This window comes from Urocitellus parryii, chromosome 11 (assembly GCF_045843805.1).
Source record: "Urocitellus parryii isolate mUroPar1 chromosome 11, mUroPar1.hap1, whole genome shotgun sequence".
Taxonomy (NCBI): domain Eukaryota; kingdom Metazoa; phylum Chordata; class Mammalia; order Rodentia; family Sciuridae; genus Urocitellus; species Urocitellus parryii.
In genome coordinates, this window is record NC_135541.1 from 42337500 (window position 1) to 42481678 (window position 144179).

The 144179-nt window shown below is 38.7% G+C and overlaps 1 protein-coding gene across 1 annotated transcript; it reads right to left on the bottom strand.

Moving 5' to 3' along the window:
* Positions 1–29346: 29346 nt before the first annotated feature.
* Positions 29347–112362, bottom strand: C11H1orf87 (chromosome 11 C1orf87 homolog). The gene is made up of 12 exons (XM_026407235.2): positions 112325–112362; positions 112077–112210; positions 95912–96146; positions 85315–85449; positions 84276–84539; positions 81333–81454; positions 77434–77599; positions 63282–63379; positions 47199–47263; positions 39252–39331; positions 35359–35566; positions 29347–29507 (listed from the first exon to the last, which is right to left on the bottom strand). Exons 2-12 carry the CDS (start codon positions 112181–112183, stop codon positions 29347–29349), a joined length of 1641 nt encoding a protein of 546 aa, XP_026263020.2. The 5' UTR covers positions 112184–112210; positions 112325–112362.
* Between the last annotated feature and the right edge of the window lie 31817 nt (positions 112363–144179).

A 144179-nucleotide genomic window follows, 5' to 3' on the forward strand; every position in this document is an offset into this window, starting at 1 on the left:
GCTGGAAGCCCAAGGAGCAATGCCAGGCATACTGCCTTGGCACCCTGCTCGGCAGGATTTACAGTGATGGGAAGAAACACAGAGCTCTGTGCTCCTGATGAGACAATAAGGTTTCCTACTCTGAATATTTCTCTCTTTACTACTAAGAGCTGCCAAATAATACCTCTAAGACGGAGGCTAAAATTAGGACTGATCACTGGATTTCTGCTAACAGACCCTCACGGTCACTTCCATTCTGCCCTGCTACTCTGAATGCTGCCACCAGAGGTCAGTGTCTCAGGCTCATCCCAAGTTACCTGGACCTGTATCTCCAGACCTTTCTGTGTCTCCACTGATTTGAAAAACCTTACACCCAATGCTTCTGCTCTGCCCTGTGGATTTCACCATTTACCATTAGCAAAACTCCCATGTCCTTAACATTTTTATCTGAATGATAAAAAGTTTGCTTTCTTGCTCTACTTGAAACCAGCTTCAACCAGGGGACATTGCTTTCCCCACAGTCACTGGGCTACAGTCCTGTTAGCTCTTTATTTTCTCGCATGCCCTCTGTAGAACTGGAATTGGAGGTAGCAGTTGTCCCGTGGCTCCTTGTGGCGCCTCTCTCTCTCTCTTTCTCTCTCTCTCTCTCTCTCTCTCTCTCTCTCTCTTTCCTACAATCACAGTTCTTCTGAAGCACCCACCCACTCTACTCTGCTGTGCTGCATAGATTCACTGTCCAGCTAGCTGCTGGTCACTCCTGCTCATTGAAGAACTGTCATGAAGATTACTCTCTTTCTTTTCACGTCTGCTCTTTCCATAGGTTTCAGTGACTTTTATGTTACAAAAATGAACCATTCTCCATCCATTTTTGGAAAGCAATCTAAAATTTCCTCAAAATCTTAAAATTAGAGTTTCTGTAGAAATCAGTATGTAGTATACATAGATCTTATTAAGAATAACAAAAGAGTATAAACAATCCAAATGTTTAACCAATAATGGATAAGCAGAATGTTATAGCCATATAATAGAATGTTGTCAATAAAGGAAAATAAAATGCTGATGTATCCTGAAAATATATTAACCTCAATAACCTCTCTAGAGGAAGAAAGACCATATGTTATATGATTGCTGTCAGATGAAATTTCTAGAAAAATAAATTCATGGTGACTGAAGTAGGGTAAGGTGAAAAATAAGGAGTGATGCTGATGGATTTAGGGTTTCTTTTTGGAGTCACAAAATGTTCTAAAAATAGATTTTGGTGATGGTTGCAAAACTTTGTCAATACTCTAAAAACATTTAATTGTATACTTTAAATGGGAAAATTTTATGGTGTGTGAATTATATCTCAATGAAGCTGTGTCATTAAAAGATGAAGGCAGAATGAGACTTTTCAAAAATGTACATTTCTAAAATTTACTTACCTTGCAAAAATCACTACCTAGGAAGCTATGTAAGGCCATGTTGCAATGAGTCTTTGGGGGGTAGACCTATGGCTCAGGAGGCTGAGGCAGGAGAATTGCAAGTTCAAAGCCAGCCTCAGCAATTTGGGGAGGTCCTAAGCAACTTAGCAAGACTCTGTCTTAAAATTTAAAAAAGGCTCAGTAGTTAAGGGCCTCTGGGTTCAATTCCCTGTACCAAACCTAAACCAAAAAAGGGATAGACCTAGGCATATGTAAATCTATAATCTAGATGACTCTTGATCCTGGAACTCAAACCATGAGAGCAACAAAGGAAAGCCCCAGAGGGCACCCGTGCAGCAGGCTGAGAACAACCACTGGAACAGGAACAGGGGAAGAGATTCAAAGGAGTAGCTCCAGAGCAAAAGCAGGTCTTGCGGGTTTATGTACCATTTGATCTTATAAAAAATACTATTCAGAGTTGACTTATAGTCAGATAGTAAAGCATTAGAATTGTTGATATTGGAAACTAAACAAATAAAAGAAGAGTAAACTATTAATCCCAGAAGGACCAAATCATGGGAATAGAATCAGAGTAAAGCCCTGGGTTCTGTGGAGACTGACATTTACGTGCTCAAGATGCTGTAACTGAACAGTGATACAAGTGACAAGACACAGTGCAGTACATTAAGTAAATGGTAGAGTTGGGATTGAAATCTGAATATCCCCAGGGCCACCATGGAGCAGAACACCATGTCGCCACTATTCCACAAGTTTAGAAGTGCAGGACATTTGGCACCACTGTAGGACCTTTAAACAAAACAATTATTCCATCCACCTAAGAACAGTCCATTCTAGCTTTTTGCAACCTTGTTGTTTTAATGGGTGCATTGTATTGTTCAAAATGAGATTATTTTTTATTTTCTTAATGAACTGTTAAATGTCTCTAATAAGTGAGAACTGATGAGACAACATATTTTTTCTGTTTTGATGCTTCAGAATTGTTCTATTTTATCCAGAATATTTTGTTTTAAAATGGCTTTATTGAGATATAGTTCAAAAATTTATATGTGTATAAGCTCACATACAATCTACCCGTTTAAAGTGTACACTTCAGGGCTGAGGCTGTAGCTCAGTGGCAGAGCACATGCCGTGTGTGTGTGGCACTGGGTTCGATCCTCAGCACCACACGAAGACAAACAAATAAAATAAAGGCATTCTGTCCATCTACAACTACAAAAATTTTTAAAAAATAAAGTATACACTTCAAACTTTTGGATATTATTAATTTTTACATTGCAGCAATATATACATACACATAATGATACTTGACATTTTAATCATTTTTAAGTGTACAATTCAGTGATATTAATTATATTCACAATTTTGTACAACTATTGCCATTAATTCCAAAATTCTTTTATTACTCCAAACTCCATACCCTTGAAATGATAACTCACCCCCGTATCTCTCCTCCAATCCTTGAAACCTCTAAACTACTTTCTGTTTTTAAAATTTTGCCTATTTTAGATGTTTTGTCAAAGAGGAATTACACATTTGCCATTTTGTATCTGGCTTATTTTACTTAGTGTGGTGTTTTCGAGGTGCATCAATGTTATGACATGTGTCAGAACCTCGCTCCTTTTGTGCCTTAATAATAATCCATTTATGTATATGCTATAGGTTGTTTATCCATTCATCTATTGATTTGGGTTGCTTTCACCTTTGGCTCTTGTGAACACTGGTGTGTAAGTTCTAGTCCCGTTTTCAATCAAGACATCATCTTGAAACTCAGAAGGTGTGGACTTGGGAGTGGAGACCTGGACTCCAGCCCTGGAGAAGCCAATAAACAGCCCTCTGGTCCTGGACAAGCAACCTTTCCTCTGGGCAGCTTTTCTCACCAGGACACAAGGCAGCATTCACATTTTTATTGGAAAACTTTACAAATGAGGATTTAGCATAAGATCTCTCATGAACTTCTCTTTGCATTTTTCTAGTAAAATACTTTACAAATTTGAATTTATAATAGAAATTTATAAAGAAAACCAATGGGGCTAACTTATGTTACTTGATACCTGAAATCACTTGTTGTTTGATACCTATCTTGAAAGGTGAGATCAGATATTAATGATGACAAGTTTATGTCTGTTTGGCCCAAGAATGTGTCTCTTTTTGAAAGTATAGGCAATCCTTTTTTTTTTTTTTTTTTTGACATGCTGAGTAGTGTTTGGTGTGTGATCAGTCATGGCAATAAGCGAAAGTCATCTGAGCTGGTTTAAGCAAAATGTATAAAAACATAGTAGGTAGATCAAAGAGTCTCCAAAATGAATAGAGAACGGGGCCCGGAGGGCACAGGGCCCAAACACCACCCATTTGCCTTGCTGGAATCCATCTCGCCTCCGCCAAGACCTGGCATGTGAACACTCCAGGTGGGATGTCAGTGCTGATGTTCCTGGAAGCTTACTACCACCACTCTTTCTTCCTTTCAGTTCTATGAATGGACTCTGCCAATGCCTACTTCCTGACAATTTATGTTGTGAATAAAAATCTTGCAAAGATGCAACTAATGAGCAGAGCCTTGGGCACATGGCTATATTCTAGTTGTAGGAGAAACTGGAAAATTGAGTCCCAGCTTCTACTTTGTGAAGATGGTTTTGCATCATATGGGAAGTTTTCCAAATATAGAAAAGTTACATTGGTTGACTACCAACTAGACGAATGTCTCCTTAGATCCTGATTTTTCTTTCTCTAAAAAATTAGAATGAATATTCCATATTACAAACTTGCTCAAGAAATGCTTACATTCATACAGCAAAATTTGGGTGTTTTCATTCCAAATGCCATGGGAAACCAATGGAGGGTATCAAACAGAGGAAAAACATGATCTGTCTTACCTCTTATTTATTTATTTATTACAATTAATATCAAGTGTCTTTATTTATTTATTTTTATTTGTTCTAATTAGTTCACAAGACAGCAGAATGTAATTCATTTCATTGTATACAAATGGAGCACAACTTTTTATTTCTCTGTACACAATGTTTGTCTCACATCTTTAGAGATGAACTTTTCATGCTAGGTGGGGAGATATTTTTTATTAGGACTGGATCATACTGACAAATGAGACTACTTAAGTGTCTATTGTAATAATCTAGATAAGAGATGATGGGAGCCTAGGCCAGAGCGATATTTGGAGGATCACAAGAATATGTCAGATAGAGGATGCTTTTTAAGATGACAGTTTATAGGATTTACTGATAGCACAAATATGATATATATGAAAAATAGAGGAATGAAGATTGACTCTCGTGATTAACCAAATTGTCATTTTCTTCCAGAAGGTTTGGAGCGGTGATGGTGGTGGAGAGTTGGGAGTTCATTTCTGGAACTGTGAAGTTTGAGACAGCTCTTGGGCAGACAAATGAAGATGTCAAACAAGGAGTTGGATATCTGTAGGCAGAGGACAGGGCTAGGTTGGAAATATAAATTGGGAAATGTTAGATGTAGGTGATACAGAAACCCACAGATAGATGAAATCAACTAGAGAGTGAATGTAGATATGGAACAGAGTTCAGAAGGCTGATTACTCCAACTGCATGCCTCCAACACAAGAAGAGATTTATTACATTTGTGAGAAAAGACACAGAATAAACGGTATAATGAGTGGTCACCAACTGTCAGATTGGTCCAACTTCTGTCTAGCTTCTGTCTAGACAACTTGCCCATCTCCAAATGCTTCTTCTCTGTGCCTGCTGGGTGTGACTGTTCTGGGATCTGTGGAATGGCAGAAGTGAGCTGTGGTGAACTTGATGTGATAGTCCAGGAACATAGGTGAATTCTGAGGATCATGAGACATGATTTGGTGTTAGTTGGGTAAATTGTGAAATCATGCTTTTGGTTGATTTATTTGGGAAGTGACTATCTTCACACACACACACATATCATGCAGGGTTGATTTATTTGGGAAGTGTGGTGATGGACAAGATTGCATGTTGCTGTCTGATCATTATTTGGTGCAGGAGCAAGATGGTGGCACAGAGAAATTATATTTATTAAGATTGATTCTCAGTCTGGTGGTAATGTAAGCTCAGCCCAGTCTTTTTATGATGGTGAATCAACCTTTCATTACAGCTCTTCGATTTATCCTCAACTTTTCCTCCTTCGAAAGGGCTCCCAGGGAATTCTTTTCATTATCTGTTCATAAAGACATTTATGAAAGGCTGGCTATGTTCTGGGGACCTTAAAAGTATTTATTGTATTGTTTCATTGAGTCAACACAGCAGCCCTGGGCTTCAAATATTTCTCATTCCTACTGGGCCCAGTTTACAGACCTAGAGACTGAGGAGCAGATAGATCATGCAGCTGACAAATGGCAGAGCTAGGAACCAAAGACAGACATCCCTGACTTCAAAGGTGATATTCTGTTTATTATAGTGCTCTTCTCTAACGGCATATCTCATGTATTAAGTGCAAATGTGGGGCTGGGGATGTGGCTCAAGCGGTAGCGTGCTCGCCTGGCATGCATGTGGCCCGGGTTCGATCCTCAGCACCACATACAAATAAAGATGCTGTGTCTGCCAAAAACTAAAAAAAGTAAATATTTAAATTCTCTCTCTCTCTCTCTCTCTCTCTAAAAAAAAGTGCAAATGTGACAATACTGTTCAATGGTGGCAGGTAGGGACTAAGTAGGTTTTACCAGGAAAGATTCAAGTGGGGCTGATTAAAAACAAACAAAAACAAACAAACAAACAACAACAATAACAACAACAAAAAAGAGCATTTGGATTTGCAAATGCTCTTTGCAAAAGGGTGACTGGTAATAGAGGAAAACGAAGGCTATCTGTGGCTATCTTCACACACCAACTTATTTGGCTGAAGTCATTTTGGAGGGAAAAAAGAAGCAACATAAACTTCTATCCATATCACCAAACACCTTTGATTGATTTCTTTCTAACTTTCTGGGTGGTGGTTTATTCATCATGTAGTCACCACCTTCATGTCGCAGATTGTGTCGGGGTGGGTGGTTGAAAGCACAAGTTATTTGGATTAAGGAAATCTAAGCTCTTCAGGCAAAACTGCTCCCCACACCAGTCATTTTGCTTTTACAATGTACACCCAAGCTTCCCTTTTTTACTCCCCTTGAAATATGACCTTGGCCTCCATCTCTGAGCCAGTTAGCCTTTGAGCAGATGCAGTTTCTGGTTAAGGCTGAGAACTCCAGATACAAAAGCTTACACGAGTTTTAAGAATGAGCTGAGATAACCATGAAAGAAAGCTCTTGCTGGAGGATCCACGAAGCCAGGAACAAATCTCCAGGCCATGTAATCACAAGGGGTTTATGCAAACCTCTTAAAGGAGGTTTACACAAATATACATCCAATTTCCTCTTTGGAAAGGGCTGTTCCTTTCCAATGAGTCAGTGTTTAACAGAGCTTGGCAAAGCATGAGCTTGTCGGCTGGAAGAGGATGGGGTTTTAAAACTCGACCTATTCTTTAAAGGAGAAAATAACCCTTAAGCTGCATTAACATGGCCTCCCACAAGCAGCAGGGATGGGAATTCTGTTATCAAGGGCTTCGAGGGGCTGGCGTCTCCTTCCCAGGCTGTGGCAGCCTCTGCTTGCCTGCACCTGCCTTGTTATCTGCCTCCTGCAGCCGATTCTGGCCTTTGTGTGTGCCGTCTCTGAGTGTGTATCTGTGTGCAAGGCTGGGTTTTCTGGGCTCTGATTTTGAATGAGATGGAAAACATACTCAGCAAAGCCTCTGCCTTCTGTGTCTAAAGCATGGGGCAAAGTTCATTTCGTGTTCCTATTGCTGAAGAAGAAATGGGATATTCTAGGTGTGGACATGGAGGGATTATGCTATTTTAAATATTAAAATATTGGTCTTTTAGACAGACTAGAAAATCTAATTTATTAGTATTCCCTATAAATAAGAAATCTAATCATTTGTGTACTGCGATCAAGATTGAAGATGAAGCTTTTTCAATGCACGTTAAAAGACAAACTGCTAGACAATCTGCCAGCCTGTCAGGTCAGTATGTCTCATGTCCCCAAGATTACCCCAGATCATGGTGTCACAAACTCCTATTGCAAGAATCATTCTTTGTTTTCCTGAACAAGTGGAATGTGAACAGGCAGCAATGCTGGTCATTTTGCCCTGGGATCTCCATCTGCAGATATAACTTTAACACAACAAAGATGAACCTGATATAGCTTATCTGAAACTAATACCACAGCTCTCAATAAAAAGTTTGTGGTGCTCCACCTTCTTTCCTTCTCCAAAAAGCATTGGTTTCAAAAAGATCTCCCGGGGCTGGGGATGTAGCTGGGTGGTAGAGTGCTTGCCTAGCGTGCTTGAGGCCCTGGCTTCCATCTCCATCACTGAAAAGAAAAAGAAAAATCTCTGAACTGTCAATCAAAGAACAGTTGAGAATATTTGAATGGTAACAGATGAAAATATTTGGAATAATTTTATAGCTGTCTTTCTCATATCATTCCTTTTCTTCTCTTCCTTGTTACTCTCCTCCTCCCCATTTCTTGTCTTTTATGGTCTAGTCACCCTTACTTCACTCTTTTTTCCTCCTCTTGTTTCTCCTTCTCCCCTCCACACACACCAGTAAATGGATCCTCCTAGCACAGCCAGCTCGTGGATGCTCAGAGAGCCTGGAGATCCAGGGAGGAGAGATGGCACTAGCCAAAAGAGCAGCAAGTTGTGTAAGCTGGTGATCACTCTGGGGGATTTTGCAAGAGGGAAGGTATTCCAGCAGAGCTGTGGGCTATTCCAGCTTCATTTACCACCATTGGCTCCGTAGGTAGTGACAATATCAGTCAGAGGATGGACCTTTGGAAGTGGCAGACAGGTGTGAAGGGTCTAACCAAGGAGATGAGCACACAGATGACCAAGGCAGCCATTCTGGGCCATCTTTGTGATGGCCATATTCTTCTCCCAGCTACTACAACCAAGACTATAACTCAGTGGCTCATGACACATTGATAAACTGAAGAGGTTTAATCAGGGACAGCTGTCCCTCTGTAATCCTGTCTGAGAGCTGAGACAACTACAATATTTGAGCCTGATTCCTACACACAGGTTCTCTTACCTGTAAGGCTACTAAAGGACGGCAATTAAAAACTCCACATTCTGTATTCATTCTTGATTTGTTGAAGCCAATGAAGGAAGAAAATCATGGTGTCAGCACTGTATCTGTTCAGCACTGCAGAGTACTTGATGCTAGTTCTTTTTCTATTTCTTAGTTCACTATAAAAGCACAGCAATCCTGTAGCTCAGTCCCTCAGGAGTCAGCTAGATGGCTGAAATCCATCTGGTGAAAATTTTATGTTAGAACTCAATGACTATGAGGAAGGGAAGGACCTACGACACCTCCTTCATCAATACCCCAGTGAGCTTTGGTAGAGAAAGAACTGCTCCCAGATAACATTTGCATAAAGCAGGGAAGTAGGACCAGTGGTGGGTATTTCAACAACCCTGGGCACCAGCTCTCGCTATGCTCTTAGCTATTGCCCACTACTGCCCCAGGTGTTCCCTTCCTTGCTCTCATATTCTTCACTGTCCTCACTGATGGAGCAGAGGTGGGAGGGAGCATGTCTTTACTTGGGATGCTTGGGCCCAGGTGTTTACACACACGCCTTCTCTTTATGGCCTCAGCACAGCTGGAAGAACGGTGGGGATGAGCCTGCTAAGTGAGATTTTACTAAAGGCAGGCCTTGGGGAAAGGACCCATACTTGCCTCTTTCCAGGTTGACATGAGAAATAGCAGCAGACTTACCTACAGATGGCTGCAGGGATATCGGCCATCTCACACCAAAGCATCAAGAGACCAAAACAAACGGCCGCTCACTGCCGGGACGTATTGTTTTGTTTTGTTTGTTTTTACAAAGACAATCAGTGGCAATCGGTGGCCTTCAGTGGCTTTCTCCCATTCTTCCCGGTCCACCTGATTCTCATTTCCCGCAGATTTCTCTCCCTGGCCACAAGAGGGCGCAGGAGCCCACGTTACCGCTCTCTGGCTTGGAGACAGATTCCGCTGAAAGGCAGAAGGGCGATCAGACGCGGAGCTTTGGGGTTGATGGCACCAACCCTACCAGCTCCGGGTTCTGATACTCTGTGTGCTCCCCACATGCAGTGACACGTAGGGCTGGAAAGGAAGACATAACCCCTACCCCTGCATTCCCGCAGCACGGATTTCTAGACCGACCTCTGAGACAAGCTCCAGCCAGGGTGGAGGGTCCCTTGGGGGCAGTGATAGGAGGATAACATGTCCAGGGGCCTATTAGTCCCTGCAAAGAAGATGCGGGGCGGTGGGAGCTGGCTCTGCCTTTCTGAAGGGCTTTTGTTTGGAAGAGGAAATAGACTCTCCCCCCGCCTCCCCCACTTTCTTTTTTCTTTTTTGTGGCCCCAGCAGCAGAACTGGAACTTACAAATAATACCAACAAAGAGAGTCCTGCTAAACGTGCGAAGCCTCTGCAGGTGTGGCAGGCAGCATGCGCTAGGCCTGCCATCCCCAGCTCCAGCCCTCTGCAGAGCCAGGGAACCTCTCCTAGCCTCAGTGCTTTTCTCTGTAAAATGGGGATCGCGATGTCTACCTTACAGTTGTGGAACTTCAGTAATTGAATAAGGTTCTCAGCAGGGTGCCTCGTAATTTTCTTTGAGAGCTCAATTAAAAAGAAAACCAAAGTAGCCTAGCCTTGACCGCTGATTCTGTGGAAGGCCCTGTGCTCTCCCCTCCATTTCGCTCAGCCCCCAAGTCACTCTAGACACACGCCTTCCACCCAGGCTTCGCCGCCAGGCAAGGGGTGGTGGCGGCGGTGAGAGCCTGAGAGGTTTGCCGGAGGTCTCAAGGCTGTGACGTTGCCACACTGAAATCCTAAACCAGGGCTGTCTTCAGAACTGCACCCCTGCCAAGACACCGTGCTGCCTGCCTGAGTCAACGCGGGGTCTTCACCCAGAGGGCCCCTGGGTCTGGGTAGCGCTGGCGGGTTTATCTATCACACACAATGGCGCAGGGGCACATATGTTGTTCTGGCAAAGGCACGGCGCATTTTCCAATGTCGGTGGAAGCAGCGGATGAATAATACAGGGAGAGGGATCAACAGAAGGGGCAAGAGGAGGCCAGCGCTGCATCAATTCCCCTGCCCCCAACAGGGGCAGCAGAAGGTGCAGCTGGCGGGGCCCCAGAGCGGAGCTGCCAGCCCAATCATCTTGCCGCTGGATTTTGCACAGCTTTCCTTCTCCATTCTTTCTCGTTTTTGACACTTGTGATTATTACCAATCCTGGTGGCGCTGACGCACGGGAGTGCAATGGTTACCATGGCATGCTTAATAGCGAGAGCAGATGTTTGGCAGGCGAACTCCATGCATTCTAAATACACAAGGCGAAAGTCGGTGGAGGGCGTAATTGATTTGCTGACTGCAATGGGAAGCCAGCCCGTGCCCGTGCAGGGCCAGGGCACCTTACTACACACTCTTTTTAACATGGTGCACAGTCTCATCAGGAGCTGACCCCGTGTAGGCTCCCTGGCCTCCCATGCTAGTAATTCCCACCTGCTCTCTCCTCTTCTGTCGTACTTAACACCTGCAGCCTCCCAAACAAGCTATGTAAGGGCTCTTTCCCGTCTGGGCCTTGGCACAGCTTTCCTTGCTATCAACTCCTTGCTAAATAACCCCGTCCTTTGTCTTGTGGGCATCACGCACAACCAGCTCTCTGCTTGGGCATCACTGTCCAGGATGCCTCAGTTATAGCCCCATGGTCAGGACCGCTTTGTTCCTACCCCTTTCATAGAATTTACTGTTATGCTGCAGTTGCTTGTTGCTTTATCTTCCCAAGAGAATGCCAGTTTATTGAGTGTAAGAACCAATGCATTTATAAGAATAATGCTGACTTTAATTTGTATGAAAAAATTACATGAAATCAAACTTTTCATTCTTCACCATCAGTATCATATTTCTTGCAAAGCACCTTGCACCTGATCCTAACACCGAGTGACCAAGTCCTCCATCCCAAAAGAATTGTAATCATGTGCATAAAAAGGATCCTTTCCTGCTCCCAGCCTCCATCTAGAAACCTGGGTTCCATCTCTCATTCTCTATACCTTTTCAAATCCTATTTGTCAATTGTCTCTCACAGTCTTCTCTGATTTACCCTCCTGCAAACATGTGCTCACTTATCAACTGCTTTCCTGACACCCCAGCTCCCACCACATACTTAACTCCACAGCATGCCCATTTGTATTTCTTTCAGGACCCTCGACTTTCCAGAATGTAGTCAGATGCAAAGGTTATGAGCTCAGGTTTTGGCCTCAGGCCTAAGATCATGTCCTGAGTCTATTACCTACTGATTATGCATCACTCTGGTCATGTTCAATGACCTCTTGCAGCTTCATCTTTTAATAAAATGGGGATAATCACACCTACCCCACCAGGTGACTCTGTGGATTAAATAAGATACTGAAGAAAAATTTGTAGCTCAGTGCACAGAACACAGTAAGAACTGTAAATAATTACTATTTTTAGGCCACTGTTTACAGATTTCCTTGTGTCACTAGTGAGTTGGGTTGAGTGCCATAATACTTCTGTATACCGTGCCGCATGGTCCAGATTCTTGGCTTTGTCGGACAGTTGGGAGAGTGGCAGAAACTTACCTATCCCCTGAGCTACACTTTCCTTGTCTGTAAATTAGAAATATGAGATAATTGGAAGCCTTGGATATTTGAGTACCTTTTAAATAATAAAACTCAAAAACAAATTAAACCAACCCTAAAGGGAAATGCATGGAGAAAAGGCATATCCAAATTCTAATTCACTTGGAGGATGCTGAGGCTGAGACTAGTTTGTTGTTGATTATTGCTTCAGAGTGAATTTGTATACACCCGATACAGGAATTCTGAACCAAGAAAAGGAAGAGATAGAAAAAGAGATGCAATTTTATATGTTTTGGGGAGGGAAATGTGGATAGAAAGTGTTTTCAAGGTAAAGAACTACTGGAAACTTGCCTGGAGAAAAATAATGGAACACTTTAGTTTCACTATTATTTTCCAAGAGCTACAACCTTGTGTTTCTCAAACTCTGAAGTAGATTTCTTATATCGCATTTTCAATATTTGCAATTTGCCTGACTTTTCTCCTTCAATGTCATGCTTTTTTTTTTTCCTGCGAACTTCAGGAATTTTCTAGCATGGTGTGGACTAGAATCATCTTGCTCCCACTCACTCATGTCACTTCCAGCTATAGAAGAGCTGAGAAGGAAGAATGTTTTATTTCCCTTCTATACTTACAGATTTGTGTGGCTTCTTGCATGAGGGACAACCCAATATAGCTTTGTATTCTGGAGGGATGGATTCTGGATCTAGAGTTGTCAGTAATTTGTGACCTTGGGGATGTCTCATCCTAGGGGGTTCTTATTTGGAGAATAACAGGGCCAGACTCCATCATTTCTGTCTTTGCGGGTAATTTTTCTTCTTTAGCTTACTGATAAAGTGAATAACTTTGATTGATTTTTGAATGTTGAACCAACCTTGCATTCCTAAGATAATTTTACTTTGTATTATATTTTTAATGCATTTTTAGATTTGATTTGCTAACATTTTGTTAAGGATTTTTGAGTGTATATTTATAGGGTGTCAATGTGTGTATTTCTTAGCTTTAATATTCAGGTAGAATTAGAGTTCTGTACTTTTTTTCCTTTTCTATATTCTGGGAAGAGTTTGCATAGAATTGATATTATTTCTTTTTCAAATACTTGGTGGAATTTTTTTCAGTAGGTTCCATTACTTAGGAGATTTTTCATGTTTTAGACAGCCCTGGATGACTCAGAGTCCCTTTTGATGACTAAGGATCTATCCTGGGAAGGATGAGAAAAGTTTCCCACTTTAGGCCCTTGAGAAGCTCCCTATGAACAGGGAATAGAGGTGCCCTTTTCCTGGGCACCTTCTCTCTGGTCTCTTGTGGTATGATCTCCCAATCTCAGACCACAGGGCCTCCAACCACAGTTTGCATCTCTGAGAGACAATATGGCATAGGGGAGCCTTGGCCTTGGAGTTTCTCTAGTGCTGTAAACTTCTATGACCTTGGGCTCACATTCTCAAGGCTCTCACAGCCTCAGCCCCTGCATCAGCCTCAGCCCAGTGACTCCAGGGATTGGGACTCCAGAGCACTGCTTCCTAATGGGAACTGGACACAGTAAACTTTAGACTATAGGGCTGTTGTGAGGATGAATGAAATAGTATAATACTTTGTTAAAATATCTGGCATGGTAGGTTATCTTTTTAAAAATATATGTATTTTTAAAATTTCAACTGATATACTCTTACATATTTATGGGGAACAGTGTAATATTTCTATATATCTAGATCATTCTGTGATAATTAGTTCAGGGTAACTGGTATATTCATCACATTAAGCATTTTTCATTTCTTTGTATTGAGAACATTCAAACTCCTCTCTACTATCTACTTTGAAACATACAGTTAACTGTCTTCAACCATAGTTGCCCTATTATGTTTAATGAGAAGTTAACAATAACGAGAAGTTATTTCTCTTATTCAACTGTACCCTGTACCCTGGCATAGCAGATTTTCGATGAATGCTGGTCTCCTTTCTGAGGAAATAGGGTCACACCACTTTACTCAGTCTGTGTGGCCCTGTCTGTGTTAAAAGGCTTTTTGCCCCCTTCTGAACCTAAGATAGAGTTTTTGAAGGAAGTCAGAAACATAGAGAAAAAAAAAAATCCAGCTTTTTTTTTTCTTGCCATCTGTTCAACAAGACAAATGAGTTTACCTTGAAAACAGCCATGTTACAAAGTGATTGGTAGATGGGAGCGATTTGTCATAATGCTCCAATTCTGCTGCTTCTCCCAGGTGGGGAGAATGCCCAGTGACTTCTCCAATGATTGGGGGTCCAGAGCCCTGCTACCTACTGAGAGCTGGAGAACAGGCAGCTATTCCAATTCTAACTGGAGCCTAGAAGGATGGTTCCTTTTGATAGAAAAAAAGATTCATGAGTCAGCTGCTTAGGAAAATGCCTCACTGATGATATTAGTACACAGAAGCAATTTCATCAGTATAGGAAGCGCATTTTCAGAAGGCAAGATTGGCAGGACAGGAAGGACAGAATATTAATGAAGCCTCCAGAGGGGGTGATGTTACTGTTTCAGTTCCGAACAGCAGAGGGCGCTGTTGCCTCCTAATCCGAATAAATATTTGGCAGGAAGATACCATCACAGAATTTGGGAGAAAACAAGTGGGTCTCTTTTTGGCTCTTGTAGAGTTAACAAATTTGGTTGCCTTTTTGACTTCATTAGGAAGAGTAGAAGGGCAAAGGACAGTTAACAATAAAAGCTATACTATTCTGCATAAAACTTGCAATGAGCCAGGCCCTTTTCTATTTGCACTATATGTATACTACTGTATTAAATTCTCACAACAATAGTATGAAATAGGTAATAATATTACTATGCCTATTTGGAGATGAGATAACTGGCAAAGTGAAGTTGGGTGACTTCCCCAAGGTCACACAGCTAGTAATTGGCAGAGCTAAGATTTGAACCCAATCTCTTTGGTTCCAAAGTCTGTATCTTAATCATGAATAACAGCTTGCACTTGCAGTTTGGGTCTCACTTATCTTAAAAGCTGTTCACTGTGGTAAGTACCTTTTATTAACATTATTTTATTAGGCAGGACTGAACCCAAGTCTTTTGCTTCCAAGTCAAAGTGCAGGCTGTTTGCTATTATAATATTTCCTGCATGCCTCCCTTCTCTATGCCAGTCTCTGGGGGTGAGTGGTCAGGACATGTGGAGTTTGGTTTCTGCACTGCATATACCCTGGGATGTACTGACTTCTCCTCTTCTTGTGTCTCGGCTACTGCCCCCAGAAATATGGACTACAGTTTTACCTCTTTTACTTGGTAGCCCAATGTCCTTGACCTTGGGTCTAATCAATCTGGGGAATGTGCTTTTAGGAACAATGATTGAAGGATAGAATAAACAGAAAGATAATTTTTATTGCCAAACATAAGAGGGAGAAGGCAAGTCTTTGCCCCCAAAGCTTTACTTTAAGTAAAAAACATATTTGAACCATATGATCTCAAAGATGGTCTATGAAACCACAAGTTTAGGTTAGCCTAAAATCTGTCATTAGATCTTGATCTGACTCTAATGCAAAGCTCTCAACCTCAGCACCATTTGTGTTTGGGCTTGGAAATTCCTTGTTCTGGGGAGTGATTCTGTGCACTGTGGGATAGTTTGAAGTATCTCTGCTCTGCAGTCACTAGAAGACAAAGGCACAACATCCCTGATTGTGGTAGCAGACACACCCTCTAGTGGTGGGAATGCACACACTGTGGTGGACCAGGAAGACAGATGCTTTGGGTGAACCATAAATAGCATTTTTTTCCGATGTTTATTATGTCCTGGACCCCGTCCTAAGAATTCCTATGTATTCTCACTTCATGTTCACAATTACCCTATGAATCGAACGTTGTTAACCCCATTTTAGAGAAGAGGGAACTAAGATTGAGTAACTTGATTAAGGTCATATGAAGCTCACAAACTGTCTTCTGAGACTTCACTCTCAGGCATTCTGGTTTCAATGCTCACACCATCTACATTCTTCAATGCGTTACAGATAGCAAGACTAAACATGTGGGCCACAGCTGGCATGGGTCCATAGGCTGTTTGCTCCATCTGTGATAAAGTAAATCAACTGTATCACTGAATACACCATTTAGTTCAGATAATATTTTTTTTTTTTTTGTAGTCAGACTTCTTCAGTGAAGGAAGGGTTACATAGACTTATATTCTGATGCAAGCTCCTTGTTGCAGGCAGGCATAGAAGATAAAATGTCATCTCATATTTGCACAGAACCCTATTATTGTCAAACTGTACGCCCTTCTGTATTCTTCTGTGATCCCCACAGCTGTGTCTTCTCAGACCTTGTGAAGTTGACACAAGAGGCAACACAACATAAACCATCACCTTCTAGTTCAAGAAGCCACACTTTTCACCGTTAATTTGTCCTTGCATTAAGATAACAAGTTGGGGATCCAGAGGATGAGCCTAAGTTTCCCAATTCATAGCTCATTTCTTTCCAAGAAAGTAGGACTTTGTACAGTGATCCTATCTAGAAGTGGCTCACTTTTGTCTAGCTCTGTGCCAGTGTACGGACTCATCAAGGAGAATCATCCTTAATTCATGGGATAAGCTTCCATTATAATGTGACATGGTTATTTAAAAAAAATCACAATTCCTTTGCCAGTGTACTTCCCATTCAAAAAGCACAGTGCTCCTTTGAATTTCATGTTGTGGAAAGACACTGGGGTTTGGAAACAGTTCTAGCTTCCCTATTTATGAAATATGTGACTTTAGGCAAATATTTAAGCCTGTCTGATCCTCATTTCTGTCATCTGTCAGATGAACATCATCACATACACCTGTTGGGTTGTTGTCTTATGAAATGATGCATGTATGGTGTGGGTAGTTTCTAGAACTCTGTTAATAGTGGGAGCTAAGCCTGTGGGACTCTTCTCTCCTTCCTTCTCTCTAGCATGTACTTTTCAATCCACTTCCAGGTCTTTAAAACTGTCTCATAACATAGTTACTGATAACAGTGGAAACCAATCTTTATCACTAATGCACAATCCATCTGGGAGAAAGCCATTCCTTCTTAAATCAGGACTAATCAACGGGGCCTCACGACCCAGCTCTGTCCTGCCATGAGCTTGTAAGAACAGATGGAAAATGGGCTGGGCAGATGGAAAAACTCCATTTTCCAACAGGAATTATTTATTTGTGAAGTTGGAACCACTTGGAATGAATATTTCGAATTAGGAGGATGAAATATCGTAAGATTCACAACAGGGCCATGAAATTAACTAATGTGCTGCAGCTATCAGCATCATTGTGAGACGGGGAGAAGGAATAATAATGGGGCTTTTAAAAGTGGTCCAAACACATAAATTATTCACTCCTGTGTGTCAGTGACTCCCTTGAAGCCGTTCTGCTGATGGCATGGTCCCTTCAAGCTCTTCCTAAAGAAGACCATTCACTTTGCAAGTTCCCTTTGTGATCAGGTTATTACAGAAGACGAGAATGATAAAGTGCATGGCCCCCGTTAGAAGACTTATTTAGAGTTAGACTCTGTGAGGTGCTTTCTGTCTCTTATATCCAAACTTTATGAGAATCCTGCTCAGTAGACACTTTACAGCCTGCTTTACAGATAAAGATACAGAAATTTAATGACATGAAATGATTTCTCCAAGTCACACAAGTGGGATGTCATGGATTTTCCCTAATGCTGTTCTGTTTCACCAAATGGTTGCTGAGTAATCAAACATTCCTCTGGCCATCAACACCCTCCTGTCCCCTTTATTTGGTGTCTTAGAAGGGCATTTAGAGGCCTTCAAGGTCTGACCCTGTGATCACCCCTTTCCCCTGGAACATCATACATGTATGTAACCATAGTTTACAGAGGGTGGATTGGTGTTGTAGGATCATCATTCATTTCACTTGTTCTATCAAGAAAAGTCATTTCCTGTCCCACATCCCACCCCCATTCTGGCCATTTAGTTTTCCTTTGCCAACACTTGGCTCAGTCATTCTCTAAGAGGTCTTCTCTGACAGTAGCCATGGTCCTATTACTAAGCCAAGCCATGTAGCCTTCTGTTGAGACCGAGCACTCCGATTTCCTCTCACATGGCGCTAACACAGTGCTGTATCCCATAGCTTCAGTATCTGCCTTCAGGAACACATTATGAACTCTGCTTTGCTCATTGCTGTGTGATGGTACCCAGCATAGTACCAAGAACAGTGCAGAATTTGTACATGTTAGACTGGTGAGTGAATGAATGAACAGACAGAAGGATAGGAAGAATGCTTCCTTTTAAAGCATCTGTGTGGCTTGTTTGCAGTATTTATGAAGGCCTCAGATCAACAGATAACCAAAATATCTAGATAGGAATAGGTTACTAATGCATTGGTGGGATCCTAGAAGGGGCTGAGGGACATGGTGTTGGCTGAGTCCTATTCTCAGAGTGAGGAAGACTGGGCCAGAAGAAGGGGAAATGGGAGTACACACATATTTCCTAACCCCCTAAATGCCATGGAGAGACATTACCAACTGATCAATTCCAGAAGAGGCTCCGTATTGGAAGGGAGTCCAAGTGAGTCAGTAGAATATGAGTAAGAACCTTACCAAGGAAATGTGGACATAGCTTTGGAAATTCATTCAAATTATTCGCTGAAGTATGGCACATGGTAGGTGCTCAGAAAATACTTATTGAATACAAAAGAGAGAAATATAAAGGCCGAGCGTCTCTTTTCCATCCCCTGATTCAAGAGGCTCTGGTAGAAGCTTCAAAGGCCATAATGGCTCCCTCCATGCCAAGGGTGGGGTCACCACAGGCTTTGGACTTGGGAATATGTCTTTTTAAGTCTACTCTTGCTAAGCCTCATTTTTTTCATTCATAAAGCAGAATTAATTTCTACCTCTGAGGGCTGCTACAGGTGTTAGGTAAGATCGGAGAACCTGCCTGCAACATGTGTGCAAATACTTCACGAGTTCCCTCCCCTTCTCCTAGGTTCAGTGAACCACATGGTAGTGGGAAACAAATCCCCAGAGCTGCCTGCTATGTGGGAACCAATGTTCCTCTCACCCGCTTGCCTGGCCCTTGCAATGGGCAGAACCTGCTGCTGGAAGTTGGATAACAAGTCAGGATACAGCCAGACTGCCAAGTCTACCACGGAAGGGTCACTGAGAACTTTGTAGAAGGAAGGCAGGTTCTCATCTGTCTCTCTCTTCTTGTACCTTTGGAAAGTCACAGAACGTCTCTCATCTCTGCATCCTCAAATGGTCATCGTTCTTCTTGTTTTCTACTCCTTCCTTGACCAGTTTTGTGTGCTCTTCTGAGGACAGAGGATACACTTGGAAACATGCCCTGGATAATGCATAGGCCATTATAGTTGACCTGGCCAGAAGTCAATCCCTCCAGGAGGCCTGGGGAATAATAAGCCCCACTTGCTCCTATCACAGGCATAGGGTAGATTGGATCTTAGGCTCTGCAAGCTCCCATTAAGCACTGGACTTTATTCAATGTTTGGTTGAGAAATGGTAGGACTCTGCTGGGTTAGTGTGGTTATAAGTATGATGATGGCACAAAAGACCTGAGAAAACTCATCCAGTCTATGGGTAATTGTATCTTCTCTTCCTCTTTCTGCCACTGGGTGATCAAAATAGGGCAACCTCTCAGAGATTCTTCCAAACCAAAATATTCCATCATCCATAATGTCTAATGACCTCTGGAAGGGACCACCATTCTTTTTTTTTTTTAACATGGACAGATTTTTGTCCTTCTAAGGATAAGAAGTGACCAATCCTATAACACAGACAAGTAGTCATGTCCATTGGTTCTGATGGTTCGTATGCTTTTTGGAAGTTGCGTCAAAATCCATCTCTCTATAACTTCTACTATTCTTTTTCCCAATCCCAGCTCTGAAAAGAGCACAGTACCTTTCCCTCCTGCCTTTGTGCTTTCTCACTCTCTCTCCCACATGCTGAATGGAAGGGCAAGTGTCACCAGTGCTGAGTAAGGAGTGTTAACCAAGGTCAGCCCTCATAGGAGAAGTTGTGACACTTAATTGGGATGGACTGTTTGATTTTCAGAGTTTGTACATATAGAGGTAAAAGTAGTAGGTCAGGATACGGGTTATGGAAAGTTTTGTACAGCAAGGTACAAATAATTTACCAAAGTATAGATGATTTAGATGTTACAGAATAGCCAGGAATCCAACAGTTAAAAAGGAGAGAAAAAGATATTGCAAGAACACAATTGCACTTACAAATGCAAAATCCCTCAAATCTGCATAAGACCTTTAGGAAGCAGACACTTATCCATGTGAAATAAAAGTGAAGGGATGGTGTTAAATGAGGCATGAGGGATGGGTTGTGGTGAGGCAAAGGTGTGCAACGAGATGCTTATTTCTGTTTAGATGTTAACTAAGCTGCAGTTAGTCTTATTTGGTGGATAAGAACAACCATTTAGTTAATATGCAGTTTTCTGTCACTATTTTCAATTATTCATGATTACTTGATATCCTATTAAGGACCCTGGAATTTGATGGCACAGGATCTGGGACACATTATGTGCTTTAAATGCATTTGATGGGTCAATAAGTACAGTAGGTAGGTGGAAGACTTGGGGTGCCCAAGACTCTCTAGGATAGCATTTCCCATAGTGCCTTGTATAAAACACTTGTTATGAGGTAGGCTAAAATGTCATTTGGAAATAAAAAGTACTTTCATCAAATATGTTTATATTAAATGAGAGTAAGAGTATTTTTTACTTTGGTTTCAGTTTTATTGTATTGTGCCTTGAATATTAAGACTCATCAAAGAGAAAGGGATACAGCACATGATGTGTCCCAAGTCTACTAGAACTTGGAGCATGTGTCTGGAATTATCACCTGGCCTTGTCATTACAGGAAACACACTCTGAGGAATACCTACTGATATCAGAAAATCCATGAAGATTCACATGGTTTTGGTTCTTAAGGACAGGTAGAAAAACAAAGAGAATAGAGAAAAGTCAGCTACTGCTTAACATATGCGGCCAGGAAGGATTGGATATTACTTCAATTCCCATTCTACTGGTGAGACCTTTTGAAAAAGCCATGCTTAGATAAAGGAGAACTGAGAAATGTAGTCTTGCTGAACGACTGCTTTCTACCTTCTTCTCCCCTTCATGGAAGACAAAGAGTGAAATTTGGTAGGCAGCTGGCTAACTCTGATAATTTTGGTGGAGAAATATACACTCCATGAAGGAGCCAGAGAGAGAGAACCGGAAGAGTACAGATGCTCTGCAGAATAGAAAGGGCTGTCTCTGGAATTATGCCCCTTTTCTTTGGCTTGCCAGGGTGTGCATAAATAAACCTCAGTAAGTTTTGCAATGTTAACAAATGGTCTTGCATTCTTACTGGCTTATTTTTTTTTGTTCATGTTCAAAGGCTTATTTCTGTTTATGTTCACGTCCATGACGGGTCCATGGTGTTGACTTCTACTCTGATCCATGTTGTCATTACTTTGGATCCTATTAGAGAGATGCCTGGCTTGTCGAAGAAGAAAAAGAACAGAGAAGAACTGCACGATGTTCTTCAGAGCTACTTTTGGGAGTTCTGTGTCACTTGTATCCAGATTTTTACTAATGAAATGGGGTTTAATCAGGTGGAGTTGACATTTCTCTGCCTGAGAGAAAAGTCACAAGTTACTGGCCACCTCTGAAATCAATGGGTGTGAACATACAGTCTCCAGGGAGAGAAAACAAATGTTGAACAATAGCCATTTTGAAAAATAATACAATATGCTCAGCTTTTGGGGGTCCAGATACTGGAAGGTCCTGTGGATTTGTTCTTCAGTTTCAGGCAAGAATCACACCATCAGTTGTCGGCAGTAACTCATCATGAAAAAGAGGATTTATATTTCCAGTCTTGTGAGTGTCTGGGGTCAAGTCTGCTCACCCAGGGCTGTTCTCAGTCATCCTGGATCCCCATGTTTAGTACTCTCTGGGGGACAGCACCATCATTGAAGAAAGGATCCTAAATCCTGGCTTATGGAGGGATTGGGAATTGGGAGAGTATGTCCACCCTGGGGAGTTTGTGTGTGTTGTAGGGACAGAAAAACAAATCTTGAAAAACTGTCAGGTGGAAAAGAGACTTATGTGGCTTGCATACACTTTCCATTTCTTGAAAAGATCATCTCTGTTCACTTACCTGGCAAAAGACAACATGCTAGCTGAGCCCAGTACTTCTCCCCCAGGAGAATCCTACAGAGACACTCAGGTGGAGACATTTAATTCTTCTATTGTGTGCTCATTTTCCCATGGAAAATCTGAGAAAGTGCTTACCACACGTTACAATTATTTCTCTGTGCTGTCATAGGTTGGATTGTGTGCCAGCATAAAATATCTGTAGAAGTCTTAATGCCTAGCATCACAGAATCCAATCTTATTTGGAACTGGACTCTTTGCAAAGGTGATCTATTAAAATTCGGTCCTTATGGAGGGCCCAATTCAATGATGGTGTCCTTATAATAAAGGGGAAATTTGGATGCAGAAGTAGGCATGCATTCAAAAAGAACATCATGCAAAGATGAAGTCAGACACCAAGGTCATGCATCTAAAAACCAATGAACAGCAAAGATTACCAAAACCTACACGAAGCTGGAAAGAGGCACAGAACAGACTCCCTAGCAGCCCTCAGGAGGAACCAACCCAGCCAACACCTTGATTTTTAGCTCCCCCACAGTGAGACAATGAATTTCTGTTGTTTAAATGACCAGGTTTGTAGTACTTGGTTACAGTCACCCTAGCAAACCAATATACTGGCTTATACATTTGTCCCCCTATATTTTCCTCCCCTCTTAACTCCTTCCCCAACTTGATTCAGTTCTGCAGGTGAGAAACAAGATTTTCTCTCTTTGCTGTTCCTTCTTCATTTGGTTTTAAAAGTGTTTAGCCCTGATGTTACAAAGGCCAGACACAGGGCTAGGATCATCACTGCTTTTACAATCATCAATCAAACTTCACATTCTCTCTGACCACAAGAGAGGATAGAGAAGAGGTTAAAAGAGAGACCGATTTTAGAAGAACAGATCGGAGCTGTCTGGAGAGGACAAGATCATAAGTAGTGAGAGCCATATCACTAAAGGTATCCAAGCACCAGGAAGCTGAAGGAAATTCTGCTTAGGGTTGGTTCTACACTGAAAAATAGCTTTGCTGTTTAAAATCTTCCAGGGACTAGTCTACTGACCGGTACTTTGGGATTCCAGTGAGACAGAATCTGGGATCCATGTCTCTCTCCTCTAAGTGGGGGAGATTGTATGGGAGAGGGGCGGGTGTGTTTTGTGCAAGGGTTTGGTACCCAGTGCCAATTGCACTTCACCAAATAAGTCTTGCTCGGCCTTTGTCAGCGCTCAGTCTGCCTGTGAATCTGTCTGGAATCCATTCCCCACAGTGCCATCTGTTCATGATTGTCCTACCATCTGACCATTTACCCTTTGTTAACTCTCCTTCTCTGGGCACCCCCACTGCCAGTTGGGAGTCCACCCATTGTCCAACCTGGAAAAACTGAGTCTGAAGAGAGACAGGACAGGAGAGGGGGGTGGGGACATTCCAGCAGGCTGGCATTGGAGATGGAGATACATCTGGGGGTGGGGGTGCTGTTGTGCCTTTGCACAGAACCTGGGGAGAGAGCATGCGGCCAAGTCAGAGCCATATTGTACCCAGGCAGTCTGATGGCTTCACAAATAATATTGATGGCTTTTGTTTGGAAACTTTTGTGAAGGTTTCCCATTTCCCAACAAACCACGCTAAATGCTGGGCCTCCCCCAAGCCACTTGCCTTTTGCATGGTCCCCGTGGCCAACTGTGCAGGCAGATGAGGCCCCTCCATGCTAATGAGGGGAATGGCTGGCATTCCGGAGGCACCCAGGCTCTGGGCACCCCGCCTTTGTTGCTAAGGAGCCTTGGAACTGTAGCTGAAAGGCTCTTACAAGAGGGGGAGTGAGGAGAGAGAGGGAAGAAAGACATGCATTTGTTTTCAGAGCCTCACAGTTCTCAGGCCAACTCCAAAGCTGTCCAATTTCTGATCCCAATTAGAATACCAACCCCCTGCTATTGTTTCTCTTAATGATCTTGGGAAATTCCTCTGAAGAGTCAGCAGCGAGCACTTAGCAAACTCTTTGCACTGTGCCATCTCTACCGAGGTGCTTCTGGTTACATGAATAGATCACCAAAGCATTCTGAAGGCATCTTTTATTCCAGCAACCAGATGTGGCACAGGAGCTGGGAGAATTGGAAGAGGACAGAAAGGTAGCAGGGCTTTCAAAACGTTCCTGTGGGAACTCCATTCAACAGGCGTTTACCAGGTGTGCTCTTGGTGCAGAATCCAGGTTCTATGCTGATGACTGATGGAGCTTGTATTTACCTCCAGACTTGTGGGAGAGATAGATCATACTAATGAGAATTCTGTGGGTTATTTGCTTTAACTGCAACCTTCATGGTGGTGTTGGACTCTGAGTCCTGCACAGCTGGGTTTTAATCTTGGCTCAGTCACTCACTAGCCATTAGATAATGGATAACCACATCTGTTACGGTGAACCTCAGTTTCTCATCTGTACAATGGACAGAGTAGCACCAACCTAGTTTGTTTACTATGAGGAGTAAGTGCAGGTGGGAGAATGAAGAACAGGAATGTGGGAAACTCTCTGATCTCTGGGACCCCACAGTCAATGAGCTATATGTTGGTTGGAAGGTGTCTGTACCCGGAAAATACACTTAATGATTTGGCACATTGAATGGGGTAAAGTGAAATACCATGTAAGAATAAAATACACTAGACTCTCACTATGGGCATGTCCATGTGCCAGTTACAGTGCTAGGCAATTTGCATGCATTATCTCATTTGATATGAATGGTGCTCTTGGGTAGTTAGTGAATTGCTCAGGGTTACACAGTGGGAAAGTCTGCCTACCTGTGAGTTCATTTCTCTGTCTTCTTTCTATGCTTTTCCCATCTTTAAAGGCTGAGGCTCTTGGAAGATTAATGCACACACAGTTCATTCTGTGTCTCTCCAGGGCCTGCTGTAGGTTAGCAAGGCCACTACATGCAAACCCCTATTTGGAAAAGTTCTGCCAGAGGAGGCTGATGAAGCCCCAAGATTCCAGACTTTCCTACCCAGCATTTATTAGAAGCTCACAATGACACAGCCATGGGGAGTATACAAAGTTCCACTTATCTGAGAAACAAAAGATATAATAATGGATTTTTCATAAGCAAACCCACCAAGTCCCAGCATAGAAGTCACAGTGACTAAAGCATAATGACTTTATAACATGCTCCTGTTTGGGACAGTGGTTTGCTTCATAGCCAGGCCTCATGTAACCTCAGTTGTCACATTGTCCCTTAATAGCTACAGTTTTCTCTGTGACTTAAATAATTTCGGTTCTTTAATGTTTACTCAGAGGAAAAAGGAATGAGTACGTACTTTAGCAATGTGTAAGTCTTGCAAATGTGCATGCACATACATATTGACAAAGATTCTCTTCTTGACTAAAGTCTAATCACCTTACTTCCCCCCTAGTGGGGTCTGATCATCCTGGCCTGGCTTCAGCAGATATCCTGTCAGGTAGTTTTAGTTGGAATCCCCTCTCACAACTGATGCTTCATCTTTTTTTTATTTATTTTTATTTTTTTATTTTTTATTATTGGTCTTTCAAAATATTACATAGTTCTTAATACATCATATTACACGGTTTGGTTCAAGTGGGTTATGAACTCCCAATTTTACCCCGTATACAGATTGCTGAATCACATCAGTTACCCTTCCATTGATTGACATATTGCCTTTCTGGTGTCTGATGTATTCTGCTGTCTGTCCTATTTTCTATTATCCCCCCTCCCCTCCCCTCCCCTCCCCTTTCCTCTCTCTACCCCTTCTACTGTAAATCATTTGTTCCATTTGTATTCTCTTGTCTTACCCCTCCTTTCCTCTTATATGTCATTTTGTATAACCCTGGGGATCACCTTCCATTTCCATTCGATTCCCCTTCTCACTCCCTTTCCCTCCCACCTCTCATCCCTGTTTAATGTAAATCTTCTTCTCAAGCTCTTCATCCCTACCCTGTCCTTGTTGACTCCCCTTATATCAAAGGAGTCATTTGGTATTTGTTTTTTAAAGATTGACTAGCTTCACTTAGCATAATCTGCTCTAATGCCATCCATTTCCCTCCAAATTCTATGATTTTGTCATTTTTTAATGCAGAGTAATACTCCATATTGTATAAATGCCACATTTTTTTTTATCCATTCATCTATTGAAGGGCATCTAGGCTGATTCCACAGTCTTGCTATCGTGAATTGAGCTGCTATGAACATCGATGTAGCAGTGTCCCTGTAGCATGCTCTTATTAGGTCTTTAGGGAATAGACCGAGAAGGGGAATAGCTGGGTCAAATGGTGGTTCCATTCCCAGCTTTCCAAGAAATCTCCATACTGCTTTCCAAATTGGCTGCACCAGTTTGCAGTCCCACCAGCAATGAACAACTTACTCAAACTAAAAAGTTTTTTCTCAGCAAAAGATACAATAAGAGAGATAAACAGGGAGCCTACATCCTGGGAACAAATCTTTACTCCACACACTTCAGATAGAGCCCTAATAACCAGAATATACAAAGAACTCAAAAAATTAGACAATAAGATAACAAATAACCCAATCAATAAATGGGCCAAGGACCTGAACAGACACTTCTCAGAGGAGGACATACAATCAATCAATAAATACATGAAAAAATGCTCACCATCGCTAGCAGTCAGAGAAATGCAAATCAAAACCACCCTAAGATACCATCTCACTCCAGTAAGATTGGCAGCCATTAGGAAGTCAAACAACAATAAGTGCTGGAGAGGATGCGGGGAAAAGGGCACTCTTGTTGATGCTTCATCTTAGTAATTTTCCATACAACAATCCCTGTGCCCTGCTTCTCATGTCTATAGACTTTCACTTTTCTTTGTTTTATTTGGAATTGATCCCAGTATTTCTTCCCTACTGTAGAGGCTGTTGCAGTAGTCCCTCTACCTATTGTGATAGTTCTGAATAAAAGCTGATTTACCATTTTCACAAGTGTCAGAATGTGTTTTGCTTAACTCACATACACACATACACCCGCACACACACACATGGGGATAAAGCAGTGGAGAATTCTAGACAGGAGATGATTCAAAAGCAATTGTCACTTGGAAATAGAAGGACAGGATACATCTCAAAATGTGTTTTTGCAATAGTAGTGGTCTGGTCTCTCTAGGACTTTTCACACAGACAATTGTTCAAAGTTTTTTGAACCTTCCTGAATGTTCAACCACTAAAGAAAGGTACATCCAGGGTCTGGGAGTATAATTCAATGATAGAGTAACAAACATGCATACACAAAAGAAAAGAATGGCACGTCTACACTACAAGGAAGTGTCCAAATGGCATTGCTTTCAGTGTTTATAATCCTCCTGAGAACAGGGGTTAACAACTCCCTTTTTATAGATGAAGAAGCTAAAGTTCAGGGAGACCAGCAACTTGCTGAGGCTTCTAGCTCCTAAGTGCAAAGTGCAGGATATGGGTTGTTATCAGGCCTATTTTTTTTTTTTTTCTGTTTGCTGTGGAAGTACAGTTGGCAATGGGTCACTGAGGATCACAGTCTGGCCATGGCTGTCCAGCTTATAGAAATAGTCATTTAGCCATCACTTTGGGATTATAGGTCATCAAATGTAGTCAGAGTTTGTGCTGCATTCCATGTAAGTGGAATGCCCTCCATTTGTGTAGCTCGCTGGTGCTGAGGTCAAAGAGCAGCAACTGTATTTATGTTGGACATAAAGAACTGGGCAGGGTAAAATCACCGCTTTTGAGGGCCTTCTGAGTTAGTCTAATAACTCTGATTTCATGTTTAGGGCCTCCCTTGACTCCAACTGCCTATCCAGCCCACTTGCCTTGGACATGAAGCTGGTACCAAGGCCTGCTTAGGTTGCCCTCTCCCAGTGCTCCCCAGGCCCTCTTCCTCTGCAGACTATTAACTGGCATAATTAAACAGCTTTCTTACCTTTCTCTTCTCTGGGTCTCTCTTTCCTCATCAGTGAAATGAGGCTGTAAAATCTGTCTTATTGAGTTGTCAGAATTGGAGGAAACAAAATACATCAAGTTCCTGGCACACGGTAGTTGCCCAGTGTATATTAAATTGCTTGACCTAGTATTTCTAATTTTTCTCACTTGGCATTTTTGTAGAATGTGAAAGTCATGTCTGTTTACTTACTCTTCTGATCTAAAAATAGTGAGCAGGTCCAAGGATTCTAGAACGATAGGAAAGTAACCAATGCATCTCAAGAGACATTTTTATGGACAATGTAAGGATTATAAAAACTAAAGCATTTATTTTAGTGAGTTCAAATGGTTTTGTTCTTGAAATTTTGTTTGTAGATTGCTCATGACACCACTATTTAAAATGGATAAAGGGGGAAGCTCAGAGACTTTTCTGTTTGATTTTCTCCTTGACTTAACTAGTCCTCCTCTCTCCCATATGACTTGAAGATCAGTATCCGGGTCCCACTGAGTTAGTGATGAGCTGATGCAACTTGTTTTTGAAGTCCCAAGCTGGTGTTCCTTCAACAACCCCTAGCTACCTGTGTGTGATGTGGGTTACATGGATGGGGGATAGTTCTGGGGAATGTTCAGGTTAGAACTATGGGAACTGGTAGAATGTTTCACCTGGTTTTCCTGACTCAGGAGAGCAGAAGAGGTTACCTATTCTCAGAATTCTTTGTCTCAAGAGTCCTTTCTCAACCCTTCTAACCATGACTCTTGGAAATATCCCTAGAGACAACATTATGTTATCTAGTTTTGCACTGTAGAAGATACTGTGCTTGTTCAGAAAGCCTTGCTTAAAGTTATTCTTCTGCTTAGTATTAAGATAATGTTAGTATGTTCTTAGAATAGCTTCTAGGGTAGGGCATATTTATCCATGCAAAAAATGATGTACTTATGTCTACTATGCACCAGGTGCTTCAGGGAATCAATTACATCTGGCATGTATTTTTTGCTATACGGAGCAGTGAGGTTTGCAAAAACAGTTTGATGAGCAATGTCGAAAAAATATCATACATGTCATATTAATAAGTTTTATTATATGAGCATCTTAAGTAGTTGGGTTCTTGCCACATCAGAACAGAAAACCTGGTTTTCTCTGATCATACAGAACTGCATGTGAGCAAGCATCAAAACCAGAATCCAAGAGCTGGTCAAAAGCATCTACCATAGCTGTAATGGCCTCAACTCCTAGAAAGCCTCTATCACTGCTTTCAGGCTGGGGAGAAAGATGTGTCTGGGTAAGAAGGGAGATAAGAGAAACATCTGTTCACACAATATGGGCTTGTTATCATAGCTCCTTTAAGTACTGCAGTGCTGGCTCCAAGAGCATATTTTCTCCAGAACGGAATCTCCGCAAGGCCTGGTCGATTTTCCGAGGGCTCAGGGACAGGTTGTAAATGAGATTGTAGTTGTGAATGAGGCGTCTGGCTCTTTCCTTCTCCAGAACTCCTGTGATTGGATTGGATGGGTGGAGGTTTTTTAAAAGAGGAAGAGGAGAACAGAGAAAGATATACATTAACTTGAATAACTTCTAGGTAGACACTAAATGCTAGTATTTTGAAACCGTAAGCCTCTTAAAAATCAAGTGACAACTTAAAAACTATTTATATTCCTGGATATGCATGGGTACAGTCTTTGGGAACAGAGAGGACTAGAGAAATGATGTTACCTCTGGAAACTTCCTGATCTGGAAGACAAGTTATGCAGACAGTAAACATCATGACTGATATTTATATATAGAACTTTCTGGGTTCCAAGCACTGTTCCAAACAGTTTTTTTCCAATATCGACTCAGACTCATTGAAACCTGACAACCACCCATTTCACAAAGGGAAAAACTGAGGCCTAGAGTGAAAAAGTCACTTGCCTAAGGTTGCTCAAGGTTAACCACTACACTACACTATGGAACGAGAGAGAAGAGATTGCTTCCTAAATGCATTCCTTGAACTGTGAAGATTTATGATACAAGTGTTAATGAAAAGATTTTAAATACCTTTTATAGGAATGAAAAGTACATCCCTTGCATGTTTCTCTTCTATTCCCTTTACCTGTACAGACTGTTATGATCGATTGCAAAATTCTTCCTCAAACAATCCAGAAGCAGTGCCTTGGTCACTTTGTAGCAAGGCATTGTTAGCCCAGTTGACGTGGGCAGTGGTGAAGGCTGTCATCCCAATTTAAGTTACCAAGTAGTATTCATATTTTTATGTTCCAGGACTGCTGGGCTTAAACCTCCCCTCTCAATTATTTGCAGGGGTTATTTCTTTCTTTCGTTTGTAGTACTAGGGGGTTGAACCCAAGGCCTTGGACCTGCTAGGCAAATGCTTACCACTGAGCTGCATCCCCAGGCCTTTTTAATTTTTATTTTATGACAGGGTCTGGCTGAGTTGCCATAGTTGGACTCAAAGTTGTGATCCCTCTGCCTGTATCTCCTAAGTAGCTGGGATTACAGGCATATGTCACAGTGCCCAGCTTCTAATGGGTATTCTTAACAGTGGGCTACAGAGTGGTAGTTCTAATGTCACCCATTCTGTTCTGTTCATTCTATTTCAGCTATTGTCCAATCTGTTTTGGTTTGTGTGTTGTCTGTTTAGCCTATTTGAATGTCATCTGTCTGTCAAATTAACCTCCTTTTTTGTATAGGCCAAATGCTACAAAATGAACAGGGCACTGCCTCCGGATTCTTTGAGAAAGAATTTTATAATTGCTCTTAACAGTCTGAACAGGCAAAGGGGGGTGGCGAAGAGCAACACTCAAGTGATATATATTTTTTGTCCCTATAAAAGATTTAAAAGCTTTTCATTGACCCCTGTAGCATACATCTTCATAATTCAGGGAACATGTTTAGGAATCAATATGTCCCAAATTTTGAATAGTTGTTTCTCTCTTTGGATTCTCTGGAATGGTTGGCTATTTCCAATTCTGCTTAGGTTTGCTCCTTCCAGACATTTTCCATATCCTTCCTCTGGAAATGTAAGGCTATGGATAGGAAGTTTCTGACTGTAAGACCTTAGAGAAGTTACTTTAATTTTTGAACCTCATTTCCTCAACTTTAAAATAAGGATAATTAAAATTTGTGAAATCCAATAAAATATTAACTTCTTAGTATATGTCCATATTAGTAAGACTCATTGATGGCAAATATTGTATAGGATAATTCTAATAATGATATCAACATTAGTAAAAACACATAAGATGAATTTTGATATGAAAAAGTTACTAGAATATGTAACATGTAGTTTGTATTTTAATTAAAAAAATGAAAAGCAATGAAAAATGAAAAAGTTCCATGTCAGAATCACAGTGGTATTTTTCTACCTTCTAAGCTTCACCATTGGTAAAAGATTGCTAGTGTCAAACCAAAGTCCACTCACAGAAATTTTTCTCTCTCCATTCTGTCATTAGAGGATGGCCAGAATGGCTGCATAAAATGTCACCTACAATTCATCTCAGTGTCCAAAAGCTATCCTTTCTCAGCCAGAAACAAAATGAGAGTTAACAAGAAGAACCTCTTTAATATCCACTTTGTTTAAAAATTTATAAAGAACTTTCCTTTTTTTTTTTTTTTGTCTCACTTGAACCTTTCTGAAATCTGGGAGGTATGTTTTATTTTTATCAGTCCTAATTTATAGATAAGAAAATAGGTTCCGAGTAAGTTAATAGTTTTCAGGACTTGACAATTGGTGGAGCCTGGACTTGAATCTTAATCTTCTGATGAAAGAAAAATAAGCAAATCCTCATATTCTTTCCAGCACATCATGAAAGCTGGCTGTAGCGGGAAGTCACATAGAGCTGGGTTTGAATTATGGCTCAACTTCCTAGTGGCTATGATTTTTATCACGTTAAGCTTGAGTTCCTCCTCTGTAAATAAGAGTGCTAATCCCTTCAGCATGTGTTAGATGTGAGAATTTAGCCATGAAGTGTGTGTACAGTGCAAGCCCATGCCGAGAATGTCCTTTAAGGCATTCTGCCTCCTTGAACTTTAAAATATTTTCTATGTAGCCTTTGGTTCTCTGGGCAAATTCCAAGTGCACCATTTGCTCAGACATTTATCCCAACCACCCTTCTTTCTTTAGAAAAAAAAAAAAAGACCAGTTATTCATAGTCATTCCTTATTCCTTCTCCTCAAGGCTATTTTCTTGACAAACCCCATTAGAGAATAAGCTTGGTAGGTTCCCAGAAACACTGATTTGATGATGGATGGTCTGTCTTCATCCTGGATGAAGAACACTCTGGCCTACATATTTCCTTGCACATAATAAAGAACAGTGATTCATCTGTGGGCAAAGTAGGTGTCATCTGCTCAACATGTAGAAGGGGCCGAGGGGTCTGCTAAACCCTGCGGCCAGTAAACCAGCAGAATGACCTCAGTTAATCCTCCTTCCTCATTAAAGACAGTTGTAGATGATCCCAGATTGGGCTGACACATTCCTTGGCTGTTGAGGAACTAATGAATTTCATAGAAACAGGGAAAACAGGCATAAATAGTGAAGAGGCCATGAGAAAGGCATTTCAAAGCTGTTGGAATCCGTCTCCAAAGTCAACAAATTTCGGCTTTTCCTCAGAACTATTCTGTTCCTATGAGAAAGGTCCCAATCTCTGGGGAGTCTCTCAGCAGCTAAGTTTATGATACATCATCGGTCATCACGAACTCAGCATTTGTTTCTTTAGCAATGGATTTTCTATCTGCTCAGGTTTTCGTTTTAATTTTTATAGTTACTCTCACAGTCCTGGTGTGAATACACAGACTTGGAGTTCTGTCAATAACCTTCTAATCTTTTCTCCAGATTTTTCCCTAAATAATCCATCTCAGCCTTCATGATGTCCTCCTCTGTTTGAACCTTGGTAGATGCTGGCTGGAGCAGAAAGCCTTTTCCTGCCCTTGGGATTCAGAGCAGGATCTCAGCTTTCCTAGGGATCCAACATCAACCTCCAGGCTTGTCTTGCTCCATGCCTTTTCCCATCACAATCCTTCCCAACTCCTAACTTTTGCAGAAGATGGGTTCAAAGTCAGAATGGCTTGCCTGAGTCCCCAGAGTTTCCCTTGCCTTATAACTCAGCTCCAGCTTTCTTTTCCAAGGAGCACTTTCTGAAATCCAAACTCACATTAGATGGTGGCCTTTCATCTCTTTTCTATTTCCTTTTGAATCCCAACGTTTTAAATTGACATAAAAATTGTACATGTTTATGGGGTAACCTGTGACACTTTGATAAACGTATATACTGTATAATGTTCAAATCAGGGTAAGCATATCTATGTCCTCAAACATATTTCATTTCTTCATGGTAAAAAGATTAAGGAGCCTTTATTTTAACTTTTTTGAAACACACAGTACATTATTGCTATCTCTAGTCACCCTACAGTGCGGTACCACACAGGAAACTTCTTTCTCCTAACTCTGACTGAGTAGCTGTTTGTCTTCCTTTGGATTATTGAGCACTCATTTGTGCTCTCAATTGTAACAATTTATGATATGCTATTCTTTTTTTTTCTTCCTTTCCTTTCCTTTTCTCTCTTTTCTATTTTACTGGTGTTGAACTATTACCAGTCTTACCTAAGAGATCTTTGAAAAGACTTGTGTCATCCATTCTGGTTTTCCTCTTGGTCCAGCCTCTACTACTCTGCTGGGCTCATTTTCATAAATACTTTTATAATCCAGCTAGATCAAGCATTCATTTAAAGCTTTCAGTGTCTTTTTCTGTCTTTGTTATAATTACTAAATATCCGTTAAACTTCACGTGCTCTAGAATTAAATTGCGTTGGAAATTCAAAAACAAAATAAAACCAAAAGAGAAAGAACAAGAAGGGGGAAAAAAATGAACACACACAAAGAAAATGAAGTCATTGCTTTTGCTATATGGTTACTTCTGGAGAGTGCTAATGTGAATGACAGCTCTTCCCCAGGCACGCTCTGTAATGAAGAGGGGTGGTTTTGTCCACGTGCTTTAGTGTCTGCTCCCTCTTCCCTATTCTGGAAGTCTCTGGCCTCGTTCTTGACTTCATTCTCTCTCACTGAGACACGGCACTGACTTCCTTTCTGCTTGACTATATTTCATTTTCTCCATTCTACCTATAGGCATAAAGAATCTTTCTGAATTACAGTTTCATCAAACCACTCCTCTGCTTAGAAAGGTTCAGTCCTAAACACTACTTTTGAATTAAGTCTCAGTTTTGTGGTCTGGCATTTTAAACCTCTGAATATATGGCCCCAGTCTGTTTCCATCTTTAACACTCTGAATAACCCCTACTCTCTGTCCTCATCGAACCCCTTACAAACCAGCACACAGCGTTTTTCTTGGCCAACCTTCCAACTTTTGCCAGAAAGTCTCACATTTCCCTCCTTTGCATTTAAATTGCACTTTTCCCTTACTGACCAATTTAACATTAACATCGCCTTCCCTCCCTGATCACAGTGGGAAGGGATTCTCCTTTCTCTGAATGCCTACATAGCACACTCTAATGGCATGTATCACCTTCCATCTTGCACTGACTTATTTATACATATGCATTCATTTACTGTTGACTCAAAAACAAAACTTTGAGGAAAGTGGTGCAGGTTCTCGTGTCAAAAAAAAAAAAAAGAATATAGTCTTCTGATGAAAATATAATAAGTCTTCAAACAAAAAAAGTCTAGTATATCAAATATGATCAGGGATGTTAAATAACCCTGAGAGGCCAGATGAAGATTGGCCTAGATGTGTCCAGAGATTCTCAGGGGAGTGCTTGAATTCCAATATAAAATATAGGTAGGTGTGAAGTAGCAGGTGGAGAGACTGTGTGTGCTGAAGGAGTGAGAGAGTGAGGGTTGGTGGAGTAGAAGGAGACAGCACAGTTGGAAAGCTTGGGGTTAGAAAAGAGACAGACACATGAGAAAGTAAGGCATGTTTGAGGAAAGACAAGTTATTTATTTTGACTAAGCAGGATATGCGGAACGAGTAGCTACAGAAAAGACTGGTCAGGGGGTCAGGGAATAGATTTTCCCTTGCTAAGGTATTTGGAGATCATCCTGGTAGCAGTAGGGGACCCCGAAGGCTTTTGATTAGGGAATTATAAGATTGTGGGTTGGACTTGGCAGTGGAGTGCAGGAGGGATCAGGGACACGAAGATACTGTAGGCAACCTCGTGGGGGATTGATGTCAGATGCATCTTGGTATTTTCTGATTGTGCTTAGTATAGTGCCAGGCACATGGTTTATATAAAAATTGTATTATTTTTTCAAGAAATGTAAGAAAATGAGGTGTCCATGTTTAGACTAGAACACAAATAGAAAGGAAGGGCTCTTTACAGTTCATATCTCACCTGTATTACTCAGATCACACAGATACAGGGCGTTTTCCAGCTTTCTGAACCTGTCAATCCACGTCTCACATTCTTCAGAGTGGTTCTTCATGGCCCGACTGAGGAAGGGCTGGGAGACTGGCCGGATCTTCAAACTGCTTGGAGGATCATTGGGGGTTGGAGTCTCAGCAGGAGGGTTTCCTGGATTCAGCTTCTCTTCTGGAGTTTTCTACCAAAATAATGCAAGCATCTCACTGGCAGTACACTCACCACCCAGAGCTTCTCCAGTCTCTTGGCCAAAGTTGAGGCCACACAACTAGGAAGATTTATTGCAAGGTCTGGCTTTGGAAAGCAAGGATGAGTTTCAAATCCTCACTACCATAGGGCCATATCTGCCAAGTCTTGCTGGATGCAAACATGGTTAAGTTTTTTTTTTTTTTTTTTTAAGAGAAGATGACATCATCACTTTTATTCAGTTTTCATTTTAGACTTACACAAAGCAGAGGACTGTGTAAGTAACTGGCTGCGACTTTTCCTTGAGGTTCTGTTCTAATAGTGAAGGCAGAATTACACAGGCAGTCGGTATAGATAGGTCAATCGAGTCAGGTCAGATCAAGGAGGCCAATGTGAGTGAGTCCAGGAAGGTGGAGACTGCCCCCAGAGGGACCGAAATGTCTTCAGAGCCCTTCCTCCACCCTATGAAGATAACATGCCCCTGCTCCAATATGATGCTAAGGTAACCTATCTTAGGAATTATCCCCGCTCCCACATTGAGTTGTAAAAGTTGTTAATTAATGTGTCCTGGGCTGCTCCATCCTGCCCTTCAGCCCACCTGTTTACCACTTTTTGGCCATCCCACCAAGCATTTCCTGGGCCTAGTCACAAACACAAAAAGGATAAAGATAAGGGGAAGGTGGGGCTGGGGATATGGCTCAAGCGGTAGCGCGCTCGCTTGGCATGCGTGCGGCCCGGGTTCGATCCTCAGCACCACAAACCAACAAAGATGTTGTGTTGCCGAGAACTAAAAAATAAATATTAAAATTCTCTCTCTCCCTCCCCCCCCAAAAAAAAAAGATAAGGGGAAGAGAACAGGAGAGCAAAGAAAGCCTAGGACCTATAAAAAAGGGCAGAAAGTCTTGCTTCTCAGGATAACAGGATGCCAGTTATGGTAAGTCTATGTTACCCCTTTTTAATAAACCCTGTTTTATATGCTTGCCTCTGTGTGCTTCTCTAATTTTATACTTCAACATGTGAGGAAGCAGAACTCGTCACCTGTAATTGGATGTATCAATAATACTACTAGTAGGATCTACTGAGGATGGGCAAAGCTTAAATTTTCTTCTGGATTCTGAGTGTGACATTTTTTGGCAAAAAGTGATTGAAGCAATAGTGATATTATCCTAGGCTCACCGGCCCCCTTGAAGGTCTATTAAAACACCTCTAGTCTGCTGGTCCTGTTTATTTAACACAGGAATCTGAGGTCCATAGGGTGCAAGTAAATTACTGAGATTGCCTAGATCTTAGGGTACACCCAAGACTATAAACAGACATGGAGGTGAGTTAACCTAGGTATCCTAATCCCAGGTCCAGTACAAAATAGAGATGTGTTTAGAATGAAATAGACAAATGGATCCAAACATTGCCATTTAAGGCTTCCTAACACCACCTTCCACACAGGGAGAATTTGATATGACCAGCTCTTTTTTTCCTGGAAATGTTCTCCTGCAAATCCACGTAGTTGTAGAGAGAATTACCACGTTTCAGCTGCACAGTTCAGAACTGGGCATCTGGTGCAAAACAGGCAAATAGACCTATTGTCCAGGAGTTTGGGATCTATTTGTGAGAAGGAAAGATAAAGGAAGAAGCACAGATCTTTCTGTGTGAGACCTTAAAACACTAGCAGATTTTCTCCCTGTGCATTAGAAATGAGAAAAAGCTGGTCAGTCAAGAAAGAGAAGATGAAGTTGACAGCAGAGAAAAGAAAAAAATGGGAAGTCTTAACTGTGTTTGAGACCCTGGTTTTCATTTACTGTTGCATTGTTTTCCTTAGGTAATATAATAAACTTCTCTAGCCTTCCAATTAATTAATTTGTAAAGTTGGTTATGTTCATTGTAATCCAAATAATTCTGATGCACCATAAAATTATACCTCTAATTTCTGAATACCATCTGTGTCCCCTAAACTTTCAAATGCCTGAATTTTTCCAATTTTGTAAGTTTGTCTTAAACTTCCCACATATAAGCTGCAAAAATTCCATACTCCTAAATAATATTTATTGCAATAGGAATTACCAAGTCCTGCATTATAAACAAGATTAAGCTGTTGCAGGGGTATTTAAAGAACCATTTCCTTTGAAATAATAGAACACAATACAAAATTACACCCACATGGATGACAAGCAGCCAGTAAGTTTTAAGGATTAAGTAATATAAAATAACTCTTCTATGACAACATCAATTTTTGGAAAAGCAGAATGTTTTCATACCTAGATGACTGATTCTTACGCATTTTTAGAGCTGTGGACACTTCATAAATCTGAAGAAAGATTTAGAAAATCTGCCCAAGTTAATGTACATTTGGTTACATTTTCATGGGTAATTTTGGAGAGATCAAGGTGATCATGGATCTGAAAAATCCAAAAATCCTTTGATGTTAAATAGTCTTATATTTCTCTAGAGAGTTCAATTCTCTTTGACCACTAAAGAAAAAGGAAAGTGGAGATTTGTATGGATCTGAATTAAGCTCAAGTAACTAACTAACTAATAACTAACTAACAAGTAACTAACTAATAACTAACAACTAACTAGCTAACTAACAAACCAACATGCCCTATACCATTCTCATCCCATTGTGTCAGGATTCCCTGCTTTTGTCTCTCTAAGGTGTTGGCCCCTCCTCCCCCAGCGGTATGTTGATGAATTCTCAAGGTCCTGGAGTGCCTGGCACGGAGTAGGTTCTCAAGGCATGTTTGATGACTGAATAAGTGAGGGAATGAATGAATGATTTTTCTCTAGGAAAATAGAAAAGTTGCTTCACCAACTCTGTGCTTTAGTTCTTCTTCTTTAAAAAGTGGGACAACGAATGCTGCTCATACAAGAATGTGAGAAGAATCAATTATTTCAGAGATGCAATAAAATCCTCAAACAAGAGGCAAAATAAAAGAGCAAAATATATTTTTTACAACCTTATTCACAACAGACTTAACACTCAAGGAGAAAAGCATTTGCTGTTGTTTCCTGCATGGCAAGAGACTTGCCAAAATGATACTGTTTTCTAAAATATTTCAATGTGTGAAGTGCATGAAGAGGCCTCCCGTCATTTTAAGATGAATTATGTTCTAATCCGGGCATTTAAAAAACAACAACAATAGAAAAACTCAGGCTGTTTTTCAATTCTACATCTCCTGGCTAAATGCTGGGAATATTAAAATGGATTTTAACTGCTTGCCAGATTTTCTTTTTTTCTTTCTTTCTTTTTTTTTTTTAAATCAGAGAGCCTGCTATATTTTAAAATGTGATGCCTGAGGAAAAGGTCACCGTCAGTTTCTGGAAGCTGGACTTGAGATGTTAAAATAGGTCTCATCTCTACCCTTTGTTTTGATGGCAATTGGTGGATGGGCCACAAGCTTTGGGAGAACTCTTGCACATGGGCAATGGGTGTAATTTCTTGGGGCTGGTGGCAAACTCTTTAACTACTGATGGCGAAGGTTTCTGGCAAACTGGAAAGGAGCTGACCACACTCTTGGGAGTTCCTCTGCCTTTCTTCTCTGCCTGAGAAGTCTTGGAGTCAGTCTGACATCAAGAGATTGGGTGGAAATCAGAAACCCACAGGCGAGGCCCACCCCCCGGCCAACATCAGAGAAGGGAAGATGAGAACCTTCCCCACGCATGCTCTGTGTACCCCAGGTGCATACCATATGTTCAGCTTTGCTTTGAGATATCTCAGAGACTTCAGGCTGCTCTGAAATGGCAGGGACTTCCTTTTCATTCTTTCCTAAACAAGAAACAATAACAGGAAGGGTTTGGTTTGATCTTCATTTAACACACTCACATAGACACCAGGCAAAAAAAAAAAAAAAAAATACTGAGGCTCTGTGTGTGGCTGGCACTGGGTTAGGTGATGGGAACACATTATGAATGAAAACCTGGTTCCCACCCTGATGCACCTCAGACCAGGAGGGCTTCTTCCTATGAGCCTGTCTGTTAAGAATCAAGCACTTCCACCACTCTTTCCTTGCAGGTATGCACCTGAAAGGTCAGGCACAGACTTCTCTGCTCCTTTTAATGGCCTCAGCCTTATATAGAATGAGGTGTGAACAGCAACCCTCACTCAGGGCATTCTACTGGGGTACTCCTTGCTGCAGGCTGCTGCCTTCATGAACAGACTTCCTTCAGATGCCAGAAAGACCTGCTGCTGGGTTCACCAGGGCTTCCTGCAGACACCATGCATTCATCACTCAGTACCTTCCATCTGACTTGGTGACTTGCTTACGTTGCTAATCCCTGTGGTGACCACTCAGCACAGATTTCTGGGAGCCTCAACTTCAATATTCAGTTCATAATTCAACTATGCCATTAAATATGTATTATTTCTGAGTTGGATCTCATTATTTTCAATACACTTATCCTATGAATAAATGTTAAAGTTAGGAGGAGGCAAATAACACAGGGGTTGAGAGCATAGGCTCTGAGGCCAGATAACCTAGGTTTGAATTCTGGCCCCTTTCTTTATTAGCTGCATGACCTGGGGCAAGCTGCTTGTGCCTCAGCAGCTGCTTCTGTAAAATGGAGGTAATGAGACCTACAGGTTATTGACAGGATTAAATTGGATTACAAAGTGTAAAGCAAGTACCCGGATCATAGCAAGGGATCAATAAAGGCTAAGTAATAGTGCTATCTAGGTAAGGATGTTTTCATAAATCAATTAACAGATCAGATTTAAAACACTTTTGTTAGACTGTTAGCATTGCAACCATGAATCATTATGAGTCTTCTTCAATTTCTTGATGGAGAAGACAATGTAATTTCATATTATTCTCTGAAAGCCCAGACCCCAGCATTAGAATAAGTATCCAAAGCATGCTTGTTGAATAGCAGAATAATAATGTATTCTTTGTTTGGAATTTGGAAAAGAGTGTGACATATATATCAGGATATATATATATATATATATATATATATATATATACACATACATACATACATACATACACACACATACATATATATACACACACATACACACACACACACACACACACACACACATATATATATATATATATATATATATATATATATATATATATATATATAATTTGTGTATGTATTCTTTATTTGTTTAGTTCTCCAATTCCTTTCTGATCCTTGAAGAGGAGAGAATTTTCTCGTATTTTTTCACTCTCCCATACCTAATGTGGAAGCCATATAAGGTAAGCCTTAATAGAAGTTTAGCAAGCATCATGATGGTAGCCAGTAAGGATAGCACCTTCGAGGCAGATCTTATTTGGTCTGTTGAAAATTTAAGTTGTCATGGGAACCCATCATCACCTAGTACACTGGCCCCAGCTCATTTCACCCAGAATATGAAAGAAAAGCTTTCTGTTTATTGCGGGGCAATATAATTACTCCAAATCGTGGAGTTAGATGGTTAAAGAGATTCTAGAAGCTGTATATAGCATGAGCAGGCAGGAATATGAATTTCAGGGTTAGACAAACCTAAACATCAACCCTGATTTTTTCCTTTATCAGCTATAGGATTTCATATCAGTTCTTTCATTTGTGAAATTATAGTCATTGTGAGATAGAAACTATTTACATAAAATATTAACCCATTGAAAATGCTCAAAATACTGGGTCTTATTTGTTGTTGTGTTATTCCTGGCTTTAAGCCAATTTAATTCCCCCAGAGAAGAGGACCTATTATTGATTACAATATACCAGAACTTATTCTGGAAATAGATCATTGAATTGTCTTCTTAAAGAATAAGATCTAGAACCTCAACTTTGTCCCAGTCTGGTTCTTCTCTTCTGTCTGCACTTTTCAAAATTTCCATTAAGAGAAAATACATGCTCCTCTACTTGGTTTCTTTTAAGCTTCCCCTTTTCCTCCCTTATAGCTAATAGCATATAAAAAGGTAATGGTTTGCATATGTAAAAATTGTTTGAAAGGCCTGAGGCAGAGCTCTATTTTTTTCCCTTTCCTTTTTCTTTTTTTTTTTTTAAACACAGCAGGAAGGATAAATAATAACCATCTGTCTAGTCTGCCAGTTGAAGATTTGTATTGGAGGAAATAAGCCAAGCTGGCTTCTAGAGATTTCCAGGTGTGGGAAGGGCCAGGTTTTACAGGGCTTCCAGTGGATTCTGATGGTTACACAGCCAGCCCTCCTGTCTGCCCCCACTAATGACTTGAAATCAGTGGTCTTCAGAAACGGCTGCATGTTAGAACCACCTGGGGAGCTTTAAAACTTACTAGTGCTCAGGTGTCACACCAGACCAATTAAATCACAAACGTGGGGGATGCAGGGGTGGGGAGTGGGGGAAGAGACCCACTTCAGCAGTTTAAAAAAAAATCCCCTAGATGATTCTAAAGTGAAACCAGGGTAGAGGATAACTGATTTAAAACAAAGGCTATTGGCCTCATTGGATTTACTGAATGAAGATTTTGTGAGAAGGAAGCTAATATGGGTCAAATATCTATAAAAGACAGATATTTCCCATATTATCTAAAGAATAACCTGTGGGGTAGAAATTATCTCCATTTGACAGACCAAGTGTAGATGAAGGCCTGTGTTTCCAATTCATTTATTCATTCTGAGAATATGTGTTAGGTGCTTTCTAAAGGCTGGGCATTGTCCTAGGTACTATGTCACAACACTGACCAGGAAAGAGTCCTTTCAAAGTGAGTGCATTCTTGTAGTGAAGGCAAACAGACACAAAAAACAATGCCAGGTCTGATTAAGTGCTGTAAACATGATGTCAGTTATGGGGGTGGCAATGACTAACTTGATAGGGAATTCACCCAAGGCCTTTGAAGAGGTGATAATTAAGTAGAACCCTGAGCAGAGGGGAGTCAAGGGAGCAAGTAAGAAAAATATCTGGGGAAAGTGCATTTGAGGAAAATGTTACAGCAAATACAAAGGCCTCGAGGCAAGAGTGCTTAGGCAGAATAAGAAGGGAAGGAAAGTGGGTTAAGTGTTCATGGAACGAAAGGGTATCATGGGCCATGTCATGTGACTGAAGTTTTATTCTTTTTTCTTTCCAGCATTCATTTCTTCCCTGGTGATTCTCCCTTTACTACCTCCTCTGGCAAAAGCAACTGTATTTTGTTTTGTGGGGCTCACTCTTCCCTCTTTATAGTGCATTGTGGTTTAGTAGAGTTGACCTCCAGTTCCAATTCTAAGCTTGGTCTCTGACTAATTTAAGTTTGCCATTGTACCCTCATATCCCTCATATCAATTTTGGTTCTAAGATGGGCATAAAACTCAATCTGAGCTTCTGGGTTGAGAGAAGATAACTGCTGCTTAGATAGTAAAGGTTCCTCCACCTTGGCAGCACCTACCGAAATAATGCTGGGTCATAGCAACCTTAGCTTTTCTGTTACTGTGAAAGGAGTGCTTGGAGTAGTCAGGGGAGTGTCACATGAAGCCCAAAGATGATGCCCACACCAGGTAAAGCAGAACAGAGAACCCAAAGAAGGAAAGCACATTGCTAATTTGGACATTTGAATGGCTAGATCAACGATCTTGCTGCTATGAGACATTTCAGCCAAATAATCCACTGTATCTTTATTGTCTAAACCAAGTGAGTTGGCTTTTATATCCCTTTAATGTAAATAGTTGTAACTAGTAATTATATGGATTTCTTTCCTTAATAAAACAGAGGCCAATTTGTCACCATTTTTATGTTTTCTGTCTATAGTGATAGGTTTTTATGAATGTTGGAGGGAACTCAATGAACCTTTGTGGCTACTTTTCATTCCCTCCAAATTTTCCCCTCCAAGTTTTTTCAGTTCTACTCCTTGCTTACATATTCTCCTTCTTTGCTTCCTCACTCAGTCTCTGAAATGAGGAGATTCAAATTTGGAGCCATACGTAATTTTGGGGAAATACCTTTGATCTTAGACCATACCATGTTTGGTGGATCCTAAACTCTTTTTTTTTTTTTTTTTCTTAATGGGAGTTCATAGCATTTCTTGGATCTGTGGCTTGAGATCTTTCATCACTTTTGGAAATTTCTCCTAATTTCCTCAAGTATTGCTTTAGCTCTATTCTCTTCCTCTTGTACTTCTATGATTTCAGTTACATGTATGTTGGATAGTGTCACCATTCCCTAGATATCTCTTACATATTTTTTTCATATATTCCATCTTTATTTCTTATTGATACTTTAATTTGGATATTTTCTACTGAACTATATTTTAGTTAACTAACCTCTCTTCAGCTTTGTCCAATCTTCTCTTAATCTCATCGAGTTTTTAAAATATAGTTTTGATATTTTTCAGTTTATAGAGTCCTTTCAATTCCTTTTGTGGGTTCTAAAATTCTTTGTTGAAAATTCTCCATTTTCATTCATTTTCTTGGACATAATTAATTACAGTTATTTCAAAATCTATTTTCTGCTTGCATTGTTACTGATATTTTAAAATAGAAACTAAAAACTCCATATGAAACACACAGAGCTTTTGTGTGATGTTTCTTCTTGATTCCTACAAAGGATCAAGAGGACCTTTTCTTCCTTCTGTTTGGTAGTTTAATTTGAATTCCAAATAAAAGGCTTCGTACAAATATTCTTATGTATTTTTATTTAATCTTTAGTTGTTCTTGCCAAGAGATTTGGTTAGCTGATAATTAATCTAATCTTGTCATTAGTGCAAATCACTGATATCAAGTATTTATGTGAAAATCATAGATGTACATTAAAGAATAAGGGTGCTGTAATTTTTATGATTACAAAGTTTATAATAAAAGGCAGCATATATAAAATGAGTCATTTTGATCAAGTTATCATAGCATCTTTGAGTCAAAAGAAGAAAATGTACAATTTTATATACACCTAATGAGTAAGTTTCTTTTTTGTATGATCCTCTTCCCTTTTAAAACATTTGCTCGTGGGCAAGAGAATAGACAAATAAAATGGCTCACTCAGTATTTCAGAACACTTAACTATCTTAGTCCTAGTGATATAGAAAAGGGAAGCTACCAAGATATTAACTTAGTAGGCAGTAAACTATCACACAAAGTGACAACTGTAACATCACCTCAACAACCTTGTTGCTCTGGAGAGTCTTACATTGACTAAAAGGTTAGTGAAGCTGGCATGTGCCTGTAATTGTAGTGGCTCAGGAGGCTGGGCAACAGGATTGTAAGTTCGAAGCCAGCCTCAGCAACTTAGCAAGGCCCTGAGCCCCGTCTCTAAATAAAAACACAAAAAAGGCTGGGGATATGGCTCAGTGATTAAGTGCTCCTGGGTTCAATTCCCAGTACCAGAAAAAAAAATGATATATTGACTATTTTGTTTATCAGACTCACAGTCACACTATCAGATCAACAGAACAGGTTTTCTTTCTTCCCTGCCCTTTTCCTTACTTTCCTCCCTTTTCTCTCTCTCTCCTTCCCTTCCTTCCTTCTTTCTTAATTTCTCTTTCTCAGCTTTAGAGATGAAAAAATAAATAAATTGGAGTGAAGTAAAATAAGTGATCCACACAAGGTGATTTAGTTGCAAAAGTGATACTTCAACCTGTATTCTACGTACTGTCCAGCTATGCTATGTGCTATGAGCTAAATTGTGTTACCCAACATTTATGTATTGAAGTCCTAATGCCCAGTACTTTGGAATGTGACTGTGTTTGGAGACAGTGTCTTTAAAGAGTTGAATAAATTTAAATGAGACTGTTAAGGTAGGTCCCAATCTAATCTGACTGGGTATTCTTATGAGAAGAGGAAATCTGGACGCCGAGAGACACCAGGGATGCACCCACACAGAGGAAAGGCCATGTGTGGATACAGCAAGAATCTGTCCAGAATTGGGGCATAGTTTTAAATATTCTGAGCACTAGCTATGTGTGAAACCTCAGAGGTTAGGTTAACAGCCACAGGCATCCCTTCAGTAGCCTCTGTATCCCTTCAGTAGACTATATATATTGACTATGTAATAGTTTTTTTTCTTTGAATTGTTTTTAATAAATAATCAAGTAGTTTGTAGAACAACAGATATACTAACCCTAGATTAAACACAAGGAAACAAACAAAGTGTTTTAGAGATTCGAGCACAGCCACCTTCTTAGAGGTCTGAACTCCAAACCAAGTGAAACTTTTTAGAACCAGCTGTGTGTCACCTCTGAAATCCTTTCTCCAGGTTACTTGGCATTTTCTTAGATCCTGTGTAGTGGCAGTAGCTCCTAGATTTTGATGTAGTGTGCATTTCTCTTTGTTCTTTCAGCCTGAAGGGTGAAGCTGCTTTCTACAGTGACTAAGGTCGGGATTACCTCATTGTGGTGGATTGAATTTGTCCCCAAAGATATATCCATGTCCTCTCCACCCGTACCTGTGGATCTGCCTTTAGTTGAAAATAGCCTTTGTGAATATAAACAAGTTGAAATCATTTGAGATTAGTGTAGGCCTGAAATTCAATGACTGGTGTCTTTATAAGAGAAAAAAGAGGGATATTTGGATACAGAGACCTAGAGGTGAAATGAACAAAGCTATGTAAAGAAATGGACCAAGATTGGAGTTACACAGTAACAAGCCAAGAGAGGCCTGGGACCACTGGAAATTGAAAGGGGCAAGAAAAGACTCTTTCCTAGAATCTATGGAGAGGGCATGGGTCTAATAACACCTTAGTGCTCTAGTCTTCAGAACTATGTGAGAAGATATATCTGTTTTTTTCTGTAATTTATTACAGCAGCTTGGAAAAATGAATACATTCATCATTCCCTTTTTTATTCTTTCAGCCTTGTGATATTCATATAACCAATCCCCTGTAATGAATCCCTCTGATTGAAATACCTAGTTAATTTTCTGCTTTTCTACTTGGATGCAGACTGATATATCCATTCCCTAACACATTCTCTCTCTCTCTCTCTCTCTCTCTTTCTCTCTCTCTCCTTTATATTTTGATTCAAAGGGTAGTCTGTAAGTATTTGATGGTTGTAGTAAATAGAAAAACTACAACAATGGATTGATATCAATGTAAATTTTTTTACCTGTCATATTTAAAACTTGCAAATTGCTAAATATTTTGCCCAGTTCATCTTGATAAATTCACTTAGTAATATGTCTTAGAAATCTTCCTTTAGCTGTTTGGTCATGTAATTTTACAACTACTTAATTTTACCAATTGGTTGTATTGTGATCTAACTAAATGGTCCCTAAAGGGTCATTTCACTTTTTCCATTGAAAAAAATTACCAAAAAAACACTGTACTAGATACACACACACACACACACACACACACACACACACACATACACACACATACACACACACATACAAACATATATCTTAAATTTTTTTTTAGTGAGACAAGTAGAATAAATACCTGGCAGCAGGATTCCTAGATCAAAGGTACTATGCCACTAATATTTAATAATACCAACTTATTCGGTAAGTGTGCTGCACTCATCTTAACAGGCTACCACTAGAGTATGCCTTGGGATAAAACTTGAAGAATTATTCCTTTTATAACCCAACTGGCTAAAAGAATATGCATTAAGGCAATTCCCACTCCTATTTTTCCTTCATTGATGAGCCATCTACATTTCTGGAAGGAATGAAGTGAAGCCCAGAGAGTAAACCACTCATGCTAAGCAGCATTATTAACAACAGTGCTGCTCTCAGGAGCAGCAAAATTATGGAACTCACCTGGAGGCAAACCAGACAACAAATCAGAAGAAGCTCTGCTCAGCAACTCAACAAAATTCTGCCATCTGTGTAAGAAAAAGAAACATAATATTGCTGATCAATATCATTGCCCTGGAAGAATATGCAGCAAAGCACTAAATTTATGCTGGTTGGTAGGGTGATGTTGAAAGAACTTTTTGATACCTGTGTCATTCCTGGTTCAATGTAGGAAATAAACTAATTTATTTCAATTAGAAAGTATAGGGGATTGACTTCCCCACCATCCCAACCATTGTAAGGCTAAGATATCATAGATTGCTGCTAAGAATTGGGTCAGGACTCAGAAAATGTGGTCCAAAGATCGAAGAACCCCAGGATAATCTGGTTGATGTCTCAGTTGCTGCTAGTCATGAAGTTAGTGACTGTGGTACCAGGTGCATTCTGGCAACTGGAAAAACTATGTTGATACTGCCATAAGAAAGTAAATTCCTAAAATGGCTCTGCACCACTATCCTTCCTCCCCCTCTTCTGCCTCTCAAATCTTATCTAATTGCATTTCATTAAATAAGTTAAATCAATTTTGAAATCTTTGTGTCAAGGGGATTCCAGAAATGTTCCTTTTGGCCTTCAGGATTTTGGAAGAACTGCAACACAGAAGAGGGTGAATAAAGGTGTTAGGGGAGAGATAAAGAGGACAGATAAATATTATCCAGTAGATGATATTTAGTGAATTGCCCAAGATGAAATTGCATTGGGCAATATGTCTGAAAGTGTCAATCAAGTAGTTATTTAAAGCTTAAAAGTACTCCAGCAAAGCTTTGGCAGAAGAGACCACTAATATGTGTTTGTTGTTATGGTTTAGATATGAGGTGCCCTCCCCACCCCCCACAAAAGCTCATGTGTGAGACAATGCAAGAAGGCTTAGACTTGGTGAAATGATTGGGTTATAAAAATCTTAACCCTATTAGTGAATTAATTCTCTGATAGGAATTAACTTGGTGGTAACTGTAGGCAGGTAGGGTGTGGCTGGAAGAGGTTGGTCCCTGGGGGCTTGCCTTTGGGGTATATATTTTGTCATTGTTAAATGGAGCTCTCTCCCTTTCTGCTCTCTGGCACCATGTTCCCAGCTGCTTTTCTCTGCTACAAACTTTTTCCATGATGCTCTACTTCATCTCAGGTCCTGAGTAATGAAGTTAACAATTATGGACTGAGATCTCTGAAGTAGTCAGTCCCCCAAACCTTTCTGTTCTTGTTCTTTCAGAATTTTTGGCCACAATAACGAAAAAGCTGGCTAAAACGTTTGCCTAATACCACCCTCTATTTAAATATAAATATGCTTTTCTCTGGAGTAATAAGCACCCATTTTCCTGCACATATTATGGTTAGGACTATAAAGTCTCATATCCTGCTTCAGCCAGTGTTCAGACCCACCTTTTCTAATTAATCTCAATCTGTCTATCACTTACACTATAACCTCCCTTCTCCCCTCTCTTTTTTTTCCCCTTCTGTCTCAATCTCTGTCTTAAATTTTTGGTTTTGGTCCTTCTTGAAGGTTTATTTTTTCTTCTGTTTTCTGAATTACTTAACATTCTTTAAAAATAGTATTTTTTTTTTGCTAGTGTTAGCAAAAGACAGGTTTTCTTGCTAGGTACCAAACTGCAAATAATACTAATTTTGATCTTTGTCTTGCCTATTATAAGAAGTTCAGCAAAATAAAGAGGGAGTTTTGAAATACTTGTTCTGGGTTTTCTCACAGAGTCCTAATGTCATGTGATTTTATTCTATTTATATAAAAATGATTTCTTAAATATGTACCTAATTCATTTTGCTTTCCATCATAAAACTTTTTCTATACACAATATCATGAGTCAGAAACATTCTGGGTCAATATATGTGCTCTGATACAAGTTTTAGAAACGTGTCCTGAGCTTCACGTCAGGTGTGGTGTGCAGTGTGGCAAGTCAGATAAGCTGGTGACTTTACCAGCTGCTACAGTTCTAGGAAGGTAAAAGAAAACTGGAAAAGAAGTAGCACTCTTTACCACTGATAATCATATAGAGATATGACATTAGCACAGTTCTGGAAATAAATTGCAAAGAAGCATTTCCTGTTACCTGCTCTCCTTATAATGGCTTTCTAGACCCTCTTAGGAAGTCGTGGCTTATGCCAAGAGCATCTTCCCATCCTTTGATAACAAAGCTCAACAACTCAAAGCCTAGGTCCATTAATACTCGCACACACATCCTATTGTTCTCAGGGTTGTCAGGAGCTATCAGGTAGTGGGATGTCAGATATGAGGTAAGGTCCTTGGATAAAAAGGCACCACAGACTCTCTTGCTCCTTCTTAATCATATGCTAAGAGTGGGGTAAGAAGATTTGGGGAAATTTTCAAAGTACTGAAGTTGAGCATCATCTTATTTAAATGACATATAAAGACTTATGTGACTACTAACATTCTAAAGAGCCTTCCAGTAAAATATTCCCTTTCTCTCCATTTTTTTCCCATTACTCCAAGACCTTCAAAGAGATACTCATGATTTAAATGGGTTTATGGGTTCCACTGTCAGGAGGAGTGACAGTGTCAAGTCCCCACTGATAGTGTCAAGTCAGAGAGGTTGGACAGGAGAATAAGGCCTGTGAGCCTAGTTCTAGATTCAGGTAAACATAAGTTCAAACTCTAAGTGAGTTTGTCAAGTTAACAACAGCGTTTAGCGAGTGATCCAAGTACTTTCAGTTCATTATTTCATTCAATGGAGATAGTCATCCTATGAGATAAGTAAAGGACTTGACCAAGAACACATGGATCGCAGGGGCATCCAGGATCACACCCTGGCTGTCTGACTCCAAATCCACATGGATTTATGCAATTTGGCTTCAGTTACATGTTTTTACTCTTTGAAATTCCATGGGTATGGCTTTAGTATTTTCTAAAATTTATTATTGCCGAAGTCTATCTGAGGTCGGCCAGATTTTTGTCCATTGATAATTATATTTTTCCCATTATTTGCTGTAGTTTAGTTTTATTCTGTTTTCGGTCAGGATCTTTGACTTATTTTCTTTGTCTTAATAATACAAAAGTTTTATTGGGATAGACATGGGTTCATTTGTTTTTTCCCCCATAATTAGCTGAGATCATGGTGAGACCTTCAACCTGTATACTTTTTTTTTTTCCCCCCAGCAGTTTTCAAAATTTTTCAGTTGTGGTCATGGTTTGAGTGGGTCCCCCAAGGATTTGTATGCTGGAAGCTGGGTCCTCAGTGTGGAGGTGCTGAAGCAGTAGAACTCTGAGGGGTGGAGCTTAGTGAAAGGGGATTAGGTAGCTGGGGGCATCTCCTTTGGAAGGGATGAATAGCTCTGAGAATCTGGTTAATTTCCTTGAGAGTGGGTTGTTCTAAGACTGTCCTCCTCACTCCTTGACCTTTGTTCTCACCATGTGACCTCTTGCTTTCACAAATATTCCCACAATTATGCCATCTGCTATGATATAGCTAAGAGCCCCCTGCCCTGCCCACACACACACCAGAGGCTCAACAGATGGGGTTGTCTGATCTTGAACTTTCACCTTCTAATACTGCTGGCTCAATAAGCCATTTTTCTTTATGAAGTACCCAAATTCAGATATTTTGTGATAGCAACAGAAAATGAACTAATGTAATTCAGAGTTTCATTTTTATTTTTTCTCCAATTTTTTAAAATTCCCTTTTCCACAATACCAAGTCCTCTTAGGTTGCATCTCTATTATTATCATTTTATATCTACTATTCTCTCTCATTTCCTTCTCTGTTCTTTTTCTTCCCTACCTTTTGCAGAAGTCCCTTAAGTTTGATATTACATACTTTCCTCTAGTGTTAATTTCACTTCTTATTGATTCCTGGTTACCTTTTAATTTGCTTAGAGAAGCTTTAGCTTCCTTGATACCATCTGTATTTCCCCAAATTCTTTCAATTTCTTCTGTTAATTTTTTGTGCTTTTTAAATTTGATTTTTATAGATCTTAAAAATCTCATTATACTTATTACTTTCTAATTCAATTCCGTAGAGGACACGGCTTCTTATATACTGCATAGAATCACGGTGCTTTCCTAAATTATTTTTCTAATTTCTAGAGTAGATCATTTTCTAAGCTTGGTTGAGATTTGGAGGCTGCAGGATGATGATTCCTTTTCACATGCTGCGGTATTTTCTTAAATGTTGGTGTTTTTTTTCTTTACTGGGCTTCGAATGAGGATCTCCTCACATTCACTGTGACCCACAGTTAAGCTGCCTTGTTTTCCTGTGACTGTGTTCCCTGCTCACTTGAACCTCCAGTCAAGGACAGATGGCAACCCCATTCCATACTGATTTCTCTTAGTCACTCGCCTCATGCACCTTGGTAGAAATGGAGGTGGGATCTTTTCACCACATTCGTTGGGTACTAGACACTTCAGATTGGTGCAGTATGTCGTATTTTATATACCTATTAGTGTAAACAACTACCAGCGGTCTCCTTTTCTCCATTCTAACCCCCATGACTTAATTTTCAGGAATTATACTTCACCATGTGCAAACACCATACGTCATCTGGGTTTCCTTTCTCTCCTTGCTCATCTTAACTTTTTGTTCTGACATTTTGGGGAGTCATACAGGATATGTCTGTATCTCTGAATAGGTACAGAAAAGTGATGTGTGGATAAATACACAGGTGTGTTTCTTTGGACAGGGAGGGGCGGGGAAAGAGAAGCAGGGAACAGAAGAACGCAGACTGCTACTATAATCAGCACCTTTGCAATTTTCTAGTTGGCTAAGACTTGTGGTCTCCAAACCAAAGGGAAGGCCATGGTGAAGGGAGAAAGTATCTTCCACACTTCTTAGAGGCAAGCAGGGTGAAGTGTGGGGCAGGCAACTCATTGATTTTCCCATATTGCAGAGTCTCATAGAGGAGGTTCTTGCTAGATCCTGACACTAGAGTTCCTGTTAGTGAGTTTTGCTGCTTATGTGTTTTGGACCTTTTTCTTTCTTTGTAGGAATTTTTGTCAGGTGCTGTTAAGCAGATGCCTTTTGATAAAAAAGTCTTGTATGAATAAACAAAACAAACCTAAATATACTAAGCATAAAAGATGTGGGCTATTTATTGAAATGCCCTTGAAAATCTTGGTGAAGCTAGTTTCAGGTGGCATGTTCTTCTAACAGCTTCATAGAGGCTTATGTCCAAAGGTATGCCAGCAACCACCTCCCAAGTCCATTCATTATCTTTCTCCACCTCCTGAAATGTATACTCCAGCCATGAGGAAAAGTTTGTGGTAATCCAAACTTGCCAAGCTTTGCTTGCGTTTCTTTCTCTCTGAAATACTTCTCCCGTCTCTCACTCTGTTAGCTCCTATGAATCCCATTAAGCTCAGCTGAGCCATAGCATAGAACAATGCTGAGAAGTCAACTCTATCCAAACTTCCAGAATCAGAAATTATATCCCAGGATTTAAAAATTTTAGGCATTATAGCCGTGCCTTTCAGACTTCTGAAATTTCCAACTCTAGAAATTTCTGAGGGGTTATAGAATATGCTAGATGGAGAAAGCAGCTAGAAAGGAGGCTGCCTAGGAGTCTATTATCCTGTAGGAACATGTTAGTTTGCGAGGCCTGTGTTACCGTCTGAGTCTATGGAATACTCACCTCCAAGGTATTAGGAGGTGGGAGTCTTTGAAAAGTGTTTAGGTTATGGGGCAGAGCCCTCTTGAATGGGATCAGTGTCCATACAAAAGAAGCTCAAGAGAGACCTGCTCCTTCTCCCTGCCATGTAAGGTCACAGTGGAAAGAAAGCCATCTAGAAGGAAGAAGAACCTTCCCAGGCACTGAATCTGCCCACATCCTAGAATTCCCATCTCCAGAACTGTGGAATAAAAGGCTGTTTTTTTTTTTTTTTTTTTAAATAAGCCACCTAGTTTATAGTGTTTTGTTATGGAAGCCCAAACGGACTAAGACAGGCTGCCACAATGAAACACCACAGACCATGTGGCTTCAACAGAAATTTCTCACAGTTTTGGAGGTCAAAAGTCCAAATCAGGGTATGGGTGGAGGGCAAGAGTTACCCAATTCCTCAGATCCAGAATTGTGTTCAGCACCAAGCCCAAGCGTGAAGCCAGCTCTGGGACTCAGGCAATTTTCCCCAAACACCTGTGCCTTAGCCACAATCTTGTAAAAGTTTCTGAGTATTGTAGGGCAAGTAGGAATGTTGCTATAGTGCAGTCACTAAGCCCCCAAACTCTGAAGCCAGAGGGTCTGCATTTGGCTTAGCCTTATTGATGAATTCAGGTATGGATTACATATAGGTTTTAATCTCTCTGTGTTTCTTCATTTGAAAAATATTAGCGCTCACCTCAGGGGGCAGGTGCAAAGATTAAAAGAATTAATATTTATAAGGCGCTTAGAATATTTCTTGAAATACATTTAGCACTAAGTAAGTGTGGGCTATAACTAATAATAATAACAATTATTATTATTATTAGAATGTAGAATGGAAAAGCTAGGTCTAATTTCTATAGCCCAACCAATGTGCAGGCCATACCACATCTCTAATAGCTCTTGGCTAACCCTTTCCTATTCCCTTTACAAAGTAATTGCTGAATCAGACACCTCATGTTTCCTTTATCTCCCGAAATCCTCTGGTAGTTCCTGGGATTAGCGAAACGGGTCCTTTTCAACCTAATTGCACTCTCAATAATGGGCCAGATGTGTATGATAAGTCCTACTTGTGGCTGTGTCAATGGCTCCATCTATTCACGAAGCTTCCATAGAGGCTTCATTATTCCCCCCCACTCCCCCAACACAATTTGGCTCGTGTGCATGTGTTTTAAACTGGTTTGAAGCATTTAATTTTGCCAATACAATTTTAGAGTATTAGTTTGCCTCCTGTTCTCTCTCTGCTGTCCTTAATTACCACTTATTACAAAGTCACACAGAAACATTAAATGCGAATTCTGACTTACACGTTCCTGGCCAAGAACAGGGATAATAATTTTTACCAACACAACCTGAACTCATTTTACATAAGGGTAATTCAGAGTCGAGATTTGAAATCGTAATCAAGTCTTTCTCAAAATCGCCTTACCCTGGCAGTCATTCACTAATGTCGCTGCTAATTGGTAGGCAAATGGCAAAAAACAAAATCTCAATGTTAAAAACAACAACAACAACAACTACTACTTTGTTACGGGGCTCACAAAATTGCTCTCCTTGTCAGCTCTTGCAACATGACAGTTTAAGAAGGGAACGCAACTCATTTTATTTGGTTAGATGGGGCTAATCCCACATCACCATAATCCCTCCTGATGTTTTATTGATTCTAAAGGACATTTAATCAGGAAGCAGCTCAGCACTAGAATCCTGCTAATTAGCAAGCAGCCACATTCCAAATGGGTTCCCAATTGAACAGCAGATTAATGGACAATATGTACTAAAATAATGATTCGTGCATTCAGCTCCTAAAATGTGTGTCTAAATTGCATCTTTAATCTCTTAAGGATATAGATTTGCATACAAAGTCCTTAACGAAATGGATTTAATTCAACAGAAGAAGCTTTAGCCAATGACTGTTTAAGGATGAAACAGGTTTATCTCTTATAAATGCAATTCTTTGTTGGTTCTCATGGTTTTGATGTCCTTGAATATTCAAAGGTCAAAGACAGGTAAATAAAAAAAAAAATAGCATGTTTCTCTGATTTTCCCAAAAGCAGTGGAAATTGAGAATTTTGATATAATAAAAAGCAGCTTCCCCTCACTTGCCTCCCATTCTCTCTTGATCTCATATTCATGGAATATTGTTTTGGATCCCAGCTTTTAATCAGCTAATGTCTATTGAGTCTCCACTATATACCAGGGACAATGTGAGCTTTGAAACATGCTCTTTCTGCCTTTAGATTGGAGCCGTTTGAGGACTCTCAATTTCAGCTTCCTGCTTTTCCACTTAGCTCTGAGCTCACTTTCCTGATCTTTTTGTTTAACCATGTCTCTTACCTTTACCCAATCACCCGCAAGATTTTAGAGAAGGGAAATTCCCATGTTCAAAGCTGTTCCACTGGAAATTCACTTACTGCATTTGAATTCCTGGCCTCATTATTAATTCAATCATTTAATCATTGATTGATGCTCCCTGCTATGGTTTGGAATATGAGGTGTCCTCCTAAAGCTCATATGTGAGACAATGCAAGAATGTTCAGAGGTGAAATGATTAGATTCCAAGAGCTGTAGTTTCATCAGTGATTTAATAGGCTTGAATGGATTAACTGGGTGGCAACTGTGGACAGGTAGGGTGTGACTGGAGATGTGACTGATGAGTGGAGCTCTCTCTGCTTCTGGGGTATTATGAACTGAATAGGTTTCCTCCACTGTGCCCTTCCACCAAGATATTCTGCCTCATCTTGGACCTAGAGCAATGGAGTTGTCTGACCATGGACTGATTATTTGACACCAAGAACCAAAATAAACTTCCTTCTCTAAGTTGTTCTTGTCAGGTATTTTGGTTAGAGTGACACAAAGCTGACCAAAGCACCTCACATAACCTTCACTCCACTTTATTTTTCTGCATTGCTCTTGTCGCCATGTGATGTACCATATATTCTAACTCACTATTTCTCTTCTTCACCCCATCAGAATATATAAACTTCATGAGGGAAAGGCTTTGTTTTAGTCATATCTGTATTCCCAGTGTCTAGAGTAGTGGTTGGTTGCCGGGTTTCTGTTCTTGCGATTAAAAGGCTCAGGGGTCACTCCGGTTAAACTGGGCTAACTGGGCTGCACCAAAAAACCACACAAGAGACACAAATACCTTTTTCTTTGGGGTCGTGTGACAGCTCCTCTGACCTTAAGGGTCCGAAGGAAGAGAGAGCAAGAGCACGCACTGACTGACCCTTTTATTGAGGAGAAGCTATTCAAATGAGGCAAGGGGTCAGGTTTCAGGGGGCTGAGTCTATCTTCATGATGTCCACTGTCAGCAGGTTGACTGACACCTGGGTAGGCCACACCCAAGGGCACAGTAAGAGGAGGACACACACACAAGGCACTTCCATGGAAGATTCTATCCTAAACAGGGCAAGGGGTTATATTACAAAGGAACAGGTGAGCATAGCTTCACCCATGGGGCTGTAGTAAGACACACCCATGCACGAGACACAGACCCTTGAACCCAAGAAGGGTGGGGAAAGCTCTGCCACATTTCTGTGACTGAGCGCCTCAGCACCCAGTCAGGGAGTGTGACTCAGTCAAGTGCAAGGTTGGTCTCCCACAGTTGGTATGTAGCAGGCAATCAATAAATGTTAAATGAATGAATAAGTGATTTCATCACATTCTTATAACTACCAGGAGTCAGTACTGGGATATATGTTGGGAATACAGTGTGAGCAAATAAGTCATGTTGCCCATCATCAGGGAGGGCACTATTGTAAATAGCAAACTAACATCAGACAAATAAATACATAATACAAATATCAGTGTTAGGAAATAAAAAGGCTGGGTTCTATGAGAGTACTCAGCAGAAGGAACCGGATGTTGATGAGATGGTTAGGGAAGGTGTCCTTCAATTTGACTGTGAGCTAGGGACTGGGAAGAATTCACATACTACCATCCCTGAGAGTATCTCAACACACTATTCTTCACCTAATTCAATTCAAGTACATAAATATTTATTGTAATAATATTTATTGTGGCAGGCACTGCTCTAGACAGTGCCTGCGTGAGTGAATAAAACAAAGATCCTGAATATCCTGGCATTATATATTCTGCTGTTTGTTAGGGAGAGACATATGACAATAAATAAAATAAATCAGCAAATGGCCCAATTTATGAGTAGTTGAAAAAGACAAGAGAAGAAAACAAAAGGAGAGCAGGTTAAAAGGAACAAGAAGTGTGGGAGGTGATAAATTTGAATAGGGGAGTTAGTGTTGGCCTTGTCTCACTGACAAGGAGTTATTTGAGCAAAAAATTGAAGAACGGAAAGAGGTTGACAGGAGGAGGACATCTGAGCCGTAAAGAGTATTATAAGTGGAGGAGACATTCAGAGGATAGGTACCAAGGTGGATCTTTGCCTGGTCCATCTGAGGAAGAGAAGGAACTGAAACACAATGTAACTGGAACAGAATGGGCAAAGTAGCTTTTAGATGGAGCCAGAGAGATGATGGGGGAGCAGATCATGTAGAACTCTTTATAAGAACTTTTCTCCCCTGAGTGATAGGTGCCTTTAAAGTCTTTGGAGCAGAGCAATGATGTATACTATTTTAGTTTTTTTATTGGTTCTTTTTAGTTATACATGATAGTAGAATCCATTTTGATATAATTATACAATTATGGAATATATCTTATTCTAATTAGGAAACCATTCTTGTGAATGTACATGATGGTTGGATTCACTGTGGTGTATTCATATATGTACACAGGAAAATTATGTCAGATTCATTCCACTGTCTTTGCTTTTTGTATCCCCCTTCCTTTCCCTTCATTCCCTTTGTCTCATCTACTGAACTTCTATTCAACCTCCACCCCTTATTATGGGGTACCTTCTATGTATCAGTAAAAACATTTGACCTTTGGTTTTTTGGGGGGATTGGCTTATTTCACTTAGCATGGTACTCTCCAGATCCATCCACTTACTGGCCAATGTCACAAAGTCATTCTTCTTAATAATTGAGTAATAGTTGTGTATATATGCCATATTTTCATTATCCATTCATCTCTTGAAGAGCACTGAGGTTGGCTCTATGGCTTAGCTCTTGTGAATTGTGCTGCTAGAACTATTGATGTGGCTGCATTACTGTAGCATGCTGATTTAAAATCCTTTGGATATATACTGAGGAATGGGATAACTGGGTCAAATGGTGATTCCATTCCTAGTTTTTGAGGAATCTCCATACTGTTTTCCAGAATGGCTGCACCAATTTGTAGTCCCACCAATGTATGAGTACCCTTTTCCCCACATTCTCACCAACATTTACTGTTGCTTTTATTCTTAATAATTTCCATTCTGGAATAAGAAGAAGTCTCAGTTTTAATTTCATTTCTCTAATTGCTAGAAATGTTGAACATTTTTTCATATATTTGTTGACCATTCATATATCTTCTTTTGAGAAGGGTATGTTTACTTCCTTTGCCCATTTACTGATTTGGGTTATTATTATTATTATTATTATTATTATTATTATATGGTGTAAGTTTTTGTATATCCTGGAATTAACTCCCCATCTGAGAGGCAGGTGGCAAAGATTCTCTCCCATTCTGTAGGTTCTCTTTTCATGCTCTTGTTTGTTTACTTTGTTGTGAAGAAGCTTTTTATTTTGATGCTATCCCATTATTTATTTTTTATTTTATTTCTTAAACTTTAGGACTTTTTTGTTAAGGAAGTCAGTTCCTCCAGCCTATAAGTTGGAGTGTTAAGCTTACATTTTCCTCTAGTATGTGCAGGGTTTCTGCTCTAGTTCCTAGGACTTTGATCCACTTGAGTTGATTTTTTTGCAAGGTAAGAGATGGGGGTTAAATTTTGTTTTATTACATAGGTATTTCCAGCTTTCTCAGCACCATGTGTTGAAGAGGCAACCTTTTCTCCAAAATATGTTCTTGGCACCTTTGTCTAGTATGAGGTAACTGTATTTATATGGGTTTGTGTCTGTGTCTTCTATTCTGTTCCATTGGTCTTCTTTCCTGTTTTAGTGCCAATACCCTGCTGTTTTTGTTACTATAGGTCTGTAGTATAATTTAAGGCCTGGAACTGTGTTGCTACCTGCTTTGCTTTTCTCATTAAGGATTGCGTTGGCTATTCTGGGCCTCTTATTTTCCCAAATGAATTTCATGACTGCTTTTGTTATTTCTATAAAGAATATTGGAATTTTGATGGGAATTGCATTGAATCTGTTTAGCACTTTTGGTGGTATGACCATTTTGACAATATTAGTTCTGCCTATCCAATAATCTGAGAGGTCTTTCCATCTTCTAAGATCTTCCTCAATTTCTTTCATTAGTGTTCTATAGTTTTTATTGTAGAGGTCCTTCACCTCTTTTGTTAGGTTGATTTCCAAGTCCCCCCTCCCCAGGCTATTGGGAATGGGATGTTTTTTCCTAATTTCTCTTTCAGCTGATTCATCATTGGAATATAGGAATGCAATTGATTTCTGGGAATCTACTTTGTCTTATATGAATATAACTATTCCAACTTTCTTTAGAGTTGGTGTACTATATCTTTTTCTATCCTTTTACTTTTAGCTTGTCTATATGTTTAAATCAAAAATTGTTATTATAGAAAGCATTTAACTAGTTCTTCCTTTACAAATGGAATCTGAAAATCTCTGCTTTTTAATTAGTACATTTGGATCATTTATACTAAAAGTAACTATTGATGTGATTAGGTCTTAATCCTATCTTATTGATATTTATTTTGTATTTGTCATATTTATGTTGTTTGTTACCTTTTTGTCTCTGTGTGTATTGACTGTGGTTAGGTTTCCATTTTAAAATATTCTTTTAGCATCTTTAAATTAATTAAAGTATTCTTTTAGCATCTTTAAAAAAATTATAGTACTCCAATTACAGTATAAGAGCATCATCACAGTATTTTATTTATTTTTTACTTTCCCATCTTGTCCTTATATGATGTCATCATATATTAGATAATTAGATGCTTTAAACATCTAATTATCTTTTAAATAGTTTTTAAAAATTAAACAAAAATGTACTATTTTATTCATCTACATATTTACTATTCCCATTCTCTTTATTCCTTCATGTAGATATAGAATAATTATTTTTGTTCCATTTGAAAAACTTATTAAAATATTTCTTGTGGTGTTGATCTGCAGGTTATTAATTCACTCCTTTCTTAGGTATGTAACAAAGTCTTTATGTAGTATTTGTTTTATGCAATGCAACTTTTCTGAATAGAGAATTCTAGTTGATAGCTTTCTTTCAATAATGTGTAGATGTCATTCCACCATCTTATTTCTTACATTGTTCCTAATGAGAAATCTGTTATATTCTTAGCTTTGTTATTTGGTGTTGTTTTGGTCTCAGTGTGCTTTTTAGACTTTGTCTTTACATTGCTTTAAGAAATTTGTCTATAATGATTCTTTGGATGGTTTATTTCAAGATTTCTTTTTTTCAAGATTCATTGAACTTCTTGGGCCCATGTCTTTGTAGTTTTCTCCAAATTTAGAAAAAATTTCAGCTATTAATTGTTCAACATTCTTTTCTGTTCCCCTCTCTTTCCCTTTCTGAGATTTGAATTTTTTTTTTTTTTTTTTTTTTTTTTTTTTTTTTTTTTTTTAAATATTTATTTCTTAGTTCTCGGCGGACACAACATCTTTGGTATGTGGTGCTGAGGATTGAACCCGGGCCGCAGGCATACCAGGCGAGCGAGCTACCGTTTGAGCCACATCCCCAGCCCAGATTTGAATTTTTGTACATTAAATCTGTTGATGGTATCACAAAGCTGCAGTAATCCTTTGTTAATTTTTCCTTCATTATTCTTCATAATTCATTTTATTATGAATAGTGTTTATTTGTATGTCTTCAAGTTATTTTTATTCCCTGTTTAATTTGCTATTATTTCTATCAAGAAAAAATTTAAGCATTACATTTTTAAAATAATCTATTTTATTACAGTTTTAAATTTACTAAAAAAAATTTAAAAATAAGACAGAAAATTATCACTCACCTTTCACCCAATTTCCCTTTTCATCAGCATCTTACCCTATTATGGTACAATTAAGGGCCAATATTATTACATTTCAATTAAATGAAATTCATACTTTATTTTCATGTTAGATTTTATATACTTGTCCTTTCTTCTCTAGTTTCCATCCTAGCTACTGTATTAGATTTAATCTTACTGTCTTCTTATGTTCTTCTCGATAGTGACAATTTCTCAGATTTTCCATGGTCCTCACAATTTTGAGGAGCACTGGTCAGGTAACCCTCTATTGTGATTGGTTTAATGTCTTTCTTATTATTATTCTGTTATTTGTTTTGAGGAAGAAGACATGTATTTTTTCTACCTAGAAGCTTCATTTGTGTCTTTTTCTTTCACCCATATTTCTTATTATGTTCATGCCTTCTTAATAAAAGAAGATATTTCTTGTATAGTACATACATGAAGTATATGGGGCATGGGGGTAGGAGGTATAGTAGAATGAATCAGAAATTATTACCCTATGTACATGAATGGTATGATTCTACATTATGTATACCAGAAGAATTATAATTTATACTCCATTTAGTTATGATGTATCAAAGTGCATTCTACTATCATGTATAACCAATTAGAACCAAAAAATCCTTATCCATTAATTATATTATCTGTTTTATTTATGTATATGCTTTTATTGATTGACTTTTATCTTAATATTAGGTCATACTTTTCTTGCTTCTTTTCATGTCTGATAATTTTTGTATATATGCTAGAAATTGTAAAGTTGACATAATTGATTAAAATTATTTTATTCCTTTAAAAATTTTGAGAGCTTTTTTCTTGGATATATTCAAGTAGTTTGAAGAAAGTCTGATCATTTTTTGTTTCTTTAGGGCTTTTAAGATTTGTGGAGTAATTGGCCCCTTTTCAATACAATCAATACCCTTCTCAGGACCCTACTCAATGCAGCTTGTGTTAAGAGGTTTTCTTCATTGACTGTTGGAAAAATGAACTATTTCTAACACTGCAAGAGATCTAAAAATTTTTCTACATCTTTATCTTGTGTTTCTGTTCTTGGCTTGGGTAGTTTCCTCAAATATATACATGACTCAATACTCTCATGAAGTCCGAATGGCAATTCTTGGAAATTTCCAGAGGAATATCTCTGGGGATTTATTTCCTCCTCCCTTTTTCTCTGTAGTGTGCATTCCATCCTCAGTCTTTCTGATCTCCAGACTCTATTCCTTCAACTATGAGTTCTATTTGGCTTCTCCTTTCCTGTGCAATAAGCTGAGCTGCTCTCATTGGTTTTCCTTCTTTCAGGAATCACCATTCTATAATGCTTGATGTCCAATGTCTGAAAACATTGCTTCATATATTTTGCTCCTTTTTTGTGATGATTATTGTTGAGAGCCACAGCCAAAGGGGCCCCAGCAAACTTCCAGCTGCCAGCAAACTTCCAGCTGCCGGCTGATGATTGGCTCACAGTGGCCCCAGCAACATCTAGCTGATTGGCTCCTCTGCGGTGATGTTCATTGGGCTGTTTCCCTGCCCTTCAGACTGCCAGCTGATGATTGGCTCACAGCGGCCCCAGCAACATCTAGCTGATTGGCTCCTCCACGGAGCTGCTCATTGGGCTGTTTCCCTGCCCTTCAGACTACGGAACTGCTCATTGGGGGACTTCTTTGGCTCCGCCCACGCAACCCAGCCAATCGGCCTCAAGAGCAGGAGGATTGTGGGAGGTTGGTGGGTGAGAGGCGTGTGGAAGCCGGTGGTGGCAGTTGGGCTCTGAGGGTTTTTTCCTTTGGAGCTGTTTTGCTTGGCGTTTGTAGTTCTAAAAATAAAGTTAGTTTCTTTTGACAAGTGGCTCCTGAATTGTGCCCAGCCAGACTGCGGCAGATTATAATTCTTTATGATTCATAATGGCTAGAAGGAGAAATTTCATGCTTTGTTTTTCTATGACCAAGAAAACCCTTTGATCTTAATAAAAGCAAACATTCTTTAACCTGGTTGTCAAGTGACTGAAATTGATTAGGTCACATATAAAACTTGTCATCTTAAGACAGATCTCTGTGTTTGGCATCCTAGTAGAAAAATGAGAGCATAAAAAGTTGTCTTAGCTTCCTAAAATACCATAGACTGTGTGACAATAGTCTTTAAAAACATACATTTGTCTTTCACAGTTTGGGACTGAAAAATACAAGATCAACATTTGAACAGATTTAGTTCTTGGTGAGGACCCTCTTCTTGGTTTTTAGATGGCCCCTACCTTCTTGCTGTATATGCCCTCTTATGACAAAAGAGGAAGTGTCTCCTCTTTTTGAAAAGATACCAATTCTACCTTAATGATCTCATCTAAATTCTATTACCTTTCAGAGGGCTCACCTCCTAGTATCATCCCATTGGAAGTCAAGAATTTATAATTAGGAATGGTACAAATGTTTAGTCTATAACAAAAATCAACTTACTTTATTTCATCTTGGTAACCCAAGTTTGGGTGGTTAAGCAATGTTTCCAGCAGGCTCAAGGTCAGGTATAATCCATGCTTCCCACATATAGCCCTGACCTAGAAATAAGAAAAGATTTAAAGTTTTACTAGGATGAAACTAATGATTGAATTTCCTTTCCATAATTAGAGCCTACATGATTTTGATGGTGAATTAATACCCAGGAGTGCATTCTATTGGATATCATTGAGAACAAGAATATCTAGTTGAATGCTTATAATCAATAAATTTTTATTTAATTGACACAGAATTTATAATTTAGAAGTTGTATTAACTTTGTATAGACCCCAGATGCTCAATAAGTATTTTTTGATTGAATAGAGTGTCATGGTGGTTCCCAAGGATGTAATATGTTCTAGGTTCAGCTAAGAAACCAATTCAGATATCCGGTTGGTGGGTGAATGAAGCTTAAATTATGCCATATTTTCATGGATGTGATAGCATACGTTGTGTGTTTATAATAATCATTTAAAAATAGACTTTGGAATCCAAGAGATCTTATTTTGTACACCAGATCAGCTGCCTGTGCCACGGGAAGTTACTTAATCTTTCTGTGTCCAATTACTTCATCTACTAAATAGGACACTTTTAATTTCTATGGATTCTGTGAGGGTTACATGAGAATGTGAATAGTTAGAATGGCCCTTGGTTTTTAGTAGGCATTTGAATTTTATTTGAAATAAAGAAAAGAAGGAAGGGAGCAGAGTGGAAGGACAGGGAGATAGGTGAGTGAGGAAGGGAGAAGAGAAATACAGAAATGGGAGAGCAAAGAGACATGGAGAGAAGGGAGAAAGAGATGTGGGATGGGGTGGGGGGAGAAAGAGGGAGAAAGGAAGAGAAAGAGGAAGGAAAGTAGTAAGAAAAAAATTACCTAATTCTAATGTTTGTACTAAATAGTGGCTAGTAAACAGTTCGCACTAAATCATCCAAACTAAACTATTGGTAGGTACTATTATTATTTTGAAAGGAAGCTCAGTGCAATGAGTGATAGTAAATATATCTTCTAATTTTTTTGCTTTGAAACCCTGAGCCCTTGTTGACTCTAAAGAGCTTGTCATTCTTAAGACTGGACAATTTCTAGAGAGAGAAAAGAACTCAGCTAAAAGTAAGATTTTCAGATGCAAACCAAAGGACTCTTACAGGACTACTATTTCTCCCCCAAATTACCTGAGGCCTAGGTACCAGGGAACTAGGGACAGCCTCTAATGTCCCAGAGTCCTCTGAAATTCTCCAAACTAGCCAATCCTAAATCTGCTTGCCCTGCTTTGCTCATTATTCTTGAGAAAAACACAACAAAAGCTCTTGTCCACGTTTCCCCTCTCACCCCCACTGCCTGCTGCCTGCTGTTGAGAGCCACAGCCAAAGGGGCCCCAGAAAACTTCCAGCTGCCAGCAAACTCCCAGCTGCCGGCTGATGATTGGCTCACAGTGGCCCCAGCAACATCTAGCTGATTGGCTCCTCTGCGGCGATGTTCATTGGGCTGTTTCCCTGCCCTTCAAGCTGCCAGCTGATGATTGGCTCACAGTGACCCCAGCAACATCTAGCTGATTGGCTCCTCTGCAGTCATGTTCATTGGGCTGTTTCCCTGCCCTTCAGACTACGGAACTGCTCATTGGGGGACTTCTTTGGCTCCGCCCACGCGACCCAGCCAATCGGCCTCAAGAGCAGGAGGATTGGGGGAGGTGGGGTGGTTTGTGTGGGGAGAGGCTTCTGGAAGCGAGTGGTGGCAGTTGGGCTCTGAGGGTTTTTCCTGAGGAGCTGTTTTGTTTGGCGTTTGTAGTTTTAAAAATAAAGTTTGTTTCTTTTGACAAGTGGCTCCTGAATTGTGCCCAGTCAGACTGTGGCATTTGGTGGCCCGTACGGGGATCGAACCCGCGACCTTGGCGTTATCAGCACCAAATGATTGAGGAAGGAAGTTTAGAGCAGAAAAAGCCATCAGGGGAAAAGTTACAACAGGAGACTGCTAATAACACCTTTCTATCAGAGAGCGAAAGTCTCCAACCAACAGCACCACCTCTACAGGAGACTGCTACTAACAGCATTCTATCACCAGAGGGCATAAGGGTCCAATCAACAGCACCACCTCCATATGCTAAGAGACTCCCAACCCCCGCAGTTGATAGTTGGGATCCTTAGACAGGATCTCAAGTATGCCCTGTATTTGAGGTAGGAGGGCAGCGAATTCACCAGGGTTTATTTTACAAAACAGTGAAGGAGCTAAAAGAGGCTGTAACAACCTATGGTCCTCAAGCACCCTTCACTGTAAGCTTGATCGAATCCATTACCAACTTAAACATGACGCCAGCAGATTGGGCTAATATGTGTAAAGCTGTGCTAACTGGAGGACAATACCTGTTATGGAAGGTTGCTAATGAGGAATTTTGCAAGGAGACAGCTATGGGAAATGCAGCAGCTGGTTATCCTCAGAGAAATCTAGATATGTTGTTAGGAAAGGGACCTTATGAGGATCGGCAGCAACAACTTGCATAATGATCCTGGTGTATACGCACAAATTGCTATAGATGCACTTAAGGCATGGAAGACTTTACAAGGACATGGAGGTTTACAAGGTCAATTATCTAAGATAATACAAGGAGCTAATGAACCTTATGCTGAATTTGTAGATAGGCTTATTCAAACAGCTACCAGAGTTTTTGGGAATACAGAACAAGCAATGCCATTAATAAAACAACTGGCTTATGACCAAGCGAATCGTTGGTGCAGAGATATCATTAGACCATGGAAACAGGAAGATTTAAACAAATATATTAAATTGTGTAGAGACATTAATGAACAAGAGCAAGTCATGGCAGCTGCAGTAAAACAGGCTTTAGATGCCAGAGACATTAATGAACAAGGGCAAATTGTGGCAGCTGCAGTAAAACAGGCTTTAGATGCCGGGCTAAGAACATGCTACAATTGTCAACAAGCAGGACATTTTAAAAGGAATTGCCCCATAGGAGGAGGGTTTAACAATACTAGGTATCAAAGGAATAGAATACCGGGTATTTGCCCACGATGCCGTAGAGGGAGACATTGGGCTAATGAATGCCGTTCTCAAACCACCATAGAGGGTACTCCATTATCAAAAAACGAACAAGGACAAGGTTTTTATCCACAATATCGTGGACAAAGGCATCGGGCTCCGTTGCCAAAAAACGGACAGGGGGCCCCAATGCTCCGGGGCCCCAAACCACAAATATACGGAGCTCTGGAGGAACCCAGCAACCCCAGCAACCCCATCAGGGTAGTGCCCAGGGCATCAGATCCCTCATCAGACAAACCAGAGGGAGCACAGGGTTGGACATCTGCGCCTCTGCCAGAGCAGTACTAACTCCAGAGATGGGAGTTCAAATCATTCCCACAGGGGTGAAAGGACCTCTTCCCAAAGGAACAGTAGGCTTATTATTGGGACGCAGCTCTTCTACTCTAAAAGGACTTTTGATAAGTCCTGGGGTAATTGATCCCGATTATGAAGGTGAAATAAAAATTATAGCCAGTTCTCCAAAGGGTATATCAGTAATTTCACCAGGAGATAGAATAGCACAATTACTAATAATACCAAGCCTACATGATAAATTTTCCAGTCATGTTGTAGAAAGAGGTTCCAAGGGATTAGGCTCCACAGGTGTAGATTGGGCTATGCTTTCTTTAAATTTAGATTCTCGCCCCATGCTAAAACTAAATATTCAAGGACATGAATTTAATGGGCTACTAGATACAGGTGCAGACCTTAGCATTATCTCTCGTCAAGAATGGCCAAAACATTGGCCATTACAACAAGCTACTCAAACGCTTCGAGGCCTAGGAGTGGCGAATAATCCCGATAAAAGTGCAATGGTATTAGATTGGAAGGATCCTGAAGGATGTGAAGGAACTATACAGCCATATGTATTGGATCATCTTCCTGTAAATTTATGGGGACGAGATGTCTTAGATCAATTAGGTTTGACATTAACAAATAATATCAATCAAAATGCACCCACTATTATGGCTAGACAAGGTTTTAGGAAAGGAAAAAGATTAGAAAAACAAGAACAAGGTATAGCAGCACCAATACAAATAAATCAAGGAACAGACAGACATGGGTTGGATTTTCACAAAGGGCCACTGAGACAATAAAAATTACCTGGAAATCAGAAAGACCAGTATGGGTCCCTCAGTGGCCCTTGACTAAAGAAAAGATACAAGTAGCCCATGATCTGGTCAAACAACAATTAGTGGAAGGACATATACAACCTTCTGTATCTCCCCATAATACTCCCATTTTTGTCATCAAAAAGAAATCTGGTAAATGGAGATTATTGCAAGATTTAAGAGCCATTAATAATGAAATGGTCATTATGGGACCTGCTCAATCGGGGATTCCTCAGTTGTCTGCTTTGCCAAAAACTTGGTATGTTTTAGTTATAGATATTAAAGATTGTTTTTTTTCAATTCCAATTCATCCTGAGGATAGTCCACGTTTTGCATTTACTATCCCTGCACTGAATCATGAAGGTCCTGATCAGAGATATGAATGGAAAGTACTCCCTCAAGGGATGGCTAATAGCCCAACTATGTGTCAAATTTATGTTAACAAAGTAATCCAGCCACTTAGAAATCAAAATCCTGAGCTACAAATATTTCACTATATGGATGACATATTATTAGCACACAAAGCTAAAAACACATTGCTAGAATGTTATGCCACACTTACAAACTTATTAAAAAATTATAATCTAGAGATAGCAATAGATAAAGTACAATTAAATTTTCCAATTAATTATTTGGGAGTTCTATTATCCTCAACCATGGTCCGTCCACCAAAAATTCAAATACGATTAGATCAACTCAAATCACTTAATGACTTTCAAAAGTTATTAGGAGACATAAATTGGATAAGGCCTTATCTAGGTATTCCAACAGGAGAATTGGGACCTTTATTTGATATCCTAAAAGGTCCATCAGATCCAAATTCACCCCGAATGTTAACGCCTGAAGCAAGAAAGGCATTAAAAATCATTGAAACATATATGGAAAATATGCATTTGGATAGAATTGATATAAGTTTGCCTTTATTATTTATTGTACTATCAACAAAAAATATTCCTACAGGAGTATTTTGGCAAGAAGGTCCATTATTATGGATACATTTATCTTATTCTCCTAACAATATTCTTACTAGGTATCCTGAGGCTGTAGGACAATTAATACTCAAAGGAATAAAAACAGCAAAGGCAGTGTTTGGAATTTCTCCTAATAAAATTATTACTCCATATACTATGAATCAAATTGATGAATTAGCTAATGAGTTAAATACTTGGGCAATAATCATGTGCAAATCTAATGTTTCATTTGATAACCACTTACCATCTAATCCTTTATTGTCTTTTTGGTCATTGCATCCTGTAATTTTTCCAAAAATGACAAGAAAAACACCTATCATGAATGCTCCAAATATATTCACTGATGGATCAAATAATGGTACAGCAGCAATAGTTACCCCTGATCGAACTTTTACATTTTTAGTACCCAAACAATCAGCTCAAAAGGTAGAGCTTAATGCAGTATTACAAACTTTTGTGATGTTTAAAGATTCTGTATTTAATTTATTTTCTGATAGTCAGTATATAGTTAATGCTATAGTATCCCTTGAAGATGCTGGTAGGATTTCCCCTTCTTCTACTGTTTTCTCTTTGTTTTCCACTATACAAAGTTTAATCTGGGACAGAAAAGATCCATTCTTTATAGGACATATCAGGGCACATACAGGATTGCCTGGAGCCCTTAGTTTGGGCAATGATTTAGCAGATAAAACTACACATGACATTCATATTTTCTCTATACTAGAAGAAGCTATAAATTTTCATAAAAGGTTCCATGTCAATGCTAATACTTTACAAAAGCGTTTTAAAATAACTAAGGAACAAGCTAGACAAATAATAAAACAATGTCAAAATTGTGTGACCTTTTTACCACAAGTTAATCTTGGAGTCAATCCTAGAGGACTGATACCTAACCATATTTGGCAGATGGACGTCACACACTTGCCAGAATTTGGAAAATTAAAATATTTGCATGTTACAGTTGATACTTCTTCTGGATTTTTGATGGGCTCCCTTCATGCCGGAGAAAAAACTAAAGATGTTATAGCTCATTGCTTACAAAATTTTGCCACTGTGGGCATTCCAAAACAGTTAAAAACAGATAATGCCCCTGGTTATACGTCTACTTCTTTTAAACAATTTTGTTCATCATTTGGCATTACTCATATAACAGGAATCCCATACAATCCACAGGGACAAGGCATAGTTGAAAGAGCTCATCAAACTATTAAAATGTACTTATTAAAGCAAAAAGACGGAATTGGGAAGGGGTATATATTCCCCAAAGATAAACTTAAAATAACCCTTTTTACTCTAAACTTTTTAAATTTGGATTCATCAGGACTTAGTGCTGCAGAAAGGCATATGTGTCCAAAAAATGTACATAAGCCCAAGGTACTTTGGAAAGATATTCTAACAGGACAGTGGAAAGGTCCTGACCCAGTAATTGTCTGGAGTCGGGGGTCTGTTTGTGTGTTTCCACAGGAAGAACAGCAGCCGATTTGGATTCCGGAGAGATTAACTAAAGTCCTGACCCAGTGATTGTCTGGAGTCGGGGGCCTGTTTTTGTGTTTCCACAGGGAGAACAGCAGCCGATTTGGATTCCAGAGAGATTAACTAAAGCAATTTCTACAGACCAAAAAGAAGATGATTTGGCTCAAATCCATAACAGCTGATATCCAAAACTCCAATTTGGCTATCCTTACATCTGCAACAGAACCAGGATGCTTTTTTCAATATCTATTTTATTCTATTTTGTTTTTTGAGCTCATATAGACCTAGGTTAATGTTTTGCTGATCAGTTCTATATATTTTTTTTTACTATAGAGTTTTTAAACATTGCAATGGAGATTTCACCTGTAAAAAGTTATAAGGCCTTTACCATTATGTTATGTGTTGTATGTATTATATTATGTGTGCACACTTGTGTTTTGTGTTTGAATGTACATATGTCCATATGTCATATATGATGAGCGCTCATAAAAAAAAAAAAAAAAAGGATCCAAAAATTTTTTTTTTTATTCACGTGATTTAAATGGTTTAATTTAAATTGGGTAAATAACTGTTAAGAATTGTTTTAATATGTAAACAAAAAAAGGCTAACAGATCTGTTTGTTTACTTTCACCTATCCTTTTCATTATATTTAATAATTCTTTTCAAGATAATGTAAATTGTTAAGAAAATTGTTTTCTTTTAGTGCCTTCTAGAATGTTACACAATTATTAATATTAACCATTATTGTCAAAATTCTTATCTTCATCCCAGTGCTGGTGGAGATAATGTAAATTGTTAAGAAAATTGTTTTCTTTTAGTGCCTTCTGGAATGTTACACAATGTTTTCTTTAGCTATTATTGCCAGAATTTCTATCTTCATCCCAGTGCCAGTGAAGACAATGTAAATTGTTAAGAAAATTGTTTTCTTTTAGTACCTTCTAGAATGTTATATAATTTTTTCTTTAGCCATTATTGCCAGAATTCCTATCTTCATCCCTGTGCCGGTGAAGACAAAGATAAAACTAATCTACAGTCTCTGCAATAGCCATCACTGAACCGCTTAACTCACTTGTATGCATTGTGAACTATCTGTTGGTGCAGCGACTTGTGGTAGTGTTGGAGTATTTTTGCTGATGATGTCATCGGTGGTACAATTTTTCCAACAAGAGCTGTCAATTGGCTTGGTATATCTTCCTCTCTTCTGCTTGTCATGATCGTTCAGCTATTTGGGGGCCAACAGAGGTGAGGCAAAGAACCTCACCCCCCCGCTGGTACCTCTCCACAGGTGTGGCTGTATACTGGACCGGTATTCAATGACGGGTAAGATCCAATTACAATGGTACCAACCTAAGACAGGAGGCTGACGCCCTGAGGTCAGCTCATCCGAAGACGGGTAAGGACCATATGTAGTATTGGACAACCTAAGGCAGGCACGGTCCCTAAGCCACATGCTTGTTGTTTAAACAGAGAGGGGGAGATGTTGAGAGCCACAGCCAAAGGGGCCCCAGAAAACTTCCAGCTGCCAGCAAACTCCCAGCTGCCGGCTGATGATTGGCTCACAGTGGCCCCAGCAACATCTAGCTGATTGGCTCCTCTGCGGCGATGTTCATTGGGCTGTTTCCCTGCCCTTCAAGCTGCCAGCTGATGATTGGCTCACAGTGACCCCAGCAACATCTAGCTGATTGGCTCCTCTGCAGTCATGTTCATTGGGCTGTTTCCCTGCCCTTCAGACTACGGAACTGCTCATTGGGGGACTTCTTTGGCTCCGCCCACGCGACCCAGCCAATCGGCCTCAAGAGCAGGAGGATTGGGGGAGGTGGGGTGGTTTGTGTGGGGAGAGGCTTCTGGAAGCCAGTGGTGGCAGTTGGGCTCTGAGGGTTTTTCCTGAGGAGCTGTTTTGTTTGGCGTTTGTAGTTTTAAAAATAAAGTTTGTTTCTTTTGACAAGTGGCTCCTGAATTGTGCCCAGTCAGACTGTGGCAGCCTGCCCTGTTGTTTCCCTGTGTGGTGCAGCAGGCCTCCTCCTTGTAGAAACTTCAAGAAATAAACCATCTTTTTAGTGACAACTGTCTCCTGATCTGCTGGTCTCACCATAACAAAATAATAATAAAACCTACATTTTAAAACAGTGGGGAGTAGCTCGATGGTAGAGCATTTGCCTAGCATGCAGGAGGCCCTGGGTTCAATCCCCAGAACTAGAAAACAAATGAACAACCAGTCACCAAAAGTCCATCTTCACTTGTTGCTATAAAAGGAAAGGCACCAAATCTGCATTTGAAGCTTGTGTCTATGACTTTTTAGATACAGAGGAATAAAGTCAGGGAAGCTGAAAAGAGAAAAATAAAGATTGTTTTGAAATATGAAAAAAATGAACAGAGTTTACCTAAAGAATAAGGAGTTGGGGAGAATTCTAGGTAGAGGAAAAGCAAGTGTAAATAATAGGTAAAAACAAACTTGGTGCTATTGGGGAAGGTATGAGTTTTGACGTTACTCAATCTAGTATGGTTTTGCATCCTTTTCCTGTGTAGGCAGTAATTTTTTGTTACTTGCTGTGCTTTCTTACATGAAAGTGGCTTAATCAGTGCTTGACCTGTATTTCATTCATTTTCTTATCACTATTGCCTACCACAATTTTAAAAAATAAAGGATCAACAATTTAATACATGGATGAATGAGTGGGTGGATGAATGAGTTGAAGTCACTGGAGAGTGGAGTGTGTGTGGGTGGAGGTTGGCACAAACAGAAAGAGGTAGAAGTTGGTTGCATTATGCCATTTTACTCCATAAATAAGAACTAAATAATCCACATGATTAGCACATATTGATGTATTTTTAAATATTGACATTAAGAGGTTATTCTAAAAACAGATCATTCACTTCTGGTAACACTAAGTTTTGCTCTTGGCTAAAATGAACAGCAGATTAGAAATGGTGCATCAACGTTCCTGGAAACAGATTGATTGACAGCTACTAAGAACTGACTGCTGACAGTTGAAGAGGAGAAACAGAAACATCTGCCAGAAAAGCCTTGTCATTTAGTGTTATTCAGGATGATCATTAAAATATTTCAAAGCACTAATATTCATAATGATGACCCTTAGGAAGAAAATGTTCTTTTGCTTACTAGGAAATGTTTTCAGTTAGAAGTAAATAAAATAGCTGCTACTTAAAAAAAAAAAGATATGAGATGACTAAACATTTCCTCAGAATACTGTTTGAAAGAGTGGTACATACTGTCATGACTCCCTCTTTTCCTATGAATAGTTCCATTTCCCTTTACCCCACTGCTATACTTAATTCTGTTTACCAAGTTAATAGAAACTTCTATGAGTTTACATTTTACATTTTTAAATTTTTTTTTTTTTGGTAATGGGGATTGAACCTGAGGTGCTTTACCCTGAGCTATATCTCCAGACCTTTTAATTTTTAATGTTAAGACAGGATCTTACTAAGTTGCTGTGGCTGGCATTGAACTTGCTGTCCTCCTGCCTCAGCCTCCCCAGTAGCTGGGATTACAGACAAGTGCCATGGTCCTGACTACAAATTCTTTATAGTACTAGTTCTAAAGATATCTTTGAGGTGTGGGTGTGGGTCTGGGATGATCATGTCATACTTCCCCAAACTCTCTTCCCTTTTGGCTTTATTGATCACTCCCCTATCTCCTTTTGTTATTTTTAGTCTCTCTTATCGACTTCTTTTTGGCTACCTACTCTTTAACAACGCATATGATTCTTGACCCCCTTCCTTTCCCACATTCCATTATATCCTTGGGTAATTTTAAGTATGCCCATGGCTTCCACTTCTTATGGAAGTGTCTTAAAACATTATTCAGCTTCAGCCTCTACTGATCTACCTGGGCCAGGTTGAACTCATCAGTCCATCCTGTACCCCTCCAGATTACTCATTTTCTGATTCCTCTCTCAGAGAATGGCACCACCATTCAATCAGCTGCCAAGCTAATGACTTAGGAATCATTTTGATTCCTCCTAATCCAGGGTTTTCATTCAATGAGACACCAGGACCTGCTTTTCTATCTCCTTTTATCTCAATCCCTCTTGTTAGTGCCTTAGTTTCAACCCTCAGAATCTCTTGCTGGATCATTGAAGCAGCCTTCAAAAAGGGTCTCTCTGCTTCTAATATTGCCCGCCTCTAACTAATTCTCCAAATAATATCAGGATGCTCTTTTTAAAATTTCAAATTCGATCACACCATGCACTAATTTAATATCCTTCCCTGATTACTTTGGACCTTCAGGATAAAATTCACACTCATCAGAAAGACCCTTCTCACACTGGCTCCTGCTTTCCATTCTAATAACAATTTGAGCAGGGACTTACAGCAGTCCCTGAATTCGCTCTTGTGCCAGTGCTAATTCACATGGTTCCTTTCTCCTAGAATACCTTTCCGCTCTCTTCTCTTGCCCCATATTATCCTTACCCCCAGTCTTTGCCAAACTCGTCTGTCCTCTAAGATTCAGTATTTCCATCATCTCCATTGTGGGCTTTCAGGCCAGGATACATTGGTGCACTTTTCTCTATCTTTAAAATCTGTGCTACCACTGTGTTTATCACAGAATTGTGATGACACGTTGAATTTTCCCTACACTCCTGGAGAAAGAAGGAACTGAAATAATACAACCCATCATCCTCAGTGCCTAGAACACATGGAGGGAGTACCATGTTAAATGCAAGAATAGATTAAATATACCTTATTGATTGGAAAGATGCCTATTGCATTGGAGGAGGGCAGTGATTCAGAATTAATAGGAATCTCCCCTTTGACTGTTTAAGGGAAGATGCACAGATACTGAAACAACTAAGTATGGAAAAAGGGGCCTGACCAACTGCAGAAGGTCTGATGGTCCTGGCTCACTAGGTAAATTAGTGTTCCAGCTAAAGCCCTACTACAAGAATGAATTTCACATCTACAAACCTTGGTCAGCTCAGTAAAAAAAAAAAAAAAAATCCTCTTCTGATAACAGTGAAGAAGCTACGTGAACTTGAAGCCGAGAGTACTAAGAGATGAGCGGCCTGTGCTCCAGCGAGTTCTTCCTGAGAGGAAGGTCTGGCAGGAAGGTTTGGGAAGGGCCCCTGATGTGAAGCAGAAAGAGGACGAGTTCAAGAGGTGAAGAATGTGGGTTATGTGTAAAGGGTTAAATGGACCCTGAACACTTAGGAACTTCTTAGGTTCTACAGTCCTATTGAATCTACACTTGACTTGGGTAATGATAAGTGGTTGGTAAACAAATATACATGGATCCATATTGTATTAGCAGTCCCACCAAAAATCATCACTATATATAAAAAGTGCAAGAGGAATAGGAAGAGTGGGTCCAGAGAACGCAGATGACAGATACTTGACCAGTTTCCATTCTGTTCTTTGTGCATGGTCAAAATTCATGGATTTGATGACAAGAACTAGGGATTATCCTTGAAGGCAGTGTTTATTTATCTTGGAAGCCATAGATGGTCTGAGAACCCTTTGAAATAGCAGCTGTTTGGATATGCTTATTTTTAAATATATATTTTTATTTTCCTGGATAGAAAGCACACAGCTTTCATGAGATAGTCAAGAAGGTTCACAGTTCTGTCTTCTATACTCTAAGGTTGTTAAGAACTACTAGTCAAAAGGAAAAAAGCTCTCTAGTTCAGATATGGCCTTTCCCATTCTACTCTGAAGTCCTGCATCCAGGAGCAAGGAAGTGTGGTGTGGCTGCTGCTGCTTCCCTTGGGCCTCAATTTGCCTCACGTTTTGAGGAAACAAAATTGTATTTTCCATGCCTCCCAGAACTGTAATAGACTTTGAGTGAATTCCAGATGTCTTAAGAGATGCCAGATGGCTCATGAAAGGCAGAACAGCTTCAAGAAAGTGTGCCCCATTACTTTGGATCTAAACCACAAGATTGAGCTTTTTGGGGAATGAGAACGCTCAAGCTCTTCCCTCATAGCCAGTGTTCGATGTGACCATCACCAGACTATGAGAGGCTCCTCTTCCTATAGGCTGTTTTGAAGTGAAATTCTCACAAAAATATCTATTTTTAATATAAGAGGGAAAGGAAGCTAATATTTAGAGCCTGGTATGTCAGGTAGTATGCTAAATACTTTCACATATTTACTTCATTTAATCCTCAGAATAGACACAGAAGGTAGCTATTTGGAACCCATTGTTTCCAGATGAAAAAAAAAATGAGACTCAAGGAGATTAAGTAAATGCATTTTAATTGTCAAGCTGTTTATGTTCCGTTCTGTGAGTATCATTTGAGGGCATTCAGGTTCATCAATGGTATTTTGTGGTTTCAAATCTAAAAAAGAATTTCTGCTTCTTAGTCTGTTTCTAAAGATCCTCTCATGAACACAGTAAAAGTTATTTATGATGGGCAGCCTCACACTCTCCAGCAGTATTCTTTCTCCTTCTAGTGAAATATGTTGCATGTATAACACACACTCGAACACACACACACACACACACACACATTGACGTTAACATAAGCTTTGCTTTTGCACAGTTAACTCTACATCTGAAGGCTCCGAGGAAGCTGTTTTTGGTTATAGAATAAGAACTTCCTTCAGCATTTTGTATTCTTGCTTCCTTAGTAAACATCATTTTTAAACCTCAGTATACCTAGATGAAAGGTATATGCTGATTTTCTGACAGAACATTTCCCCAGCTGTCATTTCCACCCTTTTCCAATCCTGTAAAATTCTAATCTTGTCTATTGGATTCAATGGACACTTTCTACCTAGTGGACTTTCAGTTCTGGCTCTCTATTTCCAGAACTCTTCTACTTGGAATCCTGGCTGCACCTCTTGTTACCTGGCCCTTGATTGGAGTTGATTGGAGTTGACCTCTTCACGACTCATTTACTAAATGGGAGGATAATGTTTACCTTTGTGGTATTTTATAAGGAATAAACTTTTTCAGTGTTATATGAGATCATGTGAGTAAAGCATTTTGCAAGGTTCTTGTAAGAATTCAGTTGTGTGGTGGTGATGAGGTATTTTTAAAACAATGGCAATGATTATTTTACCTGCATCTAAGGTAGTTTTGGGTACATCTACCAAATATCCATGAATTAATATGGTTCTGGATCTTCTTTCATGAAACACATCTGCACAGTTAATTAATGCTCCAAAGCAGCATGCTAACCTCTATCAGCAATAAATTACATCAGTCCCTAAAATATGGTGTTCCTAAGGAATGAGACACCACATGCTGATTTTACTGGAAGCTGGGAGAGCATGTGAGAAATGAATTTGGCCTTGAAAATATTGTTTTCCATTGTGAAATATTATTTGGATATTGTCATATTTTCTATTATTAACATAAGACAGCCCAATTATAAGTAATTCCTGGACCAATTCTGCACATTTCATAATTCCTTTTGTATTTTGTTTTTCTCCTCACAAGCATAAAAAAACAATTGTGTAATGTCTTTCACAGGCAGAATAGAGATCATAACTACTCCTTATTTTTGAAGACTCAGTGTTCTGAAGTTGCCTTTAGCTGAACAAATCTGAAATGTAATTTTGGTTACCTTGGCTGGGGGGAGACAGCCAGAAAATGAACGGTCTTCTTTTCGAAAACTCAAGTTGAGATTCTCTATGTTGAGTTTGCCATTGGTTGTCCTCAGTAGCATCCTCAAAATCTCCAACAGGTTCTTGTCCCCTTCTGATGGTGAGCTGGAGTCTTGAGGTGGGGTTCTTAATGGAGGGGCAGAGGAAAGGCTATGAAAAGAAGATGCATTTGAAGTAGCAGCGTGCTTCCATACTGTGTCTCTCAACTTTGTTACACACCGTGGATCCCCAAGAACCCATGGGCTACATCCTAAATATTTGGTGACCTGGTCATGGGACTGCAAGTGAAAATTTTACAGATTAACTAAAATCTGCCTCATCGGACTCAGCTCTAGAGCTTCTTCCCATGAGTCACCAACCAATCTGACTGCAATATAGACTGAGATTCTTAAATCAACTTCCTCTTCTTTTCCCAAATGGAGAGAAAAACAAATGATTGTAGTGTTTTTCCTAATTGATCTTACTTTTCTTAAACTCAGATAATTATTGATGGCAAATCAAATTTCCACACTGTTTATTGCTACTAGCAGAGCAAGGCAAAGCAAATCCTGCCAAATCTCTGTAACAGGGAACCTACGCAGGAGGAAATCCCAAATCAGGAAAATGTCTGCATTGTCTTTGACTCTGCTTTTTATATCTGGGAAACCCAGAAATATTTTGGGAGTAATCATTTATTTATAATCTGGCATGCAAATGTATATAATTATTAAGATGGTTTATCCAATTATTTTTGCTTAAAATAATGTGTGAAAAGTAATAAAGATAAAACTTTATAGTCATTTGTATTGTGAACCAATTTGAGATATTTACTCACCTAACATTCAGATTTATTTGTTCCTCCAGATTCAGTTGAACTATTGTCTTCTTTGTGAAGCTTTTCCTGATGTACACTGTCTCAACTTAAATGCCACTTTCCTAAAGGGACATTCTATGATCTCCCCCAAACGCCACTCATTTGAATCATGTTCCTTTCAGTGGTGTGCTGGTAAATCCTTAACCAAGCCTTCAAGATAAAGCCCTGATTTGTAGCATTACCAATTTCCATGGTGTAAATACTTCTATTATTGGCTGGTTTCAACATACCAAGGTGACATCTTTGAATGAAGAGTTGGGAAGTGGTGTGTGCATAATCAGGCCCCACGCTTTGCCCTAGGGCATCTGTGCTAGATATACCCTTTCATATCTTAATAGGTCTCCCTTCAGATCTCAGCTCTATTCCTTAGTGTTTCAAATCTTACTTCCCTGATTGGCTGCTCCATAAGGTCAAGTCTGATTTGTTCCTTACTATTTCCCAGGGAATTTGAGCAGTATTAGTTTTAGATGTATATAATTTTTTTCTAAAAGTCATATTTTATACTTTTTCCCCTCTATTATTCTTAGAGGAGCTTTGGCCCCAAATTATATGATTCTGAACTACTTAATAATATGTAATATTTTCCAAACGTTTGGTCCAGGAAAGGAATGGTGAACATGGGTCTTTGGTTTGGTTAGCAGCTTTTGCATCTCCTTCCCTTGCTCAGGAAGTTCCAAGCTCCCAACACAGTCTGTCTCATTCTAGCAAGAGAATATTGGTATTTGCGTTACTAGCCAGTCTCTGCACCAGGGCACATGACCCAGACTCTGCTAGTAGGAATGTCTGTTCAAGATTTGAATCCGTAGTTTCCTTCCTCTTTGTTGGCAACACCAGTTCTTGGAAGTAGGACTTCATGAGGCTTTGACCTTGGCTCAGTACATTGAGTACTTAGTGGGTAGGTGTTGTGTGGAACCCACTTACTGCAGCTGATAGGGTTTCTTGGAAAGTGTGTTGCTGGATGTATTTCCTTTGATCCATTTTAGGCAATGAGGGCTATTGCTGCCCCATCACAGAGCTACTCCATTAGAGCCTCTATCTGACAAACTATGGAGAGTGCGTTTTCTTGCATAGCGTGTTTATTATCAAACAGCTGGGCTTCATTACATCAGCCCATCAGTCCCATGTTTCTATAGACACATTCTCTGGTCCGTATAAAGCAGTGCCTTCTCTGATGTGCTCAAAATGATTTTATGCACTTTTTAAAAACAGAGCAGATATGCACATGTCCCTGCAAGCCTAGTGATGTAAACTCTTCAGATAATTGAAGATGACAATTACATTTAACAAATGTTCATTGAGCACCTCTTATATGCCAGGAACTATGTTAGGATTAAGATAGTTCACCAGGACAGACACCATTCCTACCTTCAAATGAATATTTACAAATGCAATGACTGTTATGAAGGGGAAGCCTAAGGGATGATTAAACAAAGAGATAGAACCTAGTTCAGGGGTCAGAAAAGGTTTCCTTTCTAGAACTAAAAGGCTCCATTTCTATAAATGAATGGCCATATGTTCTTCTACATAGTGAATAACCTCTTAGCACCATAATTTTACAATCTGTATTACATGAAGGGAGAGCACTTATTTTAAAAAATCTCTAGGGCTTATGGCTCCCAGTAGGTCAGTTGCGCCCAGAACTATACTTGACTGCAGTACTCAGGCAGCAATATCCATTTTCTGTGGATTATGAGCTTGCTAACTTTGGAATTGACTGGGCCAGAAAAATGGACTTGACAATCAGCTGTTATCCTATAAGTCTTTGTTAAATAAAGAATCATGGTCAAAAGTGGCACCCTGTAGAGAGGAATCAATTCTAATGCTTGGCCCAGGGACATTTTTCCAAAAAAAGTCACATTGTTTGTAACTGACAGAAGGTTGTCTGGAGGGAAGTTTAAAAGTAATAAAAAAACACCTATATTGCACTGACTGTGTATTAGGCACTGTTTTTAAGAACTTTGCATTTGTTAACTCAGGTACTGTTACAAATCAACAAAGTCTATTCTTATTCTCCTATTACAGAATGGAAGCACAGAGAGGTTAAGTGAATGCCAAGGCCAAACAGTTACTAATGGCAGAGGCAGAAGTTCAACTCAGCTTTCTGGCCGTGGAGCTCATGTTCCTACCGACTACACTTTGTCACTTTTCTTTCTGCAGAATATCATACTTTGGTGTTCTGCATTTATAATGATATTTCTCACAACCTTTTTGAAAATTTCACTCACTTCTTTTCCTTAAGATTATGTGAAGGTATTACTGATTTCTAAATTTCAACCATTAGCTAGTGTCTGTAACCCAGAGGTTCACAGACAGAACCTATTTCTGGAATCATATGTTATAGATGAGCTCTGCACCCATACACAATCATTTCTTATTTCATAATGAGGTTTTTCATTTTCACACAACAACCTCATAAAAAGACACATGCTTGGTGTTAAGAAACATATGCAATTGCTACAAATAACTTTCTATGCTGGCCTGCATACAAGAGAAGGAGAAAAAAAATTATATGCATAAGCCAAGTGTTGGTGAAGAGCAAAGTGATTTTGCATTGGGAGTATTTTAGAGTGAATGCCTCCAAGATCCCTGCCAGCTCTAGAAGTCTAGTGCAATGGACTGGATGTTTCTCCCAACAAAGTTCAAATGTTGAAACCCTCAACATGATGGTACCAGGAGGTGGGGCTTTGGGAGGTGATCTGGTCCTGAGGGTTGAGCCCTCAGGAATGAGATCAATGCCCTTATAAGAAGGGGCTAGAGAGGGCTCACATTCTTCCTGCCAGTAAGGATGCAGGAAAGAGTTAGCTGTCTGCAACCTGGACATGGACTCTCACCAGAAATGGACCACTAATCATTGGAAGGTACACTAATCTTAAAAGTCCAGATTCCAGAAGGATGAGATATAATGTCAGCACTTTATAAGGCAGCCAGTCTGTGGTACTCCACGACTGCAGCCTGAATTGACTGAGATACATCAGAACAATGGGCCCAGGAAAAGGGAGGAAATACCTTTGCTTAGGATCACTTTGACTCTGAGTTTTCTTCAGGTTGCTGTCCACAACTGTTTTGCATTGCTGTAAGTCATCTGAGGCTGCACTTTTTAAAAACCAGAGTAGCTTTTCATAATTCACCTGAAAATTAAGTATAAGAACAGCCTCATTTACTCTATATGAAGGGAAAAAAAAAACCTGCTGAAATAAAATGTATTTGGAAACTTTTTATATTTAAAGTTTTAAAAAATTGTTTAAAAATAGAAATATAAGAGTTAGTGTCTTTTAAAATCAAATATTATTATCCCTCTGTATAAAATGTAAAATTCTACTTCCTGGTTGCCTTGTGTTTGGGTAGGGCCGTGTGACTAGTTCTGGCTAATGTCTTATGAGCAGAGGTGACAAGTGCCACTTCGGGTGGAGGATTAAACTGTTGCCATGAGATCTGCTGGAGCTCACTTTTTCTCTCCCCTCTTCTATCCTCTCCAAAAATATTCCAGAGTGGCTGTTCCATCAGCCTGGGTCCTGTAGCCTAAGATAGTAAGTGAGGAGAAGGGCCTATGGTTGACTTGTTACAGAAATGTAATGCAGATTAAAAAATAAACATTTGACTCTAGCCTCTCTCTGTCTCCCTCTCACATCTCTAACATATTTAGCATATAGAATGCATGCTTATGTTTAGATGTATTCAGCTTTTATAAGGATAAGAATCTATTAGCCTAGGTGAAAAAAATCTCAAGATTACTTTTCCACATAGGTAAGGACTGAGGGAATGTCACCAGTGTCCACTGCTGGTCTGGATGGGATCCTAGGAGCTCTGGTCTGTAGGCGACTCTAGGGAATTGGAGGGTAGCAGTGAAGTAAGGAAGCTAGACATAAACTAGGTGTTAGCCAGAAAGTTTCATATATACTCTGTATAATAATTTGACATTGTATTGCTAAATACATCTTATAAATATTTGGAGATTTCACTAGGGAAGGTTAGAGAAGAGAAAACTAACATTTGAGTACCCCCTAAATGCTGGACATGGGACCACAAATTTGCATTTATCCTGTCACTAAATCTTGAGTCAACATCTATGAGGTTGGTTTTGACCTGGCTTTCCAGATGATATCACTGAGACATCAGGGACATTAAGTAGAATGAACCCCATGGGACAGAGACAAAGATGGAACTAGGATTAAAGTCCAGGTTTCTGAGGTTTGTTCTTCAGAAACAAGGCTTGCTATTCATACACACTCACTAATGATTTGTTCATTGCTATTAGTTCTTCTTGTGGATATTTTCCTGTGGTTCTGGGAATTTGGTTATATTTAGACCACCCTATATTCTGCTACAAGTGTGAGTTCAGGCTCAGTGCCCAGAGATGTGCAGTATCCAAAGAACTTTGGCCTTGTTGGAGAGCTTGTGTCTCAGCTCTGCCATTAATTCTTGAGTGTCCTGAGCCAAGTCCTTGGCAACCTCTGGGCATCAGTTTTCTAATCTGTAAAGTGGTGATTGTGGAGAGCAGTGACTTGGATTATGGTCTCTGACTGCCTTGTGGCTGCATCTGCACTGGGAACTTCCTGTGCAAAGGTGCAGATCAAGATTGCCCGGTTGCTATGATGATACCCTACTTGAGGAGGCTCTGTGCAAAGGCAAGGCACTATATCAGTCTGGACCTTGAGCTCAGGCATTAGCTGCTGAGGGTAGAGAATTCTGGGCATAGTAAGTTAACTACAAAGTCTCACAAGTGATTGTGACCTTCAAGACTGTCTGCTTTGCAGAAACTCCACAAATAACCTCTTGATGAGAAAACCTATATAATAAACATGCTATAGTAGCTCTGGGTCATTGTTTCTCCATTGCAGGACAATGTGGGGGTACCTGGGATTGAACTCAGGGGCACTTGACCACTGAGCCACATCCCCAGCCCTATTTTTTGTATTTTATTTAGAGACAGGATCTCTCTGAGTTGCTTAGCAACTCACTTTTGCTAAATCTGGCTTTGAACTCACAATCTTCCTGTCTCAGCCTCCTAGGCCACTGGGTTTACAGTTGTTTGTATTTCTAAATCCCCCATTGCTCCTATCCAGTTTCTAATTAATGGTTGTGTGGGTCACAGCAGGTGGTGGTAAATTATATTTCAAAGATATCCCCTACCTCGCTCAGTCTAAGGACTTATCCCAACAAACAGGAGATCTTTGCCAAGTTCTCTGTTCTGACTGAATGAGCACATTGCTAGACTCAAGAGGGCCCATCATTTTGAATCACCCCTCATGGTGTTGAAAGCAGACGGTAAAAGTTAGGACAGGATACCAATTTTAAGAGTAATTAAACAGAGGTAAGGACCCTACATCTATTTTCTATTCCTGTCTGTTCTAACTAGAAATTTCCACATGAATAAGATGTCTAAGTAAGCTTAGACATCTTTTATGGTGTGGCTATGAAGAGTAATCCCAAGACTCCTATGTTAATGCAGAAATATTCAGAGATGAAATGATTTGATCATGAGAGCTGTAACCTAATCAGTCCACTCTCGTTTGGATGGACTAACTGGGTGGAAACTGTAGGCAGGTAGGGCATGGCTGGAGAAGGCGGGTCACTGGGGGCCTGCCATGAGAGGGTTCATCTTTCCTTTGCCACCTTCCCATTTCTCTCTTTGCTTCCTGGGTGCTGAAGTAGAGTAGCTCTCCATCACCATGCTCTTTCACCACACTGTGCTGCCTCACTTCTGGCTCCAGAGCAATGGAGTGGCCAACCATGGACTTCACCTCTGAAATTATGAACCCAAAATAAACTTTTCCTCCTCCAAGTAGTTCTTGTCAGGTATTTTGGTCATAGGGATGAAAACCTAACTAACACAGTGTCCCTAGAAAAGATTATTTTCAAGGAAAAAACCCCACAACTTCTTAATTCTATTACCCGGTGGGTACAAATAAGAGACATAAAAGACATCCACACTTAAAATAGTGGCCATACCATTTCAGGAGAGCCCTTCCTAGAAAATCTCTGGCAAAGGATCTTGACTGTTGGCAATTGCAGAGGGACTTCATGCCTCAGGAAGAGGTGGCTCAGCTGAGACTGAAGGAGAAACCCTGAAGAGATTGGGTCCAGGATCGTCAGCTCTTTCTGAATTTTGTCTAACAATCTGGAGCTCAGAGGGTGTGACTTGAGTTCCTTTCTGACCAGGGCAAGAAGAAAAGAATCTTCTTTTGTTGTTCCACTGGGCCTCTGGACGATATCCTAACACAACGATGAGAAAAAGAATGAACATGGCTTTAGTGAAAGGCCCAGACAAGGATGCAAAAGTGCACAGGGGCTGGAATCAGAGGGTCACTCCTGAGGGCGAGCATCCAAGCTGTGTTGTCATGAGTGTACCATGCCTCAGGTCTATTCCTTCAGAAGAAAAAAAGAAGCATCTTCTTAGAGTACACATGGCTCTTTAACATCCACCATCTGTCTTTTACAAAATAAGATTCTTCTTTAATTGCGTAAGAATTAGGATAACCTATCTTATAGATTCATTGGATGGGGAAGTTTAGGGCCGGAGTTTAGACCAAGGATGAAGCCCAGATCCTGACTCAGTTAATTGGGAGCACAATGTTCCTTCAATTCTGGCAATCTCTGGAAGGAAGATAGGTCAGGGACAGGAAGATGATGAATTCAGTTAGATCTGTAGGGTTTGCCTGTAAACTCATCAAGGAAGTCTCCCAGAAAGCCGTCTGGACATATGGAGTTTAGTATCCATCAGTCTATCCTCAGACTGTCTTATCATCTGCTCCACATTAAGTATACAGACAAGGGGCTGGGGTGGTGGCTCAGTGGTAGAGCACTTACCTAGCATGTGTGAGGCACTGGGTTCGATCCTCAGCACCACATAAAAATAAATACATAAAATAAAGGTATCGTGTCCATCTACAACTAAAAAAAGTTTTATTTTTTTTTTAAAGATATACAGACAACAAATAATACCTGTTCATTCACAGTAGGAAACTACTTGACAACTCTGAGTACATACCTCTGGTTGGCTGGGGCCACCCCTCACCAACTGCTCCAAGGACCTGTCTCTAAGATTTCTCCTGGGGAGGCCGTGCATGTAGGATAGAGACTGGTCTCCAGATGGTACAGAGCTGCAGTGGGCCTGATGGGGAACCTTAAAGAAGAAAGACAAATGGAAGCAAGGAAAAGACAGGTTGGGGAGAGAGGAAAGAAGGGAGAATGTAAGACAAACAGCTCCTTTAAACACAATCCTGATTCTAAATAAATTAAATCCCCAATGAAGAAAGCTTGCAATGACACACATTTCAGCAATAGGCAATTAACACATGTTTGACAAATATGTTAACAATTAGATACTGTCTCATTTGTACAAGAAAAGTGTTTGTGGCAGACCTAAAAAAAAAAAGGTAAAACATTAAGTGTTTGTAGGCAAATGTGGGTTTTTTATTGATAAGAGCATCCTTAGGCTGTTTAAATTAGCAGGTTCAGGAAGAGCTGCAATGGAAATTGTGAGCTTTGTCAAGAATGGAAGAGATTAAAAAGCCTAGAATATTACAGCCCGTGAGCCATGTTATTAAAGGTTACCATAGAATAACAATCAAACTAGGGTCAAGAATAAAGTCCCATTCCATCTTGCCATAGAGCATAGTGTATGAACCATTAAAAAAAATCGTCTGCATTTTATGATGGTTTGACATCTTAGGATAAGGGACTCTGCCACTTAGGGAAGACTGCTAGGTGATTCCTAGAGACGGTAAACAACTCTCTTGCAAACATATCTTTCACTCATACAAACCAACCAATTCTGAGTTCAAGCCTCCAAATGCTCCCTTTATCTAACTTTCACATACTAAGACATTATTTATTCTGCCCCAAATTAACCCAGGACCAGGTTCTGACAAGTAGAAATGAACTTTGTGTCCCAAAGCCTGAGGGAATTGTTCTGACTGGCCAGTACAAAGCTGTTCCCCTGCTCTGCCTTGCTTTTCCTACAGAAACCTCACCAAATTCTGTGTCTTTTCCTATATTGTCCTTTCACCTTCCCACTCTGTTCTTCCCCATGTGACCCTCATGGGGTGGTATGACCCCTTCTCTTGGGCAATGTAAGTGATGAACTCTTCTTTCAACGGCAGTTGTTCTCATGTCTTTAAGTTTATTAGATCTGATTAAAACAAAATCCTGAGTAAAAATTGAGACACATGGTTATTTTTAGTATCAGGCCATTGAAAGGTGACAAGATTTGAAGAACTGAAAACAATTATCTGTACACAATTGAGAGTCATGCTGAACAACCTTTCAAGATGAATAGCAGCCAACAAGGGCTTAGTAGTCATGAAGTATTTTAAAGAAAAACCAAGAGTGGTCTCCGATGACCGAGGGTCCTAGAGGACACGTAAAAATAGCAAGCTATTTATTTGACCTATACTCTGTATAAGGCATGGTGTAGGGGCTTCACTAATGCCATTTAATTTAATATGAGGTAGGTATTTTAAATCCTCTTTACATTAGGAAAGCTGAGGTTTGCAGAAGTTAAATAATTCTATTCCTTCATTTAAGAAATATCTACGACTTGCCTAGTCTGGTCAAGGCACTGTGGAAGGCCTGAGTGAAGAAAACCAGACTTACCCTTGCTTGAGAGAGAGGAAGGCACAGCAAGCATATGGGGTGGTAGGCCACTGTTGCAATGGTCCAAATGCCCACCTAACCTTCCAGAGGGACTGACACCTAAGTCCAGGCTTGAAAAGAAAGTTACATCTAGATAAACTAATGAATGGAGAGAGAAAGGGAGAAGAACGAAGGTGACAGGAAAAGGGAAAGGGAACTGGATATAGAAAATTTCAAAGGTACACTCATACGAGAGAGAGAGAGAGAGAGAGAGAGAGAGAGAGAGAGAGAGAGAGAGAGAGAGAGAGAGAGAGATGGATGCTTCCGGAGCATAAGCTTTTGGGAAAGGCAAAAGATAAGGCTGGAGAGGGAGGCAGGAAAGAGGCAGTCAATCAGCCTCTATGCTTTATTCTGAGGGCAATGGGGGGAACCATGGAAATGGTTTTAGTAGAGCAATGACGAGGTAAGTGTGCCCAACATTCCCTCCCAGTAAATTTTGCAGACAAGATCTGCATCTTGTTATTTTACTACTGCCCTAGAATAAGAGAAATTTAATATTTAGTTCACAGAGCAATTTCACTCTCTTGAAATATTTAGTTAGGTCTTTCAGACATATTGTTCTGGGCGCAGTATTTTTCTTTGCAAATTATTTGCAACATAAAATATTCCCATTTTTTTTGTATTTATATACATACAGTAAACCCTTATATATCTACTAGTTCCCCATTCTCAGATTCAATGAATGTCATAGGGAAGATAGTTGCCTCTATACTGAATATGTGCAAACCTTTTTTCTCGTCATTTTCTAAATGATACAATAGAACAACAGTTTACATAGCATTGACATGTTATTAGACATTTCAAGTAATCTAGAGATAATTTAAAGTATATGAGAGGATATAAGGATGTACCATGCCATTTTATATAAAAGACTTGAGCATCTTTAGATTTTGGTATCCTTAGGGGTTCTGGAACCAATACCTGGCAGATACAGACAGATATCTATATTTCATAGTTCCAACAGAGCCAAGGTGCCTGTTAGCCTTCTTCGCTTTCATTTAAACACCAGAAGTGAGAGCACCTTTATCCTTGGCACTATAGAAACAGGTGAACAAGGCACCCATGGTTCCTGCCCTTATAGGTGTTTTGGCCTAGATATCACAAACTAAATGTTATATTCTCACCTACAGAAAAAGGAACATGCATTTCACTCTCACAGGTACTGTGAAGAATGAGTGTTGTGTACTTTAAATATTTTGTAAATTCCCAGACTATATTTGATACTATTTTTGAAGTGTATTTCTCTCCAGTAATATGATCTCCACATGAGCCAACACTTTGTCTTGTATCCTGCTGAACTCCAGCATCAAAACCAGTACTGAGTCTGTTGAATGAATAGAGAGACGGTGTCATGAAACAGTGACAAGCCATTGGCGCTACTAGTGCCTGGTTGCACCATCAGATTTCTCCCTTTACTAATATAAATCGCCCTGGACTGAACTACTGTTTTTTAAAAAATAAGAGTGTCCCTAAAGTGTCAAAGAAGATGAAATGTGAAATTCTGATCAAGATTCATCTGACCTTGGGAGCTGCCAGAGTGCCTACAAATTTCTGATATACGGACTTCTTTCATTTGGTTTACTTGAATCACAAAATACTGCTTGGGGGATGACAAAATAGCCTGAAGTGACTTTGATTAATAATAGTATTGTGATACTTGCTTAAAATAATTGGTACAAACAAAGCATAAAAATTAACACACATTTACTAACTCTCCTTGGTGGTGTTGAAACTTGCAAATGTTGGAAGTGTAAACAAATCTTTTAAATATTGCTCCTAGTAGAACAATTTTTAAGTGGTTACATTATGGAAGTTATGAATCCTGATACTTTAAGACAAGAGAGCACAACTACTAATTGTCTTAATATTGTGAGAGGTATGCTGTGGCTTGAGAGGAAATTCCAGAAAAAGCATCAAATGCAGACTTGAAGTTTCGTTTCTTAAACAACTTAGACCAAGCCCCTGATGTGTTCTAGAAAGCTGTCAAATGGCTCAAGAAAGGACATTGTTGATAATGAAGACAACTGTGAGAAAGAAGCTGGTGAAAAGTTTGATACATAGTTTTTAAAGAAATGTAGAATTAAAAAAAATTCCCAAAGATACTATACATGACATGTAATTTAAATATATGCTTCAAACAATTCACTGAATATTAATGCTTATCATTTAAATATTTTATACAACTTTACATTTTACATTTTTAAAAAAATATTTTTTGGGGTTGTCAATGGACCTTTATTTTAAAATGTTTATATGAGGTGCTGAGAATCAAACCCAGTGCCTTACAAATGCCAGGCAAGCGCTCTACCACTGAGCCACAACCCCAGCCCTGTATTTTACATTTTAACCTTTTGGTTGAGGAACTTTCAAACATGTAGCAAGAATAATCCAATGAAACTTCATAAAGTAACCACCATGATCCAATTATCAATTGACAAGATTATTTTATTTGCACTCACATTACTCTCTGCTCTCCAGGGATGAAGTGAGCTCAAGTCTGTTGGTTTATCCACACAATTTCAGCATGTTATCTATAAACTTGTGATTCTCAAAGTGTGGCCCTTGGTCCAGAAGCCTTGGGTCTCATTTGGGAACTTATGAGACATAAGAACCATCCAGACACACTGAATAAAATTTCTCAGGGTGAGGCCCCAAAATTTGTTTCGATAAGGCTCCATTGATTCTGATGCATGAAAGGTAGGACTTCTTTTAAAATGCAACCACAATAACACTATCACAATTTTAAAAACTCACTATTAATAGTAATTGCTCATATCATTGAATATAGTGTCTGAATCCCAATTATATGATAAATCTTATTATTATAGTTTGTTTATTCAAAACAAGAAACAAATACGGTCTGTATATTGCAATTGGCTGATATCTCTGACATCTTTTTAAATTTCTATTTTTTCTCCCTCTTTTTCCTTTTGCCACTTTTCTTCTTGCAATTTATTTATTGAAAAGCTGTATTTTTTGCCCTATAGAGTTTTACATAGTCTGCATTTCATTGCTTGCATTCCTGTACAGTTTAACAACTTTTACCATATATACCATAAATGGTAGTTAGATCTAGAGTCTAGATCGTATGAAAATTCAATTTGTTTGGAAAGTTTTTTTCATAAATGCTGTATTTTTCCTGTAGAAGCAACTGATGTCTGGTTATCTTTTTGGTTACATTGCTTAAGTCCCCCCTTTTTTAGGGGGGCAGGATTTTGCAGAATTAAATTCTTATGCTACCATTTATTAATATATTAATTGGAATGCTTCACTAAAGAGAAACTTCCACTCGTTTGCTATTAACATACAGTTTGCACAGGAAATACAGATTGAGTAAATACTTAATTCTCTTATTTGCCTGTTTAAAAAAATAGTTTGTTCCCTAGTATTCTTTAGAGGTGATTAATGAGGGTTTGTTTGTTTTTAAAAGTTCACTAGGTTATGGATTTAACCATACTTGATGTGTTTCAGTCCATTGTTGTGTTATTTTCATCAATGCCTACATTGTTCTACTTTTGACTGGTGGGGTCCTCTTTAAGTTATATCCTGAGGTTTTTCTGATAAGTCTTAAAAAGTCTGTGGTATCTTCACTGCTTTTAACTAGACGCTCGTGGAACAAACCTGGAATAAGCTTCAGAATTTCACTGAACAGAATGCACATCTAGGGTTCTCATTGATATGTGGCAGATCCTAAGGTTTTTTTTTTTTTTTTTTTGAGTAGAGAGTAAGAGGAAATACATGCTTTTACAGAATTCATATGATATTTACAATTTAAATGTAGAAATTTTGTATGATCTTATCAATACTATATCTGTATTTTATTTCTTCTACACTAAAAAAATCCCAACTCCAAAAAACACCAAGACTCACTTCCACCATAATATATATATATACAAAACAATGATAACAACATAGTAGTTCTGAAAACGTTAATATATATATATATATATATATATATTCTCATTATATAATACTTCTAGGGACATACAGTGAAAGTCATGCTTCAAAGTCATTTATGATAATTCCATTCTGTTTGGTTTTACTGACAATTAAGAGTTAGGTTTATGTAGTGGCCATTTTTCAAGGTGGCTTCAGTGGTACTGCCTCCTGGTTTCCTGTTCTCATTGAGCCGCCCCTGACCCTCACCATTCAAGTAGGGTTAGCCTATGTTACCAGCAGAAAGGTGAGGAAGTGAGTCATGCTACTTCTGATACCAGCTTATAAATGTAAATGATGTTGTGGCTTCTAATAAGGTTGTGTGTGCTCTGTCTTTTTCTTCTTTATTGGACATTTCACAATTAGGGGAGCCACCTGCTATCTTTGAGCAGGCCTAGAGAAGGGGCCCAAATAGAGAAAAAATTAAATCTCTGGCCACAGTTGACAAGTAACTATAGTCTCTGAAAATAAACACTTGAGTGAGCTTGAAGTGGATCCTCAGCCCGGGGAACCTTCAGAGGACTGCCTTCCTAGGGGATATTGGGAATATAATTTCATGAGCTCTTGAGCCAAAATCTCTGATCTAAGCTGTACCTGAATTCTCATCCTGCAAAAACAGGTGAAAATTAACACAAGTTTATCAATTTAAGTGTAACTTTTGAGGCAATTTGTTACAAAGCAATAGACAACTAAACTGGATTTAAATTTTTTTTTGAATTTTAGGAATTGATTTTGTTAATATTTAATTTTGTTTTATAAATATGCAAAATATTTATGTAGTTCCAATGCACAAAACACAAGATTTATTCAGAAAAATGTTCTATATTTTTGATCCCTCAATCCTGTTCCATCTATTTTTAATAGATAACTACTTTTTCCAAAAAGCACTTGGGGACATAGGTCAGTGGTAGAGCCCCTTGTCTGGCATGTATGAAGTGCTGGATTTGTTTCCTAGCACTGCAAAAATCAACCAAACAAAACCAAAAACACCTCCAAAAACAAACAAACAAACAAACAAAAAAACAAAGACAAACAAAAAATCATAAGGAATAGGTAGATAGATATCTGGTTTAGGTAGATACTTGGTAGAGAAATCTATATATCTCGGCTTTTATTCAAATAATAATATATGTAGTTAGATTATTTTATACAGTGATATATATATATCACAACTCATCAGTGTTGTGCTTGGCCATGAGGTGGATTGATTGCTTTAACCAACAATATGTTAGTGGGTATGGCATAATCAAAGACTTAAAATGTACTTGAGTAGTTGAATTTGTCATCTATCACTATGCCATGAACATGCTTTGAGGGACCCGATGGATTCAGATTAAGAAAAATAGCAGACTTGAACCAAATAAGCGGATACAGCCAAGCCTAGACAAAACCCACATGAGATCAGTAAATGCTGCCTTGGCTTATATATTTGAATATGAGCATATTCAATTATTGTTAAAAACCACTGAGTACTGGGTGATTTGTTACACTGCAGTATTGATTTAAAATGGCTAACCAGTAGAGATAGAGAGGTTTAGAGAAAAGAAAATAGTTTGAGGAACACTAAAGTCACTGGTGGGATAGAATGGTGGTCTGACTGGGGTGATGACAGAAGAAAAAAATGAAAGAAAACATTCTGAGAAACATGAAGGTGCAAAAACGGAAAAGACTCAGAGATTGGTTGGACATCAGAGTGAGGGGGAGAGAGAGAAGAAAAGTATGCTCAGGATTCTTGCTGGCACCAATGGAAGAAGGATGGGATCATTCTATGAGATACAGACTACCAAAGGAAGAGCAGATCACAGGTTCTGCTCTGCACATGGTGAATACACCGTGAATACACAGCCAGGCAGGAGGGTCCTTGACCTCTGCCTATTCATCTATTCAATGAAGATAGAATCATGTGCTTCTTCCTACCTCATGGGAGTGTAACAAGGAAAATACATGCTAAAGGGTTTTGAAAATCATGCCCAAGCAGTGAACTGTGAAGACTATTAAAATTAAAGCACACTTTTATTTTCATGCTGACAGATGCAAAAATCATGATCAAATTTTATTTTTGAAACTGTGTTACTGAGTTTGTTGTTCGTCACACCTTTTTTTAATTTAAAACTTTTCTGAGAGAAGGCAAAGCTAATGATTCTGAAAAACAATATAACAATATATACATCTTCAAAGACTTACCCATTAGGAGCAGACTCTCAGGAGAAACATCCTAAGGATGATGGGAAGAGGAAACAAGCTCTCTTGGCATGAACCTTCACAAATCACTGAAGCCCTCTGGGTCTCTTGTTTTTCATTTGTGAAATCAAGCTTTGTACTTGTTGATCTATACAATACCTTATTGTTCTCATATACTTAAAATGGATTCTTGCAGCATTTTCAGCTTTATTTACCTCCTACCAAGGATACTCATTGAACTTAATCTGTTATTTCACACTTGCCCATCCTCACTCATGTTAGCTCTGTCTTTATCAGCAACTTTGCTTTTGGAGCAAATTCAGCCAGTCCAGATTGCCTGTTATGTCCCAGGCAGGGAAATTTATTTTCATCTATGTGTGAGTGACAAGGATCTAGAAGGAGTTCTGATTGGTTTGCTTCTGTAACTGCGGCAGGATTCCATTTACCACTTAGTCAAGGTGGTAATGAGGGTCTCTGTAGCCGGCGACGGTGGCAGCCATCTGGCAAGCCAGCATTACAGGCCTGCCTGGCAGACAGAACCAATTAGTCAGTCCCCACACTTCCCACGAGGCCTTCCTGAATTTGGTGGCTGGGTGTTAGCCCTGCTGAGCCTCCCACAAAAACCTGATGAGTTCTGAGAAAAGAGAGGCAAATCCCCTCTCTCTGCTACCATAGAGCCAGCAAAGATTCCAGATCATGGAGGTCCAAGAACTGCTCACCCAATGAACATTCTTGCCCATTGCAATGGTGGATGCAGAATTCATGGCACGAATGGTGGGTGGAGGTATTAGGAGAAGTGTCAAGAAACAAATTTCCATTTGTAAGAGGAAAACTAGAATTGACTTAAATACCCATAAGGGACATATTAGATTAACCACATTCTATCTATAGAGAGGAAGAGATGCAATTTAGTGATTCAGGACCTACTACTTGGGCTTGAATTGTGGCTTTGTCACTAGTTAGCCTTATGAAATTGGCAAGTCACTTGACCTTTTGTTATTCAGTTTCCTTATCCATGAACTAAAGATAATAAGAGTTCCTACCTCACTGGGTGCTTGGGAATAGTGAATTAGTTAATATATGTAAAAAGCTTAGAATAGTGCCTGGCACATAGCAAATGCTATCCAAGTGTTAGTTGGATATGACTCTTACAGAGTCATTAAATATGATGTGTAGGATGATTTTTTTTTTCATTCCAAGGAGAGAATTCTATATATGTAGTGAATTGAGCAGGATAACAATGAACATACACATAATGATTCCATTCTGTAACTACGCATGGAGAAAAGAAGAGAAATCAAGGGCAAGAGAACCACCAGTTTCTTTGGTTACATTTTACTTCCTTCTCTTTTCCAGAATTTCCACATGAGTATGTAATATTTTATAATTAGAATGATCAATGAAAAATTCAAGTGAAGAAGAAGGAAAAAAAAAAGATTTAAAAAGACCTGGGTAAACATCTAACCTGCACACTGAGTCACTTCAACTTTTCTGAGTCTCAGTTTTATCATCCATACCACGATGATGGAAATAATAGTGCTACCTATTAATAGTAGCACTATTTATTAATTTCATTAATAATAAAATTTACATGCAAGCAGTCAATAATAAGTGTTTTTTAACTGAATTATTATTACCAATGTCATCCTTGGGAAACAACAAGAAATTTATCAATGTCAGAGTCAAATTTGAGGGTACAACTCAGAAGTTTTTAGAAGTTCATACTAGATTATTTCACCTCTCCAGATTCATTATCTCCTGTTCTAAGAAGGAACAAAATTCAAGAACTCATTCTGGGGAAAGCCAAAAACAAAAAAAAAAACCCCAAAACTCATTAAATGGAGACTAGAAGGCCCTGGTTCCATCCTAGGCTATGCCACTAACATTTTGAGAGAGTTACTTTTATAAATGGACTTCAGTGTTGAACTAGACCTTGTGGAGCAACATGTGACGTCCATTGGTATGCTTGCACTATTCAAAATCTGTAATACGTTGAGTAGTTCTTATGAGCAAAAGACCACAAATCCCCAGGTAGTCCTTTTCTCATATAACTAAAGACTAGATAGTATCTCAGTGATTTTAAAAGGGCTATTAAATTTTTCAACCAAAAATACTTATGTTAGAGTTTGCTGCAGACCCTAATCAGTATTCTACTAAAATATCTGGCTGTCATTCAGAGCTTGGCAGCATTGCAAAACTCCTACCCTATGTATCTGTTTAATTGCAATTTCAGCAATTTTTGGAAATTGTACTTTGTTATCAATGAATCATTAGTTTTGTCTTGATTTAGATCCAATTTTCAATTGCTGCTATACTTGCTTTTTAATTACAAATTACTAATCATTTAGATTCATCATTATAAAGTCAGTTTGTTATGGATTGTTTGGTTGATTGTTAACAGCATGCAGTGATACATATTTCTATCAAGACAGTTTTTGGCCTATAATTTTTTGATATTTAGACATGGTTATATTGGATTTTGAAAATAAATTTTCTCTTCCTGTTATGTGAACGCACACAGACCTTGCTCCTCCAGCAGGCCAGAACTTTGCCCAGATAGTGATATTTAATCACTGTAGTTACTACTGAATATCACTGATTTAGTGACAGCCAGAGTAGGTTGACCAACTCAATTGGTGGTCAACAAAGATGCAGTATACAGATGATCTTGAAATTTATTTTCAGATTGAAAAAGTAATGATTCTAATTTCCATTTCATGCAAAACATATTAATTTTTATGTGTACAAGTGTGTGTTTGTGGGACCCTATATTTTCATTTCCATTTTCTTAGTAAATTACAAAAAAAAAAGCTTGGGAATTTCTTGTTACTCACTTTGCCATCCAGGAATCTGCCACAGTATGTTCCTGTTAGGAGTTCCTGGCGGTTCTCTGGTTTCTGGTTGTTGGCTGGGTGCTTACCCTCTTCCATGTCATCTTGGTTATCCATGGTTTTGTGATCAGAGGGGTCAGTGGGAGCTGGTGTGTCCTTACTCATCTGCCTGGCATTCCCAGTCCTGGGGTTCTGGAGCATTGTTTCAGTTTCCACCTCCAGGTTCTCATTCTGCTTGCTGTGAAGAAACAGTTTTGCACTTTGTTACTCATGGGGCAGGCTCCTCAAACAGTAGGGTGACATGAGAAACAGGAGGTGTTAGTCTGGTGGCATGAACATCGTTAACTCGGCAGAGTGGAATGCAGAAGTAAATGTTGGTATTTGTCTATGGATCATTTGCCATAGAGAGAGTGCTGTTGTCTTTCCAGGTTTCATTTTTTTTCCCTCCCTACTTCCTCATAAATATCACCCATCCATCTTCTCCTGACCCTTATGGGAAGCTGTGAAGAGTGTGAAAAATGGCCCTAAAGGTTATTACATTTCTCAATTACAAATCTAACAGGTATTTTCAGCCTTTGCAACTAGAAAAGGAAGAAAGTCAGCACAATTTGCCAGTTCCAGGTCTTCTCTGCTCTGTCTCTCCTCAGATGCCTCACATGGAGATTTCTTTTTCTCTCAGTACTGTTTCATCTACATTTAATATTTAGCAGGTAGGAGAAAGAAAAAAAAATGGAAGGAATGGCTTTTAAAAATATATAAATAACAAACAAAATTAACAAAAGGCCAACTTTGTTTAATAACTAAAGACTTCTGAATCAAAACAATAACATTATTTTAAATGTAGAAAACATCTCTGAAAATAAGAAACACCTGTACTATTGCCACATAAATAGACATAATACTTGAAATGGGTGATTTTATAAGATTTCCTTAAGAGTCAGACAGCTGAAGTTTTTTGGTAAAGTAGATCAATTTTTATGAATGTGTACTAAGAAAAAAATGTATAGAAGAAATTTGAAAACTTGAAATATGTAGTAATGCTTGGATGATCCTATATTCATTAGATAGACATTGTAGAGCCATTAAAATATTTATGATTAATTTTAATGACACAAATAAATGCCCAGTCCTTAAAATAAGTGAAGAATATGATTATTTCAACAAATAAAATGTATGTAAGTAATGTGTGAGCTTATTTAGTTAGCCTCGAAAAAAATGCCAGAAATTAACAGTAAGTATCTCTGGATGATAGAACTTGGGGTATTATACTGCGCTTTAATACATTATATCATATTATATCTTTTTAAAACTATTTTTGTATTTATATATGACAGCAGAATGCATTATAATTCTTATTACACATATAGAGCACAATGTTTTAAATCTCTGGTTGAATACAAAGTATATTCACACCAATTCATATCTTCATACATGAACTTTGGATAATAAGGGAGGGGGCATTGGGTTAGAAATGACGGTGTAATGTGATGGACATTATTATCCAAAGTACATGTATGAAGACACGAATTGGTATGAATATACTTTGTATATAAGCAGAGATATGAAAAATTGTGCCCTATATGTGTCATATTATATCTTATAATATTATTATTCTAAATGAGAACATGTCATTTTATAATCATAAAAAAATAAAATTCAAGGTAGCTATGCTTTCCATCAGAAGGCTAAGTACTAGCTGTTTCTTTGATATAGTGCAAAGAATCCGGTTTGAAGCATGACATGTTAACTGAGAATAAAACTTTTGCTGATTTGAATAAGGTCAAACGAGAGGCAGTGATTTGAATGAATGGCTATTTTTTTATGGTCATCCTGTTGTGGAAGTGGTAGCGTAGAAGAAAAGCGATTTTAAGAAAGAACTCTGATGGAAAGCATGTTTATGGAGGGAAGAGGACTCCCTAAAGGGAGATTAAAATGCAATTTCCAGTAAAGTAGGAGGGAAACAAGGAGAGTGGGGGTTTGGCAGCTAAGCAAAGAGAATAATCCAGGGAGAGGGAAGAGACAGCAGTTTCAACACTGCTGAGAAAGGTAAGTTCTGAAAAGGATCTGTGTGGTTTAGCTGTAAGGATGTGGCATGTGTGTCGCGGGAGAGGGGGATCCTATGAGATAATGGAGGTGAACCCTAGACTGAAGTGGCTGAAGAAAGAGAGGGGATAAATGGTAGACAGGAGGCATAAAGACCTTGGTGAAGATTCTGACTGTAAGAGGGGAAAGATAAGGTGGGAGTAGATGTGGTGGAATGTGAGTTTCAGATGGCGCTTGGTCACTGTCATGTTTAAAGCTGTCAGGGACTTGGGCACATTAAAGGGCCAATGGTGAAGAGCCAGCAGACCTGGAGAAAAGGGAGGATGTCATTGATGAATTGCAATCTGACAAAAGGAAATGGGATGTCACTGAGAGGAAAGAAGCAGGAAGGGAACATCAGGAAAGGTGTTAGTGAGATGGGTGTTTCTAGGCAACTGTTTGTGTGTGGTCACAAGAGGTTGGTGAGATTGCCGACATCTTGAGTTTTTTTCCTCTGATAACAAGGGACCGTTACTTGTTAGGTCTCATGGGGAAAATAGTGAGATAGAGAGTCAGAATTAAAGACAGATGGTTTGAAGAGTGGAAGAGAGAACTGATCAGAAAAATAAGACAGGGGCCGGTTAAGTTGGAGACTACAGGTTTTGTAGTATCAGTTGGATGGCTGGATACTCTCCTCCAGATTGAACGCTAGTCTTCATGGAGCTCACCTATGACTAGGACTTTCCAAGACAGGTTCAGAGGAAGGGTAACAGTGCAAGATGGAAATCTTATAAGAAGCATATATATCAGACATTCAGTTCTTGAGATGTGAGAGGAGATATTAGTTCCCTGACATCAACAAACTTACATTTCATTTGGCTGCACAAAAATAACACAAACAATTAAGTCAACAATTGATATAAACAATTCTACAAGACAGGATGGTGGTTATCTTTGTAAGGTATAGAATACCGAAGAGAGTATGGGGGTTTTCTGGGATACTAGTCTATTCTTTCTTGATCTGGGTGTTTGGTGAATGGGTATACCATATTTGTGTGGTTGGTATATCATATCAATGTGTGGTTGGCTTTGACAAGTGTACTTTTATGTAAACTTAGATATATATATTTCTCTAAAGTGTTAAAAGAAGTTGGTCTGAAAATTACATAAAAATATGAAACATAATTAGTTAGCATATGAATAAATGCCAAATAAATATTATGAAGAATCAGTACTGTTTGAAGATAAGAACAGAGAAATAACTATGGCCTGCAATGATTACAAAAATAAATTGTGCTCTTGAGCTTTTAACTATATGATAGCCACACTATAGCCATTTATATACCTTAATTTATTTATCAACTCCATAGGCAGGTGTTCATATTATTCTTATTTTAAGATGCAGAAATCAAGGCTCAGAAAGTTTATGTGACTTGTCCATTTCTACAAAGCTTTTCAGTAGTGAGCCTAGGTTTTAAACCCAAGTCTACTTGGTTGCCTGCAAACTCAGATCTTATATACCAATAAAGTATGCAGACAGTCCACCAAAGTTTGGGATTCTGGAAGGGCAGAAATCAGAAAAGCAGGCAACCAAAGCAGGAAGTGCAAGTTTTGAAGGCAGAAATAGTTGTGGAGCAGAGAAATTCTCTACTGGATGGAAGCAAGGACTATATGTTATGTTTGTTTCAATTACCCTCAAAACCCTTTTCTGGGCAGTCTCAGGACAGAATGGCCTGAGAAATTCTGAAATGTATCTGCCTCTCTTTGAAAACAGCCACAGTGGATGTAAAAACCAAAAATAACCTGTAAAATCTGTTTCAAGTAAAAGCTGTTTAAAAAAATACATAGCACTTTAAAAATTAACATGAAAATGACTGTCGCTGAGAAACAGCCTGTGCCTGTGGTTAGCACAAACAATCCCACAGCACACATTTGTTGTTATGTTGTTCACGAACTCACAGTTCTTCCCTCCAGGCTTGTGCGCTAGCTACCTACATTACTGAAAATAGAAATTTGCCATTTCAAAAGAAAGGGAAAGAATGCCATGGATGATTCTTGGAAGCGCCACACAGCTAGCTTCCACGAGCATACTTCCGACCTCCCCCGGCTGCTCCAGGAGGTGCCATGAAGAGTTTAGTGTCATCCAGGAACTAGGGCAATTAGGGAGGATTGCTGTGCTGTTGTCGAATGATAAATAAATGAGAAAACAGTTCCTTTGCTCCCTCTCTCACACTGAGCTCTTGCTGTAAACCAGCCCTTCAGTGCCACCTTCTACCAGAGCTCAGAGTCTCAGGGTTAGAAAGAGGATGGTAAGGGCCTGTAGTAGCTTCCTCTGCCCAAGGCAATGTAGGGATCCCTGTTGGTCCTACCGCCTGTGTAACTCCACCTCACCAGATCTCACATTTGATTTGGATTACACCCCTGCCGGGAACATAAAATCTCAAATGAACGACCCAGGGGGCTCAGCAAAAGGTCACCAGATGCCATCTTAAAGGTCTGCCAGCCTTGGCAGCCACTCAATGCCCCCAATTTCCAACTGTGCGCCAACTAACAGGCCCTAAACCCTCTGGAGTAGACAGCCTGGACAATGCCAGGGCAGTGAATGGGGATCTAATTTCAGTAAATGAAAGCATGCTCTTATTTAGAAGTGATAAGTGCTCATCAACACAACCAGACTTTTCTTTAAAAAAAAAAAAATGACAATAAAAAATAAAATAGGAAAGGGAAGGGAGAACAGCTGAAAAATCTTACCCAACTCCACAGGGGAGTTGAAACTTGAAGCCTGTGCTAATGTGTGTAGCAAATGAGGAAGGACAAGGGTTTTTTTCTTTTCTTTTTTCTTTCTTCTTTTTCTGTTTTCTTTCTTTTTTTTTTTCTTTTGCCATGGAGCTATATAATGCATCATTATCATAGAAATTTGGTCTTCAGAAAGATCTTTGTGAAAAACAGAGAGTCTGGCGTTCCAATTTGAAATACAGTATTTAGCTTTAAATGTAAAATGACTTGGGATGTAAGAAAGACTGCTGGAGGGGAGAACAGAATGAAAAGTGTAGAAGAACTTAATACCAGAGTGGAAAAATTCACAGTCCCTTGACAAACAGGAGGCGAGAAGAAAGTGGCCTGACTTGACCAACAGAGAAAAACTGTGCACTCCATCCAATAGGACTTTCCTTTCACAAGAGGACAAAGGAAAGTGGAGACGACTACAAGTATATTTCTTTAAATAACCTAATAAGAGACAGTGAAACCTAGGCAATGGTGGAAAAGACTGTATACCCCATCATACTCAGACAAGGAGGAAATGGGGGAGGGACCTTGCGCTCTACAGGATAAAATGCTCCTTGTACCTGATCTACATGTGCCTGTTCTCCCCCAGACACCAGATTTTGCAAGACATGGATCTTTTAAGATCATCATTAAAGTAAATCTTGCTTTTTGCTATACCTGTGTCTCTGAGCCCATTCTTTGGGTTTGGACAGGTGAGTATATTTCTCACTTCTTAAAATTAATTCAGCTTCCAAATTTTGACCCAAGTCACTTCCTCGTCACTAGTTGATGTGTGCTAAATGCATGTGTCAGTCATCACATGTAAATTCATATAAATCCTTTCATTTTATCCTAATAATCTGCAAAATAGGTTTTATTGTCACAATAGTATACAGGGGAGAAAACCGAATGACCAAAGAGGTTAAGTAAATTGTCCAAGGTCTCCTTGCTGGGTAGTAGAGAACTAAGTCTTGGGCCAAATCCTCAGTTTCATATTCATAATTTACAAACTATCCAGCATGAAACAATAGGGTTTTTAAAATTATCTTTTCCTCTTAAAATTTAATCAATTTAATGAAAAATATCATAGAAAGTCAATTAGTCCATCTTCTAACTTAGTCTTCCTGCAGAACTCCTAAGTCTTGGTTTGTACCTTCTTTAAGAAAGGGAATTCATTACATTCCCAAAGTTATTCCCAGAGTAGCTCATTTCTTTCCTCATAACATTGAGAAAAATTCTCACAGTAATGAAAATATTTCAAGTTTATTTTTCACGGCATTTGAAGTTCAGTATTTCACAGAAGAAAAGTGATATCTCAAATTAGGGCAACAGCTGCAAAATTAATAACTAAATAAAATAGCAATTGTTCTTTTATATGATTTACTTTTAACTTACAAAAAATCCCATCTCAACATTTCTGTCTTCCTGCAGCCTATCCTCACTTATATACAAAACTGCAGTGATAGATACATTGGGACCTCTGATGTTTTTTTAAATCCATCTTTTAACTATGCATGATACCCTTCTTAGTAGAGTTTGGGTGGGTGTACAATCTACACATTGTATTTATAATGTATTGACTTCAAAGATCTCATCGTTAAATGGAGAAGCAGACATTTTAACAGAAATGTATAATATAGTGTGATCATAGAAAAAATAGAAGTTATATAAAAAGAGACATGGAACCATAGGGGAAGTTCAAATAAAATTTGCTTAAGGAAGATGGAAATGACTCCTAAAGGAAATGACATATGGATGGGATGGAGAACTATTCCAGGTAGGAGGGTGGGCCTGTTCTTAGAGAAAAAGGCAGTGATTTCTGACATTTAAGCCCGCACTGCCCATCCATAATCATGTGGGAAGCTGGATGATAAAAGAGGTCATGTATCAATGTGAACCTATTAAGGTGGAATTTCTGAAACAGGACAAGAAAATTTATATTTTAGAAAACATCTCAGATGATTCCTATGTACAACAAAGTTTGAGAAACAACAGGATGGAGAACAAAATGAAGTCCTTTTCTAATATATTGCTAAATTTACACGTAGTTTCAGGCAGTACAGTATATAGTACTTACCAGGCCAGGCAATTTATGTCCCAAAGACTTGAGTTTGAATCCCAGCCCCAAACATAATTAAGCTGTGTGACTTTGGGCAAGTTATTTCACATTTCCAATTTTTAGGTTCTCATCTTTGAAATGAGAAAAATAAATCTTATCAAGATAAGATGGATAATATATTGAGCTCCCAGCCTGGTTCTCAGAGAACCCTGGACAAATGGTAGTTCTGTGTTAGTCACAAGGTAAAGCTCTTTACCGTTAAAAACACCTCCCTCATCACCTAGGTACAGAAGAGATGTTCTTTCCTCTGGGCTTCTAAAACATTCTTTACCCATAGGCAAATCTAATGTTCAAAAGAACAAGGTGTCACAGGACATAGGAACTGAGGAAAGTCTATTTAAATAGATCAAAAAGGAATTAATGAAATCTGTCTCCAACTTTGTTACATCTCATCATGGTAAATACAAATTCTAGAAATCCCCCACCTTAAAAAAAAAAAAAAAAACACCAAGGACAATTAATTAGCATTCAAATCAGCTCTTATAAATCAGGCTTCCTTAATTTTACAGGGAACCACCCCCCAAACATTGTTGTATTATGATGTACCCAGGTGGATTATCCCCAGGGGCTTCAGAATGCACAGCTTCTAAATCTTTGAACCAATCACTACCAGCTTGAAATTCAGGGTCCTTTGCATTTGCATTCTCTCCGGGTTGACTTTAGCAAGTGTAAACAAAGTAACTGTGCCACTGCATGACCTCTTCAACAATTATCTCCATGCTTTAGAGCACAGTTTCTGAGTCAGATCTTCTAGTCAACTCAAGATGTAGAATAAAAGTCCTGTCTCTATACTGGCCCCTGAATGCATCCACATGGTCTTTGGAAACGAGAACAGTATTTACTAGCATGTTATTTTATCTAACTTGGTAGAACTAAGTCAGGGATATATGGAGAAATCATAGATTTAAAAGTATACATAGAAGTATAAACTTGTATTTTTTCCAAATTTTAACTGGCTAACCTAAGTGTGACAAAGTGTTATATTATCTATAAAAAAGTTTTCATAAACATGTACAGAAACTTTTATTTTGTTTTACTTGTAAACCAAAGGAAAACTATATAGCTTTGTAATTTTTAATTTAAAAAATCCAGTTGAAAATATGCATATCAATGTATTAATACTTATGTCACTATAATATTTTAAATGTCTAAATAGTATCTCATTGTATCCTATGCATTGAAGATTATTTTTGTTGCCAAATTTTTATTCATTTAAACATTGCTGCTCTGTGAAATTTGTTCTTTTTGCTCTCAGATCCTTGACATTCTTCTCCATCTCAGATACTGGTATGGACTCTCATAACAGCTGCCATGTCCTCTGATTCTGGTTGTTTTTGGCCAATGGATAGCCCTGGCAGGAGGTGGTTCCCGCTCTGCACTGACTCAGGTTACCTGTGTCTCCTGACCAATGGCTATGACTTTTCTCAAGGTGGCCTGAGCTACAGAATGCTTCCTCCATTTAGTTTTAGTAACATTCTCCTCCAGTTATCTTTTCAGACCCAGTGTTGGTACCAATCTTGCAAATGTTAGACATGATTCATTTTTTTTTTAAATTGTTTTTTTAGATAGACATGAGACTAGGCTTTTGATAAGTTTTGACATATCTTATATACATGGAGTATTACTTTTTCTAATTAGGATATCATTCTTATGGTTGTACATGGTGTGCAGTTTCACTGGTCAAATATTCATATATGAATATACAAAAGTCATATCCAATTCATTCTACTTACTGTCTTTCCTATTCTTATCCCCCTTTGCTTTCCTTCATTCCCCTTTGTCTAATCCAATGAACTTCTACTCTCCCTTACCGCTTACTGTGTGTTAGCATCCACATATTAGAGAGAACCTTCTGCCTTTGGTTTTTTGGGAATGGCTTATTTCACTTAGCATGATAGTCTCCAGATCATCTTTTTACCTGCTAAATCATAAACTCATTCTTTTTTATGGCTGAGTGTTATTCCATTGTGTATGTATACATAATTTTCTTTATCCATTCATGTATTGAAGAGCATCTAGGTTGGATCCCTAGCTTAGCTATTGTGAATTAATCTGTTGTAAATATTGATGTGGCTGTATCACTGTAGTATGCTGATTTTAAGTCCTTTGAGTATATACTGAGGAGTAGGATAACTGAGTCAAGTGGTGGTTCCATTCCAAGTTTTTGAGGAATCTCCATGCTGTTTTCTAGTAGACCACAATTCATACATTGTACCTTATGGTCTCTTAATCTCAGCCTATGTCTTATAATTAGTTCTTTCCTAACCAAACCCTCCCTGGGTCATCATAATTTGGATTTCTAATTATACATTCTAACTTACACGTTTTTATATATCTTTGAAACTAAACCATTATATCTATCCACAATTATTTCTACAGAATATATATATATATATATATATATATATATATATATATATATATATATATATTTCATGCCAAAGTACAAAGACTTTTAAGGCTTTAGATAAATATACTTGAAAAAGTCCATTAGCGTGTATTTTTTTCTCTAAACCCTTGTCAACTTTGAGTTGAAATCTTGTTGTAAACAAGATTAACATGTGATGTGAATTTCCCTATGTATCTCCTGTTTGTTTTATTTCTTCTTTTGTAAATTTCTGTCAAGTTCTATTGCCAAGTTTTGCAATTGGACTGTTAATCTTTTTCCTATTGATTTGTGGGAGCTCTTTGTACAACAAAAAGTTTAATTTTTTCATCATATATGTTGTAAATACTGTTTTGTTTTTGACTTTGATTTTTTTAAAATATAGAATTTCAAATGGTAAAAATAACAACATTTATCTCAGAGTCTCAGATTGGGGATCAGTAGGCACCTATTTTGTAAAGCATTCATTTAGCATTCATTCACATAATGCCCTGAACTCTTAAGGACCTATGACTTGGTCTTACACTTCAGGAGATGTAAAAAACAATGTTTTCACCATAATAGAACCCAAATGGTCTCTTCTTTATACTTCTAACAGTGCCTAGAATAAACACACAAACAATCAAAAACAAAAAAATAAAAGTCACTGTAGAAGTGTAATGAAGAAACTGTTTAATGCAGTGAAGCTTTGAAGAGAAACATGATTTTCATATTTCATCATTTTGAACTCATGAAAATGGAGACAATTCTGTCTGATATTCTTGTTCCATTTTAAGAAGAGACTAAGTTCATGGATATTAAGGTATTATGTAGATTCTGTACTGAGAAAAGCAAAGATACAAAGATGCAGTATTCTGACTAATTTTTTCTTTAAAATAAATAAGTAGGATTCTTGAATTTTTATTTATTTTTTTAATTCATTTTTTATTAACATATAACAATGTACCTCCTAATGGGGTACAGTGTGATATTTCAACACATGCATACAGCATGCACTGCTCTTGAATTTTTAAGTCACAAAAGTTTATTCAGAGTTTATTTAGGGACTACAACTAGCTACCATCTCTGGCCTTGATTACCATAAAGGGACCCTGAATCGTCTCTCTTTTCACTCCCTGATTAGATAGAGACATCCTTTAGAAAATAGAAATATGATGTGTTCTCCTCTGCTCTTCATTTTCCAGTGGTTTCCCATCATAGGTAGAATGAAACCCATAGTTCCTCTGGTGGCACACAGCCCAGAAGTCTAGCCCTCCTGGCCTCTCTGACTGACTTCATACTTTTTATAAGAAAAACACAAGGAAATCTTAGATTTTAAAAAATTTGCTTGGGCTCTATGCATTCAACTTAAGTGTTATTTTTAGAGGTTGGTGGAAAAACCACATGCCCAATATCTGGAGAACTTGTGGCCTGTGGAAAGTTGCAGCCTTTTCTTCTGAAACAGAAGGGGAAAAGAACCTACTCATTTTAGGGAACATTGGTAGCAGAAGCCTGCTCCCTGGGATGCAGGCTGAGCCAGTCTTAGTCAGCTCACTGCTCACTAACCTGAGATAATTCTCGTGGATAATTCTGGTTGCATGTTTCCACAGTTTCAGTTTAAAAGTCACCTGCTCAGAGAGGCCTTCCAGAAATATCCTTTGTGATCCATATACCCCTATAATCCTTTTCTTTTTTTCCTCATTGCACTATCCCCATTTGGATGAACATTGCTTACATGTTTTGTCTCCAATCATTAGAACTTTAGGTGTTCTAATGTTCCCCTGGGACACATGCCACATCCTGGTTCTACCACAATGGATTGTTCATCATGCCCTTGGCTATCTCCACTTTTAATGTGCCAGGATCCCTCTTATAATATGGCATCCGGAATGAAGAACAGAACTCCAGAGTACTGCGTGCAGAGGGCCTCAGATCTCTCTGGCCGGATATGCCCAGTACATGCGAAGCTCAAATGCAGACCAAACAGACGTTTATACCACATAATCACAAACATGTCCACTTATCTAAAGACAAACTTTGTGTATATTTTCTGTTGATTTGATCTTGTTAGTTTTAGCCTTTTTTTTTCTGACAAGACTTCCTTACATGTACAATCATTTGTCTGTCTTCCTTTGATTGTGAATTCAAAAGTTGTTGAATAAGAACAAGGCCACAAACAAATCCTTCCTACCTCCAGCTGGTTGTGTTTATAACAATTGTTTTAATCACCACCACATTGGTATATACTATGTTTTTAATATAGTTTGTTCCTCCAAAACTCATGTGAGAGTTTAAGTCCCCATTGTGGGGTATTAAAAGGATGGAAACTTAATATGACTATGGTGCTTAGAGGTAGGACCTTTGGGAAGTTATTAGGATTAGATAATGTTATCAGGTGAAGCCCCACCATTGCATGCTGGGGAATTTATAAGAAGGGGAGACATATGCACATGTGTGCACACACACACACACACACCACACAAACACTACTTGTGTCTGCTATGTGAAGCTCTCCTCCATTGCTAGGCTCTGCCAGCAAGAAGTCCATCAACATTTATGTGTCCTCAAACTTGGACCTCCAGAACTATGGGCCAAAGTAAGCCTATTTTATTTATAACTTATCTAATCTGTGGAATTGTATTGAATAGAAACTCAATACAATTCCACAGATTAGATCGGACCATTACAGGATGTCACCTACCTCAATAGTGTTCAATGCACAATTCTGTCTTGTCTCAGGACTTTATGAGAAAGATGTTCTTAGTGATTTGTTGACCTGGAAAGATACTCTGTCTTTATCATTTCCTTCATTTGGGCTGCAGTGATCTCCTCAATAAAGGGAACAGGATGAGTGTGGCCCAAACTGTTCTCAGTTAACATATACCAACTCTTGGAGATCATCACTTTCACGTTTCGTTTTCCTAATTAATGCTATATTTAATTCTTTGGCCTACAACTTGCCAGAGATGGTCCACAAGCCTCTGGCTCTGTGATTTTTATTCCCCACTCTTATTTCCTTTTTGTAAAGGAAGAAAAAATAATGTGTCTGCTGTCCCCTGGCATATCTTCCTCTGGATACAGTATCAAAGTTCACTCATCAGGGTTCCAGAGGAACATCTGCATGCTTATTTTAATAGCATGGGTCTTTAGATTTGAATTTATTTAAAGCAACCAAGTATTATCTTTCTAGATCTTTAGTTTTTTTTTTTTTTTGGCAACTATGTTGCTCTAATTCATGCAGTGGGATTTTAACATGTACAAGACTGTGTCCTTTGTGCTGAGGATATAGTTGTACATATAGAATTTACAGTTAAAGGAGGGAGAAAGAAATGTATGTGAAGTCACCAATAAGTATCTGTAGAGGTGTTATGAGAGCCACAGGAGCAGCAGGCAAATCTGGGGCTGCTGGTGGTACAATATGATCAATTTTGTATTTTAGGAAGATCGTTCTGGCCATAATTGAAACTGGGCTTCTCAAACTGAAGTGTGCATAAGAGTCACTTGGGTATCTGGCTAAAAGACAAATTCTGACCCAGTGCATCTGGAGATGGTGCTGAGGTTCTGTTTGTAACTAGGCCCCTGGTGAGGATGGTGTTGCTGGTCCATGAACTACACACTGAACAATAAGGTTTCAGAGAGGAGAATTGAGAACAAGAAAATCAGAGGCAAGGAGCTCCTTTGCAAGTGATCTAAAAAATAAATGTTGGTGGTACAAAATACAAGCCACTTGATGCACTTTTTGATCTCTGTAGGCTGATCTCCTGGTAGAAAATTTGTATACTAATAGGTGTTGAGTATTTTCCTTTACATCAACAATTGTACAAGCTAAACCTAGGGATGAGGGAGGGAGTGCTCCAATTCAGTCTCAGTTCTTTGTAACTGATCCACAACTTTAGCACCTTGCTGTAAGCCCACGGACCTTTGCTGTCTCTGCTCATTCATAAAATAGGAGGTTGATTGTTAATGTTGAATTGTCTCTACCAAGTCCCTATGTTTAAATCTTAATCCCCACACCTAAATGATGACTTTATTTGGAAACTGGGTTATTGCAGATGTGATGAATTAAGATGAGGTCCTACTGGAGTAGGGAGGGAATTGTCTTCATAAAGTAGAGAAATTTGAACATAGGTGGAGTCAGGGCAAAAAACCCTAAATCTTAGAGTTATGATGCTACAAGCCAGAGAACTACCAGAAGCAAGGAGAGAGGCCTGAGACAGAGATTCTTTCCTGGTACCTTCATAGGGAACACAGATCTGCAGACACCTGAGCTTTGGACCTCAAACTTCTCAAACAGTGAAATAATAAACTGCTGTTGTCCTAAGCTACCCAGTTTGCAGTAGCTTGTTACAGCAATCTTAGCAAGCTCACATGCTGGCTAAATCTTCAGGTCTGGTATATTATTCAAATTTTAACATGTATCCTATAAGAAATCTTAGTCACATGTGGTAAAATCTGAAGATTTATTTTCTATCCATTATTAATTTGTGATTGTCTTTTAATTCAGATTATCCTTTTGGTGGTTTTACTTGTGTTTCTTGTATAGACTTTGGCTAATGGGTTCAACTATTTCAACCCAAAGACCCTCAGTGTAGACACTTTGAAGGAGAGGAACTCTAGGACACACGTGACAGTCTAAAGGTAGGTTTCTCCTTATCTCAGCAACAAAAAACATCTCACAAGTGTTTATTTTTGAACCATACACAGTTACTTTAGCAAAGCACACTAATAGTCCCATGTCATCCCCGCAATAGTATCAAGTTCATAGAAAACATAAAGCACCTTCTACATAAAAATAATTCCATGTTTTAGAATGTCACAGAAGAGATAAATATTATTATAAATATTATAATTTATCTATATTATATTATTAATATTTTATATTATATTAATATTTATTAATATAAATATTATAATTTATCTATTCCCTGGTTCCTGAAGTTTAAAAATAAAGGTGGAGTACCTTCTCATATGATCCAGGAAAATTTTCCCAGTTATAAAAGGACAAGGGTTCTTCTACCCTTTCATTTTAGAAACATATTATACTTGATGTACCTGGAAAAGTAGAGTGTTTTTGAATAGAACGAGGCTAAACAAACAATCTCAGGAAACAAAGTAATCAGGAGAGTGGTCATGTCATTTTTCAGGTAGGAGCTCTGAGCCAGGTGTCTAATTCTCCTTACTTGACAGTTATAGAGAATTAACTGGAGATCTTGAAATGATTGCTTACCTCATCACAGTGTCTTAGCTTCCTCATCTGCAAAACAGATAACCTGCCTGCTAGGCATAGAATATAAAAGCAATGGCAAGTATTTCATAGAAAAGGATTTGGCTTTTCATTAATCATTTAGATTTCCATAGCAGGACATACTTCAGTTATAATAGCAGAACCATTTTTTTAAGCATGCAGACCATCATATGCACAGAAAAGGTGTTGGTATACATTTTCTCACTTAACTCTCCTAACAACCCTACTAAATAAGTGTTGTTTAATCTCTACAGATGTAGAATTGGAGGTCAGGAATGTTAATCACTTTCCCAATATCAAAGGCCAGGAAGGAACAGAACAAGGATTTATTTATTTATTTATTTATTTATTTATTCATTTATTTATTTGGTGCCAGGGATTGAACCCAGGGTCCTTAATCAATGAACCACATCCTCAGTCCTTTTTTATATTTTATTTAGAGACAGGGTCTTGCTAAGTTGCTCTGGACCTCACTAATTTGCTGAGGCTGACTTTGAACTCACAATCCTCCTGCCTCAGATTCCCCATATGCTGGGATTACAGGCATGCACTACTGTGCCTGGCCAGAACTAGGATTTGAATTCACACCACTCAGTTCTGCAGGGATCTCCACTGCCTCAGTCATGTGCCATCAAGCACATTTCTCTGTGCTGACAGACACTGATGACAGCACTCACTTTGGGATCTCTCTGGGCTGACAATACTGATGGTGCAGAGGCAAAACACAATGGAGTTCCAACAGCCTTTGTGAAGCCTGTCCTTTGTAACTGTATTCCTGGTGACCTGCATTTAGAGGGTCTGATTTGGTTGGTTTTGTGTTGGACCCTGAATGTATATTTAGTCAATTTTGAGAAGAGCCAGGTTTAGTAACCATTGCTCTCTGTACCTATGTTCAATGATGCCATATCTTTTTTTATTTATTCAGTCTGTGGGTTTCTGAAATTGAGGGAATTGCTAAGGAAACAATCCCAGGAGGAAAAGGCAAACTTCTTGACTAGCTGATATTTATCGAGTGCCCTCTATAAGAAAGGTAGGTCTAACACTTGCTTTTCTTCTGTGAAACCATCAAAACTCTGCAAGGATGAGCCAGTTATATCCTTCTGTGCCAAATTTCTAGTGACTTTTTGATACATAGGAGTGTTCTTGCTTGACTGTAGCTGTGATGGGAAGGGAAGAAAGACATGTCACCTGTGCTCTGTAAGGTGCTGCTTAAAAGAATATCCAATGCGAATAAGAGTAAGTGAAAACCTTACAACTTATGATTCATTATTAATCCCACTCCTTTAATTCACAACAAATTGACTAACAGCCCTCTTTTCCCTCCCTATCCCCAAATTACTACATGTGGTAGATTACAAATGTGATGAAAAGAAGCAGCAATACTCCATTAATATTTATAAATTTCATAATGCTCATATTTCCCATCTATTTGGAAAACCAACCCAAGTAATTAAGGAGTATGGGGAATTATAAAGATGAAAAATATCAGGAAAACAGTGCACATAGAAGTTATCAACACTGTTTTACCCCCACTGCTGCATCTTAATGACTTAATTTTCCATGGATGGCATTTTTAAAATGTAAATTTCTGGGTTAAAAAAATTTCATTGTCATCTAAGAAATAAAGATTTTTTTAAAGCAGGAAACTTACATCTTTGGCTTCTCTGCAAGGTATCGAAAGTGTTTGCTTCCAATGATTTTCACAACGATATCAGGCATTGCATTTGACCTAGGGGGAGTCTTCCAAACTGAAGACATGATTCTTCCTCAAATGCCTTCAAATCTCTAGAGGTAGAAAAATAAGTAAATCATTCCTTTTGATTTTTCACTGAGCAACTTCAGAATCCTTTTTAATAACAAAAGCAACAACATCAACAATACTAGAACACACTGCTTTACCTAGGAAGGATTAAGAATGCTCTGGCATAGTGACAGCCTCAGTCAGAGACACTTGAAAAACAAGAGTTGAAAAATAGAAAATAGAAAAAAGAGAAAGAAAAAGTCATTCTGACCTTAAAAACAGAAGATGAAATTCCCATGTGAAAGTTGCAACATCCTTATCCTCAAAGATGAGAAACTTGATACTGAAATAATTCTGCACAGAGCCTGTTAAACTAATTCTTATCTTTTAAGTCTCTCCACATAATTCGGTTGCTTCATCACAATATTTTATTCTTGTCAAATTCATACTATACTGATTCTGCTTTTTTGTGTCTTCATTTTTTTATGAGGGCTCGTATGCTACATAAAACTTGTATTAAATAACTTCATATGCTTTTTGTCTATTAATTGATTTAATTCTTGGGCACAGACATGACCCTAAGAGAATGGAGGTGGAATTTTTGCCACCCCCACACCTGCATTATCTCACTTAGCACAGTCAGAGGCACTGTATTATCTCACAATCTCAGTCAAAGGCACTTAAAAAACAAGAGTTGAAAAAAAGAAAAAAGGAAAAAAGAGAAAGAAAAAGTCATTCTGACCTGCCCGATGCTTCTTAAAAACTGAAGATGAAATTTCCATATGAATACAGGTATCCTACTTTTAATACAAGTATCAGATCCTCTTTATTACTACTATTCAAAGTCTTGCTTTACACTTGAGGGAATGGGTATACGTGGCTATGTGACTTACTGAGCATCACATATGCAGTAAGTAGCCAAGCTGGAACTCCCAACAGACAGTAGGTCTGTTAAGCAGACCTACTGAGTCATTAGATGACTCTGCCTTCCTGCACTATAAACCATCAGATGTGAGTCTTGTGAGGTCAAAGAAGAAACCAGTCATAGAAAGCATCCCAACTCGACTGTATTGCTACTTTTCCATTTGTGAAATCGCAATAATCCCACTTCTGCTCTCAGGGACTTAGGGTGAATGTAATGAGACCCAGTGCCTGAAGGACCACTGTGCACAGGAAAGGGGACTTTGATGTCACCATCCGTTTCCACAACAATGAACCTGACACTGAGATATTTTTGGAGATAAGCACTGGGTGTTTAAACAGGTGCGACACCAAGGGAAATGGTAGAAATTCTGTAAACTTAGCCTCGTGCTGACCATTCTCTTATGAAGCCTCTCAGAATCCAAGAGGCATGTAGAAATCACTGTACTCCAAATGCTCGCTTTAAGGAATGAGCAGCGAGCCCAGAGAGGGTTTGCGATTTTACCAAGGTCCTATAGAGTAGGGACAAAGGTCTTTCCTATACTCTGGTCTGAGAGCCAGACCAGGATCCTTCCTAAGACCCCAGTTCCACGTAGTGAGCGGAAAGCCCCACAATCTGTGAGCCCCGCCAACCAGGACACCTGCGGCCTCTCTGAAGCTGTCTAGAAACTGCAATGCCCAGAGTTTGTGACTGTCAAGTCCCTTCCGCGCCCAGCAGTGGAACGTCAGCCAGGAGACCTTTTCCGGGAGAGCATGAAAGGGCAGTCTCACCCGACGTGGCGTTTCCCCACCCAGGGAGCTCAGAGGTGCGCGGTCGGTCTTCTCCTAAGGAAGCCACAGAAGGAGACCCCGGGGGACCCGGACCGGGTGGGGATTGGAGCCCAGGGATCTGGCCAATCACAGCGCCTGGCTCGCCTGAGGAGGCTGCTCCCGCCCTGGTCGTCAAGGACGCAGAAAGCTGTCGTCGGGCGGGGACCCTATTCCCGGCACTGTAGGTGGCCGCGGGCCCTCCTCTGAGAAAGTGCTCAGGGGCGTGGCGCTGGCAGGTGAGGAGCCCAGGTGCACCACAACTGCATTCGCGCTTCTTCAAAGGTGTGTGTTTCTTAGAAGCCCATCTGGTTCACCTGTGGGTCACCCTTTTTTTGCTCTTTCCCTTAGACTTCTTTGTCTGTTGTGAAATTTGCATAGTTGGAATTCTTAAACTTTAGGTTCTTCTAATCCTTGCTTCTCTACTAAATTGCTTTAGGTAAATCTCTTCTTTTCCTTGAGGTTAAGTTTCCTCATTAGGAAAGCAAGGGAAACCAATAACATGGACCTAAATGTGAAATTGGGGACAACAATAAATAATAATATAATGATAATAATATTGCGTACCATTCATACACTAGATCCCTTATTTGAGCTATATGACTATTACCTTATAAATTTATCAGTAAATTAATTTTATTCCTATTTTCAAAGAGCAAAAAAAAAAAAAAAAAATGAGGCTTGGGTGTTGGGAAATTACCTAAGACATAAAGGTAAGTGAAAAAGCCAAGATTTCAATGTAGATCTGCGTATCACAAATTTCTGAACTTTTTCTTATGTTAAAAGACTTCATGGGCTGGGGTTGTGACTCAATGATAGAGCATTTGCCTAGCATGTGTGAGGCACTGGGTTCAGATCTCAGCATCTCATATAAACGAATAAATAAATTAAAGGTCCACCAACAACTAAAAATAAAACATTTAAAAATTAAAACAAAGACTTCTCAAGGCCCTGCTCTGACATGATGTCCATGGTTGCAAGGTCTTCCACAATCTGACCTAAAGCTAGATCTCTTACTTGATCTCTTACTATTTCTCCTAGGCTCACTATGCTGCACCCTACCTGGTCTACTCACTGACCTGAATCTGCCTTTCATTTCCCTGTCTGCTGCTTTTGTTCATCCGGTTCACTCTGTTCTCAATGCCTTTCCATTTTCTCATTGTTTCAATTTGTTTTAACATTCCTTAAATTTCCTTTCAAATGATCAAGAGTATTCACTTGGGAACCAAATACCTTGAGTTCAAATCCTAGCTCTGCTGTCAATGTGGTCTTGAGAAATCACTTAACACCTTTATGCCTTAGTTTCCTCTTCTGTACAACGAGGATGATTTATTGTGGAGATTGAGTTATGTAAGCAAGACACTTGAAACAATGCCTGACCCCAAATGGGTAATATCAATGTTTGCTGTTATCACTGTATATCAAGATGCAAACAATTCTAGAAGCTGAAAGTGATTTCTTTGTTCTATATATAATCTGTGGTTTCTCTCTTAGGAAGTATGTTGTGCTTTGCCTGAGAGTGTGGCTATTTGTTTTATTTGATTGTTACACTTTCCTGAATTATGTTTATGGAAAGCTGAATAATGATCCCCCAAGATGTCTGTTTTCTAACCTCGAGGACCTGTGGCTATTTCCTTCTATGGTAAGAGGAAATTTACAAATGTGCTTAAGATAAGGATCTTGAGCTGGGGAGATTACCCTGGTTTATTTAGTTTGGCTTTTTGGGGGACTCAGAGAGAGATTATATTACAGAAGAGGAATAAGAGAATGGGGGATATAAGCAATAGGTCACAGTGGTGTGAGAAAGGGTTCCTGAGCATGGAATGCACATGCTCTTCAGAAGCTAGAAAAGGCAAGGGCACTGACTCTAGAAGGAGACTCCAGAAGGAACCTGGTGACCTCTTGATTGTACCCAGTGAGATTGTTTGACACAACTGGCTTTCAAAACTGTAAGAGTGTGGTCATAAACCACCAAGAGTATGTTAATTTATTATAATAGCCACTGGAAAAATTAATACAATGCTATTCATGCTATTCAATAACGCTTTTTCTTTTCTTCTATGTGTTTTAAAATACATGGAAGAGTTGTTTAGATTATAGTAAGGGCTCTGCAATTTTTTTATTGACTGAATAATGAAGGAGAATAGAATAAATTAATGAAGTTTAATAAAATTAAACTTCAAAATTTCTTTCTGAAAAAAAGACCATAGTGAACATAGTACTCACAGTATCAAGCAGAACTTAGTACACTTGACCATTCTGCCTTTCTGTGATTACAGCCTTTTCTTTGGGAACCTCTTTTCTCATTCCAATGAATCCTAGAGGTGGCTGTCAGTGAAAGTGTGACTTTCATCCTGCTTCTTCATTTAACTGATCATACTCTAGGGGTTAAGGTCAAACAGAGTTCTTACCCATGATCTACATGCAGACAGTGAAGGAGAAAGAGGGTTTTGATCTGTTGGGGTTACCAGACTGTGAGGATAGGTGTTGGCAAATATTTGTGTCCACATATTCTGTCTATTTTTTTTCCCAGAGAAGAGGAAGAAATCAATCAACAGAGGAAAGCAGAACTGAAAAACAAGCCAGTCGGATGATGGAAAAGAAAGCAAAAAGCCTGGATTCTAGAACTCTCAGACACAAAAGCAAGAGCTTTTCCTTTTGCATAAGATATTTTGAGAGATGCTTCACCCACTTTTCCCCAAAGGTCCTGAATAATACTCTTAAACCTTGGGTTGTTACAGTTCACATATGGGGTACAGTTAGTTGATGGGATGACAGTTTGAATTTCACTTTAAAAATCTATGATGAGGTTTGAAGGAGTAGTGAATTGACTTTGATTAAACCAGTTATTTTAGTAAAGACTGTTCTTTGGCATCATCTTCATAGGTTTTACAAATCCTATCTTGAAACAATGGAAGGATCTATCAGGCAATTCTTTTATCAATTGATGGTATTTAGATGAAATTTGATACGTTTTTCCCATCCCAGGAAACCTCTGTTTTGCCACTTCCTAACCAAATGGCCTTGAACATGTAATTGAGTTCTTTTATCTATAATCTGCAAACTAACAATAATCACCCTGTAAGATTATTAGGATTAGAGATGTTCTTGGAGGCCTTAGACAACTAAAAGGCTTATAATAAACTATGTCCTTATTTATGGAAATAGCTAACATTTAATGAATACTTATTATGTTCCAGATACTGTGCTAGAGATGTTATTCAACATCTCATTTAATCTTCAGAATGACTTTTGGAAATGATAATTATAAATATCCCCATTTTAGAGATGAGAAACCTGAGGCTAAGAGAAGATAACTTGCTCAAGGGAATATAGATAGGAAGAGTCCGACTATAATAAAAATCTAGGTAGGTCTGATTGCAGAAGTAGTCTTTATAGCTCCTCTCCAGAGTTCCTCTGTGGATGTTGATTAGCCATTGTTATTATAATTATTATTAATGCCTGTGTTTTTATTGGTGTTGTTTCAAGGCTTGAGGTCTCTTACAAAATGCAGAGACTGTGACAGAACTCTTAAGGAGGAGTGGGCTTTTCTTATCTGGGATTTTCATTTCACACTGTGCTTTATGAAATGACATAACCAAGAAACATCTCTCTGGTGGTTTATATTAAACAAGGCAAAACAAAAAGCTATGCAATAAATGTCTCCATAAGATTAAATACTGTGGTTAAAACTGCCTTCCTTGGATTCAACAGCTTTAGATTACGAGTCACCAGAGAAAGATTCCACAGAAACATCTCCATCCAATAGAGTCAGTGTTCTCTCTCCCCTTCCCCCCAAAGAAAGATGAATAGCTGTAATAAGGGAACCAAAGAATGCCCCCTCCTAAAACTTCATGACTTTACACTTATCATCAAACAGCGTAAGGGAGAGGAAAAAAAAAATGGTCTCCAATGTTTTGGTTTTGCCCGTATAAGTCAAAGTAGAATGAGTTTATAAAGAGGAAGCAATAAAGAACTGCTCTTTTGAACAGTTTAATCATAGATCTATAAAAATGAGGCATTTTGCAGTGAAGTTCCTATCCAACTAGAGAAGAGACCTATACTGACGTTAAACTGAGTTGTGTCGCAAAGAACATGTGGGTAGTGCACTGTCTTTTTGTTGTTATTTTGTTTTGTTTTTCCACTAAAGGAATATACAGGACTCAAGCCAGTGATCTTTATAACTAAATGGGAACTTCAGGTAAAAAGACAATCAAGGGCAGGCTGACCTTAGTATAGAATGCAATTACGGTCAGGTTTCTTAAAATGCTGTCAAGGCTTTTGAAAAACAAGACTGTAGAACATACTGCTGAGATGGATGGACTTTGGACTCTGCAGTAGACTTTTCTAGATCTGCCAGGTGGGTAGATTAGATAACAGAATTTCATTGTCTCATAGTTCAAGAAGCTAAAAATCTGAGATCAAAGTGTCGGCAAGGTTGGTTGCTTCAGATGATGTTGAGGGAAAATCTGTTCTGCGCCTCTCTCCTTACTTCTGATGATTTTCTGGCAATCTTTGTCATTACTCTGTCTTCGTGTTCACATGATGTTCCCCTCTGTGCTTGTCTGTGTCCAAATCTCCATCTATTTACATAAGTGATATTATATTAGAGGCCCATCCTACTCCAATAGGACCTTCAACCTATGAAGACCAAAGACCTTTTCAACATTTTTCCAAACATATTATATTATTTTTCCCATTTTCTAGGAGCTTATCATTTTATTAATTTCTTCTATTTTATTTTATGGGTACATTAATAGTCTGACATAGTAATGGAATTTGAACATGATTTTGAGGCCACAATGAGTTGTGGAGGATACATTGATGAATTCTGACTCATTAACAGTTTAGGGGCCCCTCTCAAGATAATCAACAGGAAAGATAAAATATGTTCACAGATAAAAATTAGGCAATGGTGTCAAGAAGAGGTTACAAGAAATGAAGGTGACAATTTGAAGGCAAGAGAAACTACTTCAGAATAGTGAGATTCAGGAAGATTTTACAGAAGAGTTAGTATATCAATTGCACTTTTAAAAAGCAATACTTGACACCAGAAAAGGGAAGAGACAACACCCCAAGCCTAAGGAGTAGCATAAGTAGAGACAGGAAAATCAAGAAATGGAAGCATATGGTCAAGGAATTGTTTCTATTTTCATTTGGGAAAAGATGGAAGACAAAATTAGGAAAGGAAGTTTGGGCCAGAGGGTAAATGACCTTGAGTATATGATTAAAACACATATATTATTGTTGATTAGAATAGAGAGATGTGCATTTTCTTTTACGGTATGAGTGAAATTACCTCCCTCATGGTGTTGGTCAAAAGAGGCCAAGTTATGCTATGCTAACAAACAACACCTAAATATCAGTGGCTTAAGAAAACAAAAGTTTAGTTTTCATTCACACAATATTCTCCTGTGGATTTGGGAAACTCTCCAGGACAATTATCCTCCATAATTGGCTCAACAATCTGGTCTCCGTGGATCCTACAGCACCTCCCTCTCAAAGCATTCTTCCATGATGGCTGTGGTAAAAGAAGAAAGTTCTGGAAGGTTTCCCAAGTGCTCTGTCCTAGAAACAACACACATATTGTTTCTGCCTGTTTCCTCTGTCCAGAATGAGTGACTCAGCCCTCCCCAAGAAAAATGGGGTTTGGGGGTACCGACCAAGGTCTCCATGTGGCTAGAAAGAGAAGTGTATGACGATGATCCCTTGTGATGTACCACACCCAAGCTTGCAGAAAATTCACTCTGGTTACAAACAGGTTTGTATTTACAAACAAAATATAGATATGTAAGATTCCTAACACACTATTAACAGGAATTTTCCCGTCTGTTGCCTTTACCATTTTCAAATGAAGAAAATGTTGTTTATGGTTTATCCACGTTGTGCCCATTAGAAAAGAAAGATACCGACTACTTTCTGTAATCTACCTGCTATTGTCTCTGGAGTAGCATAGACTGGTGTGCACTATGAGTGATGTGGGCTTTGCCCACACACGGCTGACTCCTCATTTGGCTTCACTTGCAAGCTGCAGCAAAACCATGATTGTCAGAACTCGAGGAGAGGGAAATGCGTGTCTGAATAGTGAAGCACATCTATGTAGTGTGCACAGCATCCTATGTATGTTGTTATATGACCTCAAAAATATCTTACTTTTACAAGTAAAATAATGGTGGAATACAGAGGTAATATGGTTCAATTGAAAGTGCCTGAGCTCTAGAGTCAGGAAAAGTTAAGTTAGAATCCTAACACGGTGAACTTATTATCTGGTGACTTTGAACCTCAGTTTCTTCATTTTAAAAATGACATAAATAACAACAGAGTTGTGGCCAAAATGCATTAATGGTGATGTATTACATTAATTGAGAGCCTGGTGTATGTCAAACATTTTACATATGACTTCCTCCCTTCCTTTCTTCATTACTTCATTCCTTACTTCATTACTTCATTGTTTTTGTTACATGTATATATGTATCTAATCTATGCCAATTTTTAACATGTATAAAAAACAGTAATGATAATTCATTTCATAGATAGTGGGAGGGCCTTTTCCAGTTTGAGTGTACTGGGATTTAGACCCATGTGATGAACTGACTTGGTGGATTAGGCCTCAGTGGTAAGGCAATGCTTTAGTATGAAGACTTTTTCCAAAAGTGGATAAGGATTGTTGAAGGAGAGGAAAGTGTTTTTCCCCCCTGTGGGTATCTAGGACTGAGCCTTAAATAGGATGACAATTTTTGTATTTATCTAAAATCTAGGTATCCTGCTCAGGTACATTACATGGCTAGAACAAGATGATGTGGGAAACGCTGAGACCAGGAACACATGCAGTATGTGCTTGGTGAACACGTAACAGAATGTTACAGTGAGAGTCTTAAGGCATGCAGATATGATGTAGTCTCTTGAGGGTTTGAGGTTTTGAGCATTGTGGACCAAAGCATCCTTGGCAGGTAACCAACATTCTCCTGGAGAACACACTCATCTGAAAGTATATGAAAGACAGTGCTATCCTCAAGTGGCTTCCGTGGTATCCTCGGGGAGGAAAGGAAAAATCCACAAGAGAATAGCACTGCTATATTGGTGAGAATGCATGAAATACCCATTGAGATGTTTTGAAATTTATGAAGGGAAATGTTTTTAATATGAGACCCATCAATTCTAACTCAGGGCCTGTTATGAGGGAGCTCAGAAAATACTTGATTGAAGAATAATTGCCTCAATTGTCAAGTCAAGACTGTGGATGTCAGTGGAGGCAGTACTTGCCTTCTGGGTGAGACATTCTGAACTGTCAAGAATATCGCAGCACATTTAGTAACACCAGTCCTTGGGAACTAGATGCCAGGAATGTGTACCATTCATTATGGCAATACAGACACAACCCCATGTCAAATGTTCACTGTGGGGATGCTGCTCTCTCAGGTTACAATCATTGACTTAGTGGGACTCAACATCCCTGGGCTGTCTCAGAGCTAGTTGTAGGGGAGCCATAGATCCTTCTTAGAATGGGATTTTCCTCCTCTTTGTTTTCTCGGCATATCATGACTGGGGCCCTCTTTTGTTTCCTTTGCTTAGTGCTATTAGAATCTCCAAAAGAGGAGCTCTACTTGCAACCCAGTGTGCTTGTCCAGGGCAATGAGTCTTGCCCAGATCCATCAGTCTTCTCCTAAGACTGATTCTAGCACTTCAACATAAATAACATTTTGTTCTCTGATATCAGCAGACTGGATGCTTCTCCACATTGGAGCCCAATAAACAGAGATTTTAGTATAAGTATTCAAATTGGGAACCCAAATGTTATCTTTATTTATAGTCAGTACATATTAAAGATTGGGACTATGACAAAAATAGGTTTGAAATCTTTCCTGCTGCCCTCAAACTGAGATTCGGTCCTTCCTGTGGGGATGGTGGAGTCTGCAGAGCAGACGCTGAGATGTATAATCAGCCAGGGGCTTGTTGGATTACAGACTGAAGCATCAGCAAAACGTAATGTGGAAAGAGGGTGTTTCCTTTAATGTAACGCCATTCTCCCCCTGGTCAAAATGTGGTTCAATGTTTGTCAGGTTTCATGATCAGCATTAACTGTATCTCCCCTGGGGGTAAGTGGCTATATGCCGGGTAGAAAAGGGTGGAAATTCTTTCCTTCTGGCCTGAGGAATAAGTACAGGTTACAGAAAACAGAATTATTCCCTTTAATACTTTCTATATTACTTTATTGTATCAATACATTTTGTTTTTCCTCCATTTTATTATAAAAGAGTCTTTCAGAAGAAAGTGTCCTGCCTTGGCCCCCCAGCTAATAATTGATATAGTCTGTATTTGAATCTAAGTTTGCCTCACTCTCAAATCTCTGTTTGTGTGCATGTATATTTACATATACTCATGTAAACACGAATATATGTGTACATATTATATGCAAATATAAATATGTTTGTCTAAGCATGCATATGGACAGTTACACAGATGAAGGTTTTAGTTGTCAATCAACTTCAGTAGAGGCCTCTTAGGATTGGGGATTCAGGCAGTTTCATGCCACAGACTCTTCAGGAAGACACCAGTTGCTTGCTTCAAAGGACATGCTTTATGAATTATTTGACATCTTTGTTTCAAATATGCTATTTGTTTCTTAGGGATGCCTTAACAATGTTCCACAGACCAAGCAGCTTAAACCTCAGGAATTTATTTCCTCAGAGTTCTGAAGGTTAGAACTCCAAGGTGTTGGCAGGTTTGGTTCCTCCTAAGTCCTCTCTCCTGGGCTTTCAGGTGACCACCTTCTCACTGGGTCCTTATGTAATCTTTGCTCTGTGTGCTCCTATCCCTGATGTCTCTTTGTGTTCAAATTTCCTCTTCCTCAGAGGACACTGGTCATATTGAGTCAAAGTCTACCCTGAGGACATCATATTAATTTAATCATATCTCTTATAAGGCCCGGTCTCTAAATATAGTCACATTTTGAGGTACCAGAGGTGAGACTTTCAGCACATACATTTTTGAAGGACCATTCAGCCTCTGATAAGTACAATGATGTGGAAATATTGGAAGAACCACATAAGAAATGGATGGGGAAAGTCATCAGAGCAAAAAGAAATCTTACAGTATATCACCAAATCTCCTTCTAAAACTGAAGCCCAGAGAAGCAGACTGAATCATTCAAGGACTCACAGGTAGAATGGCCCACTGACATTGTAGGTCATAATCCACATGAGGGGCTTATAATTCAAGTGGAAATATTTTGTGTAAGTGTGTGTTGAGTGGTAGGGGAGATATTTGAATGGAAAGGGGAGGATGAATCAGTAAATAAAGGAAGATGTCTTTCAGGATCATTTATTTGCATTTTATACTTAAAAATGAAAACACTCTGTTTGTTTTCCTTTTAAACCCCAGCAGCAAAACCACGGCAGATTCTAATCTGAACCACGCGGTGGCAGTAAAACAAATGTCTGCAAAGAAAGCAGAAATCCCTTCAGAATTATAATAAGTTTTATAGACCAAGACAACTGCAGTTGTAAAACATTATGGTGTATCAATTGGCATATTTGCTGATCAAATCTTTATAAGGTTTGAATAGGCTCATAAATACTGGGCTCTGTAGTTTGGCCTCTTCATGCTTCTGTTTAAGACATTTTGGAGGGAAGGAAATTCAGCAAATGGTTGAAATATCAAAGCAATATGCCACTGCCAATTTGTTTTCCTGTGATTGAGGGAAAATATATATTCCTTGATTAGAAACACTAACCAAACAAGCAGAATCTGCTGCATTCAAGTCTGAGCTCATTTCCCATGCAAGGCACAGCCCAGGCTGGTGTTAACCAACAGCTAAATTGTTTTGCTGCTTGATTTTTACAAGTTTATGAGTTTTACTTCCCTTTCTATTTCACAAGGGTCTCGTTATGCAGGGATTTTTCTCATTTTCTTCCTAAGTGGTTATTGGCTGATGATAAAATCAGGTTTTATGATAAATATATGAAATTACAGGGCAGGAAGTGACATCAAAAACATGCCTGTCATCAAAATACAGGTCTCATGCAGCTGGTTGAAAAGAAGACTGAGCTGATTTATGACTGTTGTCAGTTGACATTGGGGAAATTGAGGCCTAGGTGTTAGGTGACTTATCCAAAGACACATAACTAATGAGTGTCCTGGTCAGACAGTAAAACTAGGTTTCCCATAAGGCAAGAGATGGATTATAGAATTGGTTACATTTAGATATTAATTCACAAATATTTGGAATCTAAAGCGTGTGGATCATCTAAGCCCCTCTTGTGTTTTTGTAGATGTGCACACTGATCATTTTAGGAGAAGGATGAAACTATGGAAAGATCAGCCTTTAGTGTGTGATGTCTGTATAAATTCTATTAGTAGATGAGGATCTTACCTCTTGCCATCAGACCCACAGATCCTACCTTAGGAAATGGCTTTTGCCCTGTGCAAAACTGGGTAGAGCTGGTACACTGAAGTCCTTCGCTCTGCCTACAACCCTCTGCCTTCTGCTTACACCTGGATAAATTCTGTTGAGTCTGGGTTGGGTGGACTTTTTATGTATTTCTCAAATACCATTCCCAGGATAAACAGTTAATTTTTAAAAAATAATTGTCTGAACTTCTATTGTATTTGAGGCAAAGACCACATCTGTTGTTAGTAGTTGTATGCATGGCTGTGTCTGGTGCATAAGAGGCTCTTAATTATTGTGGAAAGGAATAGAATAATGCAGCCCTTTGCTTTTGCATATGGTATTATTTTTAAAGAGGGAATATGTATTCAAGTATCCTAAATAGTAAATAATATAAACTGTTTCATACTATTGTATATCATGTATCACCTATATTTATGATCATTTAAAAAGAGTGAAAGCTTTATTAGAAAGTATCATCATAATTATATATATGTATAGTTATAGTTATATAGTTATGTACAATAGCACTTATGTGTCTTTAACATCTATGTATATAATCTATGTATATAAACTTAATTGTTTGTTATGCACTACTAATAATCATTGATCCCTTGCCATATGACAGTTCTTCCTACATAATGATGTTTTTTTAATCTTCAAGTGTAAGCAGCTCAAATGATGCAATTAGAATTCTGACAGTAAAAAAACCAGCTATGCAGTCAAAATGTAAAGAAGCTGGATTCACATCCAGACCTTCCTCAGAAGTTCATGATATTTCCACTCTCCAGAGTAAATGGGGTTCAGAGACTGGACGTGTCTTCCTAAAGCAAGACAGTGATCAAGCAGAATAGCAGAATCCAGGACTTCTGACTTTTACCTAGATGGGAATTCTGCTTCCTATATCCTGTATTCTACTCTGTATAGTGAGAAAATAAGGTAAGAACTAATTTTCATGCAGCTGGAGGAGTGCAGCATATTTTGAGAGGTCCAGTCTTTTCACTGGTTTTGTTCACATTGAGAAATGCATTAATTTGGCAGTTGCCTGGGGTCCATGTGAACAGATGCTAACTTGAGGTGTTAGCTAGTTCAAAGATCCCTTGGTCCTCCTGACTTGAGCTGCTGCAAAAGTTCAGGATTGGGAAATGCAGATTTTGTGATCCATTTGTTTGCACATAAAATATATTTTCCAGCTCTCCCACTCCTTAGTGACTCTTTGCCTAAACCATCTTGTTGTGCATTTGTCAAGGAAATTTGCCATTTTCAATTTGGAGACAACAACTCAAGTCAGAGAAAGCTAAGCACCAGAATTCATTGGGAAAAAAAAAAAACATATTAGAAACAGTTTAAAAATGGGAATGGCTGTATTTGCTCTATAACAGGCAGAACATTTTTAAAAAATCAATAATAAGAACAACAACTAATGGCGATAATGTCTTCCCTGACTCAAAGGGAAGAGTATTCAAGAGTAAAATGATGTAATTGATGGGAAACACTTTGAAAAATAAAAGCACCATGCAGCACAAGATATTATGGTTATTATACGTTTGTCCTTAAGCACTGCTAAAAGTGAGCCTCTATCTCCCTCAGGAACAGATGTCATTATTGATAAATCACGTATGTAATTCCCAGAGTGTACAGGATGTCCACAGGCTCCGGGCCCTGGTACTTGTTATAATCTCTCCACTAGGGAGTTCATGGATGAGGCCAAGGGCAAGTCCCAACCTCTCTGGGCTTCCTTCTTACATCTTTGAGATGTTGGTAAATATAATTAATAATGACCACCATCTACAAAGCAATTTTAAGTCCAATTATAAATCATCTTGGCTTATTATTTCATTTCACGTTTACAAAAGTCCTGTGAAATCGTTTATATATGAGGAAAATAAAGCCAGAATGTAGTGAGATGTCTATAGAAATACACTAATTTTAGATTTAGGTAGACAAAGTCTAGTGAATTGTATAGTCTCCAGAATGCTTTTCTCTGTCCCGTTTTTTACTTTAGAGAATTGTCTGTCCCCCAGAAAACCTGTCCTAGTGTTTTGATAGGGCTTCCAAACCTGTATATCCTTCCTGTGACCACAAATGAAGTAAAATGAGAGTAGGCAGACTTACTTCACCATTTATAGAAATTCTCTCATTTTATTCCCATTGGTTGACTCCAGGATGAAAGGGGGGCCAATCCGAATCCATGGAATTTATACATAAGAATGGACAGTGCAATCCACATCCTCTCCAGTGTTTGCATTCTTGATGACTGCCATTCTGACAGTTTTGATCTGCAGTTCCCTAATAGCTAATGATGTTGAACATTTTTTCATGTATACATACATATATGTACATATATATATTTTGGGGGGGGGCAGGGCACTCCACCACTGAGCCACATCCTCAGCCCTATTTTGTATTTTATTTAGAGACAGGGTCTCACTGAGTTGCTTAGTGCCTCTCTTTTACTGAGGCTGGCTTTGAACTTGCAATCCTCCTGCCTTAGCCTCCCTAGCTGAGATTACAAGTGTGTGCCATTGCACCCAGCTATTTTTTTCTTTTCTTTTTTTTTGGCCATTTGTATTTCTTCTCTTGAGAAGTGTCTGATTAATTCATCTGCCCATTTACTGTTTGGGTTATTTATTTGTTTGTTGTTAAGGTTTTTCAGTTATTATTCTAGATTATGAATCCTCTGTCAGAAGAGTAGCTAGTCAAGATTTTCTCTCATTCTGTAGGTTCTGTCTTCACATTCTTAAATGTTTCCTTTGCTGTGCAGAAACTTTTTAATTTGATGTTGTACCATTTATTAATTCTTGGTATTATTTTCTGAGCTCTAGGGGTCTTATTGAAAAACTTGTTGTCTGTGCCCACATGCTGGAGTGTTGACCCTCCATTTTTCTTTAGGAGTTGCAGTTTCTGGTCTCATTCCATTTTGAGTTGATTTTTGTGTAAGGTGAGAGAGAAAGATCAAGTCTCATTTTTCTATATATGGATAACAATTTTTCTCAGCACTTTTTGTTTAAAAGGCTGTCTTTTCTCCAATGAATGTTTTTGGCACCTTTGTCAAAGATCAGATGACTATAGAGGTATGGGTTTGTCTCTGTGTCTTCTATTCTATACTGTTAGTCTATGTGTGTTTTTATACTAGTACCCAGCAGTTGTGTTGCTATAGCTCTGTAGAATTTGAACTCAGGTTTTGTGATAACTTTAGCATTGCTTTTTTTTTTTGGCTTAGAAATATTTTGGCTATTCGGGATCTTTTATTCTTCAAAATGAATTGTAGTACCTTTTTTTTTCCTACTTCTGTGAAGAATGTCATTGGTATTTTGATGGTGATTGCATTGAGTCTATGTATTGCTTTTGGTAATATGACCTTGAACATGGGAAGTCAGTAAGGAGAGTCCTTAAAAGACTAGGAATAGAACCACCATATGATCCAGCTATACCACTCCCTCAGAATTTATCCAAAATTATTTGTTATCATACTATAGTGACACATGCATAACTATGTTTACAACAGCACAATTCACAACAGACAAACTATGACCTCAGTCTAGGTATACATCAATAGATGAATAAAAAAAAGAAAATGTGGCATATGTACACCATAGAGTTTTTTCAGTCATAAAGAACAATGAAATTATGTCATTTGTAGAAAGATGGATGGAACTTGAGACCGTTATGTTAAGTGAAATAAGCCAAACTCAGAATGTCAAGGGTTGTACATTTTCTCTCATAGGTAGAAACTAGAGAGAAGGAGGAAAAGAAAAGTGTGTGGAGGTAAATCCCATGAAAATTGAAGGGAGATCAGTAGAATAAAGGAAAGGGGACCAGGAGGAGGTAAGAGAGGAGGGAAAGGGGAATACCGGGAATTGATACTGACCAAATTATATTGTTATATTGTGTTCATGTATGAATGGGTAGCAATCAGTCCTGTCACTATGTACAACCAGAATGTACAAACAAAAGTTGTGGAAGAAAAATTTAAGAAACAAAACAAAACAAAAAAAATGTACAGACTTGCTTTGTCCTGAAGGGCTGCTAGGCAGAATGGGGTAAACCTCTAGAAAACTGCTTTCAGTAGAAAGCATACAGACAATAAAAAACCAAAAGCAAGAGATGGAGAACATTCAGAAAGCATTGCGAGGCCTCAGAAACCTAAAAGGCTGGAACTGCCTCACTCTTCCCAGTGATGGAAGTCAGTAAATACCATTAAAAAAATAATAATAAAAGAATTTGAGTTAGAATTTTGGTGAGAAACAGTTTCTGAATAATATGACATGTAGCAAAGTATGTTTCTATATGCTATCCCCAGTTTTCAAAACAATTTGGGCCAGTATTCTTACAATTGGATCTTTTTAAAACTTTTTTAAAATTTGTTTTAATTAGTTATATTGTTAGGGTCTATAAACAAGTCAGGATTGTTAGGGTCTGTAAACAAGTCAGCATTTTGCCAGGGGGAGTGGTTTGTGAGGTGGTGCCAGTGAGCCATTAAGTGTGGAGATTCCTGATTGGTTGACTGCTGTATCTAGTTTATGCTAATTAGGATAAGCTGTGTGGAATGTATAAATATCCCTCCGGTCCTACAATAAACTCCCACTCCTGCTGTATCAATGTACACAAGTTGTTCATCACCCCCGGGTTATTTTGCTGCAGCCGGAGTGCGGCATTATATATGAGAGTAGAATGCATTTATGCACTTTGATATATCATACATAAATGGGGTATAACTTCTTATTTTTTTGATTATACATGTTGTAGAATCACATCAGTCATGCAGTCATATATATACATAAGGAAATAATGTCTATTTTAATCTACTATTTTTCCTATCCCCTCCCCTACCTTCATTCTCCTCTACCTAGTCTAAGTTAACTCCCTAGTTCGCCCCCACACCATTGTGAATTAGCATCCGCATATCAGAAAAAACAGTCGGCCTTTGATTTTTTGGGATTGTATACACAATTAATATATATATTAATGGAATATTACTCAACTCTAAAGAAGAATGCAGTTATGGCATTTGCTAGTAAATGGGTGAAGTTGGAGAATATCATGCTAAGCTAAATAAGACAATTGGATCTTTTTAATAGAAGTAAAGAACTAGAAAATCTAGTGATACATTTGACCTTTACACTTATGTTCATGACTCCAAAGACCTTGTTTTATACAGAATACCCTGTAGGACACAGAAGATGGAATCAGACCTAAAAGTTCATACTAGTTGGGTTTTACTGTTTAAAATAAAGGTAGATAATCAATTATATTGGGAAATTCTCTTATTTATTCTGCATCATCCAAAGAAGGTGTTTTTGCCAAATATTTTTCTAGTTATCAAGACACATATATATAAGGGGTCCAAAAATACTATATTCATTTTAAGTCTAAAATGTATTTTTGGCCAGGCACATGCCTGTAATCCCAGCTACTAAGGAGGCTGAGGGGGAAGGATCACCAGTTTGAGAGGCCAGCCTGGGCAACATGGCAAGGTCCCATATTAAAAAAATAATAAGCTGAGGATGTGGCTCAACAGCTGAATGCCCTTGAGGTTAATCCTCTGCCCCAAATAATAATAATAATAATAATAATAATAACAATAATAATAATAACAACAACAACAACAATTGTATACACACGCACATATATACACATATATATTTTACATTTTCACATCTGCTTGACAACAGAACTCTAATCATACTTGTACTTTCTCCTTGATAACCTGGGATATAATTTGCTCTGTTATAACAGACAACACATTCTGTTTTTATAACTTGTTTATCTTCCCAATTACGTTGTAAAGTGCATGAGAATATATGATGCACAGTCAGTAATAATGATAATAATAATAATCCCACATGAACTTCCCAGTTTTTAACCTAGCATGTGTCATCTAACATGTTGACAAAAGGACTGATTGTTCAATGCAAGAACAAGTGGACCTGAATAATTGTAAAATAAACAATTTTTTCTCCAGAAATTTGGCAGCTTTATTTACCTTTTAAACATTATTGGCATAAGGTTATTCAGAATATTCTCACTATTTTTCTTTTTTAAAAGACTTAGGATATGGGGGCTGGGGATGTGGCTCAAGCGGTAGCGCGCTCGCCTGGCATGCATGCGGCCCGGGTTCGATCCTCAGCACCACATACAAACAAAGATGTTGTGTCCGCCGAGAACTAAAAAATAAATATTAAAAATTCTCTCTCTCTCTCTTTAAAAAAAAAAAAAGACTTAGGATATCTTTTGATATGCTCATTTTTATACCCAGTTATTTGTTTCTTTACCCTTCATCAATCTTGCTAGACATTTATTAATTTTATTTTCTAATAATCACATTTGCTTTGATCATTTTCTGTATGTACTTTTCATTTCATTTTCTGTTCTCTTTTTACCTCCTTCCTACCATTCTCTGAGTTAATTACTTAGAACAGTGAGTCTCAGCCTTTTAAGTTTTCTTTTATAATGTGTACATTTAAAGTATCACATTTTCCTCTAAGTTTACTTCAGCAACTGCCTAAAGTTATGTTTTAGTTATATTTTAGTTCAAAATATTTATACATTTCCATTGTGATTTATTCTTCAACTCAAGGGCCATTTAGAAATATTTTACATAATCTCCCATTTTAGGGATTCAATAAATTTAGACTTTTTCTTATTGATTCCTAGTTATAAATGACTTGTTTTCAGAGGGCATATTCTGTATGACATCAATAATTTGTTAGTTGTTGAGACTGGTTTTATGGTCTGGCATACAGCCAATTCTGATAAATGTTCTATGTACCCTTGCAAAGAATGTATGTTATGTTCCATTACTAATGCTTTCACTTGAAGTACTTTATATTTATCAATTAGTTCCAGTGTGGGATTTGTATTATCCAAATCCTCTTTTCTTACTGATATTTTTCCTGGAAATACATCAGATATTAAGAGAAGCATGTCACTATTTCCAGGTGACTGTAGATTTATTACTCATTTTACCAACATTTCCTATGGTGTAATGTGGTGAGTAGAGATTCAGCTTGAGCTGATTACAGCTATCTTGACTGTTACTGCATCTTGCATTTTAAACCTTGAAATTCATTCAAAACCCTGTAGGATAAACAAAGTCACTAAAATAACCTATGGGTTCGTATCACGTCCCATAGTTTCTTAACTGAGGTTTGATATGTTGATAGTTTTGGGGAAAGCCTGGTACACCCCAGTTAGCCATGACCCACGTTTGTCTAGTGAGTTCATAAATTCCTTCATTCCACCTGGGAAAATGGGATCCTCCTGTATTGCTGCCACCCAAGACACAACCATCTCTGTAAGTCCGTAATAATTTTCATGCTGCTATTCTGAATTTGTTCTTTCTTTGATCTCTTGATATTTTCCACTTTTGGAGACCAGTTCTTGGATAATGGGTTTTACCAAAACACCAAAAATGGGTTTATATTGATTAATATGTGCAAGATATTTCTTTCAGTCTATGAAATGCTCTTTTTTACTTATATGAATGTGTCTTGTCTTGAAGCTTACAGGGTTTCATATTAGTATGGTGATATGAATGGGTTTTTAAACATTAATGTTTGCACAGCATTTGACTTTTGATTGTGGCAGAAGCTACTCAGCATTCTTCAAGGACATGTCAAAGCATCCTACTGAGTTTCTGTGAAGTCAAATTCTACTTTCTGGGGCTGAGGTTGTGGCTCAGCAGTAGAGTACTCACCTAGCATGTACAAGGTCCTGGGTTTGATCCTCAGCACCATATAAAAATAAATAAAGTAAAGATATTATGTTCAACTACAACTAAAAATAAATATGTATTTTAAAAAATTCTACTTTCTGCTTGACAGTTTAATCTCAATTGACTTGAGCAGGCAGGAATTGCAGGGGAGTTAGCAGTTCCCCAGGTGTGGCCTTCCACCACCAAGGCATGGGAGATTAGGAATAAATACCTCAGCTTCTTCATGCCTCAGTGGAGAGAGCAGTGATATATATATTTATACAACCTCTCAGAAGCCCAGAGCAGGATTCATTTACAGTTGCCTCAGGCATTAAACTGATCATCAGTGCCTCCGGTATTCCTTCTTCTCCCTGCCTTATTTTTTTCTACTCCCCTACACATGACTGTGGCATCTACTGCACTCAGAATTTTGTGTCATAGTCTGTTTCTCTGAAAATCCAGATTGAGAAGTTATCATTTAACTTAAAGTTGATGTCTTTGTATTGAAGGGTCATGTCTTGACAAGGAACACATTGTTGTGTTTTGTTTTACATAATCTTTGTTTTAGTTGAAATATTTAGTCCATTTATATCTAATGTATTTACTAGTAATTTGTGCACTCTGTTTACTCTCTGATGTCTATCACTTAATTGTTTAACCTCTTAAATAATTGGCTTTATTTCCTTTAATTTTTTATATATCTTTATTGAGTATTCAGGAAATTATAGAAAAAAAATTCTTAATTGATTATAATCCAGTATAATATAGATCCTTCACCTCTTTCTAGATGTTATTAGCATTTAGCTCATTTATATCCTATTTGCTTTTCTCTTTATGTTCTGTTATTTATTTCAAGCAATATAATACATACATATTTAGATTTCCTAAGACATTATTATTATCGTTTTTATAAACAGTTTTCACTTAGGCTTATCTACTTATGTACCTTTTCTATTGTCCTTAATTTTTTCTTACGTTTTCATTTCATCATCTTGGATGATTTTTCCTCCTGTCGGAGGAGCTATCTTTAAGTGTGGTTCTGTTGACAACAAATTTTCTAAGGGTTTTTTGTTTGCTTTTATGGAAATATTTTTATTTGTACCTTTTATTTTTTGGGGGGTTTTACTTTTGTTTACTTTTACTTACATCATGTAAGAAATGTTGAAGAATAATTTATATACTACATTTAGAAGCACAACCTTGAGTTCACCTTGATAAAATTTTACATCTGTACCATTCAAGTCAGGGTTTTGAATGTGTGCAGAATGCCAGAAGCTCCCTCCCTCCAGATAATACTCTTCTCATAGAAGTACTCACCATTCTGTGTTTTCCCACCACAAGTTTGTCCAATCTTGAGCTTCACATTAACAGAATCTTATAATATGTACTTTTGTTGCTAGCTTTGTGTTCATCTGTAATGTATGAGCAGTCCTAGTTTATTTTTTATTGACATTGTATAAATGTGTCACAATTTATTTATCCATATTATTATTATTATTGGATACCAGGGATTGAACTCAGGGACACTTGACCACTGAGCCACATCCCCAGACCTATTTTGTATTTTATTTAGAGATAGGGTCTCACTGAGTTGCTTAGTGCCTTGCTTTTTACTGAGGTTGGCTTTGAATTTGTGATCCTCTTGTCTCTGCCTCCTGAGCTGCTGGGATTACAAGTGTGAGCCACCACACCCAACTCTCCATTTTATTATTGATAAATTTTGGCAACTAAAAATGAAGCTGTGATGAGTTTTCTTGTGCATGTGTTTTGATAAGTTATAAGTAAATTCTGTTGAATGCAAGGAATAGTTTTCATTTTTCATGATTTTTGTTACTGATTTTAGATTTAGGGGTTGATAGTTGGTAATCCCTTTCACTACTTTAAAGATAGTATTTTTTATAGTGCTATAACTTCTATAGCTCCTATTGAAAAACCAGCCATGAATATTATTGATTCTTTAAAGGTAAACAACTTTTTACCTCTGGTTGTTTTAAAATTGTTTTGTTTTGGGTTCAGCATTTTATTATGATTTGCCAAACAATGATTTTCTGTGTATATATCCTCCTTTAATTGATGGATTGATAGTTTTTAAAAATTTTTTTGATAATTTTCAGTTGTTAACTTTCAAATATTGCCTTTGACCTTTTCTCACATTGTTATTCCCATTATATGTGTGTGTGTAATATAAAATGGTTTATATGCAATTTATATATTATATATTACCTTAATATTATAATTCTGTATATATATATATATATATAAAATTTCAATTTTACATGTCCCCTAAAAGCTTACTTGTTGAATGGAATGCTTGGTCCCCAAATAATGATGCTATTAGGAGGTGATGGAAACTCAAGGACATAGGGCGCAGTTGGAGGAATTAGGTCAACAGGGATGTAGACTTCCAGGGTAAGGGCTGCGGACATCGCTCATTTGGTAGAGTGCTTGCCTCATATGCACAAGGCCCTGGGTTCAATCTCTAGCAACACTCACACACACACATACGCAGACACACACACACACACATAGAGTGACTTCAAGGGTAAATCTTGTTTACAGCCTCTTCTCTCCCCCTTCCTTAGCTCTCTTTGCTTCATGGTTGCCATGAGATGAGCAACTTTCCTCCACCATGCTCTTCTGTCATGATAGTTCTGCCTCATCCTAGGCCTAAAAGCAGTGAGGCCTGTCAACCATGGAATGAAACCTCTGAAATCATGTGCCCAAATAAGCCTTTCCTTCTTTAAGTTGTTTTTCTCGGGTATTTTGTCAGAGCAATGAAAAGCTGTATAACACAAATATTCACATGCGTGTGCACGCGCGCACACACACACACACACTAGACCTTTAAATGTATCTCTCCTATTTCTCTTATATTTTCTAAAATTTTCATCCTTTTAACTTTTCTTTGTTTAGTTTAAACATTTTCTATTGACCTAATTCCTGGCTCACTCTTATTCCATATTGAATTCTTCATTTTGGGTGATTATATATTTTTGTTGTATAATTTTAATGTGATTTTATAGATTCCTATTCTCTGATTGGGATCTCTATATTATTATCTATTCATAGTGCCAACAGTAGTTATAAAGTTTATGTTTGATGTCTTCAAACCCAGATCATCTCTGGTTCTTATTATATTACCTTCCCCCCTCCCCCGAGTCTTGATATGTTTGGATTGTTTACTTGTTTGCCAGATATTGTGTTTACTTGTTTGCCAGATATTTGCCACAAACAGTAACTCTATGAGAGACATATTGTAGTCATCTCTTTAGTTCAAATTGTGAGCATTCTGTGAGATTCAGAGTTTAAATACCCAGTACAACATCAAGTGTATAGTGATATAGTGGCAGAGTCTCTATTCAAGCAAATCTCTCCTGATTGCAAAGTATGGGCTCTTTCTTATGTTCTACAGTGTCTTGGCTGGGATATAATTTCCTCTGTCAACCCTTCTTTAGGACCATTCTTATATGATGCTAACACATACAAACTGAAAATTGAGGTAGAGAGCATCATTTTTCCCCCTTTCTTTTCAGACTTTAACAGAAGCATCACAAATGGTTTTTCAAGGCAAGGGATGCTATGCAGAGAATGTTAATCACTTAGAGATATAGGATTACCTAAAACTTTAGTTTATGTATCTATGTGATTGTCCCTCCATAAGTAATGGACACAAGCCACGTAGGGCCTACGCATAATAACGTGTTGCTATGCAGGATGAAAACACAAGGGACCAATTAGATTTTTCACTTCCATTAGCAAATATGATTTGTGTCCACTCCCCACTGCCATTCATGATTTTGAATTTCACTTGACTTAAAATGTTCCCCCTCAGCTTCTGCTGAAATGATTTTCACAAGAATCTTTCTCTTTGAGAAGTACTCATAAGTGATGGATAGCTGCCTTGACAGCGATTGCTAAATTGGGAGCACATTAGCCATTTCCATCTCTCTCCTGCAGAGTGGAGGTGGGGAGCCAGCAGCACTAAGGCAGGAATGGACGGGTCCATGACAAAGCAGCTGGAACCACCACAATTGCAGCCCTTGAGAGCAGCTCATGCCACGGGGTCAGAGGAGCAGCATTTTATGTTCCTTTGTAGAATAAACTGAATATTTTCATAAGAAACAAATCTTCCATCTATGATCTTGTTCCCATTAGTAGGTCAAGGCAAGAGCACACTAGAGAGGCTTAATTTACTTAGAAGACATTCAGTATAAATACTGTATTCCCTTGTGCGATGTTCTCGTTCTGTTAGCCTTTTACGTGCAAACAAAGATGACTTACACAAAGTTGCGATGGGCCCGAAGACCATTCTTCTTACAACGTGGTGTTCCTTCTAGGCTGGGTTTCAAGAAGATCCAGAAAGTCTACATCAACACAACATTATTTTCACTCCACTAAACAACTATACAGTCTGTAATGGCTAACCCCACAAATTTGAAAGTTTACCTTAACATTTGTAGGAAGCAGATGGTTTCCATACACTGCCAACCTGTTGTTACCAAAGCATTTTCTCAGAATTGTTTTCCAACTACAGTCACTAGCATAATTAACCTTTCTGAGGATTGAATAAACAAGAAAGTGGTCACCAGTTTGCAGGAAAGCCAAATACACTGTTCAAGGCTTTGCCTCAGAGCAAGCTCCAAGACCAATTCAGACCACACACACTTTGTTGAAAGATCCACTTTGGGTATGTCTCCCAGTGGACACGATTCTATGATGTCCCCTATTCTTACTGCACCCTCTCTTTCTAGTCGCATGTTGTCATTTGCTTATTTCTATTTCAACCATTGGGCTCTCTGTGTCCTGAAATATTTTTCTGAACAGAGCAGTAACCAGGCAAGAAGTTTTCAGGCTGTTGAAGAGGATGACCTCATTTGAAACTTAAGACTGCTGCTCTACAGTTGTTTTCTTTCCCACAGGCTTTTTAGCTAGTTTTTTTAGCGCGGGGGGGTACCTGTAGATTTTACTCTTGCCCCACCATCTTCCTGATCTTTAGCATAGACTCTTTGCCTTGATTTCTGATTTAGTGTCTTGATGATTTCGTTCTGTCTCTCCCTCTTTGTTTGGTTTACTTTCTATTGTTACTCCTTTCGTTCTTTTTTTTTAAAAAAAATTATTTTGAAAAAACTATAGGTTCACAGGGCATGAATGCGCGCGCGCACACACACACACACACACACACACACAGAGCAAAGAAGATCAATCCTATGTGTACCTCCTTGTTTCTAGTTTTCCACAATGTTTATCTAGGTATACCAAAACATCCAAACCAAGAGATTGATAGTGAGGCACTCCAGTTTTTTTTCTGGGTTATATCAATTTTTCTACATCCACTCATGTGTGTGTATGTGTGTTCCCCTGAGTTTAAAAGGTGAGCAATCTTGTTCAGTCTTCTTGGCTTCATTCTGTTTGACTTCAGAATGACTCACAGTCAGGTTCAACAGATTCATTAAGGATGCACATGAGACATTGTCAGATAGCTCACATGAGCTTGTTCAGTGGATCTTCATGTCTATCATTTTTATGAGATTATATTATTCATATTATCAGTGAGAAATTCAAGTAAGCACCAAAGAAATTAAGTAATAGTCCCAAAGTCATCTGAGTAATGATCTATCTGACTCTGAGTCCCATGAATAGCTTGCCATGCTAGTCCTCTTGCTGCTGTACAGGTCATGACCTTTTTTTTTCTTTTTTCTTTTTCATGTTTTGGGCTATATTCAACTTATGCCCTAGAAGAGATCTGAGCTTTGCAGGAGCCTCTACTTCCTAATCCACTTTACTGGCTTTATTCCTCATCAGTGCACTCTTTGCTTTTCTATTTCTGATATCTGACAAGGGGTTCAGAATGTTCAATAGCCCATGGTGATGGTATTTTCATTGTGCCTTAAACAGTGGTCATAGTTAATGAAGCTCCTTCACACACAAAAAGTTGATTGATCCCCCAGAATAGATAGTAGGACTGACTTTATCATTCTGGTTTTGCAGATTAGGTAACTGAGACTTGAAAAGGATAAAATAAGGAAGTCAGCCAGAGGGGGAGCCCAGAATATAACTTGGGAAAAAAAAAACACCACAGGTTTTAAGAGGCACAGTGAAAGTTCTCTATAGTATTTCTCATCCCATTGTGGAAGAGTGTTTCCCCTTCATCATGATAAATAAGATTGACTGAGTGCCTACAGTGTTCAGTGAACAATGCTAGACTTCTCACATCTTTCGCCTTATTCAGTTCTCACAGCACTCCTATAAGATATTGATTATTATTCTTATCCTGCAGATGCAGGCACAACCTTAGAGAACATAGGTAATTTGGCACCAGTCTTAATTAGCCAGTGGTAAAGCCAGGATTAGAATCTAAGGCTAGCTGACTCCCAACCTGAATTTGTAGCATTAACTTTTTGTTTTAAAGGAAAAAAAATTGCTAATTTTTCCCTCCAGTATAAGAACAAAACAGAGAAGTTAAAATTGTGTGATATGGAATAGAGTTAGAAAACTACATACTAAAATATTGAAGTATTTACTGGTAATTAATAATGGGAAAATTTCACATAAAAATCTGGATTACTAGTTTTTCATGATAGAACAGCACAATTGGCCACAAATATTTGGCCAGCCCCTGGATCTCTGCTTTCTGGTTTGCCACAATTGACTTCTAGCTTCTTCTCCAATGTCCCTGCCTAGCCTGCAGGGACAGGTGACTCCTCAGACTGTCAGTCGAGAGAATGAAATTTGGAATCAAAATCCTGGGTTTAAGTCACAGTTACAAGATTTTCTATGAGCCTGTGGCAGTCTAAAGAATAAAGTTTACAAATTCTCCCTTTGAATTTGTGTGAACTGGTTTGACCACTAGAATGTGAGAGAATGACTGTGTAACTTTCAAGTTTGTGAATGTCATGCTGTTTTTGCCTTGTATCTTGGAACTCTCTTTTGGGACTAATCAGGAACCACCAGTCTGGAAGGGCCATGTAGTGATGTGCTGATCAGAAGTCCCAACTGAGTCCAAACTTTCAACTATACCAGCCAGTTTGCCATATTTAAGAGTACAGCCCACCTAGATCCTCTGAACCAGCCCACTGGCCAGCTGAGTACCAATGAGAGCGCTCCCTGGTATCTGAGCCGAAGAATCATCCAGCTGAGCCCTGCTCAAATACTTACCTGCCAAATCATGAGGTACAAGGAAATGTTTAAGACACTAAGTTTTAGGGTATCTTTTTTCAGCAATAAATTAGTTAAAGAACTTAAAGCTTTGTGCCTCAGTATATCATGTATAAAATATAATTAAGAATAATGTATGTCCTGACCTCTTCACTCTGGTAGCAGTGGGAGGAACAAATGAAAGAATGAATTCATCTGTACATCACATACTACCTGGTGCTATCCAGATAAAGTCACTGAAAAAGCCAACAGTTCAAGCCATCATTCAAAGGAGACACAAGAATACCACTCAAAAGGGAAGAAGGAACAGCTTCTTCATGATAAATAAGATGCTAGTTTCCAATCCTAGTAGAAGGGGTTTTAATTAGTCACATGCCTTACTAATAGTCTCCTATAGACCATGATCTTTTCAGATTGTGGTATCCCACTAAATAGCCCTTTTATATGTGGAGTAATGAAGGACTTCTGGATAGGACTCAATCCCAACGTTACAACCTCCAGCCACATTAAAACATTAAAATAACCTGAATAAGGGTTTGATGGAAAGTCAGCCAGAGAGAATTTGCTGGATAATAAATGAGTGTTGGGAAGAGAAATCAAGTCACTCTGTAGGAATGAGTATAGAGAACATTGGTTGGAAAGCTTTTAACCAATTGCCTTCAATCATTGAAGGCCCAGAGACCATTTTATTTTATTTATTTGCAGCAAATTTCTTTAGTGCACTTTTGCTGTGATTGGTGGCTGTAAATGGTGACAGGGTCATGTTCAGGCCTTTCCTTTTGCTTCTTCTTCCTCTGGTGGTAGCTGCATGGGCTGCTCTTCTGCCTGAGCTACTTCCCCTACTCCATCCCCAAGTTTTCTCTTACTCCTTCTGGCTTCTGCTTACACCTGGTCTGTTCAGCTTTGACTGAGCCTTCAAACTAGTTGAGGTTTCTCTGTAAAAGACTGCATGGTTCCCTGTTTATCTTACTATATCCATCACAATGGCATTCATAGTGAGTTGTATCCTCATCCTACATTCAGAATTAAAAGGAGACAGAGCTACTACATTTTCAGCAATGGATCTGCATTTTTTAAAAAGAATTGGAGTTCCTGCAGGCTGAGAAGGGAAACTCCATTTGAACTGGTTAATGGTAGTACTTCCATTGCTCTCAGTGTTCAGTCTTATGCATTTACATAGCCACTACTGGTTCAAAGGTCCAGTGGTTTCAAATGTCTCCTCCACTCCACACTATGCTGGTGTCCAGGTGGTTGGAGAACAGGTTAGAGTGACTTTATAACTTTGAAGGGAAGGCATTGTTCTTGGCTGTGGGCTGGTTGGTCTCTGCATGCTGTACAGCACATATTGTATGCTCTGAAGTATGCTGTATAAATAAACTGGTTACTAGCTTTTTTTTTTTCCAGAATAGAACAGTGGTTAAGAGCATTTGCTTTGGAGTCAGATTGATTTTAATTGCAATCTCTACTCTGTCCGTTATTAATAGCATTCTTAAACCGGACACTTTACTACCCTAAGCTTCGGTTTTTGTATCTTTATAAAGGAGATATTGATAACCATCACCGGCTTTGAGAAAGTAATTAGCATAGTGCCAAACTCGTAATTAGTTCACTTTCCAGTGTTTCTTTTTAGCTTCTTCTAGTTATTAGATTGCTTCTTTATGGGAAGTTACATCATTGCATTCTTTGGACTCCTATGCTTAATCTCCAAACTCTTCTCTTCTCCAGCCAAAATTTAGCAGTCCTTGGTTCTGTGTTCTTAGGATCCTGTCAAAATGTCTGGTGGAGATTGGGGAAAAGCCTTTGTCATTCTCTCAGAAGCAGTATGTTGCAAAGGAATGAGCACAGATCTTGAAATCAAGAATCTGTTACTTGCAGATTTTATAGGGTGCATCTCAATCCAAGCAACTTCTAATCAGACCAGCATATGACCACAGTCTTCAAGAAAGGAAATGAGTTAGAAGGCAGTGGAAATGGAAGAGTTTTCTGTTTGTGCTTCCAAATCAAATTAACTTGTCCTGTTCAGGAGAAGGATACTCCCTTGATCTATTCAATATATAGCTTCTCATGTGTATTCCAAAAAGAACTGATTCCAGATGTTTCAGATTTGCTGCTTTTGGTATGGTTGGTTATTTGATACCTTTCTCTAAGGTGTTCAGCATTTTCCCTAGAGGTAGATAGTTTGTTTCACTTTGAAAATTGTTTGGAAAAAAATAACAGTCAGACTCTATCTTCCTATCTGACTTGCTCCAGGGACCTGCAACTGCTCTAATTCCTGTGGTTACAGAATGAAGAAGAGACCTTGATATGAAGTCAGTGTGGTGCAATTTATCTTTACAGGGGACAGTTTTTTTGTTTTTTGTTTTGTTTTTTTCCAGGATAGATTGTCAAGGGTTTGGCCTGAGTAAGAGGGGTTTCTGGTCAGATCTCTATGCAGTGACACTCCTGCTGCAGGAGTCTCTGAAGTTAATCCCAAACAATGTGGAGCTACATCATAAAGTGTTAGCTATAAAAGGTGCTTTGCTCATGATAGCAAGTGCTATGGTTTGAATTTGGTTTGTCTCCAAGGGTCCATGTATTGGAAATTTGCTCTCCAGTGTGGAGGTGGTAGAAACTATAAGAGGTGAGGCCTAGGGGGAGGTCCTTAGAGCAATGACGAGGTGTGTCCTTAAAAGAGCTGAAAGTCTTTCTTCAGGGACCCTTTTTAGTTCACGAGAAAGGACTGTTGTAATAGCCTGAGCCTGGCCCCAGCCAGTTCTCTGACTTTCTTCCTCTGACATGTTCTACTGCCATGCCTTTGCTAAGGCCTGTGCCATGCCATTTGAACTTTCAGCCTCCAGGACTGTGAACTAAATGAAACTCTATAAATTTGGTCTACCTCAGCTAACTAACTCAGCCAACTAACTCAGCTAACTGACTCAGCTTTCAATGCAATTATAATTTTTGTTTTTCCCATTTGGAATACCACTTATCACAATCAAATCTACGTATAACCTGGCTTAACTCTTATCTATCTCAAGATCTGCTTTTCCTTCTTCTCTGAAGAAGCCTTACCTGAAGCATTAGAAAAATTAGTCACTCTGCCTGCATGGTTCTTTTCTAGCTAGCTCTGACTTTAATTGTAGGATATCTGTATAGCATTTATATCACTCTTCTCTTCTAGACTGTAAGCTCTTTCTAGGCAAGAGCCATGCCTGATTTTTCTTTGCTAGCCACTGACTGAAACTGAGGTTGATGAAGAGACATACTTGATAAGTAAGTTGGATAATCATTTGCAACACTTTTCAGAAAAAAGAATAAAAGCATAAAAGACTCAGATGACTCGGAAGAAGAGAAAGGGAACTTAATTTATTGAATGCCTAATGTCATTTAATATAGAATAATTTATTTGTTCCTCATGGCACCTCTAGGAAAAAATATTGTCTTAATTTTACAGAACAGGAACCGAAGTTCAGAAGTATAATAGATATATCTAAAGTATACAAATAAGAATGGATGAATTCAGAAATTAATTTAAATCTGTGTGCTTCTGTACTCTTTGTCTTCTTATTGTACTTTCCTGCTTCTTAAAGAGATTAGATCCCACAGTGTGTTTATGCTCCCAGTGAACACAGTTTCTGGAATTCTGATTTGTTTTGTTCTCTTGTCAGAAGGGAATGTACCATTGCCCCTGAAATACACTGGGTTTACTTCCAACATAAAGGATGATATGACAGCAGAGAGCCCAAAAATCGGATTATATTTTTGCCTTCTAATAGGTGAAAGGACTGTACTCAAATAGTATCTTTTTTTTCTTTTGCTTCTTTAGTTTTGTGTCCATTTTTACTATTTATTTGTTTATTTATTTATTTTATTAGTTCTAATCAGTTATACATGACAGCAGAAAGCTTTTCCATTTATTGTACATAAATGGAGCAGAATTTTTCACTTTTCTGTTTGTCCGTGAAATAGTCACATCATTCATACAATCATACATGTACCTAGGGTAATGATGTCCATCTCATTCCACCATCTTTCCTACACCTATACCCGATACCTCCTTCCCTTTGCCCCATCCAAAGTTCCTCCACTTATCCCATGCACGCCCCCACCCCCACCCCTTTATGGATTCACATTTACTTATCAGAAAAAAAACATTGAGCTCCTGTTTTGGGGAGGGGGGTTGGCTTACTTCACTTAGCATGATATTCTCCAACTCCATCTATTTACCTTCAAATGCCGTAATTTTATTCTCTTTTAATGCTGAGTAATATTCCATTGTGTATATATACTACAGTTTCTTTATCCATTCATTTATTGAAGGGCATCTAGGTTGGTTCCATAATTTAGCTATTGTGAATTGTGCAGCTATAAACATTGAAGTGGCTGTGTCACTGTAGTATGCTGATTTTAAGTCCTTTGGGTATAAAATGAGGAGTGGGATGGCTGGGTCAAATGGTGGTTCCATTCCAAGTTCTCTAAGGAATCTCCATACTGCTTTCCAGACTGGTTGCACCAATTTTCAGTTCCACCAGCAATATATGAGTGTGCCTTTTGTCTCATGTCCTCACCAACACTTATTGTTGTTTGTATTCTTCATAACTTTCATTCTGACTGGAGTGAGATGAAAGCTTAGAGTAGCTTTGATTTGCATTTCTCTAATTACTAGTGAAATTGAACATTTTTTCATATATTTGTTGATCAAATGTATATCTTCTTCTGAGAAGTGTCTGTTCAGCTCCTTAAACCATGTATTGATTGGGTTGTTTGTTTTTTGAGTTCTTTATATATCCTAGAGATTAGTGTGCTATCTGATGTGTATGTGGCAAAAATTTGCTCCCTACATTTAGGCTCACTCTTCACCTCATTCATTGTTTCTTTTGCTAAGAATAAGCCTTTCAGTCTGAATTCATACCATTTATTAATTCTCTATTTTATATCTTGTGCTTTAGGAGTCTTATTAAGGAAGTCGGGCCTATTCCAACATGATGAAGATTTGGGTCTACTTTTTCCTCTATTAGACACAGGGTCTATGGTCTAATTCCTAGATCCTTTATCTACTTTGAGTTGT

Coding starts and splice junctions, on each gene's coding strand:
- C11H1orf87 (XM_026407235.2), bottom strand. CDS start 112,183: ATGTCTTCAGTTTGGAAGACTCCCCCTAGGTCAAATGCAATGCCTGAT. Junction 81,455..84,275: donor GGAAGGGCTCTCCTGAAATG/GTATGGCCACTA, acceptor CTTAATTTTCAG/GTGAATTATGAAAAGCTACT. Junction 35,567..39,251: donor AAAGCAAAGCTGAACATATG/GTATGCACCTGG, acceptor TTATTTTGGTAG/AAAACTCCAGAAGAGAAGCT.